We start from the raw sequence: 121896 nt of genomic DNA on the forward strand, positions 1-121896 counted from the left end.
TTAGAAACATGTATTGAAGAACATGAATACAGTGTTATTGATTCTCAAGCAAGATAGTAGCATTTTGTATCTTTTCTGAACAAAAGTTTACCAAGAAAGTTTGCGCGTGGAAAATTTTCAATCTTAAATTGTTTGAAGATTACTTAAATTACCGTCATCAGGGGTGACATTGGGTCTGGGGGTGAGATTGGGTCATATAATAATGCTGAAGGCGTACTTCAATGGTTAAGCAGAGCCAGACAACACCCAGGGACCTGAGAATTTGGCCGCCAGGCTCTCTGCCATTCTGAAATGAGTCATTGAAAGCTATATCTGTGCTTAATATCCAAGTCTGATATACATTATAACAAAAATCTAGTGTAAACGGAAAAACAGAATCGACCCCGGGGATTCGAACCGTCGACCTCTGGATTGTGGGTCCAATTGATCCACAAGACACAGACAGATTTCAAATGTTAAAACTGTGCTAGAATTTGTCTTTAATTGTTAAATTTACTATTACAGTCAAATCTCTGGTTGCATAGGCTTAGTGATTTTTCACTCTAAAAAAATGCAATTTTCTCGGGGATAAACACAAAATTTCGCGGAAACTTCACGGATCGTGTAAAATGCTGTAATAACCTATAAAGTCTTATGTTAAACAACCGGAAAGATTTTTGTACACTAAATTATATATTTATCAAATAAGCCAATTGATTTTTCAAGCTGAAAATTTGCAGTTTCACGAGACCATCAAATCATCAAATTTCGTGGAAATTTTACGGGTTTAAGAAAAAACTTCAATGTTTCTGAAAACTATAGTCTTTATTAAAGATTAAAAGAATTATATAAAGCCCAAATAATTTAATCTTGAAAAAATCGAGTTCAAACGGCGAAAGATCTTTTTGTTGAACTATACATGGAATTTTTACTGATATTCAAAAAAATTTTGAACGAGTGAAATCGTGGTAAAAGTGATGATAATTGCGTCTAAACGATATTTTTTTCGATTGCATGTATATTTAGTTCTACAAAACATACTTAAAACTAAATTCCAGGATTTACTTAATTGAATTTATTTTAATTCCCGAGCAGACGGAAATAACTTGGAAATAACATTTTTTGATATTTGAAAATACCAGACCAATAACATTTTATGTTATTTATAACAAGATTTGTTATTCGCCGTTATGATTTTTTTGTTATTGGATTGTTATTGTTATAACAGACTAATAACATTTTTAGTTATTCTTCGAACAAATCTTTGTTATTATTTTTTGTTATTTTAACAACTAATCCGATCATCCCAATAACAGTTGGAGTTTTTCTTCCATAACAAAAAATGTTATCCCCAAGTTGTTCTGGCTTTCAATCAATATCAAACCGATAACAAATTTTGTTATGATAACATAAACTGTTATTGAATATTCCAATTACACTTTCTGTTATTTTAACAGTACTTGTTATTGAAATAGCATGAATTTAGTTATTACCGTCTGTTCGGGTTGGAGCTGACATTTTACTTCTCAAGTAACGTACTAAACTGAAAAATACAAAATAACAATGAAGTCTTCTAAAAAAACCTAACTGGATGTAAATCTAATCTGTCGTCCTAAAGCTCAAAATTTGGAAAATACTTAAAAATTCCAAATTTTATTTAAGTTGCTAAAATAATCGAAATAAAATACCATTCAGTAAAAATATATGATTTAAGCTAACATATTTTTTTCAAATTTTCATTCAAAACCTTTTAGGGATAACATATTTGTTTATTTTTATTTTTAGTAATGATTTCAGAAAATCCTAGAATTTCACGGGATTTCGCGGAAACTGTGGAATTGTGGAGAGAATTTCACGCTGTCCGCAAAATCGTGAAAATTCACTCACCCTACATATCATCTTGATCTTAAAAAATGCTCCAGCATCGTGAGAAAGGGCGGATAAACATTCTGACAGTTTGAACTATTTTACAAATTTTCAAGCTAACTTTAACTGATTCACAAAACTTGACACTGCGGGCCTGATGTCTCGGAATTAACAAAATAGTTCCAGCTGTCAAAACGCTCATGCGCGCCTTTCAAATGTTACTCCAGACATTCCTTTGTGAAACATAGCTTTGAAGGGTGTTTAACATTTGTTGGTTTTTGTTTAGTAGACCTTTCCACAGTTCTCTCCCATAGCTGGGTGTCAGAATTATTTTCAATTTATTCATCATTGTGCTTGTCATCGTCCCTTGGCTATTGCCAACAAGAGAGTCAACTATATATGAAAGATTATTTCATATTTTAAAGCACATTTAAAAGTAAAAAAAAAAAATAAAAAAATAATCCAAGCTCAGATTTGTAAAAATTCTAAGGCCTTCGAACTAATATACACGAAAAAAAAATCACAAAATGTGATTTTGGGACTAAATGGAGAAAAAGTAATTTTTTTCAGTTTCTCTTTAAAAGGTTCTTATTTATATAAAAAATCATGCATTATCTCTTCGTTTGCACCAAAAATTGTGCACTTTTCAAAAATATTGTTATTGTGGTAAATTTGTTATTTTTGGATTCACATAATTTCGCTAAGCATAATTTTATTAGACATAAAGGATGTCTAGATTAAGTAACTAATAACCTTTCCGAATAGCTCTAATATTTGAAAATATGACAGCCCTAGATAAAGGTTTGAGTAATGAATAAAACTATGTGGTTAATATGCTAATTAGGTACTATACACACATTTAAGTATGGGTTTTGAATGCCTTAATTTTATGCATGCTTCTCAAAATATAGATAAAACTTAGAGTTGAATATTATTAGAGAAAATATTAAGAAATAATATAATAATAATCAAATTCATATTTTTAGTTGAAATTTTATTACAAGTTGAAATCCTCCCATCATGAGTAATCGTAAAGCTCTTCACACAATCACTACATTTAGGTACAAACACAAACTAGTATTAGGTATTATTCAACTAATCGATGATGAATTTTGTTATTTTAAGTGTTGTAGTAACTTTATTATGATCCATTTATTAGACAATCAAAATTATGAAGAACCAAACTTTTATAAAGAGGATTCGAATGCCCCATCACCTAATGTGCTGATTTGGGCACTTCAGTAAATAGTTAAAAGCTTTTTTATTATTGGTTTCATAAACATTTCATAGTACCTACAATGTACCAACCAATAAACACTTTTTCCGATATCACAATTACACGTTTTCGGTGACACAAAAATACACTTCTTTCCGTGCACTGTACGTAAATGATACGGAGAGAGGGGTGGGATGTGGAACATAATGTTTTCATCATCGTTCCCGAAGATATGCCCGATGCCACTGCGGCTGCTGCTGGTCTGAATTCTTCGCGAACCATTTCGCCGTGGCCTTTACATCACTCTTGGTCCCAAAGATTCACCCAGTCAGTGTCTTCACCGATTGCTTCATTCCACCAGCATCATCGTGATCATCAGCCTGCTCTGGCGATGGACCCCCTGATTATAACGGTTTGTTTTGGTTCGATTTCACTTGGTCACTTGGCTGATGTGTGGCCACACTGGGGCAACCTGGCGACAATTGCGCGCTCGAAACAGTCCAGCAAGTCGTGCTACGACAAAGTGACACAGATCTTCACAGAGGTTTCGCGGAACTTACCTTAAAAATAGTAAAAACACGGTTTCTGGAACGTAGAATAACCTTCCTTCGGGGCTTCTTCCCTCCTCACAAAAACAATCACACTAGTGGGGTATCAAATCACACACGCGCACTGCTGATGTTCTTCTTCTTGTTTTTTTTTATTTGTTTAAACAGTAACACTACAGCAGAGAGGTCCGCACAGGTCTCTGGGGAGGATTCCGCGTGTGCAACACACGATCAGTTCACTTCGGCAGTTGGGGATATGACTGAGTGGAAAAACGTTCTGGTATCGGTTTATAGCTGGCCTAAATGTGGCCAACGACGACGACGACGACGACGACGACGGAGACTGCTGCTGAACTCGACGCTCAATTGAGGGACCCCCTTTGGATACGACGGCGACAGTCAACGGGCGCGCGCGCGAAACAATGACCGACGATCGCGACGAAAAGTGAGCAGAGCATGCGCGCGAGCTGGTTTAGACCTCTAGCGTAGAGAGAAGCTATGAGGAGCTGAGAGCGGGAGAGTTGGCAAAACTTGATCAGCGGCGGCTACGATGAGAGAGGATTTTCCACGAGAGTGGGTTAAAAGAGCTTTCGCAAAGGCGAACAGTGATGGTTGAAAGAGTTGGAAATTATAGAATCTAATTGATGGCTTGGGTTTTTTCAAGCTTTTAAATTCTTGGGTGTTTTCGAATATCCCTGACTCAAAGTAGAAAATTGTTTTGTTGGACCTTTAAAAAAACTATAGACTAGATGTTAATCGAAATATAAAACCTAAACACTTCTAAAGAACAATAAATATTATTCATTGAAGATTTTGAGTTTAAATTTTTTATGGCAATAAAATCACACAGTCTTTTACTCAAGCAATCATAAACCCAATCTTTTTTTTTTTTGGTAATTTATTGGTTCAGGGAAAATATCAGTTCTCGAAATCGTTCATGAATGTTAGAACCAGAGCTGAATATGTCAGGGGTCCTGACGTGAAAATCGGCGACGCATTCACGTTTTTTTCAGATCCATTCACTGAACCGCAAAACCGTGACATAAACAAACCCGACTCAGTCGTGAGTGCCCTAGCTCACTGAGCAGCTGCAATGCGAGGCAGTAGTCGACCAACGCTCATTCGACGTTGCACGCACACATATAAAGAAACAAGTTTTTACACAAAAAGTTGGTATTTATGCGTGGAAATGTAATTTTGAATATAAGTTATGGTTGTTTTAAGTGTTTTGCACAGTCTAGAACCATTCAATTGTTTAAAAGAAGTCAAAATAGTGTTTAGAGAGGATTTTACGAGTCAGTCATACGACACGAATTGAGTGAGTGTAGCTCATTTTTTCACGTCTCTCATTCTCCAGCAGCCGACCGGCACGAGTCAGGCGGCAGTGGTTGAAAGGACACAGTAGGCTTACAGTCAGATGCTAGCAGTGAACTGACATTTTGGTTTGCTTCATGTGTACGCTGGGTTGGAAACATTTTGCAGGCCTGGTTAGAACCACGAAGGAATATATTAACGTTTATAGTGCGAAACTTAAAACGTTAAGAATGCTTGAACATTCAGTTAACTATTCAGAAACAAAAAAGTACACCGCAATAAATCTCGATTTTTTTATTTGACAATTTATTTTGAAGTCTCTAAGCACATATTTTGAAATCATTGTTTTTTGTCATGTTTGAGGGGACTCAAAATGGCATCTTTTTTACGACGTTTTAGGACGGTACAAAATCTGGTACCATAAATATGAATTGTTGAAAAAAATTGCGATTCTTGGGAAATTGCTGCCAAACAAAATTTAAATAATCAATTATTGATGCTTAGTTAAATTTTTACCAAAAATGACTTTTTTTTATTAAATGCGCCTTTTTCAAGTGATAGGCATGTTTTGGTAGAAATTTCAATTATAATTTTTATTTTCAGATTTTGTTGATTGGGCTGTAAATGTCACTTAATTAGCCCTCAATTTTCATCTCTGGATATCTCGGAAAATAACAGATAGAGATAAAATAAAATAAATAAAAATTTTGTTAAATTCTCTGCTCACCAAATTAATTTCAAAACTGTTTAAAAGTTAGTAAATTTTTCCTGTTCCTGAGGGGAACACCCGTGGGGCCTTCATTTACAAAGTGGATTCAGTGACAGTTTATTAATCAACTTAATGCTAACATGTTATCGTTAATGTAAACATTCCATAGGCTGTCTTCTTAAGGTGTCTTGATAAGGTCCAGTTTGTGACGATACACTCCCTTCCCTTTACTAAGCAATCGAATCCAGAAGGGAAAAGATCACCATTTGTGTTGGCCCGAGCCGGGATTTGAACCCCGATCTACCGCTTACGAGGCGGAAGCGTTACCACTGGGCTACGTGACTCGGTCAAAATTGTTTGCATTTTATAAAAATAGTGTATACTCATTTTGGATTGCGAATTCAATAAAAAGGATTTTCATTTTATTTTAAAAATAAGAATTTGTTCAGAAAACTATTCCTCCAGGTCCAGATTTTGCACAATCCTAAACTCTTACGTACAAGAGGCCTATTTCAGTCCCCTCAAACATATCAAAATATTTCGAGAATTGAAAAATATAGAATTTGGAAACTAATCTTAATTGGAAATTAATCTTTTAAAAAAAGCCGAACAAAAAATTCATGAAATTTGGTTTCCATGTGCCTATTTTTTAAAGTTGTAGAATTTTGTCGAAGAACTTCGAATATTCACCTGCTTATTTAATATGACTAGCCAGACCGTAATGAAAAAAAAACTAATGAGGCAAAATGGCTTCTTTTGAAATAGGGAATTCATGGACAAAGTTTCATTAAAATACAAAAACAAATGCAAAGGAAAGTCGATTTTTGAAATCGTAGAGAATAGCTCATTAAAATTTATTCTCTACCAACTCACACAAAATCGGAAAAAATAGCCTTGACACCTCTCCAATATGTGTGATACTATGTTTTGAGGGATAACTTTGGTCCTTGATTCTGAATCCAAGGTCTATTTGTCGATATCTCATGATGGAGAGGCGGTACGACCTCTTTCCTATTTAATCATTCGAAAAAAGAAATGATTTTCATTAATTTACAGCCTGAAATAGTGATGATTTGGAATTTTGGTATAAATGAGACATTTATGTAAAATTGAACACCCGGTTTGATTACATACTTAAAAATCCGAAAAACGTATTTCTTATCGAAAAAAGTACAAAAATGTTTTTTGAACATTTGCCATTTTTGCAACTGCTCTATAAGAAAGGTAAATTTGAGGTACTTCTAAAATCTGCATTGACACAGAAGGATTTTTTTTCAATTATTAAAAAAAATATAAACTTATTTTCAAAAAGCTACTGAATGCTACTGAGCTGATATTTGACAAATGAAAATAACTTCAATTATTTGAAATTTCAGATAAATAAAATAAATCATTTTTAAGCATAAGCATAAGCATAGGTGCCCACCCGCAGTTGCTACTCCGTTATTGACCAGGACCTCCAGAAGTTACATCCACGAGCCGTGGAAGATAAGTGGGTGCTATCTTTCCTCGCTTCGCAACTTCTCAAAGGCCCCTATCATGCTGATCAATACCGGCGCCGGCCACGACCAGTGGTAGGGTCACGGGGAAGTGGATGGGAATGTTAGTCCGATACTTGAGTGATAGAGACCGCCCAATCGACTGCTTCTCCGACAAAGTATCACATGAGTTTTGAGGGGGTTAGTAGATGGGTATGAGGTCAGGATTCACGAGTGGCAGTGATGTGACCATGAGCATTTTGTTTATCGGTTGAAATTTTAAATCTTAGGCAGCCGGCTGCGGAAAGATAAATAATTGATTATTTGAAAAGTTTGTTTTAATCGAACGCGTGCCAACCGAGCGGTAGTGCTATGGGCTGGACTTATCAGTATATTTTTACTGTTGGTACCATTAAGATAACGCGAGCAAATGTCAAAAATAGTAGATGAGTTAATACTAAAGCTGCCAGTTGGAATAAATTATTACGATCAACGAATATAATCGAAAAGAAAACAGGACACCACGTAACCGATTGTAATGAAATTAAAACAATAACTTAAACGAACTTAACCAACGGCGTGCCTTCCTATCAACAATGATAAAAGAAGGACTTATAAATTTAAAATATAAAAAGACTCCAAAAAATACGTTGCATAGTAACCGCGAAGTCCCGCTACTCACAATCGAATCCGAAAGATAGCTATCTAGAATTTTAAATATAGTATTAATTCGACCGCGATCCTCCAGAAATTCTTCGTCGGCGTGCCTTCCGATCAACGGTGATGTAAGAAGGGCTTTATTCATTAAAATGATTTTATATCATAAGCCTTAAAACATATTCGTCGGCGTGCCTTCCGATCATCGATGATATAGAAAGGACTTAATCCAGCAATACGACTTGCTTGTCTCGAAAAAAAGAATTCGGATCGTTTCTATCGAAAACTATGTAAAGAGAACAAAAATAAACTCATTGGCCAACGAACGCGCGAACTAAAAATAAAGAAAAAAGAAGAAGAAGAAGAAGAAGAAGACCAATCACCCCATGCACACAAACAACGACACAAAAGAGATGAAAACAACACGAATCAGAAGAAATCCAATCACCCCATGTACACAAATAGCGACACAAAAGAGATGGAAAATAACACGAAAAAAACAGGACTGCGCGTCCACACAGGCACCGCACTACTCGCACTCGAACAGCGACACAAAAGAGACGGAAAATAACACGAAAAAACAGGACTGAGCGTCCACACAGGCACCGCACTACTGATGCCATTATTTAATTATAATGACCAATCACCCCATGCACTCGAACAGCGACATAAAAGAGACGGAAAATAACACGAAAAAACAGGACTGAGCGTCCACACAGGCACCGCACTACTGATGCCATTATTTAATTATAATGACCAATCACCCCATGCACTCGAACAGCGACATAAAAGAGACGGAAAATAACACGAAAAAACAGGACTGAGCGTCCACACAGGCACCGCACTTCTGATGCCATTATTTAATTATAATGACCAATCACCCCATGCACTCGAACAGCGACATAAAAGAGACGGAAAATAACACGAAAAAAACAGGACTGAGCGTCCACACAGGCACCGCACTACTGATGCCATTATTTAATTATAATGACCAATCACCCCATGCACTCGAACAGCGACACAAAAGAGACGGAAAATAACACGAAAAAACAGGACTGAGCGTCCACACAGGCACCGCACTTCTGATGCCATTATTTAATTATAATGACCAATCACCCCATGCACTCGAACAGCGACATAAAAGAGACGGAAAATAACACGAAAAAAACAGGACTGAGCGTCCACACAGGCACCGCACTACTGATGCCATTATTTAATTATAATGACCAATCACCCCATGCACTCGAACAGCGACACAAAAGAGACGGAAAATAACACGAAAAAACAGGACTGAGCGTCCACACAGGCACCGCACTACTCAGATAAATAAAATAAATCATTTTTTCCGAAAATTTAAAAAAAATAAAAATTAAATTAAGCTTCAAAAAGTATTTAAGTATAAGTTTTACCTTGAAAGTGACTTGTAAACATTGCTGGTGTTTTTGCACAAATATCTGCCTGAATAAAGTGTCATAGTGTTAAAGGATTGACAAAACCACTTTAAAACCCAAAATTGGAGATATTATTCTTCCACGTGGAGACTTGACAAATGCTTCATGAGACAACTGCTAAACTTACTCAACGATTAGGATTAATAAAACGAAACTGTGAATTTATCATACTAAATCAAGATGTAATATTTTATAAGACTGCGTCTTACATAACATGAATAAACAATAATAATAATATTCGAATCGACTGAATAATTTCCGTATTGTAACTCAATCTCATTTTCCTTCCAAAAATTAAAAAAATACATTGTATAAAAAATGCCTGAAAGAGTTAAAACAAATAAATGAACCAAAAAAATAAACAAAGAAGGTAAAGTTTATAAGTATTTTTTTTAAGAATGTTTTTTGCCTTCCTCACCTTACTGAGGAAAGGCTATAAAATCACTCGAAAAATGAACTTTTTAATTTGACCTCGTAGACCCATTTGACCGTATTAGTCTCATTCGATCCGTCTTGGGGTCCCATAGGTCTCTATTTAAAATCAGCAAGTTTAGTTAAGCACTTCAAAAGTTATGCTAAAAAACGATTTTGACGTATGTCCGGAAGATTGTAAAAAGGGTGGTTTTTGCAAGAAAACCTATCATGTTATACATTTTCAGAAAGGTATTAAATGAGCCCAAAACATCGTGGATCTGACAACCCTATCAAAAGTTATTAGCACTTAAGTGTTATTTATACACTTTTTGGAGGCCGGATCTCAGATATTTCACTGAAGATTGTGTCCGGGTCCATCACGCGACTTGTCGTTTGTTAGATCACTACTCGACAAAACAAAACTTGTGTCAAGGGATTCACGATATCTCATCGGTTCCTCAGAGAAAAGGCATCCCCGAATCCGATGCAATCGACAGAATTTGATTTTATGTCCACGCGGACTGATGCGAATGTGGTAAATTTTTTAACATAAAAAAATCGAACAATTTAAAAAAAACCATGCGTCTCCTCCCAACTATATGAGCTATCTACAAAAATATGGAAGCGCCTGGTGCATAGCCATTTCCTTTAAGCACAACGGAAACAACCAATACAAATGTATAAAAAAAGTTGTCAAGTTCGGGGGGTCCACAGCTAGCATTTTTTGTATGATTATAAAAATAAATATTAAAAGTTTAAAATTAAAATATTTGAAAAACATTTTTTTTTAAATTTATTTGTTTACTAAAATTTTATGTTTCTCAAAGGTCTATGGGTACTTCGGGATGTCCATGGTCATCCAAGGACTCCCTGGAGTTAAGATCTACGAGTCTACCGCCGTAAAAAGCAAGAGGTCGTCGGATTTTGACCCCGGATCATTTGCGTATAGCATCAGTGGATATGGTAGACTACTATATGAATGTAATGGGATGTCCATGGTCATCCAAGGACTCCCTGGAGTTAAGATCTATGAGTCTACCGCCGTAACAAGCAAGAGGTCGTCGGATTTTGACCCCGGATCATTTGCATATAGCATCAGTGGATATGGTAGACTACTATATGAATGTAATGGGATGTCCATGGTCATCCAAGGGCTCCCTGGAGTTAAGATCTACGAGTCTACCGCCGTAACAAGCAAGAGGTCGTCGGATTTTGACCCCGGATCATTTGCGTATAGCATCAGTGGATATGGTAGATTACTATATGAATGTATCGGGATGTCCATGGTCATCCAAGGACTCCCTGAAGTTAAGATCTACGAGTCTACCGCCGTAACAAGCAAGAGGTCGTCGGATTTTGACCCCGGATCATGTGCGTATAGGATCAGTGGATATGGTAGACTACTATATGAATGTAATGGGATGTCCATGGTCATCCAAGGACTCCCTAGAGTTAAGATCTATGAGTCTACCGCCGTAACAAGCAAGAGGTCGTCGGATTTTGACCCTGGATCATGTGCGTATAGTATCAGTGGATATGGTAGACTACTATATGAATGTAATGGGATGTCCATGGTCATCCAAGGACTCCCTGGAGTTAAGATCTACGAGTCTACCGCCGTAATAAACAAGAGGTCGTCGGATTTAGACCCCGGATCATGTGCGTATAGCATCAGTGGATATGGTAGACTACTATATGAATGTAATGGGATGTCCATGGTCATCCAAGGACTCCCTGGAGTTAAGATCTACGAGTCTACCGCCGTAACAAGCAAGAGGTCGTCGGATTTTGACCCCGGATCATTTGCGTATAGCATCAGTGGATATGGTAGACTACTATATGAATGTATTGGGATGTCCATGGTCATCTAAGGACTCCCTGAAATTAAGATCTACGAGTCTACCGCCGTAACAAGCAAGAGGTCGTCGGATTTTGACCCCGGATCATGTGCGTATAGGATCAGTGGATATGGTAGACTACTATATGAATGTAATGGGATGTCCATGGTCATCCCAGGACTCCCTAGAGTTAAGATCTATGAGTCTACCGCCGTAACAAGCAAGAGGTCGTCGGATTTTGACCCCGGATCATTTGCATATAGCATCAGTGGATATGGTAGACTACTATATGAATGTAATGGGATGTCCATGGTCATCCAAGGGCTCCCTGGAGTTAAGATCTACGAGTCTACCGCCGTAACAAGCAAGAGGTCGTCGGATTTTGACCCCGATCATTTGCGTATAGCATCAGTGGATATGGTAGATTACTATATGAATGTATCGGGATGTCCATGGTCATCCAAGGACTCCCTGAAGTTAAGATCTACGAGTCTACCGCCGTAACAAGCAAGAGGTCGTCGGATTTTGACCCCGGATCATGTGCGTATAGGATCAGTGGATATGGTAGACTACTATATGAATGTAATGGGATGTCCATGGTCATCCCAGGACTCCCTAGAGTTAAGATCTATGAGTCTACCGCCGTAACAAGCAAGAGGTCGTCGGATTTTGACCCTGGATCATGTGCGTATAGTATCAGTGGATATGGTAGACTACTATATGAATGTAATGGGATGTCCATGGTCATCCAAGGACTCCCTGGAGTTAAGATCTACGAGTCTACCGCCGTAACAAGCAAGAGGTCGTCGGATTTTGACCCCGGATCATGTGCGTATAGCATCAGTGCATATGGTAGACTACTATATGACTGTAATGGGATGTTCATGGTCATCCACAGACTCCCTGGAGTTAAGATCTACAATCGATGTAAAGTTATCAAAATATTTAAGATTGAACGATGAACAAAATTCTTTGCTTACCACTTAAGCCAAACGACGACCTCTTGCTTGTTACGGCGGTAGACTCGTAGATCTTAACTCCAGGGAGTCCTGGGATGACCATGGACATCCCATTACATTCATATAGTAGTCTACCATATCCACTGATCCTATACGCACATGATCCGGGGTCAAAATCCGACGACCTCTTGCTTGTTACGGCGGTAGACTCGTAGATCTTAACTTCAGGGAGTCCTTGGATGACCATGGACATCCCAATACATTCATATAGTAGTCTACCATATCCACTGATACTATACGCACATGATCCGGGGTCAAAATCCGACGACCTCTTGTTTATTACGGCGGTAGACTCGTAGATCTTAACTCCAGAGAGTCCTTGGATAACCATGGACATCCCATTACATTTATATAGTAGTCTACCATATCCACTGATACTATACGCACATGATCCGGGGTCGAAATCCGACGACCTCTTGCTTGTTACGGCGGTAGACTCATAGATTTTAACTCTAGGGAGTCCTGGGATGACCATGGACATCCCATTACATTCATATAGTAGTCTACCATATCCACTGATACTATACGCACATGATCCGGGGTCAAAATCCGACGACCTCTTGCTTGTTACGGCGGTAGACTCGTAGATCTTAACTCCAGGGAGTCCTTGGATGACCATGGACATCCCATTACATTCATATAGTAGTCTACCATATCCACTGATGCTATACGCAAATGATCCGGGGTCAAAATCCGACGACCTCTTGCTTGTTACGGCGGTAGACTCGTAGATCTTAACTCCAGGGAGTCCTTGGATGACCATGGACATCCCATTACATTCATATAGTAGTCTACCATATCCACCGATGCTATACGCACATGATCCGGGGTCAAAATCCGACGACCTCTTGTTTATTACGGCGGTAGACTTGTAGATCTTAACTCCAGGGAGTCCTTGGATGACCATGGACATCCCATTACATTCATATAGTAGTCTACCATATCCACTGATACTATACGCACATGATCCGGGGTCAAAATCCGACGACCTCTTGCTTGTTACGGCGGTAGACTCGTAGATCTTAACTCCAGGGAGTCCTTGGATGACCATGGACATCCCATTACATTCATATAGTAGTCTACCATATCCTCTGATGCTATACGCACATGATCCGGGGTCAAAATCCGACGACCTCTTGCTTGTTACGGCGGTAGACTCGTAGATCTTAACTCCAGGGAGTCCTTGGATGACCATGGACATCCCGAAGTACCCATAGACCTTTGAGAAACATAAAATTTTAGTAAACAAATAAATTTAAAAAAAAATGTTTTTCAAATATTTTAATTTTAAACTTTTAATATTTATTTTTATAATCATACAAAAAACTAACTTAATCCACCTATGTGGTTGGAGCCTTCCTCACTTTTTACCAACAATGGGTAATATGAGTGGTTTGTACACATACTTCAGCTATTTTTTTAGATCCAGAAAATAAGTACACAGATATAATTTAAGTGGTCATAACTCGAGACAGGGTTGCCAGATCTTCAATGTTGAGGACTCGTTAGAAAGGTCTTTCAATTACCTAACCAACGATTGGTCAGATGATGGATCAGAACATCGTTTACATACATTTAAGTGAGATCCGGCATCAAATAAGTACAAATATATCACTTAAGTGGTCATAACTCGAGACAGGGTTGCCAGATCTTCAATGTTGTGGACTCGTTAGAAAGGTCTTTCAATTACCTAACCAACGATTGGTCAGATGATGGATCCGGACATCGTTTACATCCATTTAAGTGAGATCCGGCATCGAAAAAGTACAAATATATCACTTAAGTGGTCATAACTCGAGACAGGATTGCCAGATCTTCAATGTTGTGGACTCGTTGGAAAGGTCTTTCAATTACCTAACCAACGATAGGTCGGATGATGGATCCGGACATCGTTTACATACATTTAAGTGAGATCCGGCATCCAAAAAGTACAAATATATCACTTAAGTGGTCATAACTCGAGCCAGGGTTGCCAGATCTTCAATGTAGCGGACTCGTTAGAAAGGTCTTTCAATAACCTAACCAACGATTGGTCAGATGATGGATCCGGACATCGTTTACATCCATTTAAGTGAGATCCGACATCAAAAAAGTACAAATATATCACTTAAGTGGTCATAACTCGAGACAGGGTTGCCAGATCTTCAATGTTGTGGACTCATTGGAAAGGTCTTTCAATTACCTAACCAACGATAGGTCGGATGATGGATCCGGACATCGTTTACATACATTTAAGTGAGATCCGGCATCCAAAAAGTACAAATATATAACTTAAGTGGTCATAACTCGAGCCAGGGTTGCCAGATCTTCAATGTAGTGGAGTCGTTAGAAAGGTCTTTCAATAACTTAACCAACGATTGGTCAGATGATGGATCCGGACATCGTTTACATCCATTTAAGTGAGATCCGGCATCGAAAAAGTACATAAATATCACTTAAGTGGTCATAACTCGAGACAGGGTTGCCAGATCTTCAATGTTGTGGACTCGTTAGAAAGGTCTTTCAATTACCTAACCAACGATATGTCGGATGATGGATCCGGACATTATTTACATACATTTAAGTGAGATCCGGCATCGAAAAAGTACAAATATATCACTTAAGTGGTCATAACTCGAGACAGGGTTGCCAGATCTTCAACGTTGTGGACTCTTTGGAAAGGTCTTTCAATTACCTAACCAACGATAGGTCGGATGATGGATCCGGACATCGTTTACATACATTAAAGTGAGATCCGACATCAAAAAAGTACAAATATATCACTTAAGTGGTCATAACTCGAGACAGGGTTGCCAGATCTTCAATGTTGTGGACTCATTGGAAAGGTCTTTCAATTACCTAACCAACGATAGGTCGGATGATGGATCCGGACATCGTTTACATACATTTAAGTGAGATCCGGCATCCAAAAAGTACAAATATATCACTTAAGTGGTCATAACTCGAGCCAGGGTTGCCAGATCTTCAATGTAGTGGACTCGTTAGAAAGGTCTTTCAATAACCTAACCAACGATTGGTCAGATGATGGATCCGGACATCGTTTACATACATTTAAGTGAGATCCGGCATCCAAAAAGTACAAATATATAACTTAAGTGGTCATAACTCGAGCCAGGGTTGCCAGATCTTCAATGTAGTGGACTCGTTAGAAAGGTCTTTCAATAACCTAACCAACGATTGGTCAGATGATGGATCCGGACATCGTTTACATACATTTAAGTGAGATCCGGCATCGAAAAAGTACATAAATATCACTTAAGTGGTCATAACTCGAGACAGGGTTGCCAGATCTTCAATGTTGTGGACTCGTTAGAAAGGTCTTTCAATTACCTAACCAACGATATGTCGGATGATGGATCCGGACATTATTTACATACAATTAAGTGAGATCCGGCATCGAAAAAGTACAAATATATCACTTAAGTGGTCATAACTCGAGACAGGGTTGCCAGATCTTCAATGTTGTGGACTCATTGGAAAGGTCTTTCAATTACCTAACCAACGATATGTCGGATGATGGATCCGGACATCGTTTACATACATTTAAGTGAGATCCGGATATATGTGAAAACACATTTTTATACATAACTTTTGAACTAGTTATCGAAACTTCAAACAATTCAATAGCGATGTATGGGACCCTAAACCAAGTCGAATGCAACTGGTTTGGTCAAAATCGGTTCAGCCAGTTCTGAGAAAACTCAGTGAGAATTTTGGTCACATACATACATACACACACACATACACACACACATACACACACACATACACACACACATACACACACACAGACATTTGTTCAGTTTTCGATTCTGAGTCGATATGTATACATGATGGTGGGTCTTTGAGCTTTTAATAAAAAGTTCATTTTTAGAGCAGGATTATAGCCTTACCTCAGTGAGGAAGGCAAAATGCTAGCTGTGGACCCCCCGAACTTGACAACTTTTTTGCCTTCCTCACTGAGGTAAGGCTATAATCCTGCTCTGAAAATGAACTTTTTATTAAAAGCTCCTAGACCCACCTTCATGTATACATATCGACTCAGAATCGAAAACTGAACAAATGTCTGTGTGTGTGTGTGTGTGTGTGTGTGTGTGTGTTTTTTTTTTTTTTTTTTTTTTTTTTTTACAAGGTCGGAATCTGCTACCAGACACCTGAGAATTCATTCCTCAGGTAGTGTGGGGTTGGGAAAACAAAAAAAGAGTTTTCCCGACCCACTAAACCAGTCCTTGAACGCCGTGCCCTTGTCCCCCCGGGACCACCTTTCGGTATAACTTCGGGGGGAGGCGTTGCATTTTCTGCACTAGTCTACTTACAGGATCCATGCCGGGTGCTAGAACCATTTCCTGTCCTACATACATATGAGTCCATGCGAGGGTTTAACCGCGCCCAAGAATCGCGTTGCTTTTGATCGGCTAGTCATATGCAGCCCTCTCCTTGGACCATCGAGACGTGTACCGATTTGGTAGAGCCAACCGTCATAACGTGCTCTCCTTCACAGCCACACTCGTGGGTTCTCGACTCCTGTGACCATCGAGACGTGTACCGATTTGGTAGAGCCGACCATCATAACGTGCTCTCCTTCACAGCCACACTCGTGGGTTTTCGACTAGGCTCCTAGTCGTTCCTCCTCTGATCGTCTCTCCATTTCCGCTGGAGAGCCGAAGTGATCTGCGTCACCGCTCCGACGACCGCATTCCACTTGGCGATGTCGCTGCACATTCTTCGCACCACATTATCCGGGCTGGTGTCCGCTCCGATAATGGCCAGCATTTCGCTTCGCGCTGCCTCGAAGCGAGGGCAGGCGAACACCACGTGCTCCGGTGTTTCCTCGCAATCGACGCAGTCCGGACAGAGAGGAGACTCTGCATGTCCAAACCTGTGCAGGTACTTCCTGAAGCAGCCATGGCCCGACAGGAACTGTGTGAGGTGGAAGGTGACCTCTCCATGCCTTCTGCTCACCCACGTGGATACGGACGGGATAAGCCGATGCGTCCATCTGCCTTTCTCCGTGGTGTCCCACTCACGTTGCCACCTTGCCAGCGATTCGGCTCTCGCAGCTTCCCGGATACCTCTCGTGCCTCTCCGGGTGTAGCGCACGGTGTCCTCCTCCAGTGTGATGCCGATGGGGATCATTCCGGCTATGACGCCAACTGCTTCCGACGAAATGGTCCTGTACGCGCTTGCAACCCGCATGGCCATCAGTCTCTGCGTTCTGTCGAGCAGCGCTCGATTTCGCTTCGTCCCCAGCGCCGTCCACCATACCGGTCCGCCGTGTGTATGTGTGTGTGTATGTGTGTATGTATGTATGTATGTGACCAAAATTCTCACTGAGTTTTCTCAGCACTGGCTGAACCGATTTTGATCGAACCAGCTGCATTCGACTTGGTTTAAGGTCCCATACATCGCTATTGAATTGTTTGAAGTTTCGATAAGTAGTTCAAAAGTTATGTATAAAAACGTGTTTTCGCAAATATCCGGATCTCAATTATATGCACGTAAACGATGTCCGGATCCATCATCCGACCCATCGTTGGTTAGGTAATTGAAAGGCCTTTCCAATGAGTCCAAAACATTGAAGATCTATCAACCCTGTCTCGAGTTATGACCACTTAAGTGATATTTATGTACCTTTTTAAAGCCGGATCTCACCTAAATGTATGTAAACTATGTCCGGATCCATCATCCGACCCATCGTTGGTTAGGCAATTGAAAGGCCGTTCCAAAGAGTCCAAAACATTGAAGATCTGGCAACCCTGTCTCGAGTTATGATCACTTAAGTGATATTTATGTACTTTTTTGAAGCCGGATCTCACAGAAATGTATGTAAACTATGTCCGGATCCATCATCCGACCCATCGTTGGTTAGTCAATTGAAAGGCCTTTCCTATGAGTCCACAACATTGAAGATCTGGCAACCCTGTCTCGAGATATGACCACTTAAGTGATATTTATGTACTTTTTAAAGCCGGATCTCACCTAAATGTATGTAAACTATGTCCGGATCCATCATCCGACCCATCGTTGGTTAGGTAATTGAAAGGCCTTTCCAATGAGTCAAAATTATTGAAGATCTGGCAAGCCTGCCTCGAGTTATGACCACTTAAGTGATATTTATGTACTTTTTTGAAGCCGGATCTCACAGAAATGTATGTAAACTATGTCCGGATCCATCATCCGACCCATCGTTGGTTTGGTAATTAAAAGGCCTTTTCAATGAGTCCAAAACATAGAAGATCTGGCCACCCTATCTCGAGTTATGACCACTTAAGTGATATTCATGTACTTTTTTGAAGCCGGATCTCACCTAAATGTACGTTAACTATGTCCGGAACCATCATATGACCCATCGTGGTTAGGTAATTGAAAGGCCTTTCCAATGAGTCCAAAACATTGAAGATCTGGCAACCCTGTCTCGAGTTATGACCACTTAAGTGATATTTATGTACTTTTTTGAAGCCGGATCTCACAGAAATGTATGTAAACTATGTCCGGATCCATCATCCGACCCATCGTGATTTAGGTAATTTAAAGGCCTTTCCAATGAGTCCAAAAAGTGAAGACCTGGCAACCTGTCTCGAGTTATTACCACATAAGTTATATCTGTGTTTTTTTCTGGAACTAAAAAAAAGCTGAAATGTGTGTCCAAACCTCTCATATTACCCATTTTTGGTAAAAAGTGAGGAAGGCATCAACCACATAGGTGGATTAGGTTAGTTTTTATACATTTGTATTGGTTGTTTCCGTTGTGCTTAAAGGAAATGGCTATGCACCAGGCGCTTCCATATTTTTGTAGATAGCTCATATAGTTGGGAGGAGACGCATGGTTTTTTTTAAATTGTTCGATTTTTTTATGTTAAAAAATTTACCACATTCGCATCAGTCCGCGTGGACATAAAATCAAATTCTGTCGATTGCATCGGATTCGGGGATGCCTTTTCTCTGAGGAACCGATGAGATATCGTGAATCCCTTGACACAAGTTTTGTTTTGTCGAGTAGTGTAATCAAACGACCTTTCAAATGAGCCTAGAACATCAATGATCTGACCACCCTATCAAAATCCTTTCTCAATAATAATTTCATAACAACCCTTCATATTTGGATGAACTTTATGTAGAGATGATGCAATTTGAATACATTATCACCGACATAAAAATGCAGTGATTTACATTTTAATCCTTAAATATATGATTGAGAAAAATTTAAAAAAAAATCAGATGTGAGAATTATTGTAGTCAAAGCTTTCGCTCTTCGGCAACCCAAGCTCTTTTTTTCTCTTCAACACCACATTTTCAACCCCCTCCCACGAGAGAGCGAGAGCACGCAAAGCCCACACGCGAGCTGGCACATATCGGAACCCCTTGCAGTTTGTTCGAACAACCAAAAAGCTTCAACATCGTCTGAAACAACAGAAAAAAAAACATTTTTGTTTTGATTTTCCTCTCCCACCGCCACCCTGCCACCAGGAAAAAAAAACATCGATAAAATATGCAGTGTTATGTTTTGTCGGCAGTCGACTTCCGAGGCTATGCCCTTCTGCGGTGTTAATTTGTTTTTCGGATTAATCAAACATCAATTAATTAAACGCTTTTATGAGGAAGACACTCACGAGAGGGCGATAAAAAACGGATTTACGTCAGCTGGAACTAGTCTGGTAACATTGCAAAAGAATTTGGTTAAAATGCAATCGTTTAGTTTGGTAAAAACATCAGCAAGATTAATAGTCGATTGATTTGTATAGTGTAGGAAATAATTGCATTGTAAAATGGTTGATGTTGATGATAACATATCATGGAAAAATATCCACGGTTACCATTTAAAACAGTAGTTATTTTCATTTTAAAACAAATTAAAATGGATCAAGCTAACCAAATCTAAGATGTTCAATTTAATAACTCATCTCATCGTTTAGTTGGTTGAATTTTGCACAATTACATAATAAACAATTGAAAAATTACAGTAATTCCAAAGAGCGTTAATCGCGAGTCGTTCACCGTAATTGCAGCACAATTTTCAGCCCGACACCAACTAAACACCACAATAATTCACCCATTGTAACCGATTCGATAATAATCGAGGCATTAATTCATTAGCCAAATAATGACTTAAACTCGTGGCAAAAACAACAATGGCCGAGATGGTGAGACTTTGCGGGGAAGCTGCAAAAGCCCAACCACCAAAGAGGCTATTTTTAAAAACCAAGTCGCCACCTACACCACTGATACATCACCCCTCCAGTCAGTCAGTCTGTCGGCATAATTATGCCATGTTTTGTTTTTTCTCGAAGTTTTCCTCAAAACCGTGTACCATGAGCGAATAAATTGAAAACCCAATTTGCAAAACGACCGTACAAGTGAGAAGGGAGGGAGGGGCGGGTCTCCTCGCTGAAATGTAGTGTATAATAGCTCAAGTTAAGTCTCTCACTTCTTGGCTGATGACGATGCGGTGACGACGAAGACGACAAAAGCTTCTACTGTGGCCAACAATGGGTAATAAGCTTCTGAGTTAAGATCATTGATGTAACAGTTTTCACTTTCTTGGGTCGTGCGCGTTAATAAGGCCACAGCATACGGTGCTTAAAAGTACTACTCAGCAGTAGCATATAGAAGTGTCGGCAAGTGGATGATGATTGCGATGTTGGGTTGGAGTTGTTGATGATGATGGTGCCACTTTTTGGGGGCAGACAAAGTGGCACGGTTGTAACGTTACAGCTTGGGGTTAATTGAGTTTGCAATTTGGGGTGAGGAATGTTCTTGAAGATCTGGCCTTATAAGCAAATTTTGGAGAATATTATATATATCTACTTGGGCTATACTACCCAGGTTCACATAAATCTCCCATATGCATTTTCAGCAAATTGAGAAAACGAGTTTGGAAGTTTGAAAAAATATAAATTCAATAGAGATCACAAGCTTTCGATAAGTTTTTCTTGATTTATTGCTTCCAATTTGAAAAAGTAAAGCCGAGACCCGTGGTGTAAGGGTAAGCGTGGCTTTCTCTTACCCAGTCGGCCTGGCTTCGATCCCAGAGGGTCCCGGTGGCATTATTAGAGGCGAGATTTGTCTGACCACGCCTTCTATCGGACGGGGAAGTAAATGTTGGCCCCGGTCTAACCTATAGGGTTAGGTCGTTAGCTCAGTCCAGGTGGTAGGAGTCGTCTCTCTGGGTCCTGCCTCGGTGGAGTCGCTGGTAGGCAGTTGGACCCACAATCCAAAGGTCGTCAGTTCGAATCCCGGGGTGGATGGAAGCTGAGGTGTAAAAAGAGGTTTGCAATTGCCTCAGCTTACGGACACCTAGTTTCGAGAAGGAATCTCGCAATCGAGAACGCTAAGGCAATGCTGTAGAGCAGGGGTGACCAAAGTATGGCCCGTGGGCCAAACATGGCCCGCTAAGTGATTTTTTATGGCCCGCGGACCCGATTTGAATAAAAATGAAAATTGGCCCTTTGACGCATCTTGTTAGTGGTTTTATAATTCCTAAAAATTAAATTCATGCTTTTTATTTATGAACCTGTTAAGTTTTTGTTTGTATAGAACTAATGATTTTCCCATACTTTGATCCCGATTATATGAAACAAATATTGTGTTGAAAAATCTATCTTATTGAAATACTGTAGGTAAGACTAATGTGATTGGAAAGAGTAATTTTTGTCAAAATGTTCATCAATTATTTTTGGAAATGAGTTAAGCAGATAGCAGAAAACTGTTAATGTAGTTAAAATATAGGTATATAATAAATCAAAAATCATTGCGTACGTTTTTTTTATATCTGAACCTCAAAATGAATTTGCACTTTTTTCACAAAATTGTTTTATTAGGTCCTTTTCGGTACTGGGACCTGGTTAGGACCGAGTCAGCCACTTAAAACTTCCACCTTGTGATTTAAACTCAAAATGTTTCGGTTACGATTAAGAATACCTAATAGTTGATTAAGGCAAAACAAAATTTATAGAAAATTGGAGGATTATTTTGTAGAGCAACAATTTATCATTAAAAATGCACATTAGTTTAAAATAAATTTTCGTACTTTCACAATGTTTGTGAAATCCATTCTGAAATAAATTTAAAAATGAATAAAAAAATATAAAAAAAACAATTAAAATACAGGTAAATTCAACTAAATAAAAACCTCTCAATTTTTGTTAATTTGTGAGATCACGGTTGAATTCAGTCAAAAATATTGTATAGATTTCAATGAGGCACGAAAGTTGCAATGAAAAGCAGATGAATATTATTTGTGTTGCTATTATTTTGATTTTCTGATTTTAATAAAATTGAAACAATCGGTTGAGAGCGTTTTTGAACAAAAATATTTTAAATTGTGACGAAAATGTTCTAAAAATACCTGAAATTTAAAATGAATTTCGACCGACAGATTATTTTTCAGATTTATAGATTGGTTTTTTTTTCTTATTGGGCTTGCAAGCTAATGTGTTTTTTTTTTGTTTTTAAGATTGATTTTTTTTTCTTATTTGGCCCGCAAACTCATTTGAGCTTCAAATTTGGCTCGCCATTCAAAAACTTTGAGCATCCCTGCTGTAGAGCGAATAATTTGATTTTGATAATATAATCAATAATATTTTGGTTATACTGTATGGGCAAATATTGACCAATTTAGACAAGGTCATTAAATTTTCGCAAAAAATGGTGTCTCAAAGCGAATGCTTTCATTGAAAGCTGAACATTTCAACCTTGATTTCTAATATTATTGATATACCCCCTAAGGAAATTACTTAAAATCAAGGAAAGTTATCGACATCAGGATACACCATTTTGATATTATTTAAGAATATTATCAAATTCTTCAGAAACTTTGGACAAATTTTAATCAACTTGATATGGTCGTTAATTTTGCGCTGAAATTACTTGAAAATCAAAAATTTTAAAGTTGATTTTTCAAATTATTGATATTCCATTGAGCAAATTTGTAAAATAGGTAAAACTTCTCTAAATTGGAATAACCAAAAACTTTGATTAATTTGGAAATATACCAGGTAAACAGCAGCTGCCAAAATTGTATGAAAACTTGTATAGAAAAAATACACTTAAAGTATCAAAAAAAAAAATGTTTTTAATAAATTTCCTTTCTATTAGAAGAATTGTTGCGCTAAAGTTTGGGGTCCGTCCGAACTTTTAAGCTCTCAATGAGTGTTATGTTGACATTTTTGCAATTCCGTCGTGAAACTACTTACTTTTCCTGTCATTCTTGAACGACGAAATAGCCTACTTTTCTGTACCAAAAATAAAAGAACCAAATAGCAACACATTTCAAAATAAATGCTGAAAAGTTCAACTTTGCAGCACTAAAATGGCTGCTGAAAAGTTGAACTTTTCAGAACTTGTTTCGAAAAGTAACACTTTTCAACATTTTTTGATTTATACAATTTATTGACAAAATACATGAACAATACATAATACATAATTTTAGTTAAAGGGTGTTTTTCGGAATTAAAAAAAAGTTGTATGAAACTCGTTGCAAACTTGATTTTTTCAGCATTCGTCGTATTTATCCAACTCGGTGGACCTCGTTAGACAAATGTACGACTCGTGCTGAAAAAATCCTCTTTCTGCAACTTGTTGCATAAACTACTATTTAATCACAGTAATTTTTGGTGACGAAAAGTACTGCCGCTCGAAGCTAGTCCGTCCCATATGTAATTTCGTCAATTTTGAGTTAATGATGCAGCTCGGTTCAAAATCGTGTAGGGGGAAGTGGGGCAGGTGTAACAAGCTAAGGAAATGCTCGTTAAAACCCATCAAAAACTTTAAAAATCTGTCGAATTCTTTAATAATCATCTTATTCCAGGTCCTGACTAAGACTTTGATAGAATGAATTTTTAAAAAATCCTGTTTTTTCATGTAAAAAATTGATTTTAAAAATTTTGATTTTCCGTAAGTTCTACTCAACTAGTGGGGCAAGATGAACAACCCGTTGGGGTAAGAGGAACAATGCATGAAACAACATGTTAATTTGCTAACAATTGAACTGTTATCACTTGGATACATCAGATTAGAATGTATTTGAAACGTTTCTTTCATTTTTAGATCAAATAATAATATTTTGCTTAAAATTAGATCATTTTCACGAAAAAAAAAATTGCTTTGATGAAAAAAAGGAAATTTTCATAATATCACTGTATTTTGAATGGACAATTTTTTTACAATTGTTTATCAGTTTTTAAATACTGTTATGTATTTATTTCTCGATAAAATTTCGTATTTTTTCCATACTAAAAATCCATATGGTACACTTGCCCCACCTAAACAAGATTTTTTAAAAGCTCTCAACAAAAATAACCAAAAGTTAAATCATACTTTAAAATAGGTGGAAATCATTAGTAGGGACACTGCTGATCTAGGAAAAATAGCAGTTTGATAAAATGAGCCTTAAAACGAACCCTAAGCCTTATTTTGTACTTTCCAAATATTATAAGAAAACAAAGGTTTTGAAAAAACTTCATTAAATTTTATGTCCCGTGGCGTTTACGTCGGTTTGGTAGTTATGTGTTAGTAGAATCAGTTGATTGCAATGCTAGCAACAATTCCTCATACTGGAAATAATCAATATTGTAAAAATTACGGCCGTACGAGCGATTGTTCCTCTTGCCCCATATGGTCGTCTTGCCCCACCTTCCCCTAAACTATCAGAAAACCAAAAAAAAATAATGCTTTAATACTAATAATACTACCATATAACCGCCAAAACGACGTAAACGCCAATGGGCATATGATTGAATGAATTTTTTTCAAAACCTTTGTTTTCTTATAATATTTGGAAAGTACAAAATAAGGCTAAGGGTTCGTTTTAAGGCTCATTTTATCAAAATGCTATTATTCCTAGATCAGTAGTGTCCCTACAAATGACTTGCACCTATTATAAAGTATGATTTAACTTTTGGTAATTTTTGTTGAGAGCTTTTAAAAATTCATGAAATTCTGCAACAACATATTTTATTGTGAAATAAATACATAAAAGTACTTAAAAAATTATAAACAATTGTTAAAAAAAATTGTCCATACAAAATATAGTGATATCATGCAAATTTTCTATTTATCATCTAAGTAATAATAATAACGATCAAACTTTTAGTAAAGATTATTTTTTAATCTAAAACTGAAAGAAACGATTCAAATACATTCTAATTTGATGTATCTAAGTGATAACAGTTCGATTGTTAGCAAATTAACATGTTTTTTCATCCATTGTTCCTCTTGGGACAAATTTGAAATGCGTTTTTCTCGGCTTGCTCTTTTTACATATGGGACGGACTCGATTAGAGCGGCAGAGTAGGTCATGATAGAATTATAGTTAAAGTAAATATTTAAAACTAAATTGCAAAAACTATTATTTCGGTACTTTACATGAAAACTATTATTTCGGTACTTTTCATGAAAATTCCTCCAACATTCAAAATATTAAAAAAAAATTATGTGTCACCTGATATTTCAAGCCAATTTTGAGGGGGAGGGGGTGTACATTAATTTACAAAGTATAATTGAATCTACCGTAATAGAAATATTATGACAGCTGACAGGATCCTCCAAAACTCCAAAGTTTGACCAAATATTAGAGAACTGTGTTTTGACGTCATCGTTTAAAATGGCTTTAAATCTATTGAATCGTCATTTCGGCAAACATATGGAATCAAAGCTGCAAGCGTATGTAAATAACAGTAATTGCCCAGTTTCTGCATAGCTTGGTTCGCCAAGTTACGTCTATGGCCGAGTAATTACGCTTGTCCACTTGTCAAAACGGTGGCCATTTAACGATGGGGACGGCCAGATACAACCTCCCATCATCAAACGACAACAATCTCACCCCTTACAACTCGACGACTTTGGTCCGGGCGGTCAAACACAATTGCATAAAACCGTCAAATTGATTTTTGATGCTCTACTGATGGCTGTCCAATGCACATCGTTTTGCCCGGTGCATGATCCAATCACGGCTTTGACGGCGTTCCCATCGAATTGTTTCTCCTCTTTTTTTTTCTCGTCAAGTACTTGAAGTGATCATTTTTTTTTTCGAGTACCCACGGTACACGTGATCATTGCAACATGATGCCGATCGATCGACCGATCGACCTGATGCATCATCCTACAATTCAACACAATAACTGCAAACAAACGGTTCATCATCGAACTCATTTGGCGATTTGCAGATTGTGGAGCCGCGGGACGGACATAATGGTTTTATAGATGCGCTTGTTAGCTGAGACGAATGAATGCGGAGTTTTTTTTCGGATTCCTGCAAAATGCGGAAATGTTAAAGTTACTATAAATCTATTTTAACTGATGAAGATTTTTTCTCACAATTAATGTTGGTTACACTTATTCACGGACACAAGAATAAGCTTTTTATGAGGTTAAGTCTGAAGATAAATAAGAATTGAAAATGAGTGTCCTTAACTGAGACTAGTGTTATGTTCAGATCTGGAAAATATTTGGCGATTGTCATTCCATTTTATTGAAAACGTTTATAATTTGAATGGATTAAATTCAATCCGATTGCTGCAAACAAATTAAATCACCCTGAACTGCCAATTTATGGTTTACAATATCAAATGATTCGTTGCAATTAAATTTATTCAACATCGAAAAAAGTGTTCTAGATGAAAAGTCATAAAAATAGACGTATACCATTTCAATACCATACAATTACTCAAATTTGTATGAAAAAACATTTAAAAAGCAAAAAAAAATAATTTGGCCGCCTGTTTGTATGGTAACGATTGCTGAATCATCAGCAAATGATTTGTCAAACTGACTTGAATCACTGAATTTTCAGCAAAATAATTTGATGTTTCTATTGCTGAAATTTCAGTTGTTCTGAAAACCATTGTACTGAAATTTTTGTAAACTATCTGTCAAAGTGACAAATGTCAATTAACTGAGAGTTTAGTAAAATCTAAATTACTGAATCATTTACTGAAATTTCAGTTGAAACAAACAAACTCCAAAAAAATAAATAAAACATGCAGAAACAATGTTTTACGTGACACATTACTTTTCTAAAACAAATCTTACTGGATTCAGCCCTTGAACAAAATGGCTTTTTAGTTTTCCTTAAAATCTTCCTCCTCGTGTTTGTTTTACTTCAAACAACTCAATGTTTTCAAAGTTTATAGTTCAAAAAAATATTTTTTGTTTTTTTAGGCACCTCTCAAACAGCACAAAGTTATTTTTCAATGATTTGTTTATGTTTTTTAATGTAACATGATTTTCAGGTTTATAATTGACTTCGGTTGAAACTTTTCTTCAGCACATAAACATGATTTGAATTCTACGATAAATTAACAACATTTTTCAATCAGTCTTATGTATTTTTTTCAAATTTAACCCTCTTACACCCATTTTTGCACCAATGCTCCATAATTCGTTCATTTCAAATGGTAATTTCTTTAAAACTAGGTATTAAACGAATTAAAGTAATTCTTCATGCACAAACCTATTTGAAATATTTAACGATACCTATTCGATTTCATATCATTTGATCGTGGTAAACAACAACGAAAAAAAATCTCAATTTAACTTTGGCGGTATGGATTAATATACTTTTTAATTAAATAACACCAATAATTCTTCAAAAAGCTTACCAAAATCGAATAGTTCATTTCTATTCGGCAAGATTTATTTCCAGTTGCTTCAGATATAAATCGAGATATCAACATTTCTGATCATCTGGTTAAATCTATATGGACTAAGCATTAAATTTATTTGAACATGCATTTTCAAAAGATGGTTCCAAAAGGGGAAATATTTTTTTTCGGGAATTCCCGGGATTTTTTCCCGGGACGGGAAATTGGACGCTCTACCCCCACTTCAATGTGGGTAAGGCACTGAGGTAAGGCTATAATCCTGCTCTAAAAATGAACTTCGTATAAAAACGTCGTAGACCCACCTTCATGTATACATATCGACTCAGAATCGAAAACTGAACAGATGTCTGTGTGTATGTGTGTGTGTACGTGTGTGTGTATGTGTGTGTATGTGTGTGTGTATGTGTGTGTGTATGTATGTATGTGACCAACAAACTAGCTCATGTTTCTCGGCACTGGCTGAACCGATTTGACCCGAACCTGTTGCATTCGACTTGGTTTAGGGTCCCATAGATCGAGTTTTATACAGATTGAAGTTTTGATAAGTAGTTCAAAAGTTATGTATAAAAATGTGTTTTCACATATATTTGGTTCTCACTTAACTGTATGTAAACTATGTCCGGGTCCATCATCCGACCCATCGTTGGTTAGGTTATCAAAAGACCTTTCCAACGAGTCCAAAACATTGAAGATCTGGCAGCCCTGTCTCGAGATATGGCCTCTTAAGTGATATTGATGTACTTTTTTGAAGCCGGATCTCACTTAAATGTATGTAAACTATGTCCGGATCCACCATCCGACCCATTGTTGGTTAGGTTATCAAAAGACCTTTCCAACGAGTCTAAAACATTGGAGATCTGGCAACCCTGTCTCGAGATATGGCCTCTTAAGTGATATTGATGTACTTTTTTTAAAGCCGGATCTCACTTAAATGTATGTAAACTATGTCCGGATCCACTATCCGACCTATTGTTGGTTAGATTATCAAAAGACCTTTCCAACGAGTGCAAAACATTGAAGATCTAGCTACCCTGTCTCGAGATATGGCCCCTTAAGTGATATTGATGTACTTTTTTGAAGCCGGATCTCACTTAAATGTATGTAAACTATGTACGAATCCACTATCTGACCCATTGTTGGTTAGGTTATCAAAAGACCTTTCCAACGAGTCCAAAACATTGAAGATCTGGCAACCCTGTCTCGAGATATGGCCCCTTAAGTGATATTGATGTACTTTTTTGAAGCCGGATGTCACTTAAATGTATGTAAACTATGTCCGGGTCCATCATCCGACCCATCGTTGGTTAGGTTATCAAAAGACCTTTCCAACGAGTCCAAAACATTGAAGATCTGGCAACCCTGTCTCGAGATATGGCCACTTAAGTGATATTGATGTACTTTTTTGAAGCCGGATCTCACTTAAATGTATGTAAACTATGTCCGGGTCCATCATCCAACCCATCGTTGGACAGATTATCAAAAGACCTTTCCAACGAGTCTAAAACATTGAAGATCTGGCAACCCTGTCTCGAGATATGGCCTCTTAAGTGATATTGATGTACTTTTTTGAAGCCGGATCTCACTTAAATGTATGTAAACTATGTCCGGGTCCATCATCCGACCCATCGTTGGATAGATTATCAAAAGACCTTTCCAACGAGTCTAAAACATTGAAGATCTGGCAACCCTGTTTCGAGATATGGCCTCTTAAGTGATAGTGATGTACTTTTTTGAAGCCGGATCTCACTTAAATGTATGTAAACTATGTCCGGATCCACCATTCGACCCATTGTTGGTTAGGTTATCAAAAGACCTTTCCAACGAGTCTAAAACATTGAAGATCTGGCAACCCTGTCTCGAGACATGGCCACTTAAGTGATATCGATGTACTTTTTGGAAGCCGGATATAAAAAATAGATGAAACTTGTGTACAGCCATTGTTGTGAGGAAGGCTCCAACCACATAGGTGGATTAAGTTAGTTTTTAATTAAATAACACAAATAATTCTTCAAAAAGCTTACCAAAATCGAATAGTTCATTTCTATTCGGCAAGATTTATTTCCAGTTGCTTCAGATATAAATCGAGATATCAACATTTCTGATCATCTGGTTAAATCTATATGGACTAAGCATTAAATTTATTTGAACAAGCATTTTCAAAAAATGGTTCCAAAAGGGGAAATATTTTTTTTCGGGAATTTCCCGGGACGGGAAATTGGACGCTCTACCCCCACTTCAATGCCGAAAATCAGGGGGCAAAAAAAATGTTTCATAAAACTTCAAAGTTTCAAATAGAAATTTGAGTGCAATCAGCTGAAATCAATTTAAAATGCATTCTCCTGCGTTTAGAATCATTTTTACCATGTTTTGGTTGTTTTTAATTTTTTTTAATTTTTTGATGTTTACAATCGCAAAAAGTTTTTTTTTTCGCTAAAATTTTTGTTTTCGACAAATCTTATTTTTTTTGAAAACGAATGATTGCAAAACGGCTGAACTAGTATAAAATACATTTCAAAACACGTTTTCCATGCAAATGTTGAAACTATGGCTTGTTATTTCAATATTTTATTTTTAAGCAAATTACAAAAAAACAAAGCCGTCTTTGAATTAGTTTTATGAAATTTAAAAATGAAAAAAAAAAACTTTTGAGATTAAAAAAAACACCTGAGGGTTAAACAGCTGTCCATCTAAATTTGGCAACCCACCAAGTTTGTGTACACGATGTGCACTCCACCGTGAATGCAATAATTCGGTATAATCCGTCGTCATCTTATTCTTCCCCAGGTCAGTTGGAAGTCAAGACCTCGTTAAGGTCAGCACGAGAACGGCTAGGGAATGCTGCTTAGTATACCTGCCGGCAGCACCACCACATCTTCGGAGCATCCAACCGCTGGTGGCAATAGGGTCATAAAAGTTATTAGCTGAACGACCGAGCGCACGACGAGAGGGGGTCGAACAACATTCTCTCTCTCCATATACGATGCGATGACGGCCTATGAAACAAGATCCAAATGTCCGGTTGAGTAGAACGAGGCATCTTCTGCAAAAATGTGCACTTCTGGTTCTTGCTGAGGTGGTGAGGTAGGGTGGTTCATGGAATCTATAAATTTTCAAAATTATTCAATATTCGAGAACTAATGAGAACTTTGAATGATTCGTTTTAGTGAAATTGAAAAAAAGTTTGATTGTTCACCCTATTGACCCCATATCTTCAGCTGTGCGAATCTTTGTGCATCTTTCGCGAACGGTAGTCAATGTTGGAGCTTGATGAAACTTAAAACAAAAAATCTTAAGGTTAATCGAGTCAAGGGAGCGCACAAGTAAAGTCACGCGTAGTTATTGGAAATAATTATATTTCAATGATTTAGTCGCTCATAAATAGCGTCAGGATGCGCTGTTGCTAAGTGTGTTGCAATGTCGAGTGACTAGAATTGTAATTATGCTGGGGCAAACGACTTGAGTTGCATTTTGTGTACACAGTCAAAAAATTACACAACGTAAACTGAATTAATGTTTTAACAATAGCTTTCCAATTTTTTCAAAATTAATTTTACTATAGAGTTTTATAACAATTAATCGATTTTAAATATTGTACAGATGTTCAGTAAAAGATGCGGATCTTCCCCGGAACAGATGTTCAGCAGTGTAGTACAAATTAATTGCATCTAGCGCTGCATTGCGGCATCACACACAGCGATATGACTCGAATGTGTCAGGAGGATTCATCATTCATCTTCTGTTCGTTAAGTGGAGTCATGATCTCAAAACAACTTTCCATTTTATCCCCCATGTCGTGCTTAGAAGGTACACACATGATTTCAAATCCTGGTGCACGCACATGCAAAGTTAGTTCTGCAACCTTCCATTTCTTGTGATAAAAATTTAAATAATACTAATAAGACTTTAGTTCCGGATAGGGTAACCAACATTATTTGGTCAGGACTTCTATCCACTTGGAACTCACCTGAGTCATTAAAACAGCAAAGAGCACTCCAGACGGCATCAACCGGTACCGATTAAATCACCTGCCAACAATTCCCCTATCCCCCACAACCCCCTCCAACCCATTTCAGCCAGAAGAAAGATCGAGAAGCATCGTCTTCTGCCGGCGCGGATGAACTTGAACTTTGCGGCGCACGTGACTGAGGGCAAACCGTTTGAAAGGTGGCCAAATACCGCAGCTGATCCCCGGCAGAGGTCAACAATTTGGACCAGACTGTCGTCTTCAACGGACTCACAAAAAAAGAACAGCAGACGATTTGTCAAAACTTCCAGACGAATAATTCGCCGAAGCCCCCCCTGCCGTAAGTGTGTACTCAGGGTCGCGGTCACTAAAATGAGCCATCACTAAAGTTCCATTTATCTTGATAAATCCTCCGACCGTTCCAGGGCCAGGATGTAGCCGCTGGCGGCTGAGTGAGCTGCGTGGTGGTGAAGGAAGCACAATCGTTTGCTGTTTGATGTGTACTGCTAACTGGAACGGGCAAGTTCCGGATAGCTAGTACTGTTTGGTAACTTCTCGAATTGGCTCAGATTTTACTGTAAAGAGCAATTACGTGACCACTTATTCAGCATTATTGGGCATGTTTACTGAACGATAAAGCTAGTCAAAAAAAAAAAAAGACAAGAGATTGATTTTTGTGTCTAAAGAGTCTAATCTGATTTGAAATAATTCAATTTTTAATTTCAGCACTTGCAGCTGAGCAGTTCTCTACGAAATCGATCTTTTTTTGAACTTTAATTTTTGTATTTTTTAATCCGACTGAAACTTTTTTGGTGCCTTCAGTATGCCCAAAGAAGCCATTTTGCATCATTAGTTTGTCCATATAATTTTCCATACAAATTTGGCAGCTGACCATACCAAAATGATGTATGAAAATTCAAAAATCTGTATCCTTTGAAGGAATTTTTTGATCGATTTGGTGTCTTCGGCAAAGTTGTAGGTATGGATAAGGACTACACTGAAAAAAAATGATACACGGTTAAAAAAAATTTGGTGATTTTTAATTTAACTTTTTGTCACTAAAACTTTATTTACAAAAAACACTATTTTGATTTTTTTTTTATTTTTTGATATGTTTTAGGGGACATAAAATGCCAACTTTTCAGAAATTTCCAGGTTGTGCAAAAAATTTGACCGAGTTGTGAATTTTCGCATCAACACTATTTTTTTCAAAAAATTGAAATATTGGTCGCAAAAAAATTTCAACTTAATTTTTCGACGTAAAATCAAATTTGCAATCAAAAATTACCCTAGTGAAATTTTCATAAAGTGCACCGTTTTCAAGTTAAAGTCATTTTCAGGTAACTTTTTTTGAAAATAGTCGCAGTTTTCCAATTTTTTTAATTAGTGCACATGTTTACCCACATTTGAAAAAAATATTTTTGAAAAGCTGAGAAAATTCTCTATATTTTGCTTATTTGAACTTTGTTGATACGACCCTTAGTTGCTGAGATATTGCCATGCAAGTGTTTAAAAACAAGAAAATTGATGTTTTCTAAGTCCCACCCAAACAACACATCATTTTCTAATGTCAGTATCTCAGCAACTATTGGTCCGATTTTCAATGTTAAAAAATGAAACATTCGTAAAATTTTCCGATCTTTTCGAAAAAAATATTTTCAATTTTTTTAAACCAAAACTAACATTTCAAAAGGGCCAAACATACAATATTACGCCTTAGCTTTTCAAAAACATTTTTTTCAAAAGTGGGCAAACATGTGCACGAATTTTAAAAAATGGAAAACTGCGACTATTTTCAAAAAGTTACCTAAAAATGGCTATAACTTGAAAACGGTGCACTTTATGAAAATTTCACTGGGGTACTTTTTGATTTCAAATTTGATTTTGCATCGAAAAATGAAGTTGAAAAATTTTTGCGACCAATATTTCGATTTTTTGAAAAAAAATAGTGTTGATTCGAAAATTCATAACTCGGTCAAAGATTTTTTGCACAACCTGGAAATTTCTGACAATTAGCATTTTATGCCCCACAAAAATTTGTTTTTACCGTGTATAATTTTTTTTCAGTGAAGTCCATATCCATACCTACAACTTTGCCGAAGACATTAAATCGATCAAAAAATTCCTTCAAAAGATACAGATTTTTGAATATTCATACATCTTTTTGGTATGGCCAGCTGCCAAATTTGTATGGAAAATTATATGGACAAACTATAATGCAAAATGGCTTCTTTGGGCATACCGAAGGCACCAAAAAAGTTTCAGTCGGATTAAAAAATACAAAAAAAATCGAATGACCGAAATCTGAGAGAACTGCTCTAGAGCATTTTAAACAAACATTCAAACTGATCATGGAAACGAGGTTCAAATTTTTGAAATACATGTATTTGTTGAATCAACCAACCAGCGACCATAATTAATATTGGGAAAGAAGTTTTACAAAAAATCGAAGACAATGTTTAAATTATAACCTCAAAACCAAGAAAGTAGTTCTTTGAAAAACTCGCTCTTAAAAGATTTTAACTTATTTTAAAACTCTGTTTACTCAACCTTGAATTAATCAGCAGTTGAAAAGTAGTCCATCTCACAGCTTTCGAGAAACTTTACTCAAACTTAAACAACGAAATAAAGGAAATTAATATTAAATGAAAAAGATTTTATATCTCACATAAATAAAGTATTGTAAACCTGAAATGTGACGAAGATTCCGAATAGCAATATACTGTGGCCAGATAGAATGTAATGTGAGATGTATATTTTGATCTTTTTAGGGTGAATCGATTACTTAAAAAAACAACAACAACACTACAATTCAATGAACAATATTTACATCCCAAAATGAAGACGTCAACACAACACTGATTAACATCCGCTGAGGTAACACTTCCTCGACTCACAACTCGTGAACCTGGGCAGTGACTTTCAGCCTCAATCAACGGCCACTGCCTATTAGCGCCCATTTTCGGGGCATGCAACGGCCGGCACAGATGACACCAATTTTGGGGGCGCAAATTTGTTATGCTAATAATTCAGGTTTGCATTTGCATCTTTGGACCGTTTTTGGCGCGAAATTATGCAACTGGCCTGAGACTACTGGTGCGGTTGCGTTCCACATCCCGGCTAACCTATAAAACCGGGTGTAAAAAAGAGGCATCGCGATACTGTTGGCTCTAGTAATAGCGGAAGATTTATGAAGACGCTTCGGCTGAACCTTAGATATCAGAGAGAAATGGCAAAGTGGGCACATTAACTAAGGGGGAGAGAGGTTATGTTGGACAAATTTTAAATGCCATGCATCCTGGAACCTAACCTCGGCCGGCCTATTGCGAGGGAGTGTGGCAAAAAGTGAGAGTTTATGGGGTCTCTATGATCTTCCCACAGATCGTGAACCGCGGATGGCTATAGGGAATACCTTAGGCAGCACAACGCTAACCGGAATCATTTCTTCACGACCGGAATGACCTTTCTCTGATCTGCGCGAAATGTGGCTGATGATGGGTTTCTCGGGAATTTTCTTTGCATAAACTAATGTTATGTAAGAATTTGAAAGAGCTTGCCAAATCTGACACAGCTGGAAGCAATTTTGCACTTGATCATTACACGGCTACTGGCCACTTGTTGACCCCGCAGTTCAAAAAAGCCCCAATTTGCCCTCACCACCACCTATTGTTCTGGTGTCTTACGAAAAAAAAATATCATCGCAATCGACACCGCGCATACATTTCAACATAAATCGACTCTTTCCCACCTCGAGAGAGCATAGGATTTTTACGTAAACGCGAATGCCCTACGTGAACCCAAAAAAAGAAATACGTGTGGGTCAGTGGGAAGTCTTATTAACCTACTAAAATAAGCATTCCCCGGCCTCCACAACCAAGCCCAAGGTAACCTTGCACCTGCCGTCCGTTGGAAGGTGCTTTTATCCATGGAGAAGCTGAGGGACAACGGCAAAAAATACCTTCTTTTCTTTTCAAAGAGTGCCACATCGATGATGGCCCACGATTGAAAACGAAAGCTCATTACATAATGGCGTGGCATAGAGAGCGACGACCGTGTAGATATGTGACCCCGATCGTTTGGCACGTCCCGACCTCGCGGAAAGGTGACTTATGACGGTAACGTCATGGTTTGAAGGGGCCTTCGTGTAAAGATTGGAGTTTGGTGTTTGTTTTTAGACTGACAATATTCTTGGACTTGTTGAAACTCTCTGGATTTAGAATCCTTTTTTTAGAACCTCGATCATATTTAATGAACCATCCAGTGGGGTGAATTGGAACACATGGGGCAAATCGGGACATTAGTTTTATTCATGTAGGAGCACAATATCGGTTAGAACAAATTAAGACCTACAAAATGTGTACATCCATTTCAAAATTTAAAACCATTAAGGGGTTTCATACATGTAAATCAGCAAAAAGGTCAGAGGTTGGTATGAGCACATACTTAAACTTTTTTTAATCTGTTTTCAGATTATTAAAGTATACATTTTCAACTATTAACAACACAAATTTGAAGACATTGTATCGTTGCAGATATAAAGCTATTTAAAGTTAACAGTTTCAAAAAACGGGTCCACGATATCTCAACACAGCTTTGGCCAAATCGGCTCAAAATTTTGGTGAAAACTCGTTTAACCGGTCCCGTGTGCATGACGAAGGCCGATTTTCAAAAAATTTATTTTAAAAAGAGATAAAAATATTTTTTATGTTTTCATGTACAGATAGTTTTTTTATTATTTTTCTATCTATTGCTAAATTCTTATTTAAAAGCAATTAGAATTTCCAAATGAACTATGAAATAATTCACAGCTGTAAGGAACCCCAAAACTCTGTTATGTATTTAAATGAACTAATTTTATTATGATTATTCACTAATAAAACCTGAATTGAATTGAATTTATGTTTTCATATAAAAACCGCCCGTTTTTGATGTTTGCATTTTTTTAATGTGACACACGGGATATGTCTTGCGAGTTTTCCCTCAAAATTTCAGCCAATTTGGTCTACCCGAGCAGACGGAAATAACTTGGGAATAACATTTTTTAATATTTGAAAATACTAGGCCAATAACATTTCATGTTATTTATAACAAAATTTGTTATTCGTCGTTATTATTTTGCCTTCCTCACTGAGGTAAGGCTATAATCCTGCTCGAAAAATGAACTTTTGAAATACAGCTCGTAGACCTATATTCATGTATACCTATCGACTCAGAATCGAAAACTGAACAAATGTCTGTGTGTGTGTATGTGTGTGTGTGTGTGTATGTATGTATGTGTTCAAAATTCTTGCCAAGTTTTCTCAGCATTGGCTGGACCGATTTTGATCAAACCGGTTGCATTCAACTTGGTTTAGGGTCCCATACATCGCTATTGAATTGTTTGAAGTTTCGATAAGTAGTTCAAAAGTTATATATAAAAATGTGTTTTCACATTTATCCGGATCTCACTTATATGCATGAAAACTATGTCCGGATCCATCATCTAACCCATCGTTGGTTACGTAATCAAAAGACCTTTCCAACGAGTCCAAAACATTGAAGATCTGGCAACCCTGTCTCGAGTTACGACCACTTAAGTGATATTTATGTACTTTTTTGAAGCTGAATCTCACTTAAATGTATGTAAACGAAGTCCGGATCCATCATCCGACCCATCGTTGGTTAGGTAATCGAGAGACCTTTCCAACGAATCCAAAACATTGAAGATCTGGCAACCCTGTCTCGAAATATGTCCTCTGAAGTGGTATTGATGCACTTTTTTGAAGCCGGATCTCACTTAAATGTATGTAAACTATGTCCGGATCCACCACCCGACCCATCGTTGGTTAGGTAATCGAAAAACCTTTCCAACGAATCCAAAACACCGAAGATCTGGCAACCCTGTCTCGAGATATGGCCACTTAAGTGATATTGATGCTCTTTTTCGAAGCCGGATCTCACTTAAATGTATGTAAACTATGTCCGGATCCACCATCCGACCCATCGTTGGTTAGGTAATCGAAAAACCTTTCCAACGAGTCCAAAACATTGAAGATCTGGCAACCATGTCTCGAGATATGTCCACGTAAGTGATATTGATGTACTTTTTCGAAGCCGGATCTCACTTAAATGTATGTAAACTATGTCCGGATCCACCATCCGACCCATCGTTGGTTAGGTAATCGAAAAACCTTTCCAACGAGTCCAAAACATTGAAGATCTGGCAACCTTGTCTCGAGTTATGATTACTTAAGTTATATGTGTGTACGTTTTTTTTCTGGATTCAAAAAAATAGCTGAAATATGTGTCCAAACCACTCATATTACCCATTGTTGGTAAAAAAGAGGAAGGCATCAACCACATAGGTGGATTAAGTTAGTTTTTTTGTTATTGGATTGTTATTGTAATAACAGACCAATAATTTTTTTAGTTATTCTTCGAACAAATCTTTGGTATTATTTTTTGTTATTTTAACAACTAATTATAATCCGATCATCCCAATAACAGTTGGAGGTATTCTTCCATAACAAAAAATGTTATTCAAAAGTTTTTTTGGCTTTCAACCAATATCAGACCAATAACAAATTTTGTTATGATAACATAAACTGTTATTATATCCATATGCAAAAAAGTATTTTTTAAGAAGATTCCATAACATTTTCTGTTATTTTAACAGTATTTGTTATTGAAGTGGCATGAATTTTGTTATTACCGTCTGCCCGGGTATCCCATCTCGAGATATCGTGGCACCCCTAAATCAACTCTGTGTGCAGAAAAAAAACTCTCACAAAGTTTGACAGTTCGCATTGCGTTTGGCAATATTTTGAGCTTAAATCGTCTCTTATTCAGTGTAATCATGAAATATCTTCATGAAACTTTCAGAAGTGATGGAAGATCGTCTTTTAAGTGGATTTAATAAATTTTTGTAATATGAAATTTTGTGAATTTCTACATGTATGTAACCCCTTAAATGCTCTAAACACTACTGTCCCTATTCAGACTGTAGTCGCCCCCAGATGACTGTAGGGTAGAGTAATCATCAGTGGTTTCGCACTTTCAATAGTTTTTGTTATTTTTCATCAGCATTTTATAGTGAACTTTTCGATGCATTTGCTCCTTTACATTCAACGTTATTCAACTGTCTCATTGTAGACGCACTTGGCAGGAACAAAGAGACAGACGGGTAACAATGAGACACTCAAAATCAAATCAAAAACATCCGTTTTCTTCATTATTTTTCTATTATTCGCTGTATTTCAGTAATCAGAGGTCCAATCTTTAATAAAGCTTAGGCAATTTTATTTAAAAAAATTCTCAACTTTCGAAAAAAGTACTTTCAGGAATCGACAATCATGAACACTATTTAAAATAAAACTTAAAGTGGCTTTATAAAAAAACTAAAAATCTGTCTAAGGTACTCTTCAGTTTAAAATTTGATTTAACATTTGAAACTGAAGTCATAAAATTTCTATTTTTCAACAATAAACACATTTATTCTATGGCTCACATGTTGCGATTTTTTGTCCCAAACATTTCAAAATTTGTAAAAAAAGCAATTCGGGAAATAAAATTTTTGTAAAAAAAAAGATAATTAAAAATTTTTTTGTTTACCATTTTTGCCGAAAACACTAAATCGATCAGAAAATTCCTTCAAAAAATGACCGATTTTCGAATATTTACGTTCCATTTCGGTATGAACAGCTGTCAAAATTGTATGGAGACTTGTATGGATGAACAAATGACACAAAATGGCTTCTCTGGCCCCTTAAAAAGTTTGAGCCAATTAAAAAAATGAGCATGAGCAGAGCATGAGCATGTTAAAGTTTGAGCCAATTGAACAAACATGAATAAATTCCATTTGCGATTTTGGTAGAGAATTGCTCATTTGCTAAAAATTACCCGCTAAAAACGCAAAAAATAAATAATATTTTGTCACTCGGTGTTGCAAATATTTTTTGAAGTTTATGTCAATAGACTTTGACCAAAATCGAGAAGTTCATGGTTTTATTTTTGAAAGTGTTATAAAATGCATTGTGGGTAATTCTCTACCAACTCACACGAAATCGGGAAAAGTTGCCCCGACCCCTCTTCGATTTGCGCGAAACTTTGTCCTAAGGGGTAACTTTTGTCCCTGATCACGAATCCGAGGTCCGTTTTTTGATATCTCGTGACGGAGGGGCGGTACGACCCCTTCCATTTTTGAACATGCAAAAAAAGAGGGGTTTTTCAATAATTTGCAGCCTGAAACGGTGATGGGATAGAAATTTGGTGTCAAACGGACTTTTATGTAAAATCAGACGCCCAATTTGATGGCGTACTCAGAATTCCAAAAAAACGTATTTTTCATCGAAAAAAAAAAACACTAAAAAAGTTTTAAAAATTGTCCCATTTTCCGTTACTCGACTGTACAAAATTTTGGAACATGTCATTTTATGGGAAATTTAATGTACTTTTCGAATCTACATTGACCCAGAAGGGTCATTTTTTCATTTAGAACAAAATTTTTCATTTTAAAATTTCGTGTTTTTTCTAACTTTGCAGGGTTATTTTTTAGAGTGTAACAATGTTCTACAAAGTTGTAGAGCAGTTGTAGTACAAAAATTTTGATACATAGACATAAGGGGTTTGCTTATAAACATCACGAGTTATCGCGATTTTACGAAAAAAAAGTTTTGAAAAAGTTACTTTTTGCGTTTCTCTTTGTTTCGTCGTCAGTGTCTGTCGCGAGTGTCCATGAACGGCCATGATCGATGACGACCAACTTTTTCAAAACTTTTTTTCGTAAAATCGCGATAACTCGTAATGTTTATAAGCAAACCCCTTATGTCTATATATCAAAATTTTTGTAATTGTCTGCTCTACAACTTTGTAGAACATTGTTGCTATTTTTTGAACGGGATACTAAAAATATCATCCCCTTCAAAAGCAGTTCGAACAATCTGGGGGCAGACAAATACTTTTTCAAAAAACCACAAAATTTCAAAATAATGGAGGTCCTATCAACCTCCATTATTTTGAAATTTTGTGGTTTTTTGAAAAAGTATTTTTCTGCCCCCAGATTGTTCGAACTGCTTTTGAAGGGGATGATATTTTTAGTATCCCGTTCAAAAAATAGCATTTTGAAGCCTGCATAAAAGTTTTTTGGTTTCAGAGAAATTCAGAGAAAAATATAAGTAAAGCCATAAACTTCCCAATTTATATTTATATCCATTTTTTGACAATGGAAAATTTTTAATATTCAGGACCAAAAATTTGACATGTTGACATAAAATATTACTCGTAAAGTATGCTTTTCATGAGTAATATTTTATGAGTTATGATATTTTAAGGGTTTTGTCCGAAAAAATACATTAAAGGACTCGTTCATCAAACAAAACTATCGGCCCACAAAAAAAAATGTTTGCAAGACATTCATTCTTTTCTAAGTTTTTTTTTTCAATTGATGTTTCATTAATTACAAAATAAACAACTTCATAATAATGAAACATTGAAACGGCACCTGAAAAACATTTTAAATTTTGTTCCTTAGAATTTCAGTAGTGTAAAACAACCAAGAAACGCTGCCATAGATTCGGTTTTTCCCCAATGTTTTCACGATTATTCCAAGTTATGATGTAACAACGCGGATATCTTCCAAAATCATCCGGCATATGACAGTCGTTAAAAGCTGTGATACTGTTGATTGTTTGTGGGGTCACATTAAGGGCCCTCATAGTCGATGATGGGACGTGTCAAGACTAGGAAAATAGTAATCCTCACCGCAGACTCAACATATAGAGGTTACGCTAAGCTTTTAACTTTACAATGTGTAATGTCGATGCATACTTCAAACTATGGTTACTTGCTGAGAATCTTGGTGAACTATTGAAACATTTTTATTTTTCAAATTGTTAATAAAATTGTTTTTGAAATGTAATTTATTCAAAATCTAACCGACATTCTTCTCACTTACACTTTCATCCCACAGAAAAAATGCTTTCGCACCCAATCCGGTTACAGCATCTGCATGCGGCCGGCTAGATAATCGTTTTGCCCTAAAGGCCCGTATTTCTTCTGTGAAGTGGCCCAGGCTCCGATGATGGCCTGTGGCCTCTTGAGTTCCCGGGAAAAGGGGGGGGGGAGGGACGCGTTATGACACCCTCTTCCCGCAAGAAATTCGCACTCACTAGCCGGGCCCGGTTACAAAATGTGGCTCATTGTATGCCACGGGTCTGGCCGATTGTGGCAATTGCGTTGACCACTCCACTATGCTTAGTGACGCTCGCTGGGATTTAAACAGACTTTGGGCATTTGGACATGGAGCTCTGCTGCTGCGTATAGTTGCGAGATGTGACAAAAAGAGTGAAATTTCTCACTTAATTGTTTCGCACCTTCGCGGCAGACATTCAGACTAGTGTTTATTGCGGCACTGATATGAACTGCTGATTCACTGAAAAATGAATGTGACGAATTGCTTCAACGATTGTCAAAATTGTAACTAGCGAACTTTTTCGAAAGGTTTTGTCTGCACCAAGGTCTGAACAGGAAATCTTGAACACATAAGTAGTAATGAAAAACAAAATAAGATATGATTTTTTTTAGGATGAGTTATACTAATTGCAAAAAAAAATGTGTTGTATTTCAAGCAACAACTTTGCTGAAGACTGTGAAGGACTGAAGGGGTTCGAAATCGTCCCTGAATTAATCCCCTAAAATTTTAATACACACAGATTTGATTATGAACCAAAGTATGATGGCAATGACCGTTGCATAACTGCGGAAGTAAACTAAGCAAGGTATGGTGTGTCATTTAACGTCCATTCAATGTGCATCCATGACCCTCGAACAAACCGTCACTTACTGAAGAAAATTGGCAATGCACCCTAAGCTTGCCTCGCAAGCCTTCAACGAACCTCCAAGCTCATGGCATATTATTTACCCTCACAAAGCCATTAAAAAATAGTACCACACTCACTTATGAATATATTTTCAAAAACCGAATACGAGGCTTGTCACCTTCGCAAACAAAATACCCTGCCAGAGGGGGAGTTGGACGCCAAAGGCCTATCGATACGGCAAATGACCATCCTCATTGGGGAACACTTACGACACAACTCCTAACGCTAATGCTGCGTAATTAGTGAAAGTTTCGATGACATTTTTTGCTCTTCTCGTCTATGGTCGTCGATATGATGAGGTGGTGGCCCCATGCCAGCCACAGGTGACGCACAAATATTTTTTTGAAGAGATTCAAATTAGTAATTGTTTGCTGAGACCATCGAGTGCAATAAAAAGAGAGGCTAATTACCAATAGAAGAGGCTCACGTAACCGACAGTGGGTCGATCGTCGATACTTGTGCAATAAGTGTGTAATCGAACATAATATGTCCATATGATTATTAATTCAAATTCGATCCATCTTCAAATCATGAAATCGCAAAAAAACAAAAACAAAAACAAAAACAAAAACAAAAACAAAAACAAAAACAAAAACAAAAACAAAAACAAAAACAAAAACAAAAACAAAAACAAAAACAAAAACAAAAACAAAAACAAAAACAAAAACAAAAACAAAAACAAAAACAAAACAAAAACAAAAACAAAAACAAAAACAAAAACAAAAACAAAAACAAAAACAAAAACAAAAACAAAAACAAAAACAAAAACAAAAACAAAAACAAAAACAAAAACAAAAACAAAAACAAAAACAAAAACAAAAACAAAAACAAAAACAAAAACAAAAACAAAAACAAAAACAAAAACAAAAACAAAAACAAAACAAAAACAAAAACAAAAACAAAAACAAACAAAAACAAAAACAAAAACAAAACAAAAACAAAAACAAAAACAAAAACAAAAACAAAAACAAAAACAAAAACAAAAACAAAAACAAAAACAAAAACAAAAACAAAAACAAAAACAAAAACAAAAACAAAAACAAAAACAAAAACAAAAACAAAAACAAAAACAAAAACAAAAACAAAAACAAAAACAAAAACAAAAACAAAAACAAAAACAAAAACAAAAACAAAAACAAAAACAAAAACAAAAACAAAAACAAAACAAAAACAAAAACAAAAACAAAACAAAAACAAAAACAAAAACAAAAACAAAAACAAAAACAAAAACAAAAACAAAAACAAAAACAAAAACAAAAACAAAAACAAAAACAAAAACAAAAACAAAACAAAAACAAAAACAAAAACAAAAACAAAAACAAAACAAAAACAAAAACAAACAAACAAAAACAAAAACAAAAACAAAAACAAAAACAAAAACAAAAACAAAAACAAAAACAAAAACAAAAACAAAAACAAAAACAAAAACAAAAACAAAAACAAAAACAAAAACAAAAACAAAAACAAAAACAAAAACAAAAACAAAAACAAAAACAAAAACAAAAACAAAAACAAAAACAAAAACAAAAACAAAAACAAAAACAAAACAAAAACAAAAACAAAAACAAAAACAAAAACAAAAACAAAAACAAAAACAAAAACAAAAACAAAAACAAAAACAAAACAAAAACAAAAACAAAACAAAAACAAAAACAAAAACAAAAACAAAAACAAAAACAAAAACAAAACAAAAACAAAAACAAAAACAAAAACAAAAACAAAAACAAAAACAAAAACAAAAACAAAAACAAAAACAAAAACAAAAACAAAAACAAAAACAAAACAAAAACAAAAACAAAAACAAAAACAAAAACAAAAACAAAAACAAAAACAAACAAAAACAAAAACAAAAACAAAAACAAAAACAAAAACAAAAACAAAAACAAAAACAAAAACAAAAACAAAACAAAAACAAAAACAAAAACAAAAACAAAAACAAAAACAAAAACAAAAACAAAAACAAAACAAAAACAAAAACAAAAACAAAAACAAAAACAAAAACAAAAACAAAAACAAAAACAAAAACAAAAACAAAAACAAAAACAAAAACAAAAACAAAAACAAAAACAAAACAAAAACAAAAACAAAAACAAAAACAAAACAAAAACAAAAACAAAAACAAAAACAAAAACAAAAACAAAAACAAAAACAAAAACAAAAACAAAAACAAAACAAAAACAAAAACAAAAACAAAAACAAAAACAAAAACAAAAACAAAAACAAAAACAAAAACAAAAACAAAAACAAAAACAAAAACAAAAACAAAAACAAAAACAAAAACAAAAACAAAAACAAAAACAAAAACAAAAACAAAAACAAAAACAAAAACAAAAACAAAAACAAAAACAAAAACAAAAACAAAAACAATTACCAATTACCAATTACCAATTACCAATTACCAATTACCAATTACCAATTACCAATTACCAATTACCAATTACCAATTACCAATTACCAATTACCAATTACCAATTACCAATTACCAATTACCAATTACCAATTACCAATTACCAATTACCAATTACCAATTACCAATTACCAATTACCAATTACCAATTACCAATTACCAATTACCAATTACCAATTACCAATTACCAATTACCAATTACCAATTACCAATTACCAATTACCAATTACCAATTACCAATTACCAATTACCAATTACCAATTACCAATTACCAATTACCAATTACCAATTACCAATTACCAATTACCAATTACCAATTACCAATTACCAATTACCAATTACCAATTACCAATTACCAATTACCAATTACCAATTACCAATTACCAATTACCAATTACCAATTACCAATTACCAATTACCAATTACCAATTACCAATTACCAATTACCAATTACCAATTACCAATTACCAATTACCAATTACCAATTACCAATTACCAATTACCAATTACCAATTACCAATTACCAATTACCAATTACCAATTACCAATTACCAATTACCAATTACCAATTACCAATTACCAATTACCAATTACCAATTACCAATTACCAATTACCAATTACCAATTACCAATTACCAATTACCTATTACCAATTACCAATTTTGCTACAACGGCTGGTAGGGAGGTTAAAAATATATTTTTTGATGCGTGTTACTTAATAAAAGATTACATTCTTATGTATTTAGCATTTAAAAAAAATATTTCCAAAATGCATTCTAATCAGTCGAGTGCATTGGGCCACGCCCATTTTCATATGTTCAGCTTAGTGGTTTTTTTTTCTTCCCGCGCTCTTTTGGGTCTGCTTAGTGCTGCCAAAATTGATGAAATTTTAAGCGAACACTCACGAAAAGAAGCATTTATAGAGAAAATTTCCTGGCATCACTGGCTCACTCCAACAGGCGCTGCACCAGCATGTTGGTGGTGTTGGTGGCAACCCTTTGTTCTTTAATTGCCTTCGCTTCTCGCTCGGTTTTCTTCAGCCTTCGATTGGAATGGGTAGTCAAAATTGAAACGTCAAAAGACTAACTGAGTGACTAACTAAAGGGCAAAAGAACATGTTACCGGTAGTTGGAAGCAATGTTATATCTTAAGCGCTTTTAAATCGTTGGCGCAAGTGAAAAGATATTGATGGCGACTTTCGTTAAGCAGTTAAGCTCTCATCTTGCGTGATGAGAAATTGTCTCGCGAAATAGAAATTATGATCAAAAGTGCATTAAATTTGATCTTTTTGGCCAGTAAATGGCATAAATTTGCGTGCATACTTGAGGCGGTGCTGTTCCTGGTAAGTGTGTAGCCTAAATAGTATTTTTGGAGCTTTAATCGAGCATCAAACTCTTCATATTACGAAGATAGGTGTTTGATTAGAAAGGGTATAATTCCACTATTTTGAAACCAGTCCGCAGTAACCAGTTAGGGGGGTCGAAAGCCGTGTAATATAAGACGCTCCCTAAAGGGCAGAAGCTGTTTCTTGACCCCTTTTCTTTTGAAGAGCATACTGGCCTATAACATACAATTTTGCCGAAGATATCAAATCGATCAGAAAATCCCTTCTCAAGATACGGATTTACGAACGATCTCTCAAGTTTTTATGCAGAAACCAATAATGCAAAACGGCTTATTAGCACATAAAGAATCAAAAAAATCAAAAAATAGCTAATTAAACAATCACGAAAAAAGTGAGAATTGGACTCATATTTTATTTCACATTCGTTTCTAGAATCTTTTTTTAGAAATTATGGGTACATCCTATATAGTTTAATGCTCATTGAACCTTCAATTCATGCCATTTTGAATTGAACATTTAACAAAAGCTGGGATCGACAAGTTTGAAATCAAGATCTGAGAAGGCTTGGTCCACAATGAATATACCACCAAAGGCTATCATTAATCACAAAAATGAGCTAAAATAAAGCAGCGAGCTGACCCTCTTCAACTATGAACCGCCAATGGACGGCATGCCGCCACACAGCTTCCTGGTGACGGCGGCGCTTCGGTGCATCACGTGCGTCAACTCTATTAATCCGTCCGTCTACCAGACCACCGTCGAATCCATTCAAACCGCGCCACGTCGTGCGTCGCTAGTGGCGGCACCCCCCGAAAAAAAAACCAACGTCAGCATTTAACGCAACTCACTAATGGTTCGCAATTATTCAATTGAACTGAACTGAACAGCGTGTAATTAGAAACCATTTGATTAGTTCAAGGCTCGTGACAAAAGTAAATCGGTTCTAGGTCATCGCCGCGCGGAGATTCATCCAGCGGAGAACGGATCTGGCAAACGATTCGTTTTGAGTCGGTTCGCCGGCCCGAGTCTCCTTAATATACTCATCATGATGATGCATCACGACCACACGGCTCAGACGGAATTCACACACCAGCAAATACACGACCCTACCACAGTTTAAAACAAATAAATAAAAATTCAAATTATCCTAACCATCTTCTAGTAGACAACGACTTCGTCGTAGCCAAGGCACCTCCAGATTTGAGCAGCATCGTCACGGTGATTGTGAACGACGACGGCGATGATCGTGGATGATGATCGCGAACGATGATGGTTCTGGTGAGAGGAATCTCGGTCTGGAAACTTCCTTCCGCAGCCAATGCCATCTTCAATTTAAACAACAACAAAAAAAACGTTCGAACAAATTGGCACCGCAGGGTTGCCAGACTCGTAAATTTGTGCAGACTGAGCAATTTGTGAGACTTTGAGCGTAAATCATGGTTGATGGCCCGCAAGTAGGTAGTTCTTGAAGGTTAATTGAAATGTCTTCTGTTGACGTTTACGACACCTGTCTGGAAGAGCAAACAAGTAATTGGGATCATAAAAAAGGTCATATAAGTTGTGACACCTTTTATTGTATAATTTAGAACAATTTGCTTCGTTTTTGTTTTTGTTAAATTTGTATCTAGTCTGTTCAAGTTTTTCAAAACAACTCCCAACCTACCATAAAATGAAAGAAAATCTGGTATTTTTTATTCCTTAAATAAAATCTAGAATGTCAACAAAGTTGACTTTGTTTACTTTACAAAAAAAAACATTATAGGACAACTCGCGACAATATTTTGAGGCTAGAAATTTTGACAGATTATAAATTTGAGAACCACGAAAAAACTTATTTATGAATATGGTGCATTTGCACTTTGAACGAGAATATATTCTCGGCGCTGGTTCTCAAATTCATGAACACCATTAAGGTCGTAGATGGTGTCATTCACTTTTGGAGCAATGACTGTCAGTGATGGTTCTGAATTCAGGGTTCAGAAATAGTAAATTGAGATGAAAAATCAATCACGATATGTAGAATGCTTCTACAAATAACATAAGGAAAACATTTTTTGCTTGATGCATTCTGAATGATGATTTTTATGTTTTTCTAAAACAAATATGGCCAGTGGCCATCTAATACCTTTCAGAACCGATTTCGAGTTTTTTTTCGTAATGCAGAGCACTTCTCGAAAATTTTGGCCATCTTTATATTTTTATCGTTATTTACCTTTAACATTGTATTCCCTATGACCAAAGAAGTCATTTTGCGTTTTGTTACAAAATTTGACAGCGCTCTATACGAAAATTGTATCTTAATATCCTAGAACCTGCGTCTTGAGAACGGGATTCCTGATGAATTTGTGTCTTCGTCGAAGTTTCGTGATGGTGAAACAAGGGCGTCTGTGTGATGTGTCCCTGTCCCTGAACATAAGATGACGAACTGTTTCATCAAGCGAACATCTGCATACTGGACTAAGCTGCCGGCGAGTATGGATATTATTTTTATCAATCATTATTTTAATTTGTGTCTTTGGCAAAGTTGTAGATATAGATAAGGACAATTTAGAAAAAAAAGGCGCGCTCTAAAAATGGATTTGCGCAAACAAAATATTTTTGAAAATGTTAAGCCATGACCTAGCACGGGAAAAAAATTAGCATTGCTGCCATTTTTTTAAACGTAGCTTTTGGAAAGTGCAAAATTTGATTTGAAGTCTGGCAATTTTTTTGATAAAGTTTTCGAGAAAAAACACTCAAAGTTTAATAATGTTTTCGCAAATTTATTTTTCTCAAGAAGTTCAGAAAAATTCCTATAAATTTGTCCAAGAAACTTTGCAGGCGATAGTCTCAGCAACTATTGATCCGATTTTCACTGTCAAAAATAAAACAAATGTTAAATTTTAAGATTATTCCGATTGAAATATTTTCAAAAAAATATAATTCAGAACTATCATTTGAAAATGCTAAGGATTTAAAATTAGGCCGTTTTTAAGTAAAAGCCTAATGTTTGTAATTTGGATAATGGGTCATTTTCCGCCAACTCACACGGAATCAAAAAGTTTCCTCAGACCCTCTCCTATTTCCGTCAAACTTTGCTATAAGGGGCCATTTTGATGTTCGTGGTCCAGTATTCGATATCACGTGACGGTGGAGCGGTATAACCCCTTTAATTTTGTTGGATTTTTAAATAGAATATTATCGAACTAAATAAAATTGAGTAGAATTGAATAGAATTGAATAGAGTTGAATAGAATTGAATAGAATTGAATAGAATTGAATAGAATTGAATAGAATCGAATAGAATTGAATAGAATTGAATAGAATTGAATAGAAATGAATAGAATTGAATAGAATTGAATAGAATTCAATAGAATTGAATAGAATTGAATAGAATTGAATAGAATTGAATATAATTGAATAGAATTGAATAGAATTGAATAGAATTGAATAGAATTGAATAGAATTGAATAGAATTGAATAGAATTGAATAGAATTGAATGGAATTGAATAGAATAGAATTGAATAGAATTGAATAGAATTGAATAGAATTGAATAGAATTGAATAGAATTGAATAGAATTAAATAGAATTCAATAGAATTCAATAGAATATAATAGAATTGAATAGAATTGAATAGAATTGAATAGAAGTTAATAGAATTGAATAGAATTGAATAGAATTGAATAGAATTGAATAGAATTGAATAGAATTGAATAGAATTGAATAGAATTGAATAGAATTGAATAGAATTGAATAGAATTGAATAGAATTGAATAGAATTGAATAGAATTGAATAGAATTGAATAGAATTGAATAGAATTGAATAGAATTGGATAGAATTGAATAGAATTGAATAGAATTCAATAGAATTGAATAGAATTGAATAGAATTGAATAGAATTGAATAGAATTCAAAAGAATTGAATAGAATTAAATAGAATTAAATAGAATTAAATATAATTGAATAGAATTGAATAGAATTGAAAAAAAATTAAAAGAATTAAATAGAATTGAATAGAATTGAATAGAATTGAATAGAATTGAATAGAATTGAATAGAATTGAATATAATTGAATAGAATTGAATAGAATTGAATAGAATTGAATAGAATTGAATAGAATTGAATAGAATTGAATAGAATTGAATAGAATTGAATAGAATTGAATAGAATTGAATAGAATTGAATAGAATTGAATAGAATTGAATAGAATTCAAAAGAATTGAATAAAATTAAATAGAATTAAATAGAATTAAATAGAATTAAATAGAATTAAATAGAATTAAATAGAATTAAATAGAATTGAATAGAATTGAATAGAATTGAAAAAAATTAAAAGAATTAAATAGAATTGAATAAAATTGAATAGAATTGAATAGAATTGAATAGAATTGAATAGAATTGAATAGAATTGAATAGAATTGAATAGAATTGAATAGAATTGAATAGAATTGAATAGAATTGAATAGATTTGAATAGAATTGAATAGAATTGAATAGAATTTAATAGAATTGAATAGAATTGAATAGAATTGAATATAATTGAATAGAATTTAATAGGATTGAATAGAATAGAACAGATTTGAATAGAATTGAATAGAATTGAAAAGTATTCTTAAACTTATTTAAATATGATTTAAAAAAATCCTTAAGTATTGTGTTTTCCGTAATTCTGGGCAAATACAAAAAAGCAGAATTTATAATATAATATTAAATATATTTTATACTGTTGAAGCGAATGGCGTTTTAAAAGTGGGTAGAAGTTTTTTTTATAAAACATCTGATTTGACTTAAATTAACTTAAAATACATAAACAAATTAAGAGAGTGACGCCAACACAATCAACTTAAATACAAACATGTGCGCATTAAGTTCAAAAATATTTGCTACCCAACCACTTTCAATAGTAGCGTAACCTGTAAACAACATATGGGTAAATATTTGATGACCATGATATCTATCGTTGCTCAAAATATTTGACAATCATTCACTTCTGATGTACAGCGGCACGATTAGAAAACACTGTACTACCCATGGTTTATTGTCTAGCGAAATGCTTTAGGCAAATTTGACCATCTATACTCCAGCAGTGTCGTAACATCCACGTGAAACTTTGACAGTCACCGATTGACTAGCGTGGCGGATTTGCATTCCGGCAAGTTGCCGCGAGGCTCTTTAAAAGCCACGGTGTGCCAATTACGACCACGTGTAATCCATAACCCCGCACGAGAGTGGTGTTCCGCGTGTGAACTCAACACCCAGCTGGCCAACAGTTTCGCGCGGCATCCATCAATCGTCTCCGCCAAGAATGTATCATCATCCTCATCGTTCGATCCGTGATCTGGTCCAGCACTTTCGGTTAGTCTAATAATTGGTGAGGCCTCTACTCGGGCTGGTCAACTTGCGGATCTGGCTTGGTGTTATTCAACGCCATCAGAGCCAGTCTCGGATGCTTCTTTAATTAGTCGATTGAGAGTGATTCCCGCTATAGCGAAAAAAAGGCGTCACGCTTTTAAGCTATATTTGTGTTCTGAGCTGAGGATGATCTATGGGATCTATGATGTATAACATTGAAATACAATGTTGTACAGGCGCAAGGGCTTATCCAGGAGATCCGGGAAGATTTTCACGTTTGCAAGTTGTAATCTTGGGACGATTCTGAGAAGAATAAAGGATTGTCCTCGGGCAAGGTTCACTTTTCTACAGCTTTAGTACAGGTTAAGCTTTTCAATATTTTTCTTTTTTAAATGCAAAAAAATAAACATTCACCACCAACATTTTCACACCCACGACCACGTGGCGTCAGTTCACACCCGTGCATAGTAGCGTGACTTGGCGATACTTGTCATGAGACCTCCCCCAATCACAATAAAATCACCCAACTACTTACCCGCTGGCTGGCTGGCTGGCTGGCTGGTCTTAGAGGTCAAAAAAGCAAACGAATCGCGTGCCCGGCTGAGGTGCATGTGTTGATTATGTTTTACTTTTGGCGGGAACCAATCCGTTGGTGGGAAGGAACAGCGAAAAAAAGCCCTCCATCAATTAATGTTATTTTACATAATTCCGGACACACACTCGTGGCACGCACGCACGCACGATCGGAACTCATTAGGGCTGGCGGCACGATCGATGGGGCGAACAGAAATTTGTATGTTATAATGTGTAAACTTGCGTGAAATGCGTTGCCAAGTGTGTGGAATGCATAAGTTATGTCCATTTTCTTGACACCACACCCTGAGACACCCCTAAGGTGAGAAGTTATTTAACATTTGATATCATGATTCAGTTCGAAGATCTGACTACCCTGCCTCAAGCTATGAACACTTAAGTTAAACTCAAGCAAAACAATGTAAATAGGCCAAAGCCGAAGTGTAAACAAAGAGTCTGTCCTGCTCGTTCCTAACGTAAACATCCACTGACGTAAGCAGGACAGACAGTTTGTTTACACTTCGGCTCTGGCCCATTTACATTGTTTTGCTTGAACTGATGTATGTAAATTTAGTGAAAGAATTATTAATTTAGATGAATATTATTTCCGCCTCTTTTTTCTTGACCTATTTTTGTAAAGAAGTGAGGAAGGAATCAACCACATAGGAAGATAAAATTATTGTTTGTTTTCCCTGTGTTCATTGACAGAAGTCATAGGAATCTTCTTGATCTACTCAATGTCTTGGAATCCCAGACATCAATCAGTGTTTCAATGTAGTGAATTGAGACGTTCATGCCCAAGTCTTTTTCGTCGAATTTTTTTATTATTTTTGCCGTATTCAAGGGTCCATTTTTAGCAACCTTTGAGCTACGAAAAACTATACTTCTCTTGTGCTATGATTTATGATTTTCTTCATTCCTTTTTAGTATTTTACAGTCATGCCTCGGTTTAGCACCGCATATGGAAGATGCATAACCGAAACGAGACTGAAACACAGAGGGATTTTTGCTAAATGGGAGGCATTGTGGTAGTGAGGGAGCGGCCGTGGCTGACTGGTTACGGTGTTCGCTTTGTAAGCGAATGGTCCTGGGTTCGATTCCCATCTGCTCCCAACGAGAAAGTATAGGAAATATAAATCTTGAAACTCTGAACATGTACACCCAAAATTCAGAATCGAGATAATCGTTCTCTCAAAATTTATTGAGGGCTCAGTGCCAAAATCGATAGAATAATGGTACCAACTCACACCATCATAACAAATGAGTTCATTCGTTAGTTGAATCAATAAATCTCCAACAAGTGTCATACATCGACTTCTGACTTCTCCATGGTCACCAAGCTGTGGTGGACGAGGCAGCTAAGTCATTGGATTGGTTTGTCAAAGGTCTCTGGTTCGATTCCCGTTGTCGATACTTTTGGTTTTTTGTTTGACGGATGAACTTTTTTTGCAAATGAACCTCGAGAGAATAGTTCTATCGCCCATCTCGAGCTGTGTTCTCTGCGTCCGTGAATGGTACCACTATTCTCTCGACTCGAGACCATCATTCTCTCGGATTAGCGCTGCCAGTTTTGGGTGTACGAAAAATCAGAGTCGCTCGAGTCGGGGTTCGATCCCCCGTCCTTTGGATTGGTAAGTAAAAATGCTAACCACTAGGCCATCGCGACTTGGTGAGCTATGACTGGAATTAGGAATACTGTTACCACCATCAACTATATACGCGCTGGGTCCTTGTCCATTTGACAAGGGTTCGGAAGTTCTAAATAACGTCACCGAAGCTCGGCAGAGCTAACACCTTCCAAATGCCTATGCGAGTTATTTGCATGTATAGAATGAGAGCTAAAAATACATGGAAACAACTCAATTTGTAAGAAGCGACCGCGTGGTCCCGTTTGGTTGGTTGCACACACACACACACATGGGAGGGATTGTGGTAGTGATTTGGAATCGGGATGATGGCAGCTATCCATTGTAGTTTTTTTTTATGTTGGGTTTAGAACCACTGCGACCATAGGGTTGATCTATTGCGGTATACCCATTTTATTATCGCATATTTCAGGATGACACGTTACCATTGTAGTTATAGTTACATGAAAATTTTCACAAAAATACGTATTTTCCTGTATACAGAGATTCCCCAAGAAAACAGCATGATTCGAAAAAAAAGTTCTCCGATCGGGCTCAATTTTTTTTCTGGGGTGCCGTGGCGAAAACCCCAGTTTTTATTTTCAAAAAATCGCATCTCAGAGTATTGAAAACATAACTTCACCATTTTTTGATATGTCATGTAAAACTTTCCGAGAAATCTGATAAAAATATTTATAGACATAGGCTCTTTGGTTCGGGACCTACAAAACAGCATTATAAGTTTTCATACGACCTTTTCAAATGTTAAGCTAGATTATTGAAACTTTTTAATATTTTTCACAAATAGCCAAACTAATCACCTTTCTTTTGCGCCTAAGACAGCTAAAATCGGATGAAATGTCGCGAAGTTATGATTCTTTGAAAAAGTGGTTTTTGCGAAAATCGACGAAAATTGTCATTTTTCGGACCACCCTAACACGGCGTAGGTCGCCCTAAAGGCCAAACAAAAAAATACAGCTCTAATTATTTCGACCAAGGAACCCCTAGCAAAAAATTTTGAGCTCGATCGGAGAGCTTTTTTCGAATCATGCTGTTTTCGTGGGGAGTTGCTGTTTATTGAAAATGCAATTTTAATCTCTAAAAAATCTTGAGTATTTTCGAAAAAATACTCAATAATTCAGTTTTTTTGCAATATTGGTATCAACTGATTGAGATTTTTTCATGCATTTCGAATGTAATACCAATTTTTTTTTTAAATACTCAACATTTTCATAAAACTACGTTTTTACGAATAATTTTTTTTTTTTTTTTTGTTGCCCAATGGGCATTGGGTTAAGTTCACTGCGACCACCTGAGAAGGCTATCTTTTGTGATGTACCCTGGTTACTGTCCATACTACAAATTACTCGTATCCATTGGATCGGAAGACGAGGGGTTATTTTGCAGACATGGTTTATCCCAATTCGGCGCAATACAGTCGATGAACTGTATGACCTTCTTGGGATGGGTGTGGTGCCATACATTGTACGGCGTAAGAAGTTGCGATCCAAGGAACCGCAGCCTTCGAGACACAAGTGCTCCGCAGAAGCAGAGTAAATGTGCCGAGCTTTCCAGCTCAGTTAAACAAAAACGACAGAGGTTGTTAGGCCACCTGCCGATTTTGTGCAGGTGATATCTGGCAGGACAATGTCCTGTTAGAAGCCCTGCGAGTATTCGTAGTTCCCTACGGTTTAAGCCAAGAAGTTTCCTGGCAATTGAAGGACTTGGAGTGATAAAAGTTTTAGCTTGTCTCAATCCTCGCATCTCGCCCCAGATTGAAGCGATTTGCGATTGTCCCCAATTAGTTATTTCTTGCTTCACGGCACTTTTGAGATTCCAAGGAACGGCTCGGGACCCACGAAGATGTTTGATGAGCCTTGTCTGGCAAGTTCATCAGCCATTTCGTTGCCTTCAATGCCGCAGTGCCCTGGGACCCAAAACAGCATCACTCTGTTATGCCGAGAAGCAAGTTCCCTTAGGGAAGCGACGCACTCCCAAACAAGTTTAGATTCGCATTTAGAGGATTTTAATGCCAATAGTGCAGCTTGGCTATCCGAGAAAATACCGATTTTTGCGTGTCTATAATTTCTCATAATACACGTCCTCGCACAGATGTGTATGGCATACACTTCTGCTTGAAAAACGGTAGGCCACTTTCCCATAGATATGGTTTCCCTGGTTCGAGGACCGAAGACTCCAGCTCCAGTAGAAGTGCCCATTTTTGAACCATCCGTAAAGAAACGAATAGTTCCTTCTGGAAGTGTAGGTCCTCCATTACTCCACATTTGGCGATTTGTTTCAATCACCTCATATGGAATGTCCATGTTGGGCCTCGCCTCCATGCAGTCCGAGACTGAAGTTGCAAGGGGGGAAATGTCACAAGCCTTCACGATCCGCGAGTGACCCGTTCCATCTCCTTCCACCCAGTTGTTACACCGTTGTAGTCGTAGAGCGCCAAGCGCTGCCTCCTGCTTCACATGTAAATGTAAAGGCAGAATGCATAGCATGGCTTCCATGGCCGCGGTGGGGGTTGTTTTCATTGCACTCGTTACAGAGAGACATGCCAGTCGTTGGAGCTTGGTCAGCTTCGACTGACATGTCTTCTGTTCAGTCTTCGGCCACCAAACGGTCGACGCATAGGTTACCCTAGGTCGAGCGATGGTGGTGTAAGACCAGAATGCAAGTTTTGGTTTAAGGCCCCAGGTTTTGCCGAGCATTTTGTTGCACGCCCAGATAGCAGTAGTTGCCTTCTTTACCGCATAGTCCAGATGTGCATTCCAGTTCAGCTTTTTGTCAAGGATTACTCCTAGATATTTGACCTCGGAACTGAAGGTCAGTTGGGTTCCTTTCAAGGTAGGCGGCCTAAGGTCGTGTTTCCTCCTGTTAGTAAACGGGATTATCACGGTTTTGTTGGGGTTTATCGTCAGCCCTTCCTGCTCACACCACGACATGGTGCAGTTTAGAGCTGACTGTAGACGGTCCGATAACGTTCCGTCGTACTTCCCCCGGATGATTAAAACTACGTCGTCAGCATATCCAATGACTTCGTAGCCAAGTAGTGTGAGTTTTCTTAGAAGGCTATCTACCACCAGCAGCCAAAGCAAAGGAGATAGTACTCCCCCTTGCGGACAGCCTTTGGCTGCTGTTATTGTGATAGATGTGTCTCCTAGCGATGCTGAAATCTCTCTGCTCGTAAGCATAGCATGAATCCAGCTCGCAGTTGTTCCATCGACGTTCCTCGACCGGAACGCTTCATTGATGGCTGTGTACGAAGTGTTATCGAAAGCGCCCTGAATATCAAGAAAAGCACAAAGTGCAGATTCTTTATATTTCAGTGCGTTCTCGATACGTGACACTAACGTGTGTAGGGCAGTTTCGGTCGATTTGCCCGCTTGGTATGCATATTGGTGTTTATGCAAAGGGAAGTCCTTCAAGAACTTCGCCCGGATGTGGTTGTCCGTAATTTTCTCCATAAGCTTGTTGCCTTGTTGCGTTGCTGTCAGGCTTATGGGTCTGAAGGCTTTTGGCGTCGTGGGATCACTTCTGCCGGCCTTAGGTATGAAGATCACCTTGACTTTGCGCCAGCTTCGAGGGATGTAGCCCAGGGTGAAGCTGGCTCGAAGTAGGTTGATCAGCTCAGCCATTATGGTGTCGGCTGCTTTTTGAGAAAGATTGGAAGGATGCCATCGGGTCCCACAGCCTTCAGTGGTTCAAACGTGCCGAGGGCCCATTTGATTGAAGACTGATTGAACATTCGACGGGCTAGTTGGACTGACTCTCTTGATGGTCGACACCATGCGCCATCTGCAGTCCGGATACTAGCAGCATCCTCCTCTCTTTCAGTTGATTCTGGAAAGTGCATACTCATGAGTACTTGCAGTGTTTCCTTGTTTGTGACAGTGAGAGTGCCTTGTTCGTCTCTCACCTGTCCTAGACCGTTAGAATGGTCTTTCGACAACGCCTTTTGGAGTCGGGTTGCTTCAGACATCGAGCTTATGTCCTCGTAGAAATTGGCCAGGCTAGTTTTTTTGGCCCTCCTCAGCTCCGCGTTGTACTTCGTTAGGGCTGCTTTGTAGGCATCCCATTCAGAAGTGAGTTTTGCTCGGTTGAAAAGCCTTCGTGCCTCCTTACGGAGGTTGCTCAGGCTTTCGCTCCACCACGGTACGTCCCGACAGATTTCCCTCACCTTTTTTGGGCAGCTTGCCTGATAGGCAGCCGTGACTCTGTGTTGGAGAATATCCGCTGCATTGTCCAATTCTTCGGGTGTTCGTATCCGTGGAGGGGCATGTGGTTTGGACCGGGAAAGGTGACCTCGGAAGGCATTCCAGTCCGTGTCGGATGGGTCACGAAACGTTTCCCTTTTCAGTTGACTGGCTTCTATGTCGAAGACAATCTGTCTGTGATCAGATAGACTAGCTTCTTCAGAGACATGCCAGTTTTTTATTTTGTCTGCGAAAGCAGCACTACACAGAGTGAGGTCCAAAACCTCCTGTCTTGCGACAGTAACAAAAGTAGGTTCCCTTAGGTAGGTTGCCCTTATTGCATACATTGACATCATGCGACGACAGGTATTCAAGAAGGTACTCACCTCTTTCGTTGACGTCTGTGCTTCCCCATATGGTGTGGTGGGCGTTCGCGTCGCAACCGATGAGGAACGGTTTGTTGACAGCCCTGCAGTAACGCACAAGTGCGTCCACCTCAGGTGGTGGTATTACGTCCTGGTCGCCCGGGAAGTAAGCGGATGCAACAACCACCTCCTGCTTTCCTTTGGTCGTTGGAACCGTTAGCGTTACAGCTACGATGTCACGCTGGGTAAATTCTGTAATGAGAGAATACTTGATATCTCTGCGTAGCAGAATTGCAGATCTTGGGGATGTCTGCGAGTTGCAGTAAATTAACTTACTGTCTGGACTAGTAAGTCCGCGTATTTTTTTGTGGTTTACCCACGGTTCCTGGATGAGAGCAACTCCCAGTTGCTCTTTTGTGAACCTACTGCTAAGCACACTTGATGCGCCCTTAGCGTGATGAAGGTTCACTTGGATGCAGCGGATGCTGCTCATTGTCCAGGGGGTGTGCCGCCTTCTGCCCGTTGTCCATTGGACTCGAGCGTCGGTTGACGGATTCCGACGGCTGTGTCGCCGATGTATGAGGACCCAGGATCCTCGTGTAAGCTCCCCAAGGCTTGCAAGCTTGGGGTTACGGGTTTGCTTCCTTTGCCCTTGAGGGGTTTCTGAGCGTTGCTGGTTACAGGCGGTTGGGGCTTTGAACCGCGAGCGGTTTTTGGCTCCGTACCCGTTGCAGCATCGGTGCTAGAGGCGATTGGTTTTTGCTTTTGGGCGTGGGGGTTGGGCTTAACCGCGTTTGCTTTCGCAGATGGTCGTTGCTTGCCCCCCTTGTTGCCTTTTTGCTGTACCGTTCCACCTTTCGCGGGATTGCTCGTTTGAGCAACAGAATTTCCTCTTTTGGCGGTGGATGCGCCCCGGTCACCTTGCGCAAGCGAACCTTGCTGAACTTGAAGTTCAGGTGGGAGTTGTTGGCAGCGATGGTCTCTGCTGACTTCTCATCTACCTCCAGCAGCAGTTCCACCGTCTTGGCAATCACTTTCTTTTGATTACCCGCCAGGATTTGGTGCTGAGACCGATATTTTGATTCTCCATAAGCTGGAGAATGCGTAGAGTGGAGTCGTTGCAGCTGTCGAAGACGTACGCCGTAAAGGAATGCAGCTTCGGCAGATCTGTGACCTCGATGGCTTTTAGAGAAGCACCTTCCCACGGGATGAGTGAGGTGATAGTCTCTTTCAGCCAGGACGCAGTGCAAGCGTCTCCGCACGCAAGTATCAGGTACCCCTGTTTGAACTCGCAGCTGCGGAAGTTAGGCCTGACCACCGGATTGACGAGATTGCCTATCATTGTAATCAGCGCCTCCTTGACCACTACGAGTTGCTCCATAGAGAGCCGTGTTTCGGGATAACCCACGGTGGTGATGGCAATTGGAACAGCGTCCGCCAGCTCCTTGAAGGTGATCCCTGGTCCTGGATTGTGGTTGTCCTTGGACCTTTTGTTTTGTGGACCGGACTGTCCACCGGTATTTGGAGACGGTTGTTCCTCAGAACGTTGCCATTTCTGCGAAACCACCGAGAAGCGACACAACTCCCGAGCTGCGGCTAGAGAATGGCCTTGGCCAAGGAGCCAGTTGAAGTGCTTGAGCTCAGCATCGCTCATGCGCAAACCTCTGCTCTTTTCCACGGTTTCTCTGTTTCGCCTCGGGTCGTCATCGCCATGCTCTTGACCTGCCTGTACGGATGACCGATTCGGCGTGTCCAGGATTGACGACGAGACCGAGGCGATCGTCCCCAGCGACATGGAGTCTAGTTGCTCCTCCATCTTCTCATCCAGCGATCCGATGCTGTCGAGCTCCACATCGTCCGTCCCCTTGGACGATCCCACCTCTTCATCTTCCTTCTTCTCCACTACTTCCTCTCCACTATCTCCCTTCTCCTTCTCCTTCGTGTCCATTGTTTTGTTTAAAGTATCCATGATTACCGAATGTCTACTGCAAGGAAAAAAACACACTTCAACTGAGACTAGAGCCTGCATAGAGTCAGAGGAGGCTTGGTTACTGCGTGGGGCGCCTTGGTACCACACAGGCTCCGCTAAGACCTGAAAGATATTTTAGACCCTCCAAACATTCATCCCTCGGCACGGGTCGCATGACACCTTAGATTGGGGTCCATGTAGGAGTGCGTGAAAGCCTCGTTTGCACTAGGACGGCAGACTAGTTTTGTGAACCATCCGTATAGCACTCCGTTTGGTTCTCCGTGGATTTTTGATTTTACGATATGGAAGCAGAGAACAGCCTCCATATCAACGTTCCTCCTTTACCCGGGCTTACGACCGGCAGTTCAGGTTCTCAATGGTTTCTCTTCCCTTTGGTTACAACCACTTATGGTTGTAGCTGAAGTTCAGTTTGTCATCAAGATCCATCATTACAGGCGGAGTTAATACTCAAAATTTCAGTTTGGCTAAACATAAAAATACAGGTCTAATTATTTCGGCCAAGGAACCCCCAGAAAAATTTTGAGCCCGATCGGAGAGCTATTTTTCGAATCATGCTGTTTTCGTGGGGAATTGCTGTATATTGAAAATGCAATTTTAATCTCTGAAAAATCTTGAGTATTTTCGAAAAAATACTCAAAATTTCAGTTTTTTGCAATATTGGTATCAAATGATTGAGATTTTTTCATGTATTTCGAATGTAATCACAACATTTTTTTGAAAATACTAAAAATTTCACAAAACTACGTACTTTCGAAAAAAAAAAGTCAAAATTTCAGTTGGGTAACAAATGATCGAATATTCAAACATTTCAAATGTAATAAATTTTGAAACATTGAAATTTTGAGTATTTTTAATGAAAATACGTAGTTTTGTGAACATTTCAAGTATTTTCAAAAAATATTATAGCTTTAGAAATTTATAAAAATATCTTGATCATTTGATACACATATTGTGAAAAACTATTTTATTTTTTTTTTTGATTTTTTTCGAAAATACGTAGTTTTGTGAAAAAAAAATAGAGTTTCAAGAAAAATGTGTTACAATTTTCGAAATGTATTAAAAAAATTCCTATCGAAATTAAAAGTACTGAAATTTTGAGTGTTTTTTTTTTTTTTGAAAATAGGAGTCCCTCTTGAGCCTTGAAGTTTGCATCAGAATTTTTGGAAAAAAATATGGCGAAAAGCGATAATTTTTTTTCCTGGAAGGTGGTGTTAAATGTGTCGAAATATCATCAAATTTAAGATTTTAATGAGAAATTTAGCGTTTTGCCATTTTGACGAAGAGCACAAAGCGATCTGAGTTGATCATGAAAATTTATTTGCGATCGACAGCGATCCTTAAACCTTTACCGATTTTGCTCAAAATTTGGCAAAAAACGCAATCCATTTCTACGACTTCCCCTTCCGATAGAAGGCCAGGAGGATAAGGTGGGAATCGAACCCGTGCCTCATGGCATCTTAGGAATCGGCAGCCGAAGCCGCTAACCACCGCGCCACGGGGCCATTTACCAAAGAATTTGAACCACATTTTTTGTGTTGTCATCCTACTGTGCAATAATTTTTGACAATTTTTATAGCTCAATGTTATTTCTCATAGTTGGCACATGAAATTTATCAGAACAAAAATCTAAAAATATTTTTTTTTTTATGTAGAGCAAACATTTTTTTTACAATCATAATTATTCATTCATGATTTTGATGGGCAAGTGCAGCACGCTCTACAAGAACTTCATGTCATTCAGTGCACTCATGATACTAGCAATCAACTGTATTGCAATTTAAAATTCCAAACAAACATGCCACCAACCCTGTCATGTAATATTCTCCAATTACCACCCACTGCACAGTACACACCTGGCTCAACATTACAGTTATTACTTATACACACCACACAAGGATCCATGCTCATCTCCACTTTTTACCGTGGCGTCAATTCGCCTTTGATTATACCGTTTACACAATTACTCCTTCAGTTATACTCTGTTGCCACTCTGCCCAAGTTCAAGCCGATTTCCGCGCGCTAACCCTCGACGAGCTACGAACACTACGTTGAACTCTTTGATCGGTATCAACCGTTTTCGCTGGAATTCACTTTACAAAGTGTTGACGTAGAAGCTCCTTTTTACTACCTTACCACTAAACGACACCCGAGAGCTCATTTGTTACGCAAACAAGGCTCCCTTTTGATGGGACGATGCCTTATCGGGTTCTAACCCGTCAACAAGGGCTGGCGGCGTTCGCTCGGGCGCGTATGAATGGAACGATTTAATCCTGTGGCGTGGCAAATGGCACCGATACCTATCACCAGTACGCGAGTGCCATTAAAAATACATAAGGACGAGAAAGTGTGACGAGCGAGGATAATAAACTTAACGGCAAGCCTGCCGGGACTAGTTCCTGTCGAGCCGTTGAGCAGTCAAGTTCAATCATGGGGTTCAAGTGGCTTCGCAAATTGCTAAATCCGACCAACTTCTACGCGGCCCAGCGGCCTGTTCTGCGGACCACGTTCATCACTGGGATGACTCCGTTTACGGTGTTTACGAACGGGACGGACTCGGTGTTGAAGTGCACGACCTTTGGTTATCTCAACTCGTGTCTGCACAGTATTCTGTTCTGTACGTGCTACGTAATTGCACTGCTCAAGCAGGAAAGTGTCACAGGATACTTCTTCAACACGGAAATCAGCTCTCTTGGAGACATTCTGCAAATCTGGATCGGCATAGTGGCGCTGGTGATGACCTTCGCGTACAGCATTTTCCAACGTGATAAACTGATTGACGCATTTCACTCGCTGGCTAAAACTGATCAACATTTCAAGGAAATTGGCGTTGAGACAAACTACCAGAGCACCCTGTACTACAACTATCTACTAATAGTGATGTCAATTCTAATTCAAATCTCGTACTGCACCGTGTGCGTCCTAGTCCTAGCCAGTTCAAACGTCTACCCCTGTATCACGGCTTGGATGTCCTTCTTCCTACCGTTCCTAATGATGTCGATGGTCATCGTCCTGTTTGTCTGTCTGGTCAATCAAACCCGCCACCGGTTCCACCTGCTGAACAAGGTCCTCAAATCCCTTCGTGACATTAGCAACGACAAGCAACTGGCCGCGTACAACGAGAAGCAAGAATCGGTCAAAGTAGTGCGAATCCGTCAACCCCTCGGAATTTCGTCCGTATTTTCCAACACCAATCGGTACATGCCCGACGTAATAAACCGGGTGGCCAACATTCAGGACGAGCTGTGCGATGCCTGTAACTGCGTGGAGGAATATTTTAAAGTGCAAATGTTGGCCATTGTAACGATCTCCTTTTTGATCGCTGTCTTTGATTCGTACTACATCCTGGAGACCATCTTTACCGACGGGCACAACAATACGCCGTTTAGCAAGCTGCAATTTGTGATGTTTTTCCTGTACCAGGGAGCGGTGCACATGATTGGGGTTGTGAAGATCGTGTTTGTCAGCAACAAGGCGGTTAAAGAGGTAATATTATCATCGGATTTGAAATTAACACTGAATTGACAAAACTTGATGAAATTTTAATAGCTGACAGATTACATTTTACATGAAGCAGTGAAGGTTGGATTATTTTGAAAAATTGCCTTATCGACGAGATACTTAATTTTGCTCTTGAGTAACCTTGGGTGTGAGAAGGTTAATTGAAATCGCGTTTTTGAGTTGGTGCACCATTTATTTATTTTTTGATTAATTCAACTGTAAAGTTTGTGTTAGCTTATTAGGAAAAGGATCCTGGTACAGTGCATTGAACTGAATTTCCATGAAGCTTACAAAAGCAACAAAAACTATTTAGACTCGATTATCATAAGACTCGTTTATTTGATGTTTCGATTATCCAAAATTTGATTATCCGAAACTTCAGATGATCGAAATACAAAAAAAAAAGTTCTGTTTTTTACATCAGAGTCCGATTTGTGGTTGTTCCATTAACAAATAAATATGGGTCATTCCATCAGCAGATGCAGCGAATGAAACTGATGTAGGTAATCTCAAATACTTAAAACATTAAAATTCGATATCTCTGGAACGAAACATATTCATTTCTGCCGATAAGTGATTCTTATGTAAATTTTGATCACGGAAATGGATTCTACATCCAATTTCCTTCAAAATTGAGCTTAAGACCTTCTAAGATTTGTGGTTCCTGAGCTATCACCGCTTAAAAATCGTCAAAAAGTCTAACTATTATTAAAAATAATTTTGAGAACAATTGTGTGATTTGAAACAGTTTGATGGAATAATCAAACTGTCTATTAGGGAAATTAATGGAATAGCCAAAATTAGTTAAAACGGGTTTACAAAACCAATCTGATCATAAATAAAACATTAACAAATAAAAAGAACTGTTTTTTAATACATCCTAAAATACATCATCGCTTGTGTGCTATCTTGTGACAAGTCCTATCTTTTTACAGCAGACGTGTTACAAGATATCTTACAAGCGACGAAATGATAATTGTTATCATGATAAACTGTTTGAAACTTTGTTATTATTTTTTCTGTTAAAAAATAGGTTTTTTTGATATAATTCTAGCTTATCAAATTTTTATTTTAGTTTGAAAATGTACGACTATTGTCTTTTGCAAGCAGAATATAACCAAACTTTTTGGCACACTCAGCAAACGTCATATCAATACAAATTGCTGCCGGCACTTTCCTGACAGCAATTTTGTATGGTTAGACATTTGCAGAGGGTACCAAAAAGGTAAACATTTCACTTCGTGCATCAGCCAATAATTAAGGCCATAAGGCTTTCTAGTCAAAAATTTACCAACACATTAAAGGTATGTTTGCATCAGACCGAGCCACGTAGCCCAGTGGTAACGCTTCCGCCTCTTAAGCGGTAGATCGGGGTTCAAATCCCGGCTCGGACGAACACAACTGGTGATCTTTTCTCTTCTGGAATCGATTGCTTAGTAAAGTGAAGGTATTGTATCGTCACAAACTGGACCTTATCACAACACCTTAGGGAGGCGACCTATGGAATGTTAACTTTAACCTTAACATGTTAACATTAAGTTCGCCGGTAACATTTCAAAAGGCATCATGTACATTTTGATACTTTCTGGGTTATTGCATATTCTAAAAGTACTCCTAATAAGCTACCTCTCCACCAAAAATGAGCAAAAGTTACTTCAGTAAAGTCTGTTTAATCATGAGTTTAAATAAAGTAACATAAACAAAATCTCTGCCATCAGCAGTCCCTGTTTATATAGCCCTGTCAACCTGTCAAACAAAAGGCTACATAAACCTCGTGACGAAAAAAAAGCAACATGAAAAAAGCGCCATGTACATTCGGCGAAGAAAAACGAATCATAACAAAGCGCCCCCCCTCAGTGACAGCAGGGTGATATCGACGTTGGTGATTTCAAAAGAAGTTATGTTTGTTTTTCTCAAATAAAATTACGGAAATAATGTTTTATTGAATATGGATGATCAAGTATCAACAAAAGCAACGTTTTTCATCGTTTGTTATCATTAAAACATCTAATTTTGCTTTTATATAAAAATGGTAATTGATAATGGATGCTCAACATTCAAATGCGTTTTTCTCAAAACACAAGGTTTGTACATGATGCTTTTTGAAATGTTGGCATCGAGTTGAGAATGAAACTGCCACTGAATCCGCTTAGTAAATGCCGGCCCCGATACTCTTCAAGGGTGTTCCCCTCAGGAACTGGGAAAGATTTACTTACTTGCATCAGATTTCCTTCCTCTTTCTAGCAAAAGTTTTTTTGATAGGCGACTAGGTGGTTGTATCAATAAATAATGATTGCCGAACATTAAACTTTTCATTGCAATTTCTTGTACAATTGATTTCAAACGATTGAAAATACATTGTATAACGTTGGCACTTTCAAACTTTTTGCAAATTTTGAATTTGTTTTTTTTTTTAAATTAATTGATCTTTGCCCATTTTCGATAGAAGCTGGGCCTCAAATTTTAAATTTATTCAATTTTTTGGTCATAAGGTCTGAAATGCAAAAAAGAAAACCTTGAGACTACATTTGATTTAGTATTTTATTTAATCTAACGATTTATTTTCCTATATCACAAAAAAAAATCTTATTTTTTTAACTGCAAGTGCGAGCAAAAACGTTTTCTAGCTTCTTTAATGAACAAAAAAAAAATATTTCCAGAACGAGAAAATAGCCGTTAACGTGCACAAACTTATGAATGTTAACAAGTACGACGAGGACCTAACAAGGCAGGTAGTTAATTACCCTACATCTGCCTAGAATTATCAGTAATTAATCAACTTCTATTCCTAGCTCGCCCAGCTTTCGCTGCAGCTAACCCACCGAAAAGTGTCATTTACTGCTCATGGATTTTTCAAGCTCGATTTTACGTTGCTGTTTACGGTATATTTGGGGAAAATTTATTTGAATTATTTCATTGAAAACTTTTACTTTTCAGCTTGTTGGTGCAGCTACTACATATCTCGTCATCTTAGTTCAGTTCACGTTGAATCAGAATGAAATGTGCACACAAATGGTTCCAAACTCCACCGTGAGATCAATGCTGAACAATAGCACAAATAATGCTTAATTCTCTGTAGAAATTACAGTTAGTTTCATTACTTTTAATTATTGTCAGTGTTATTTTCAAACTCTGCTTATTATTGTTAAAAATGTTTCATTACGTGAAGTACACCTCTCATGTTCCATTTAAAATTTGACTTAAATTTTTTTCAAACAACGAAAATCGTGTGTAAAAACTGAAGTTTTACAGATGTATGTACCTAGGTATTTCTTTTGTTTGTAAATTGAATAATAAATAAAAACCTTTCAAGTTCAATAAAGTCACATTTTTCATATTCTTCAACTGCTCCTGTTGAAATTTCAATAACTACCCACTTTTGATGACATTCCAAGACTACTCAATTCAAAGTGATACATCGCACGACGCAACGAATGTTGCATCGCATTAATTATGTCACGTCACTTTGAATCCACCTCCGTTGAAGTGTTGAACGTCAACTTTGTTTATGTTTTCAGTCATGTTGACATCGTGAACATCAGCTGCCGGGTTTTCAACTAAAATTTGGCTTGTTTTTGCGATATTTTTGATCGATTTTCGTGAATTACACCAGGAACTAGTGTTACAAATGACAGAAAAGAGTGTTAAAATGAGGTAAAAATAATAGCGAGTTAGTGAAGAGCACGTTCTGAGATGGGAAAGGGTGTTTCATCTTCTGGCGTTTCATTTCGCTTCGTGAAACTTTGTACTGCTACCTTGTATAGAGCCCAAAGATGAAGTTCTTCGTCAGATTAGTGAGTTTAGAGATTATGGGTTGCAAAATTGAATATGTAATAAATTATTAAATGAGTATTTATTATAAGATTGATATAATATAATTAGGGCGTGAGCCACGTAGCCTTGTAGTAACGCGTAGATCGGGGTTCAAATCCCGGCTCTAACCAACACAACTGGTGATCTTTTCCCTTCTGGATTCGATTGCTTAATAAAGGGAAGGTAGTGTATCATTACAAGCTTGGACCTTACCACGTAACCTTAGGGATGACGACCTAAGGTTAGTTAACGTTAAGTTAAGAGATAGCCATTGGATCCGCTTTGTAAATGCGGCCCCGATACTCTTCATGGGCCATGGCAAAAATTACTCAACTAGTTTGAAGTCTCTTAGGATGAGCTTAATGTTTACATATGGACGTTTTTTTATATAAATATTTCTTGTTCAAAACTTCCCAACCCAAGCCGCAAGGACTGGCGCAAGTTGTTCAAGAAAAACCGCCGAAAGCGACACCGTCAGAAGGTGGCTCAGGAGCGTGACCGTTTGGCGCAACACGCCGGGCAGGCCAAGCTGGCCAATCCCAACTACGTTGCGTACCTTCGGGAGAAGGACCAACTGGAACGGGAGGCGGCCACGCGGGAGGAGGAACGCAGCCGGTACGAGCACGCCCTCTGGCTGGACCGGGAGCGAGAAGCTCGGGTTGCGTTTGAGAAGTTGAGGAAGAAGCGCGAGGAGGAGCAGCGGAAGCAAGATGAGGAACGAGAGCGGATACGGAAGGAGTTTGAGGAGCTGGAGCGGAAGGCGAGGGAGGCCAAAGAGGAGAAGCAGCGGCTGCTGGAGGAACTTCGACGCAGGCAGCTGGAACGGGAACGGTTGTTGGCGGAATACTTGGCCGGGATCGATGACCACTTGGAGGGTCTTTGCCAGATGGTGGACACGAGGACCGGAGCGAATGTTTGCGGATTCTTTGGGAAGATTGGAGTTTGTAGGTACGGGATAAGATGCAGCTCGAATCATCCGACACCGGGATTGAGTCAGGTGTGTAGCTTAATAATCGTAAATTTTGGTCAGACTGGCAAGTAATTAACTTTTTTTCTAGCTTCTGCTGATTCCCAACTTCTTTGCCCACCCTGCGCTGGACGACCGAAATAATCCGGAGTATGGCACCGATTCGGGCATAGAATTCGACGAGGATGAGCTTTACCGATGTTACAACGAGTTCTTCCACGACATCATCGCGGAATTCGAGTCGTTCGGACTGATTCGGTACATTTTCGTGTGTCGGAATCATGCCGTCCACCTGCGCGGGAACGTATTCATCCAGTACGATAGCGTGAGGTGAATTTTGATGATTACCCAAAAATTTTGCGTTGCTCACTTAGGTTTTGATTCTAGAAGTGCCGCCAAAGCTCAGCAAAGGATGAACGGTCGCTTTTACGCGTCCCGACAGCTTCACGTTGAGTTCCGGTCGCCAATCTCGTGGCCTGCAGCCGTCTGTGGTAAATCTTCTCAAAAGTATCCTTTTGAAAAAACTTTAAAATTGAGTGCCCACAGCTTTTATTTTGATTACTAGCCCATCTTGTTTGTTGAATTTGCCTTAACCCATGACTAATTTGTTCGCTTATTGTTACCAGAGTATGGATAAACAGCAAATCGCCCCAAATAATACCGCAAAACGTTTGCAATTTATCTAGGTCTGTTTGAGCAGTCACGCTGCCAGAAGGGCAAAAACTGTAACTATCTGCACTTGATGAGGAACCCGGTCAGCAAGTATCGGTACTGTCACTCCAAAGAACTTCACTCCGTGCGGGAATCGCAGAGGATGTCGCAGCGATCGCAACCTCAGGAAAGGTAGTGTTACCATCTTCAACTCAACCTTAAATTATAACTCCGAAAATTTCTTCGCAGAAGCTGGGACGACATCGAAATACCTGCCAAGCAACGCACCAACTGGCGCTGGTCGGAGACCCCCGAAGTGGAAGCGCCGAGCCGCAACGGTCGTGATCAGTCCCGGTTGTCCAAGGAACGTAGCGATTCTAGTCGAAGCTGCCGATCCGGACGAAGTCACAGTAGGTCCAAAGAGCGATCGCGCAAAGATGGTGATGATAGGAGGAGCCGCCGTGAATCACGTTCGGGAAGTGATCGAAGCAGCAGGAGACACCGGGAGGATCGCTCGAGTGAGCATAAGAAGAAAACGAAGAAGAGAAGTCGCTCGAAAAGCAAAGAACGAAGCTCTCAGCGAAGACACAAAGAGTCCCGCAGCGAGTCGGAGCGAAGGAAGCGTTGAGCTGAAACTAAAAAAAAATGTTTGCCAAAGTTTTTAGGATATTTAATTAAAGAACAAATAACAGAAATGTTGGATTTTTATTTTTCTTCATTTAACGAGATTATCTATTAAAAATTAAATTAATGAAAAAAATAACTTGAGCAATCGATATTCTTCTAAAATATCCAAGGTGATTTTTAAACAAACTAGCAAACTTATGAGTGCCATTCTGAAATAGTTAATAGAAAGCAGCGCTTGGGCAAAACCCTAGTCCGATACAAACTATACTTTCCCATCATTTCGCTGCCGGCCAGCAGTCACCTAAGTGGAGAGTAGAAAGACGATCCCTTTTTTTGTATCGCACATAGCTCTCTCAAATTGTCACAAAATTATGAATTTTTTACATGAGTTGAAAGCTTTAACAATCAAATCTGTGATAAGGGTAGTATATCAGCCAAACATAGTTGATCACATGAATTCTTTGAATGAAGCCAAGCGTTTAAAAATATATATTTTGAACCGGAATTTTCAAAATATAAGGGGTAATCCCCTTCAACATTTTGGAAAAATCTGAAACATGTTTCTTATTCATTCAAACTAATGATTTTTTGTAAGTTACAGCAATTTTACATAAAACCGGTACATTTGTGTTCTAAAAACTTGTTAAGTATTAAAAAAATATTTTGAAATTATGAATATTTTTATTTGGAAAAACAATGAACATGAACGAATGAATCTACCTTTTAATTTGCTTTTTGAAACGACTGTTAGAATTCAAAATAAGAAACCTCGGAATTCGATGAACAAAGGGGTTGAAATGTAAACATTAGTTTGACTACTCAGTTTTTAGCGGACATTCAAAGTGAAATTCGATCCAACGAATCCGCTCTGTATTTACTATTTCTCACCTTTTACGATTTTTTTTGTGCACATCAGGAGATTTTGACATATCGTCGCTGTCGTGCTAACTTGTCGTACGTCGAATTTGGGCCAAATCATCTTTTGACCTTCACAAATCCCCAAAATTAGATTTCAATCCAGAGATATTCAATAAAAACCGAGAAAAATTTTTTTTTTTGCTTTTTGCTTGTTTTTGTGTACTTTTGACTCAAGGCCAAAAAGAAAAAAAATAATTTTTATATTGGACCTTTTTTTTTAAAAAAAAAAACCCTCCATAAGTCTCCCAAATAATGTAAAAAATATCCAGATGTCGATATTTTAGCAGCTAAGGGTCCAATTTTGTTGTCAAAATTAAAAATAGATATTTAAAATTTTAACTTAAACCTTACTTTAAAAAAGTCGAAAATATTTGCATTAGGAGTTTTTTAAAAAAGGGCCGGTATGCTCTTCGAAAGAAAGAGGGTAAAGAAACAGCTTAACGAACGCCAGGACTAAAGAGAGGGAACGTTTTCTTGGGGCTTCTTCACCCTCACTGGCTTGCTTTCGCTAGGGACCATCCATAAACCACGTGGACACTTTTTTGAGAATCTGTTACCCCCCCCCCCCTTCGTGGGAAATTGTCCACACAAAAAAAATCTTTTTTGTATGGATCGTGGACAATCGCCATAGACCCCCCCCCCCCCCTAAAGTGTCCACGTGGTTTATGGATGGTCCCCTACCGCTGCTGCCCATTTGAAATTTTTCTTGACCGGTTTCTTCCGAAGTCTGCAAAATAGATTTACAGTCCAGATTCGGATATCTGATACCATGATTATCCGAAGCTTTCGTAGGAACTTTGGGTAATCGAATCATGAACCAAATTTGTTTTTTCGTTTTTTTCTCTCGCTTTTTGAATCAAATTCAAGTTCTACAACCCCATTTTAGTCGACTCTTTACATTTAAAAATGCATGTACACAATATTTTAATACCGCCTTGAACCATCTTGAATTTAAAATTTACAAATCACTTCAAATATGTTTTTTGTCATTGTTGAGCTCAACGATGTTATAATATTTTGTAAAAAAGTGTATTTTTTGACACCATCTTCGATTGCATAACCAATGTGATCAATCGACATTTTTTTGTGACAGTTGACTGAACTTCATTCTTGCTACGTCCTCCTTGATACCCTGCTCGCGCTCACACTCAAAGTTACTTGAACAGTCTTTTGACTCTCACCACCTCTCATTCACGCATTTGGGATTACATTCGTTTGAAGTCTCCCGAAATTCTGATTACCTCCCTCATGACTGCTGTCACCACACATACCCGGACAAGCAAGAAAGAGATAGAAAAAGAGAGCAAGAGAAAGCGCATGTGTCGTCGTGTCACACGGCTGTTTAGGTGTAGAGCTTTGCGTTCTTTCGTGTCAACTTTGTGTGTTTCAACTGACGGTCGCATCCGGATGACGATCATCAATCGATCGATTTGCGTATGCGGATTGTTTGCTATTTAGCCTGTCATCACATTGTTCGTAATCAAAACCCAAACCAATTACTATACTGTAACAATTTCGCGCGTTGCACATATTTTTTATTATTTTAGTTTTTGCATTTGAATTCCACGATTTCGCATTTTCCAGCATTTAAAAAGTCTTATGAAAAGTTACAGGAGCAATATTTAAAAAAAATCTATTTATAAAATAAATATACATTTAGATAACATTTCGCAGCATTTGTTGTTGTTGTTGTTGTTATTTGCGTTGTCGTTAAAAGGTGTTGTTGGCGTCGACATCTGGCTGGTTGAACAGGTTGAACTCTAACGCTTCAAATGTATTGTATCTCTTTGAGAAGATCCTAACTCGGCGAGTGGTGAGTAAAAAGTTTGTGTTGGTGTCTTTTTTGCTTTGTGTGGGGGAAAGGCGGCTTTTGTTATCTCGAGGAGAGGCTTAAGTTTAGAACTCTCGAAAAAGAAGGAGGGAGAGTTTGAGAGGGGGTGGTTTGGGTAGGGTGGGGGAGAAGGGGGAATTACAGACGAATTCCGGGGTTCGTGGCGGCCACGTAGTTCAGCAGCTCCTCGGAGTCCTCGCAGACGACGGGCTTCTCGTGGTAGCAGGCAACGTCGTGCCAGCCGATGCCGTCGTTGTACACGTTGTTCAGCACGGATAGACAGGACTCGGTCGTCTGGTTGATGTCGAACTCGGCGTTGTCCGGCTGCGGGATCTTCTTGTGTCCGGACTTGCTCCACGGGTTGTAGCCCCAGCCGTTCGGGATCTTGTTGGTGGGTTGGATCTTCTCGCGGTTGTTGGACCAGAACCATCCGTAGACGTTCTTGGGCTCCAGGTCGGGTCGGTTCTCGCAGCCCTTGAAGTCGCACAGTCGGCCGGCCGTCCAGATGTACGGCACGTCGTTCTGCTGGATCAGACGGAAGATCAGGTTGTTCTCCTCCTGGGTTTCTAGCGACACCAGGTCCATGCAGTACTCGCGGCAGATGTTACGACCATCTAGCCAGTCGACGCGCTTGTCGGCCAGGGCGGGAACGTGACCGCTGTAGAAGTAGTTGTGGCCACGGTAGTTGAACTCCTTCGGACCTGCGGGAGGGGAGAAAGGGAAAATCCAATGAGTACTTCTTGCTGATCGTTACACTCAGTTGCAAAAAAAGTAGAATTTATAACAAAACCATGAGAGTTTGACACACCAGACGGAGTAAAGTACTCTCAAGTTTCCCTCTGTAACATTTCAAAACCAATTTGAGAGCATTTTCCTCTCGGTTGAGCTCTGCGCACTTCAAACAAGTCAATCAGCACTCGTTTCGGTCTGTATTGTTCGGAAAACAATCACAATTTTCCCACAGGTCAAAGTCCGTCAGTCCAGCGTCCGGAACGGTTTCCAATGTTCAGGCCCAACCGCGGTGGGCAATTGCCCATTAATAACGTGGGATTTGTTTGCGACATAGTCCAACGGAGACGGCCTACGGGCCCGGGCAATTTTCATGAATGGACGCGACCGCGTAGAAAGAGATTGGAACGAAACCAAATCACGGCAAAAAGCGTCGCTCGTGGGCTTTCTTGAGTATTTTGCGCAAAATACAACAAAAAACGTAGATAAATCTGAGCCGATGGGAAAAAAAGGTTTAAGACCGTAGACTCTTAACTTTTTATAGGAAACGGGTTGAAGAAAAAAGAACGTTAATGGAGTGTCTTTCAGCTGGACGGACGGCTGGCGGTGGTTGCCCCCGAATGGGATTAAAGTCATAACTTCTCTTCTGAAAGATACAACTCCGGCTAAGTAGAAGTGTTCAGGGGTTTAGAATGATTAGGAAGGCAGTGATTAATGTAGAAGCATGGTTAAGCACCGTCGGTTGCAAACGATTTCAGAAGGAGACTATTCAAATTGATTGCTGGCATAAATTAATTTCGAAATTTGGTGCAAAATATCGCAATGAAGTAGAGTAACTAGGCTATTCTGGCGTTTGATTGAATCGCAATTTCCCAAGTACTAAAATTACTTTTTTTAAGAGTTTCTTGTACTGCAATCGAATAAGGCTTTCTAGGCCCAGTAAAAAAATATAATTTTACCCAAAAATAACGAAATTCTCGTCACAGTGTCCTGATGCAAACAATAATCGAGCTCGAGCTGTCACAGCCCTGCGAAGTATGTTGGCTGACATATCGGGCGGTCAGTCAAAAAAACCATCTTGAAGTCGCCTGACAAAAAACTTTTGCTAGAACGAGATAGAAAACCTGATGCAAACAAACCTCCAGCTGTAATGTAAAAATACTTTCAATGTGTTAGTAAATTTCTGACAAAAGTTTTTGTCAAGCGACTTCTAGTTGTTTTTTTTTACAGACCGCTCGATACGTCAGTCAACATATTTCGCAGGGCTGTGACAGCTCGAGCTCGATCATTGTTTGCATCAGGACACTGTGACGAGAAGTTCGTAATTTTTGGGTTAAATTATTTTTTTTATTTTCACTGGGCCTAGAAACCCTTATTAGCAAATCCAATCACGCTAATTGAAACGACTGACAGCTGTCAAAAGCGCGAAACCACGTGCTCTGCAATCGTCTTAAAAAAGGATTGAAATGTTTCACTAACGCAGTGAATGTGAACGTATCACATTTCACAAAAACAACAGGGTGGGAAGGATGCGTGGACATACCGCACCAAACGCTCAAGAACGTGGATTTGCTGAGTATTACAAAGCAATAAATTAAAATTGTATTGGTAAATCAGAACTCTTGTCTCAACTTGCGTGAACAAGTACCTCACGAAGATGCATCTTTTTAAACCCCTTGAGCTTTCAGTCCTCTGACCGATGCAAACGATGGGTTTAAAGCCACGTTTGGGGTCAGTCAAAAGTCCACGACCACTTTTTTTCGCATTTGTACGCAGCATTCGCATTAACCACGAGGCAGATGAAAAGTTCAAGTGCTTCATTAATTATTTATGAGTAAAGTCACGTCCAACCCGAGACGGGGGCCCGGTTTGGGGACGACACCCCCCTCCGCCCCTCTTGCTGACTTGGACGAGGTCTTTTTCTCGATTTATGAAGCTTTTATTTATCGACCTGCCCAACCTGCTGTACCTCTAAGAAAACAAACAAACAAAAGATTTGTATATATATATGGCTATATTTTAAAATAAAACATCACACACTATTCATTCAGTCACGCGCGTTAAAACTGCCAAGTGACGTAACGACTTTGGTTTCGAGGCCCCGCGGTCCAACAGGTATTCCCACAACAGGTCGTCACCCATCTAGAGGTTGTGTTCGATACAAGTGGCGGTGGATTTTGTAGGACATTGCCCCGGAGTGGGCCACTTTTTGGAGGGGGCCCTCCGGGCCAACGGTTTTTCGATTTTGAAGGTTTACGAGAGTTTAAGGCGATGGGTTTTTTGGGGGGGGAAGGGGGACCTAATTAACCGATGATGAACGATGAGTTGGGAGGGAGAGGGTTCGGGGGACTACAAAAATGCGAAGCTGAAGGTCGTCGAGGTGCCATAAAGAGTTGCGTTTTATGCAAATATTGCGGCAACCCTTTTCACCGATTGAACCTTTCGTTGGGCTATTAACCGCTGGTGACCTGCTTCCATTTAGTGAAGAAATTATAACAGTAATGTGTCCTGTTGTGCCAACACAGTTTTGATCGTCGCTGATTAGTTTTTAATATCCAAAACTGACGTTCCACTCAAACACTGCAAAAACATCAGCGAAAAGGTTAAATTGTGCATATTTTCATTCCAGTGATGTTGCGGACTTTGTTGGGCCGTCAACGACCTTTCCACGGGGCTTTCTTGAAGGGGTTTGCTTAGTGATGACAGGGTACATTTTTATGTAATGTATGTTTTGCATATCACGACTTTAGTGTGGCGTTGAGAGGTTGTCATATCGAAGTGGAAAGCTCGATCGAATTATTTTGTGTATGGTTGAGTTAAGTATCAGCTTATCACAAGGTTGAATTTGTTTTTAGATAACTTTTAACTCAAATTTCCCAGATTTATGAACAATTTAATTATGTGTCGAAATAATGGTGTACAGTCCAAGAAAGCACCTAATAAAAGTCAGTTACAAAACGAAGCTTAATTTTTTTTTACCCTTCTTCATATCCTTGATCATGACCAGTAGCGTGGTTCACGTTTCTATGAAAAAGACAAAAGTTGTTATTTTGTCTTGCATCAACCGGAATTTCATTCTTTTATGTCCTCAGAAGCACTCCTGAAAATTTGAGCCCATTTGGTAAGGCCTAGGAGCTCCAGTTTTAATTTGAAATTTATATGGGATTTTGATTTATTTTCCATGGGAAACTATCTTTTTTTACATTCTATTAGGATTTTTTTTTATAAATCGATGAAATGACTTGATTCTTATAGTAGGAGATAGGTTTTGAACTGGGGAACAACTTTGTAGAACATACCAACAGGCTAGGAAGTGACCCTTTAAAGATACAGATACTTTTAGATGGTGGCTTTTGAAGGGGCTTTACTGTGTGGTGTGAAAACAGGTAAACAGGTATCGGTTCTGATGAATAATGCATTTTTAAACTTTTTTTTATCGATATGTAGAAACCATGGCATGCAATTTCAACCCTTCCATTTTTTTGTTTTTGCCAGAGTCATAGGACATAAGTTATTAAACATATTTACATCGGCCTTATTGATTAATGCAAAACATTAAAAAAAACCGAAATTATTAAATTAAATTAATTCATTTTAATTATTGTTTTACAAGAAATTAACAGTTGTGCCCAGGATGTTTTTTTTTTTTGCAAATCAGATATTTGAGGAACCTTTCATCTGAGATTGATTCATAAACATTTACCAAGGGGTGGTGCATATTTTTAATTCATAAACAGCTATGTTTAAAAGGTAAAATATAAATTGAATCTAAATTTAATCAAAATTCAGTTTTACACTGAATAAAAGATCATTCAGGGAACATTTTTTTATCCGGCTGAAAATTTTTTGGTGCTTTTGGTATGCTCAAGCCATTTGGCATCATTAGTTTGTCTATTTAATTTTTGCGACGTAATATTGAATGTTTGGCACTTTTGAAATGTTAGTCTTGATTTAAAAACTTAGATAATATTGTTTTCGAAAAAATCGGAAAATTTCACAAATGTTTAATATTTTAACATTGTAAATTGGACCATTAGTTGCTGAGATATCGACGTTAGAAAATGGTGGGTTGTTTGGATGAGACTTAGACAACATCAATTTTCCTATTTTTAATCCTTTGCATGGCAATATCTCAGCAACAAAGGGTCGTATCGACAAAATTCAAAAAGCAAAATATACAGAATATTCTCAGCTTTTCAAATATTTTTTTCAAACGACGCACTAATTAAAAAAATAAAAAACTGCAACTGATTAAAATAAAGTTACCTAAAAATGACTTTAAGTTGAAAACGATGCACTTTATCAAAATTTCACTAGAGTACTTTTTGGTTGCCAATTGGATTTTACATTGAAAAATAAAGTTGAAAATGTTTTGCGACTAATATTTCGATTTTTAAAAAATCAGTATTGATTCAAAAATTCATAATATTTATAGTCAAAGATTTTTTGCGCAGCCTGGAAATTTCTGAAAAGTTGGCATTTGATGTCCCCTAAAACATATCAAAAACTAAAAAATATTAAAAAAATATTTTAGTGCCAAATAGTTGAATTAAAAATTTACCTATTTTTTACTGTGTATAATTTTTTTTAAGTGAAGACCTTATCCATACCTACAACTTTGCCGAAGATACCAAATCAATCAAAAAATTCCTTCAAAAGATACAGGACAGCTGCCAAATTTGTATGGAAAATTATATGGACAAACTAATGATGCAAAATGGCTACTTTGGGCATACCGAAGGCACCAAAAAAGTTTTTTTTAGGTATGCCCTTAGCCACAACTTTTTATATGAATATTTCTGTGCCTTCCAAATACATAGAGTTTATCAGCAAAAGAATAACAAAAACTGATTTCTTGAATTCTCAACTCCTAAAAAAGTTTGAACATTCCAAATTCAATCAGTAAACAAATCACACAAGAATTTAAAAACAGTTCCCACACACCGTTTATGACTGTCCACGCTGTGTCTTCCTTTGTCCGGTTTATAGTGCAGTTTCAATTTCAGCTCCGAACAATTAAGCATACCTAATTAACATTGTGTGTAAAAATGCTAAACATTTTTACACGCTGCCGCCTGGCACGACTTGTACTGTGTGTAAACATTGCCCACAGATCTCGCCGTCTCGATAGTCTCAGAAACAATAACAAAACCCTTGGAGAGGAGCGAGGGGTGGGGGGGGGGGGATACGTATTTCTGACCTTGGTAGTAAAACTACACTAGCGTCAAGTCGAGATCACGATTTTTATTCTAATTTGCCGCCACTAACGCCGATGATTGAGGGGACGCTCAAATAATACCCTCTTCTCAAGTCCCAAGTGGACCAAGGTCTTGGCCCTTTGGGCATAAGAGGGTTTCATTCAAATCTCACCCTTAATTGCCCTACTTGACAATCCCAGACCAGACCTTATGTACTGCAAGAATCGTCGCGTTCGATCAGCTGCTCCCCTCGTAGTTCTACATTTCTGCCCGATCACTGATCTCACGACCCTCTCCGCGTTGAAGAGTGAACCGTAACGAAAGCAAATGTTATTGCAAATGTTGAGATTGCAGCGCCGGCCGAACGCCTGGCCTGGCCTGGGTTCGATAGTTAAGTAATGCTAGTAGCTCTAGAGTAACCAGCCCCTCAGCATCTCGAATACCGGTTTGTTTCTTCTTTCGAAATCGTAGCGCACTCTACCGAACCTCGGACGATCGATGGGCTGGCAACATTGGTCCCAACAACAACAGCACCAACTTGTATGATGATGATCAACAGGCTAGCCCGACGACATCGTCCTTTCACCCTTGGCACCCCCAGAGTGTAACCTGTTGTTGTGGTGGTGGCCGAAATAAATCGTCCGACACAGCGAACCAGTTTGGCGCGGTCCCATCTGGGTCAGATCAATTATGGGGGTGCCTGCTATATCAGATTGGTTGGCGAATTTGACCCAAAGTTCAACACGAAAATATCGTAATTTGAGCCAATCTGGAATAGGAGATCTAACGCTCCACCCGTATACAGAATCGATTCTAGCGATCGTCAAAAGCACCGCGTCATCCACGTGTTTAGCGGACGCGTGTATCCGGGTTCATTCGCTCGCGGATGCCGTAATCGATCTATCCCTTGCGCGGAATCTCCCGGTAAAGAGTGCTAACGAGCAAAGGCGGGAGCTCCCAAAAGGTCGTTCTTGCCCACTCATCATCCGCTTCACCAATAGAGGCAGCCTCAGACGTGCTATCCTGGTCGTATACAACCTTGGTACAAAAGTTACGTCATGGTGCGAGATGAAAACAGGTGACCTGTAGCGTGAAGCACACGCGTTTTTAGCAGGGTTCTGCTGGATTAAAGGATGCTAGAAGCTATAAAAACCTCAGTTGCAGTCTGTCCAATTTGCAATTACTTTGGAATCAGCGATAAAAGAAAATCTATCAAAACAGTTCATTAAGTAAAGAAGTTCTCACTCGATAAATTTTAAAAGATAATCAAATAAAACACGATGATTTCATGCAACTCTATTTGATTTGACTATTCTAGATTAAATTTTCAAAACAACCTATCCCTCATGGGTTTCCTATGCAATAGGACCTTTTGAAAATTTAATCAAATTTTGATCACACTAAAATCTTTGAAGAGTTCATTTGATGAGCTGGCGGTTTTTTGATAAACCGGGATATTGTTAGAAATAATCAGACTTTTTCAAATTTCAATTCATTATGGTATATCAGTCAACCATCAGCTCAGTAAATAAACAATTCTAGAGCTTTTTTGAATAGGTCCTATAAACATATGGAAGACAATAGTTTATAAGACCTTTTCAAAAAAAAAAACTATAGAGTTCCACGATTGTTTTTTCTTTCCAAAGTTAGGGTGTGAGATATTGGGAATGAAAATTCAATAAAAATGCTTCTTATCTTCTTATGGTAGATATAAGTACATTACATACATACATACATACATACAATCAGAAAATCGAAATATCAAATGAATCTATTTGTTTTGATTTGAGAACGAGGTAGATGTTTCTCTTTTCGTGAAATTAGCCCCAGGTTTAAATTTTTTCAAGTGGTGCGAAATTCAACTGATTGGTTTGACATGGAAACCGTGGAAATGAAAAAAATGCAACTTTGTTTCGATTTACACTCCTCAGAAAGCATATAATATTTTCAGAATTCAGGGATTTATCTCAGCAACCACTGCAACCAGCATTCCGATCGACAAAGTCTAAAATGAAAAATGGTCGCAAATTTTCTAAGCTTTTCATAAATATTGTCTGCAAAGTTGCTTTTTCCTGAAGAAATATTTTTTAAATGAAAAAATTGAAACATTTTTCAACAATTGTAATATTAGAGAGCTCATAAAATTAAAACGGTATACTTAACAGAAAAAAATATGAACTAATTTTCAATTGCAATGATTTCGCATATTTTTTTAAATCAAAAATTTCGCGGCATGCCAATTACAAACATTGAAATTTCACGGCAATTTCACGGTTCTCGAAAATCTGGTAGAAATAGATTCTAAAATGTGTTATTTTAGTATTATTGTGTAGAGAAAAGATACTTTGAGAATGTGTAGAGAAAAGATACTTTGAGAATCAAAAAATCTAAATGGGTAATCCTCCGCCAACTCACAAAGCAGTTGCCCCGACCCCTCTTCGATTTGCGTGAAACTTTGTCCTAAGGGGTAACTTTTGTCCCTGATCACGAATCCGAGGTCAGTTTTTGATATCTCGTGACGGAGGGGCGGTACGACCCCTTTCATTTTTGAACATGCGAAAAAGAGGTGTTTTTCAATAATTTGCAGCCTGAAACGGTGATGAGATAGAAATTTTGTGTCAAAGGGACTTTTATGTAAAATTAGACGCCCGATTTGATGGCGTACTCAGAATTCAGAAAAAAAGTCATTTTTTCATTTAGAACAAAATTTTTCATTTTAAAATTTCGTGTTTTTTTCTAACTTTGCAGGGTTATTTTTTAGAGTGTAACAATATTCTACAAAAGTGTAGAGCAGACAATTACAAAAATTTAGATATATAGACATAAGGGGTTTGCTTATAAACATCACAAGTCATCGCGATTTTACGAAAAAAAGTTTTGAAAAAGTTGGTCGTCATCGATCATGGCCGTTCATGGTCACCCGCGACAGACACGGACGACCAAACAAAGAGAAACGCAAAAAGGAACTTTTTCAAAACGTTTTTTTTTTCGTAAAATCGCGATAACTCGTGATGCTTATAAGCAAACCACTTATGTCTGTAAATCAAAATTTTTGTAATTGTCTGCTCTACAACTTTGTAGAACATTATTACACTCTAAAAAAAACCCTGCAAAGTTAGAAAAAACACGAAATTTTAAAATGAAAATTTTTGTTCTAAATGAAAAAATGACCCTTCTGGGTCTATGTAGATTCGAAAAGTACATTAAATTTCCCATAAAATGACATATTCCAAAATTTTTTACAGTCGAGTAACGGAAAATGGGAGAATTTTATGATCAATATCTTCAAAAAAAGAGACCTAAATTATTCGTGCAATATTTTTTTCATTTATTTTAACAACTGCTTCCAAAATGCTCTACTTGTGATTTGTTTCGATTTAAAAATAAATTTTTTTAACACTGAGCAATTTTTCAACAGATTTTTTCTAATTTCGTGGCATTTCACGGTGTTGATCAGATTCCACGGCCAAGGGCAAATTTCACGGATTACGCGGCTTCCATGAAATCGCGAAAAAATACTAGCCCTATAAATTACCATAAACTTAGATTTTTTTACCGAATTCGGTAAATTTTACCGAATTTTCAACCCCTGAACAGTTTGGTTAACTGGAATTTTAAGAGATCGAAAAAAAAACTTACCGAAATTCGGTAATGAAGTTTATTATTGTTCATCGTTTAACCGGTTAATTTTAGTAAAGATCAAAATTTTACCGATTTTTCAACTACCAAATTTGTTAAAAACAAATCTTAGTGTGTATGTTTAATATATTCGGAAATCATCATTTGTTCAAAAATCTATTACTTCGGTATAAGATTTGGCACCAACTCCAGTTAAAAAAAAATAAATTCTAATATCGAAAAAATAGAAGTCTTTTGAGTAGTTAAACTTTCTGTGATAAAAGGAAAGAAATGTTTTTTTTCAAGTACATATTTTTGCCAAGTTAGGGTGGTCCGAAAAATTACGTTCTAGGAAAATTTAAGCATAAGCATAGGTGCCCACCCGCAGTTGCTACTCCGTTATTGACCAGGACCAGCAGAAGTTACATCCACGAGCCGTGGAAAATAAGTGGGAGCTATCTTTCCTCGCTTCGCAACTTCTCAAAGGCCCCTATCATGCTGATCAATACCGGCGCCAGCCACGATCAGTGGTAGGGTCACGGAAAAGTGGATGGGAATGTTAGTCCGATACTTGAGTGATAGAGACCGCCCAATCGACTGCATCTCCGACAAAGTATCACATGAGTTTTGAGGGGGTTAGTAGATGGGTATGAGGTCAGGATTCACAAGTGGCAGTGATGTGACCATGAGCATTTTGTTTATCGGTTGAAAATTTTAAATCTTAGGCAGCCGGCTGCGGAAAGATAGATAATTGATTATTTAGAAAGTTTTTTTTATCGAACGCTTGCCAGCCGAGCAGTAGTGCTATGGGCTGGACTTATTAGTATATTTTTACTGTTTTTACAATTTAGATAACTTGAGCAAATTTGAAAAATAGTAAATAAATGATGCTTTACTCTTCATAAAATCGATAGTTTGATGAGTTAATACTAAAACTGCCAGTTGGATCATTTACGACGAAAATTATCGCGAAAAAACAGGACTGCGCGTCCCCAGAAGCACTGCACTTATCAAATTACGTTCTAGGAAAATTTGAGCAAAAACCACATTTTTCAAAAAAAAAAATCATAACCCCGCACCGTTTCAACCGATTTTAGTTCTCTAGGACGGTAAAAAGTTAAGCTTACAAATAATTTGGAGATTGAAAAATTTAGATGTGCTCTTAAAATAGAATGAATATTTAAAATTACATTTTGACGGACACCTCTTGTCTGAAAGTATTTTTAATCGAGTTTCTCGGGAAATAAACAGAGATTTTATTTTCAAAAAACCATCATAAAAGTCGACAGAATCCAAAAATTATATTTTCAGACATGGGCTCTTTGGTCCAGACACCGTCAAAACGGCACCTTAAGTTTTCATTCAAATTTTAAAAATGTTAGGCTAGATTTTTGAAACATCAAATTTTTTTTTGAAAGCCTATCAACAAAGGTGCGTCCAAGAAAAAATCAATAAGTTAAAACGACGTGGAATTATGTTTTATTTGAGAATTGTGCTTTTGCAAAAAATGTCAAAAACCTAAATTATTGTACCACCCTTCCCCGGCGTAAGTCACCATCAGGGATGCCACATAGTCTGTTAAAAATGTTAAAAAAGTTTAAAAAATTGGCTAATTTTTGGAAAATAACTCATGGTTAATTCTCTACCAACTCGCACGAAATCGGGACAAGTTGCCCCGACCCCGCTTCGATTTCGCTTCGTTCTAAGGGGTAACTTTTGTCCCTGATCACGAATCCGAGGTCCGTTTTTTGATATCTCGTGACGGAGGGGCGGTACGGCCCCTTCCATTTTTGAACATGCGAAAAAAGAGGTGTTTTTCAATAATTTGCAGCCTGCAACGGTGATGAGATAGAAATTTGGTGTCAAAGAGACTTTTATGTATAGTTAGACGCCCGATTTGATGGCGTACTCAGAATTCCGAAAAAAACGTATTTTTCACCGAAAAAGACACTAAAAAAGTTTTAAAAACTCTGCCATTTTCCATTACTCGACTGTACAAAATTTAGGAACTTGTCATTTTAAGGGAAATTTAAATTTTAAAATTTCGTGTTTTTTCTAAATTTGCAGGGTTTTTTTTAGAGTGTAACAGTGTTATACAAAGTTGTAGGCTGCAAATTATTGAAAAACACCTCTTTTTTCGCATGTTCAAAAATGGAAGGGGCCGTACCGCCCCTCCATCACGAGATATCATCAAACGGACCTCAGATTCGTGATTAGGGACAAAAGTTCCCCCTTAGGACAAAGTTTCACGCAAATCGAGGAGGGGTCGGGGCAACTGCTGTGTGAGTTGGCGGAGAATTACCTTCATGTGTTACTTCAAATTGTATGCCACAAAAATTAAATAGTACGAAATAAGATATTTTGTTTTAGAATTTTGAAACGAGTTACTGAATTCAGTATTTTGACTCTGTAATTTGCAAAAAAATAACTAATATGCAGATGCGAAAACTATACGTTTATGAGCAGTCTAATCCATAACCGATTTTACACATATTTGGCACAGATCCTTCATTTTGACTTAGAATAGAATTGTAACTGTTATTGTTTTCCAAATTTTAATTGTTTGTCAACATGGTATTGTTTGTTTTTTTTTTTGTTTCATTGTGGTTTGTGGGGCTAATTTTGTAATTAAATTATGTTTGAGAGGCTGACAATTTACGGCATTAATTATCAAAAACCAAAATAGATTTTGTAGAAAATTTTCTCAAACTTTCAAACATATTGAAAAACATGTTTTTTGATAATCTAAGAAATGTGGTCTTTAACACACGGAACCGTACAACATTACAGAAAAGGTGAAAAAATGCTCACAGAATTAAGGCATATGGCAACATTTAAAGCATATTATGAAAAAAATATCAAACGGAGTTTCTGACCACTTGGAATAAAAATTTGGTCACGGGAAAATTGCTTGGAAAATTATTCTTAGATTTGTGATCAAAAATCAGGAACCTTTGCTCAATTTATTTAATAGTTAAAAATTTACAGATGGTCTGAGGAGTCTCGCAACTTATTGAAATAGAAGGACATTTAAAAAAAATATCTCTGAATTCAATTTGAAAAGAACAGAAGCTAGAACAGAATAAGCTCGTCAAATATCCCCAGGGTTCAAACTATCCACCCATAGCTGTAGTCCCACCGTAAACTTCGCCCATAAACGCTCCGCTACATGAACTTGTGTAGCCAGACGGTGTCGCGGGGGGAGCTGCGTCGTCCACAACCAGCAGCTGCTTGGGGAGGCAACGGGGCTGAAAACCTGCCCGGCCGGGTACGTCTTCGCGCTGAATTAAAATTCAAGGTCCTCCCCCGGTTCACAGCAGTAGTAGTAGCAGTGGGTAATTTACACATCGCAGCATCATCAGTGGAAAGATTTATTTTTGTAGACATCTTCGCGGAGTTGCCTTGCCACGTTGTCGTGCGCTGAAACACGCCCCTAAATGAGGGTTGCTGATGATGACCCTTGGAGGATGCCTGAAATGACCTCCCCGGAGTCAAAAGATCGCAACTTTAAAAACAAATATATGCGCAATATCCGTTCGCGATCTCGCAATCCGTCCACGTCTCTTGCGTCCTTTTGGATTGGCGTGATTGGCCACGCGCAGAATTTCGAAATTGGCCCAAGATACCGGTCTTGAGCTTGGCTTGGGTGAGTGGGGTGTGTCGATAATCGATATCTTGTTTTGATATAAAGTCGTTTGACATAATGACTGTAAGTATTCTTAAGAAATTTAAATGTTAAAAAATACATAGTCAAAGTTATTCTTAAATCAAATGACGTTATGTCAAACTGCATTATGTCAAACGACATACCACGCTGCTCAGCACGTTATGAAGGTATAAGAAGGTTGCTACAGAAATCGAGGTTGAGGTTCGTCGGGTGGATTTAGGGTGGTGGGGCAACAAACTTACGTGACGCGCATTTCTCCGGCACCGGCAGTGATAGGAATCGGCCCGGCTTCTGCTGGGGCTGGTTCGATTTGACTTCGTTGATGGCAGGCTTTGGTTCGGCTAGGCAGACGGCGATCAGTGACGCCAGCACTAGTAGGAATAACTTCATCTGTAGGATGGAGTGGAAGGGAAAGAGGTGATTAGAATGATTCTTTAATTTATTATTATGCAGTTGAGCAGTTCTCTACGGAATCGGTCTTTTTTCTTTAATTTTAATTTTTGTATTTTTTAATCCAGCTGAAACTTTTTTGGTGCCTTCGGTATGCCCAAAGAAGCCATTTTGCATCATTAGTTTGTCCATATAATTTTCCATACAAATTTGGCAGCTGTCCATACAAAAATGATATGTGAAAATTCAAAAATCTGTATCTTTTAAAGGAATTTTTTGATCGATTTGGTGTCTTTGGCAAAGTTGTAGGTATGGATATGGACTACACTGAAAAAAAATGATACACGGTAAAAAAAAATTGGTGATTTTTAATCTAACTTTTTTTTCACTTAAACTTGATTTGGAAAAAACACTATTTTTATTTTTTTTTATTTTTTGATATGTTTTAGAGGACATCAAATGCCAACTTTTCAGAAATTTCCAGAGTGGGCAAAAAATCTTTGACCGAGTTATGATTTTTTGAATCAATACAGATTTTTTCAAAAAATCGAAATATTGGTCGCAACAATTTTTCAACTTCATTTTTCGATGTAAATTTGCAATCAAAAACTACTTTAGTAATTTTTTGATAAAGAGCACTGATTTCAAGTAATAACCATTTTTAGGTAACTTTTTTGAAAATAGTCGCAGTTTTTCATTTTTTCAAAATAGTGCCCATGTTTGCCACCATTGAAAAAAATATTTTTGAAAAGCTGAGAAAATTCTCTATATTTTGCTTTTTCGGACTTTGTTGATACGACCCTTAGTTGCTGAGATATTGCCATGCAAAGGTTAAAAAACAGGAAAATTGATGTTTTCTAAGTCTCACCCAAACAGCCCACCATTTTTCAATGTCGATATCTCAGCAACTAACGGTCCGATTTTCAATGTTAAAATATGAAACATTTGTGAAATTTTCCGATCTTTTCGAAAAAAATATTTTCAAAAAATTTAAATCAAGATTAACATTTCAAATGGGCATAATATTCAATGTTTGGCCCGATTGAAATGTAAGTCTTGATTTGAAAATTTTGAAAATAATTTTTTCGAAAAGATCGGAAAATTTTACGAATGTTTTATGTTTTAACATTGTAAATCGGACCTATAGTTGCTGAGATATCGACATTAGAAAATGGTGGGTTGTTTGGGTGAGACTGAGAAAACATCAATTTTCCTGTTTTTTAACCTTTGCATGGCAATATCTCAGCAACTAAGGGTCGTATCAACAAAGTCCGAAAAAGCAATATCTAGAATTTTTAATAATTTTTTTTTTCGAGAATTTTCTCAGTTTTTCAAAAATATTTTTTTCAATACTGGGCAAACATGGGCACTATTTTTAAAAAATGAAAAACTGCGACTATTTTCAAAAAAGTAACCTAAAAATGGTTATAACTTGGAAACGGTGCACTTTATCAAAATTTTACTAAAGTACTTTTTGATTGCAAATTCGATTTTACATCGAAAAATGCAGTTGAAAAATTTTTGCGACCAACATTTCGATTTTTTCAAAAAAAATGTATTGATTCAAAAAGTCATAACTCAGTCAACGATTTTTTGCACATTCTGGAAATTTCTGAAAAGTTGGCATTTTATGTCCTCTAAAACACATCAAAAAATAAAAAAATAGTGTTTTTTTGCAAATCAAGCTTTAGTGACAAAAAGTTAAATTAAAAATCACCAAATTTTTTTTACCGTGTATCATTTTTTTCCAGTGTAGTCTATATCCATAACTACAACTTTGCCGAAGACACCAAATCGATCAAAAAATTCCTTCATAAGATACAGATTTTTGAATTTTCACATATTATTTTTGTATGGACAGCTGCCAAATATGTATAGAAAATTATATGGACAAACTAATGATGCAAAATGGCTTCTTTTGGCATACCGAAGGCACCAAAAAAGTTTCAGCCGGATTAAAAAATACAAAAAAAAAATCGAATGACCGAAATCTCAGAGAATTGCTCAGTTGTCAAGATTTGTGCGATAGTGACTTGAAAATAGTAATCTACAATCAAACCCTCCTATTGTGAAAGTTAAAATTCAATTCTATTGATTAAAGCGTGTTCAGGGAGCTCAAATTTATCATACCTTGACGAAACTGAAGCGTCTAGTGGCATCAACTTCAAGATGTAACCCACTTTTGAATTGAATCACTAGAAGGGGTCGAAAAGTTAAGCGAATTATTTAAAAGCTCATTTGCAGATAGAGAACCGTTGCTCAAGTTTTCCGTTGATTAGAAACCGTAAGCCATTTCAAAATATCCAGTTTCCACTCTCCACCACAGCAGTAGTAAAGGTAGTAACTATCTTAGTTCAGAAAAATATGAAAGGCTGCTCCATTTTCCAGCATCCAGTCACCAGTAGCGATGCAATTTTTACACCACACTTTTGTGCAATGAAAATAATCGTCAAACCTCGTCGGATTTACACGTTCATCTCACGGTGAGCACTATAGAGTTTCCCGTCTTCAAAACCGTTTATCGCGCGGTTTTGACGAAACAACAATCACTTTCGGTTTTTCCTTCTTATATTCATTACGCGCGCGACTTTCGAGCACCTAAAGTTGCTCTAAACCAGTGCAAGGCATTATGCCAACCCCAAGTGGGGACTTTGAGAAGATCCGCTGGGACGCCGTCGCCGTTGCGTGATTTTCTACTTAGAGTGACTCTTGAACGGCGCGAGGTGAGACACTCTTTTTTTTTTGCTCAAGTGGGAGATTGTGTTGTGTTGGAGAAGGGACACTGAACATCACCGGTACCGTTCAACCTTTACGAATTTGGTCAATGGCTCGGCAAGAACTTGGTACACTACACAGCTGTGTGGCCTAACCAGCCTCATACCACCTATAGGCAAAGGTTATTGATTAGAATGACTGCCTCTGTGGAGGAGAGCCCAACCGACTCATCATTAATCATACGGGTTTTATAGATCCGCATTTTGATTTACGGCCTGGCGAAGACCCTGGTGATCAGCGCACAGCCGCCACTCAACGGGTTGACGGTTTTTAACTGTACGACCGGCTGCCAGTAACGGCTTGTAGTTTGTCGTGGTCATACTAGTGTGCCGGTTTGGCCTTTTAGACTTTTTCAGCTGGACGACACTTCACATAGACGCCCTTGTTTACTATCACCAAGCGTTAGTCTTCCATTTAAAAAAAACGCCTTAGTTCATTGACCACTAAACGAGTCATTTATTGTGTACAATTCCATATGCGACAACCCACCACTACGTCAACCAACTGACATTGGCTAGCTCGACTCGCGGTATCACCTGGGGGTTAACTTTTTTCCTCTTGCTATCTGTGAAACCCCCCTCCGAACACTTGGTGATAAAGATGCCACCGGCCAGATTGGCCGTCGATGACGACTTTAACGCATCGGCAAGGGATATCGGCGAGTCCTTGAAATTCCGCGCCCCAGGCAGGGGCAGAAGGCAGCAACGGATGCATGGTGATGGGTAAGGCCGGTGGCTATTCTACCTCTCTGATTGGGGGAGATGGCATTGGAGGCATCCCAAAACAGATGAGCAGATGTTGTGAAATTGCCACCACTATTTGTTCATGCTGGGCACGGCAGCATCACCAGCGTCACTCAAATATTGGTGGCCGGGTTGGTCATTAGCATGTTTTATTTAGGGGTTTTGTTTGTGCGAGCGTATAAATTATACATTTGTGATCAGCAATCTTGAAAAACTGAGGAATGTTGCTCTGAAGGCTGGTTTAAAACATTCTTCTATATTATTTTGAGTCTGTGAAATGTTTTATTTTTGTAAGAATGTTGTTTCGATTGATTATGGCTAATCCGACAATCAATTGATTCGTGTTTTACATGACTTATTGTTTTGATGAATCAGTTCGAAGAGATGCTAATTCAACATAAATATTGATAAAACCTGCTAGAATAGTAGCCAACATTTGTACAACTTTCACTACTTCATCAAGATTGCAAGTCTTAGATAAACAACTGAAACCATTAAATAACATAATCTAGAGTCCACCTGAGCCAGATGCGTTCTACATTCCATACACATAATCGTTTAACTCACCATTTGAGAGTCATTTCCTCACGATTGAGTGCTGCAACTGCGACAATTGTTCAAAGGGAATTTGTGACGGATGCAGTTTGACACTCTGGAATGCACGTCTATTGTTTACACTTTTTATTAAAACTCGGGACTTCGTAATTTTTAACATTGCGTTACATAATATTTATATATTTTGAAGCATCAAAAAGTGACACACGACAAAATAGCACAATCAAGACGAAGTGTCTCTCACCATCTCGACGCTGACGCACTTGGCTTTTTGGCATTCCGAGAGAATACGTTTTAATGTTTGGCCTTGAATAAACAAAAAATAGAGCACTCAATGTAAGCAATAACAAACACAATTTGTTTGACTGACCAATCTGTGCATTGTCTCGAAGTTTGGTTGAATTTGGTTGCCATAGTCCCGACACGGCGTGTTTTCTAGAACAAACTTTTCAGGAAAAAATAGTCATCTTTACTTTTAAATGCGTCTTAAGGAAATTTTCTCAGCTTTCCAGTGCTTTTCAGAGCGAAATGATTAATCGAGAAATTTCTGAGATATCTCTTTTTAAAGTTTTTTGTTCTTAATTCCTTTACTATTTTTCGGAAACTTTTAAATAACAGCTCTGGAAACTTGTCAAATTATGTATCTATGTGTCATTTATTCATCAAAATGTGCAAAATATGACAAGAAACAACTTTGTAGAAGGTTGCAAATCTCTTAACATTTTGAAAATAATGTTTTAGCTAAGCTGTTTTTTTTAAATATGTGTAAATTATTCAGAAACTAATCACAAAAAAACCAAAATAAAATATGTTTTCAACATGAATTAAAATATAATTACATAATTGTTGTGTACAAGTATATCGAGTCTGCTCTGATTTAGCTGATACAACCGACATTTTTGCAGATTTCAGATTGTTAAGGTTATTATTGGTTTTTTAATGGATAAATATGATATTTCCTTAATCAAGTATGAACCAGGGAAATGGATACAAAACATGATTAATAATCGAAAATTTACTAAAAATGACCGTTGCAAGATCCAAACGTCATAATGTCATAAGTATAAAATAAAGAAAAACATGATAAAATGTATTCCTGTTGAAAATGCATTTAAAAGTAGGAGTAAAAGTTGTGTGTTTTAACTCTGAATGCTGAAAACACCGTCACAAACTTTTTTCTTAGTTTGAACAAAAATTAAATAGTATTTAATAAAAAAAATCAAACAGAAACTGCCATTCGAGTAGTGCGGTGCCTGTGTGGACGCTCAGTCCTATTTTTTCGTGTTATTTTCCGTCTCTTTTATGTCGCTGTTCGAGTGCATGGGGTGATTGGTCATTATAATTATATAATGGCATCAGTAGTGCGGTGCCTGTGTGGACGCTCAGTCCTGTTTTTTCGTGTTATTTTTCGTCTCTTTTGTGTCGCTGTTCGAGTGCGAGTAGTGCGGTACCTGTGTGGACGCGCAGTCCTGTTTTTTTTTTTTCGGGTTATTTTCCGTCTCTTTTGTGTCGCTGTTCGAGTGCATGGGGTGATTGGTCATTATAATTAAATAATGGCATCAGTAGTGCGGTGCATGTGTGGACGCTCAGTCCTGTTTTTTCGTGTTATTTTCCGTCTCTTTTATGTCGGATTAGTGCGCTGACCACGGGGACGCGCTGTCTTGTTTTCGCATGCTTATTTTCATTTCTTTTGTGTCGATGTTTGTGTGCTTGGGTGAGTAGTTATTATAATTAAATAATGGCATCATTAGTGCGCTGACCACGGGGACGCGCTGTCTTGTTTTTGCATGTTCATTTTCATTTCTTTTGTGTCGCTGTTTGTGTGCTTGGGTACGTGGTTATTATATATAGGTGAAGGGATTTTATTAAATGATCATTATATTGCATTATTATAATTATTTGATTATATAAGCACACTATACTTTACACTTAACACATTTTACAAAACACATATGAAACTGTAAACAGGAGCGTTTGGTACGGTATGTCCACGCATCCTTCCTCCCCTGTAGATTCTGTGAAATGTGATCCGTTCTCAGAATCCTCTCTGCGGTAAACACAACGTAGTAGGGCTGGCCGCTTTAATTTTTGCAATACATTTTCGGGTGTTCTCGGATGTACTGTAATTATTAATAATGACAAGAAAAGTGCTTGGGGCGTAATCTAATCACAAGACTTTCCAGCATGCTTTCATCGGACTGGCTGCGTTTGTGTTAGATTAGATTAGATTAGATTAGAAAAAAATCAAACAGAAACTGCCATTCCCAACTAATTTGACAAAAGTCAAAGTATTTGTAAATTCTTTTAAAAAGATAAGATTTATAAGACTTCTATAATATTGTTGTTTCCATGATTATATATGAGCAGTTCTCTAGGATTTCGGTCATTCGATTTTTTTTGTATTTTTTAATCCGACTGAAACTTTTTTGGTGCCTTCGGTATGCCCAAAGAAGCCATTTTGCATCATTAGTTTGTCCATATAATTTTCCATACAAATTCGGCAGCTGTCCATACAAAAATGATGTATGAAAATTCAAAAATCTGTATCTTTTGAAGGAATTTTTTGATCGATTTGGTGTCTTCGGCAAAGTTGTAGGTATGGATACGGACTACGCTGGAAAAAAATAATACACGGTAAAAAAATTTTGGTGATTTTTTTATTTAACTTTTTATCACTAAAACTTGATTTACAAAAAACACTATTTTTATTTTTTTATTTTTGATATGTTTCAGAAGGCATAAAATGCCAACTTTTCAGAAATTTCAGGTTGTGCAAAAACTGACCGAGTTATGAATTTTTAATCAATACTGATTTTTCAAAAATCGAAATTTTGGTCGTAAAATTTTTCAACTTCATTTTTCGATGTAAAATCAAATTTGCAATCAAAAAGTACTTTACTGAAATTTTGATAAAGTGCACCGTTTTCAAGTTATAGCCATATTTAAGTGACTTTTTTGAAAATAGTCGCAGTTTTTCATTTTTTTTAATTAGTGCACATGTTTGCCCAGTTTTGAAAAAAATATTTTTGAAAAGCTGAGAAAATTCTCTATATTTTGCTTATTTGGACTTTGTTGATACGACCTTTAGTTGCTGAGATACTGCAATGCAAAGGTTTAAAAACAGGAAAATTGATGTTTTCTAAGTTTCACCCAAACAACCCACCATTTTCTATCGTCAATATCTCAGCAACTAATGGTCCGATTTTCAATGTTAATATATGAAACATTTGTGAAATTTTCCGATCTCTTCGAAAAAAATATTTTTGGAATTTTCAAATCAAGAATAACATTTCACAAAGGCCAAACATTCAATATTACGCCCTTTTAAAATGTTTGTCTTGATTTGAAAATTCCAAACATATTTTTTTCGAAAAGATCGGAAAATTTCACAATTGTTTCATATATTAACATTGAAAATCGGACCATTAGTTGCTGAGATATTGACGATAGAAAATGGTGGGTTGTTTGGGTGAAACTTAGAAAACATCAATTTTCCTGTTTTTAAACCTTTGCATTGCAATATCTCAGCAACTAAAGGTCGTATCAACATAGTCCGAATAAGCAAAATATAGAGAATTTTCTCAGCTTTTCAAAAATATTTTTTTCAAAACTGGGCAAACATGTGCACTAATTTAAAAATGAAAAACTGCGACTATTTTCAAAAAGTCACTTAAATATGGCTATAACTTGAAAACGGTGCACTTTATCAAAATTTTAGTAAAGTACTTTTGATTGCAAATTTGATTTTACATCGAAAATGAAGTTGAAAAATTTTACGACCAAAATTTCGATTTTTGAAAAATCAGTATTGATTAAAAATTCATAACTCGGTCAGTGATTTTTGCACAACCTGGAAATTTCTGAAAAGTTGGCATTTTATGTCTTCTAAAACATATCAAAAATAAAAAAATTAAAAATAGTGTTTTTTGTAAATCAAGTTTTAGTGATAAAGTTAAATAAAAAATCACCAATTTTTTTACCGTGTATTATTTTTTCCAGTGTAGTCCGTATCCATACCTACAACTTTGCCGAAGACACCAAATCGATCAAAAATTCCTTCAAAAGATACAGATTTTTGAATTTTCATACATCATTTTTGTATGGACAGCTGCCGAATTTGTATGGAAAATTATATGGACAAACTAATGATGCAAAATGGCTTCTTTGGGCATACCGAAGGCACCAAAAAAGTTTCAGCCGGATTAAAAAATACAAAAATTAAAATTGAAGAAAAAAGACCGATTTCGTAGAGAATTGCTCATATACAAGAAAACAAAAAAAAACAATTCATACTCATGAAAAGTATTTCTCCTAAAGCTTGCAACAGTAAATTGTTATTCAATTTTGAGTATAAACATGTTTTGTATCCATGCAACTGGTAAATATTTGGTTAAGGAAATATGATATTTTTTCATAAAAAAATCTAATACCCTTATCAATTTCAAACTTGCAAAAAAAAAATCTGACTAATCAGCTGGATTCAAATTAAATCTTAGCAGACGAGTGATATTTGTACACAAAAATCATGTTATTATTTATTAATTCTATTAATAATAGATTTCAATACGGTTTTATGATTTTCATTTCTGAATAAAACTCACATACTCAAAAACTCGGCTAAACAAAATTTTAAAAATGTTTGGCGTTTTGCCACCTTCTACAAAGTTGTTTTATGTCTTATGAGTAATAAAACGCAAACTGTTCTTAAAAAGTTTTCAATAAATAATAAAGGAATTTAGAACAAAAATCTTAAAATATAGATATCTCAGAAATTTTTCGATGAATCATTTCGCTCTTAGAAGCGAAAAAAAGCCTATTTTTTCTCCTTAAGGTTGCTCAGAAAACACACCGTGCCGAGTTATAGATACAAATGTTTACGGTAGTCTGGCATGCACGTGTGTCAAACGCGTTCTGACCTGGAATCCCTTTGGCCAGTTTTTGCACTTACATAAATTTTCAGGGTGTTTCAAGATAGCACGACAAAATTGAAACTTCTTTCATATGAAGAGTGACAACAATACACGAAGTTTTTTTTCGGTTTTTATTGAATATCTCAGGATAGAAATCGAATTTTGGGGATCTGTGAAGGCCAAAAGATGAGGTAATGTAAGCTGCACAAAATTGCGTTCTTAATTCAATTTGGCCCAAAATGCAAGATAGCACTACAGCGACGATCTGTTTTGCACAAGTTTCAGAACATAGACATCAATCGGCTAGTTGAATTCAAAAGATCTGCTAAAACAAAGATCTTCAATCTAAGCCATTTAATCCAAACCGATTCGAGATTTTCCAATCAGACAGATTGATGCGATTGAGCCGTCTGACAGAACCAGCCTATTACAACCGCCAATCAACATAATTTTTCAATTACGGCAACGCTTCCAGCTCTGCTACCATCATCATCATGTCGATCGTTTCTTGCCATTGTTGTACCAACTCTAAACGGATCCACCAAACCTCGTCGCGAGACGTCTCGCCGCAGATCTCGCGTGAAGATGCCCGCCACAGAACTTCGTTTATTGAACGTCAAACTACACCAGTCAATTGTCTTAACTAAGGCTCTTCGAGCCTCACCTCGTTGATCTTCACCCCGCGCGCTCCAAGATCATGTCAGAGATCGTGTACGGGTTTTTTTTTTCATGTGGGTGTCTATCTCGAATAGAACTGCATTTAAGTGTACCTTTTGCAAAGCCACAACCGAGCTATTATAAAACACCGATGGCGATGAGTAATTGCTTCAGAGAACACATCGGCATCGCTCATCTGCTCATTGTTTTACCATCACTGCAGCCGGCGGACAGACTAATGATCATTGCTTTTTCATTATCATCACCCTCACCGCCGGTGAGGTTAGGTCCGCTGCAACTGTCACCGCCAAGATGTGACAATTAAGGTGACTTTTATCGTCGATCGCTGATTGGGTCGCGATTATCTGCGATTACATCTGCGCGAAGGTCTCGAAGCGATCGTCGCGCGCTGAACTTTGCCGGACCTCGTTTCAAACCGTCCCGAGACTAAGAACTTGCGCAAGAAGCTCTCAAAATCGGTGCGAAGGTGGCCTACGTGAGTCTGCACAGCATTAGCATTCAACCTGCACAGAACCTGTTTCGCCAGTCAGCGCGAACGAGATTCCGAACCGAGGGGAATTAAAAATGTCAAAAGATGAGCCTGTCCGGCGCGCGCTAGAACAGGATTTGGCGGTGCCACGGTGGCGACGACGTTGGTGACTATTCTAAATTTTGCGCGAAGTTGGTTCTTTTTTTTATTGGCCCAAAGGTTGCCAACTCATCGCGAACTGCTTTTTTTTAAAGAAGGCAATTTTATGGCAATTTAGAACCGCAAATGGATCGTTCGAAAAGGGGGCTTTTGAGACGAAGCTTCGTTTGGTAATTTTTGTTCGTGTTACGTAACGTTATTCTAATTAAATATATTATCTTACTGATACAAGAATTTTTAACTGAATTTAAAAATTGCCCTAAATTGCAATATGAAATACATCAATTAAAAAAAATATTTCGAACATTTTTTTTTCAGAACTGAAATTAAAACGTTAGTTCAGGAGAACTAATACAACATAAAAAAACCCAAGAAATGAATGAACATATAACATTTTATGAACAAGAACACATTTACATGGATAATATCCATTGGACATCGTCAAATGGGGCAAATTGGAATACATGGGGTGAAATGGGACAGCTGTTTCAGCCTTGTTGTACAATATTTGGATTTGGGTATCAAATAGAATAGATAGAGAACAACAAAATAGTGGTTTCCAAATTTCAAATTTAAAAGTGCTTAAAAAATTGCTCTACCTATTAAGACTGTAGTCCCAATTCACCCCAGTTCACGGTACTATACTGCCCATGTTCGCATAAATGTCCCATATGCAAAAACAGCAGGCAGGCTACGTGTTAAATTTTCGCGAAAAAAACTGGATTTCCTCCTGATTTCTAGAACAAAGTACTGGATGTCATAGGCTCTTTCGAAAGAGCACACAATTTTGAACCAAACTGCATCAATAACTCGAAATTGATGAAAATGCATATGGGACATTTATGCGATCAGGGGCAGTATAGATATCAATGTCTTGTATCCGAAGTCTTTAAGCAACTAACAATTCTTTTAAAAAAGGCAAGATAGCTCTAAATTATCGAAATAATGTTGATATTTTAGATTTTTCCAGATATTTCATATTTTCTTCATATAAAAAATTAAATTTTGAGGATAAATTTAAACCAGCATAAAGTTTTAAAATAATGGGTATTTTACATTTAATAATGCAATAAAAAATATTTCGAAATAAATTTGTTAAAACTATTAAACAACCAACAATTTTCAAGTTTATAAATTCTTAGTAAACGTCAGTTTTCCCCAGTTTGTAATTTTTATTTCATTGAATAACTTTTCCATTTGTTTTGTGAGTAATTCTCTACGTTTTCGCTAATCGATTTTTCATTGTATTTTTTTTATTTCAATGACACTTTGTCAATGCACCTCTTCGAAAAAACGTACATTTTTTTACAATTTAAAAATATTTCATAAATAAAAAACACAAAAAAAACGAAAAACTGAGGAAATTTCTGACAATTTTCTTTTTAAGTTTTTAACTGACTGTCTGACTGCTGGTTGCTTAGATACTGCCTCATCAGTTTTAATTTCGTAAACATAATTTTGTTAATGTCCTCAATACTCCAAATGCGATTTCTCGGAAATAATTGGAAACAGGATAATTTGTGGAATTTTTGGCGTAAATTTATTTATTATGTCCCATAATTGACAATGTCCAAAGAAAAAATGCTGAAAAAAATGAAATATTTTTTTAAAGATCAAAAAGATCAGTAGGTTTTACAAGAGTTCAATTTTTAAGTTTTTTTTATTGGTTCGATTGTCAATGTTAAAAAAAATGGAACTTTTGTGAAATTTTCTGATCTTTTCGCTGAACAAATATTTTTATTTGAAACGAAAACAATTTCCAGAACGAAAACAATTTTATTTGAAACGAAAACAATTTGAAACGAAAACAATTTCCGAAAAACTGGATTTCCTCCTGATTTCTAGAACAAAGTACTGGATGTTATAGGCTTTTCTAAAAGATCTTGCGATTCTGAACAAAACTGCATCAATAACTCAAAAACGATGAAAATGCATATGGGACATTTATGCGATTAGGGGCAGTATAGCAATTTCTAAAATGTAAAACTGTAGGGAATTTGTTTCAGCCTCCCCATTTTCTAAATCCTTAATTTTTTTTCCAGCTAAATTTGCATTTGCATGCTTATTACTTGAAAAAGATGCATTTAATAAAAAATGTGAAAAGTTATTTCCAATTTAAAATTTTATTTTGGATCTAAAAATGATTTTTGAAACACTAGCGCAAAATTCCTTTTTTAGTTACTCATATGCTTCAACAAATTCGAAAATTTAAAATACGTATTTTGGCAGTTCGGTTGTAGTAAAAAAAGCTAATACAAAATCGTTTTTTGTTCGTGAACTTTTTTTCAGAAAAGTCCAAACTTTGTCGAAGAAATCAAATCGATCAGAAAGTCCCTTCTTGAGATACAGATTCTTTAAATATTTTGTATGATGGACTTGAAAAAAAGGAAACAAATGGAAAATCCATTTTGAGCAGTGATTGTGTGTGATTGGAAATTGTCATTGGTTAATATTGAATTGGTTTAAAAAAAACAGCTTGAAATTTAAATAAATGCAGTCTCTAGACTACTAGACTAAAAAATCTCAAGCCTCCATAATACGAAGTTTGGATTATCCAAAGCTCGATTATAGTCTTCAAAAAACATTGGGTTGTCGAATCTTGAAAAAAAATGCGAGAAATTCGGTTAGAATTTATATAAATCCAAGCTAAAGCATATTTTAAAATTACTTTTTAGTCATAAACCATTAACTCTGCACTGACTATAGATTAGCACAAATAACTAATTCCCAACCGATGTGTCAAAACGTGCTAAGATATTCCATTAGCGTACGCATCATCACGCCGCAACGTCCTTGATGCACATTTATCACATATGCATCATTGCATCAATAAGTGCCACAACCGCAGCCAAAGCTATAGAGCCGCTGACTATAAGTTGTTGCAAAACCTGAACAATTTACGTCAACAGAACTACTAAGCTCATCGTGTTGTACCCACTCATTAGCACATTCTCACTAAACAGCTCATTTTCGCAGAATTTGTGATGATGATTACTTTTCCTTTTTAAAATTGGTTAAAAATGTCACTTTTAAGACGAATGTTTCACACAAATCAGCTCCTTTTTGAGGTCACACAGAATGTGTGCTCGACTTTCGCTGCCATTTTAATAAATTTTAAAATCCCGTTTCTCGCGTTCGGCGTGCTCCTTTCGCCAAATTGCATGTGGATCGATTGGATAATCCGTGACTGGGCCGGGTTGTTCGGGGTTGCATAACAATTGTCGCTCGCCCTCTCCAGGTGGGGGGTTCCAATTTGAACACACATTTATTTAGTTGGTCACCATGAGTTTTGTTTTCACGCATGTTTTGCCATTTTGAGCAGATGTTAATTTTAACCCTTTATTTGCACATTTCGTTTAAATTTAAATCACTTTTCAAGTCCTTTCTTGCCTCCAACAGTCCATTTGCTTCACTCAACCCACCACTTGTCCACCAGAATCGCACAAATCTTCACCGGACACGTGGATCGTCCCAGATCCTCCTGGCGAGAGGAGTCCTTACCTTGCTTCACTTGTGTTCACACTTCTTTTGGCAGCACTGGCTAAGCCACAAAAATGCAACGGAAAAAACACCTTCAGATCCAGCAGAGCACAGAGTTCTGCGGCGCTCGTTTTTCCTTATCTAGATAGGCGGACACTCGAATGAAAACAAAAGTGAACCGAACGCGGTGTTGGGATTTTATAGCAAAGTGGCCAAGCTCGGCCGACCGACGCACACACGCGCACGCCAAAGTCGTGCCTTGGTTGGTACGTCTGTGTGAGTGTGCGAGGTAGAGCTTAAACTTGTAAGCTCGCTCGGTCACAAACTACACTACCAATATCAACATAAAACGGAGAGCTTTTGCGATAGTGTTTAGGCTGTAGTCGGTGTGGTTTACTGTGTACAACTGCGGCGAGAGTTAGTCGTTGGCATTAGCGGGGAACCCGGCACTATCACACGGACGGGCACAGATGGACAGTTCTAAGCGAGGGATGTGCAAATGATTATTGCAAATTTTCTGATTAAAACTATTAGTTTTTTGCAAGTTTGTTTTTAGAAAATATCTACTTTTTCGGTCATTCTATTGCGAAAAAATGGCCTTTTTATAAGCACCAAAATAACAGTGTTGGAATGAATGCTGATAAGAACAACTTTTCAGCATTTGTATGGTTGGTGTGGTGTGGTTATTAGCTTTAGGTTGGTCCTATCCGAAATAGGGTGGTAAAAACATTGCACTTCCCGAGCAGACGGAAATAACTTGGAAATAACATTTTTTGATATTTGAAAATACAAGGCCAATAACATTTTATGTTATTTATAACAAGATTTGTTATTCGTCGTTATGATTTTTTTGTTATTGGACTTTTATTTAAATAACAGACTAATAACACTTTCAATTATTCTTCGAACAAATCTTTGTTATTATTTTTTGTTATTTTAACAACTAATCCGATCATCCCAATAACAGTTGGAAGTATTCTTCAATAACAAAAAATGTTAATTCAAAGTGGTTTTGGCTTTCAACCAATATCAGGCCAATAACAAATTTTAGTATGATAACATAAACTGTTATTAAACCCTTATGCAAAAATGGATTTTTCAAGAAGATTCCATAACATTTTCTGTTATTTTAACAGTATTTGTTATTGAAATGACATGAATTTTGTTATTACCGTCTGCCCGGGTTTATAATCAATTACACAAAAATCACATTTTTCAAAAAAAAAACATATCTGCATAACGACTGAAACAATGTTTGCTCGCCACGTTTAAAAATAAGGATTTTGGCTGGGGTTTTATGAAAAATACTAAAACATTCTAAAAACACAGCTGGGTACTCTTACAGGTCAAATAAAAACGCAATTTCCAAGATGTATTACGTAACATATCAAAAAAAAAAAAGATGATAATGTCCAACAGCGTTGCCACATGTACAGATTTGTCTGCAATGGTACAAATTTTCAGCAAAGATCTGGGTCCCACATAGAAAAATGGGCGGAAAACGGCCAGAAAGCGGGGACGTTTTGCCTGGAAGCGGGCCCGATTTTCAGCACGCTTTTTCCCCTCGTTGTGGCCCATTGCGTGCCAGAATGCAACATTTAGGCGGGCGTTACGAATTTTGGCCGCTGTGTTACGCCCGTCTCTGGCACGCTTTTGGGCCCGTTTTGACCACGATAACGGGCCTATAAACGGGGGACCGACGTGCCGGAAACCGGGGGGTTTCTCCTTCCTGTTTACTTCGGATTTCATCTTAGGGCGATTAAATAAAATAGGGTGACAAAAAAACACGACAGATTTTTTTTATTTAAAGAAATATTGAATTAACAACAAAACATTAACTAATTACCTAACTAGCTACAAAAAATATGAGTTGGGTTAGTATGTTAACAGGACTTTATTGATTTTATTGATGATTTGTTCAAATTTAGTTCATTTTAGTTAGATTTAGTTGAATTTAGATGAATTTAGTAAAAAATAGTTGAATTCAGTTATCTTTAGTTAAAATTAGATAAATTTAGTTAAAATTAGTTAAATTCATTTAAATTGGTTATCTTTAGTTAAATATAGTCAAATTAAGTAAAATTTTGTTAAATTTAGTTAAATTTATTCAAATTTTATTAAATTTAATTATATTTAGTTAAATTAAGTTAAATTGAGTTAGATTTAATAAAATTAAATTAAGTTTCGTAAAATGTCGCTTCATTTATTTTAATTTAGTTAACTTTGGCTAAATTAAGTTATTTCAAGTTAAAATTAGTTAAATTAAGTTAAATTGATTTAAATTGGGTTATATATAGTAAAATTTAGTTATATTTAGTTGAACTTAGTTAAATTTAGTTAAATTTAGTTGAATTCAGCTAGATTTAATTAAATTTAGTTGGATTTAGTAAAATTTCGCATAAATAATTTCATTTTAGTTAACTTTAGCTAAATTAAGTCATATTTAGTTAAAATTAGTTAAATTGAGTAAAACTGACTTAAATTGAGTAATATTTAGTTAAATTAAACTTATTCAAATTTAGTTAAATTTAGTAAGATTTAATTAATATTAGTTACATTTCGTCTTAATAAGTCAAATTTAGTTAAATTAAGTTGAATTTAATTAAGTTTCATAAAATTTCGCTTCATTTATTTCAATTTAGTTAACCTTAATAAAATTTAGTTAGATTTAGTCAAATTTAGTTAAATTTAGGTTGATTTGATTAAATTTAGTTGAATTAAGTTACATTTAGTCAAAATAAGTAAAAATTAGATAAATTAAGTAAAATTTGGTTTATTTTCGTGAAAAATCGCTTAATTTATTTTAAGTTAGTTAACTTTGGTTAAATCAAGTTATATTTAGTTAAAATTAGTTAAATTAAGTTAAATTGACCTAAATTGAGTTACATTTATGAAAATTTAGTTAGAAAAAGTTAAATTGACTTAAATTTAGTTAGATTGAATTAAATTTAGATGAATTTAGTTACATTTAGTCAAAATAAGTAAAATTTAGTTAGATTAAGTAAAATTTAATTAAATTTCGTTAAAATTCGCTTAACTTATTTCAATTTACTTAAATTTAGTTATATTTAGTTAAATTTAGGTAAATTGAGTTAAGTTCAATTGTATTTAGTAAGATTTAATTAAATATACTCGAATTAAGTTAAATTTAGTTAAAATAAGTAAAATTTAGTTAGATTGAGTAAAATTTAATTAAGTTTCGTAAAACTTCCCATAAATTATTTCAATTTAACTAACTTTGGCTAAATAAAGTCATATTAAGTTAAAATTAGTTAAATTAAGTTATATTAAGAAACATTTAGTTAAATTTACTTATATTTAGTTTAACTAAGTTAAATTTTGTTAAATATATTTTAATTCAGTGAAATTTTATTAATATAGTTAAATTAAGTAAAATTTATTTACATTTAGTTAAATTTAGTAGAATGTCATAAAATTTAGTAAACAAAATTAAGTTGAATTTAGTTAAATTGATCAACATTAATTTTTATTTAGTTATTTTTGAATTTTTTGAATTAAGTTCAATTAAGTTGAATTAAGTTCTATTTAGATAAATTTAGGTAAACTTCAATAAAATTGAATTTCGATAAATTTAGACGAATTATGTTCAATTTAAATAAATTCAAGTAAATTTTATTAAATTAAGTAAATTAAGTTGAAATTAGTTGAATTTTGTTTAGTTTATTAAAACTAAGCTCAATTTAGTTAATTTAGATAAATTTAGTTAAATTATCTAAATTCAGTTAAATTATGTAAATTTATTTAATTTATGTAGATTTAATTATATTTAGTTAAATTAAGCTAAATTAAGTAAAAATCATTCAAATTTAGTAAAATTCAGTCAAATTTTGCTGAGTTAAGTTCAATTTTGTTGTATTAAGTTAAATTTAGATGAATTTTGTAAATATTTGTAATTAAAGTTAAGTTAATTTAGTTAATGTTAGTTCAATTCAGTTCAATTCAGTTGAATTTTGTTGAATTAAGTTCAAATTAGATGAAATTAGTTATATTAAGTTAAATTTGGTTACATTTTGTTAAATGTTTTTTTAATTTAGTAACATTCACTTGAATTTAAATAATTAATTAAGTTAGATGAATTAAGTCCTATTGAAAAGTAAGTTAAATTTAGCTCAATTTGATTAAATTTAGCTGAATTTATTTAAATTAAGTTCAATGTAGTTAACTGAATTTAGTTAAATCTAGGTAATTAAGTTAAATTGATTTTAATTTAGTGAAAATAAATAAATATAGTTAAATTAAGTTAAATTTATTTTAATTTAGTTAAATTTAGTTACATTTAGTCGAATGTAATTAAATATAGTTAACAAAATTATTTTGAATTTGATCAAATTTTTCATTAATTTAGTTATTTTTTATGAACTGAGTCAAATTAAGTTTAATTATGTTAAAGTAAGCTGAATTAAGTTAATTAAGTTAAATTATCTAAATTTAGTTAAATTATGTAAATTTAATAAAATTTAGTTAAATTTAGTTAAATTTTGTCGAATTAAGTTCTGTTTAGATAAATTTAGTAAAAATTCCTTTAATTTGGCTGAATTAAGTTCAATAAAGTTAAATTTAGATAGGTTTAGACAAATTAAGTTCAATATCAATATATTTAAAAAATATTTTTAAATAAAGTAAATTAAGTTAAAATTAGTTGAATTGTGTTAAGTTTATTTCGTTTTTATTTAAATAAAGTAAAATTTAGTTAAATTGTGCAGATTCAGTTGAATTTTGTTGAATTCAGTTAAATTATGTAAATTTAATTGAATTTACTTAAATTATATGAATTAAATTTAATTTAGTTTAATTAAGCTAAATTAAGTAAAATTCATTAAAATTTTGTAAAATTCAGTTAAATTTTGGCGAGTTAAGTTCAATTTTGTTGTACAAGTAAAATTTAGTCGAATTAAGTTCAATTTCGATAAATTTAGTAAATTGATGTAATTTAGTTGCGTTAATTTAAATTAAGTTCAATTTAGTTTAATTCAGTTGATTTTGTTGAATTAAGTACAAATGGGATAAATTTAGTTATATTTGGGTAAATTTAGTTAAATTAAGTTTAATAAAAAATTGTAAAAGTTTGTTGAATTTAGTTAAATAAAGTTGAATTTAGTTAAATTTAGATTAATTAAGTTCAATTTAGATAAATTTAGTTAAATAAAGTTAAATAAAAAAAACAGTTGAATTTTGTTGAATTAAGTTCAATTAAGTTAAATTAAGGAAAAATTTAAATTGAATTAAGTTACATTTTGTTACATTTAGCTAAATTTAGTAAAATTCAGTTAAATTCAGTTGAATTAAGTTCAATTTAGTGCAGTTTAGTTAAATTTATTGAAATTAGGTAAATTTCGTTAAATTATATAAATTTAGTTCAATCAAGTTGAATTAAATTAAATTCAGTTGAATTTTGTTGAATTAAGTCAAATAAAGTTAAATTTAGTCGAATTAAAATGAATGAAATTCATTAGATATATTAAAAAAAAAGTTGAATTAAGTTCAATTTAGTTAAATTAAGTAAAATTCAGATAAATTTTGTTGAATTAAGTTTAATTTTGCTAAACTCAGTTATTTTTTTTTTAATTCAGTGAAATTTAGTTGAATAATGTTGAATAAAGTTTAATTTAGTCAAATATAAATGGATTAAGTTCAATTTAGATAAATTTAGCTAAATTAAAAAAAAATCAGTATAATTTTGTTGACTTAAGTTCAATTTAGTTAAATTAGTTGAATTAAGCTAAATTTAGAAAAAAATCGTGAAATTAAGTTAAATTTCATAATTCAAATTCAATTTAATTAAACTCAGTTAAATTAGGTAAATTATGGAAAATTTAGTATGTATTCGTGTATTTTCGTTTTTTTTTGTATTTTTTTAGTTTTTAATTCTCTTTTTTTTGTATTCTAAATTTTTGTATTTTTGTTTGTTAGTATTTTGTGTTTTCGTATTCGTATTCGTTTTGGTTTTATTTTATGTTTTCTTTGCGTTTTTTTTTTCAATTTTATGTGTTTTGTATTGTAGTTGTGTATTTTTATCTCTTCTTTTGTGGTTTTAGATTTTATGTATTTTTAGTTTTTGGTTCATCTTTGTACTTTTGTGTTTTTATTATTTGTTTTTTTTTCGTAATTGTGTATTTTTGCGCTATTTTTGTATTCATAAATTTGTGTCTTTCCTTTTTTTTTGTGTTTATGTATTTATAAATTTATGTTTTTTTTACTTTCATATTTTGCAGCTGTGTATTTTTGTTTTTTTTTTTTTGTTTCACTTGACTGTTGATGACCGGATTTGGGTTGTTCGAGATCTCAGTTAGGGGGGAACGGGAACCACACACTGAACCCCGCTGTGCAGAATCTCTGGAACAACTGGTGCTGATGGAAGATGTTGCTAGGAATTCGGCACCGCATTATCGTTCTGGCCAAACTCTCGTAGAGGAGATTCACTTTGTTGGGCTGGACTTGTGGTAGCGGACGCGGTATTAAAGGCGAAATGATGAGGGGTTTCACGTTTACGGGTTTCTCGGTGCGGTCATTGTCGTCGGTAAACGGGTGACAGCGGGTTGCGGTTGACGTTTTGCTGAAATAAGTGAAAAGTCAGTAATCTAGGGTTTATCTTATGTAAATCTGTAACTCACCATCGCCTCAGCTGCTGCTTCTCCGGTCCTCCCCCATATCTTCTGCACCCCAATCCGGTTCATACTGGTGCCGAAAATGGCAAATGTCTGCGACGTCTTCTTCACCGGCGTAACACGCTTCCCGCGGGACGGAATTGAACTCCCCAGCCGTGGCTTTTTCTTAATTGATTTTCTTGCCGGCCTGCCCCCCCTTCAGTGTCCGATTCCTGCTCCATTCCGACAACACGGGCAACGAGTACTGCTGCAGCTTGTCCGCGTCCAGTTGTATGAGGTGGGCGAGACGGTTCCCTGGCGGACGTTCTTGGAAATCAGGTCGAAGTCGTTGCTGGGGGAGAGACGCGGGGAAAGTGAGGTTAGGTGGTGGTTAATTTGTGATTTTGTGGGGATCTTACCGTTCAAGAAATGTGATCACGTCATCTACGATGGTTCCGGGCACGGGATTCCCGGAAAACCAAACTGGTTGACTGGTTGCTTCTTCGCGGCGGTAGCCGCTGGAAGTTCGATCGGATCACTGGGGGTCTTCGGCGCCGGACTTGTAACAAACCGCACGGGCGCGGGTTCTTTTATCGTTGAGTGGACGACTTCTGGTTCGGGAAAGCCGGGAAAACGCGGCTGGGGAAACCGGGGAAACCGGGAAAACGCGGCCGGGGGAACTTCGGAACGCGTCCCGGAACGTTCGCGAGCTTTCGTTGTTGAAGCTGGTGATGAATGACTCAACACGTGTAAATGCAAATTTTTGACAGTTGCTGGTCGCGTTACGAAAGGGGATTGTGTGCGTGAGAGCGGCAAAAAGCAAATATGTTGGTGTGTGTGTGGAAAACAACTATACAGTTTTTTAAGGATTGTGTCCAGACTTAGCGTCTTAACTGGCCCTGGCGATGCCCGATAATCGCCCGCAGCCCCCCTAAAGTTAGAGTGGGGTACAGAATCTGTATGTACAGATGACAGAAATTTGGATGACCGATTTATACAGATTTTCAGAAAAAAAGTTACTTTGTTTGTTTGTTTGTTTATTTATTAAATACAGCAGCGTAAGGCTTACACCTTTTTAAATTGCTACCTCCGGTGTCATTACGTTTAAAATACAATTAAAAAGAAAACTACACTAAATTTACGGGTTCTCCACAGGATGATGTCGTCTTTCTCGTTGTCGACTCGCCTTTTCTCGTCTCAGCGTTGATATTCCAGCGTAGTCCAGGGTTAGTCCGAGGGGATGGGGGTTTGCCCCTTATGCGACCTCATCCAGGGGGCTCAAATGCCCGGGGGGTTGTCCCTATTCCACTCTTCATGTAACTTGTGGTTAGGGGGCCCCGGGTCACTTGAGCACCTCCGTGGATTTTTCAGCTGGCGTGTCGTGTCTACCAGGCACCCCGGAGGAGCCGGAGGGTTGTCCCTATGCCACTCTTCCTATAGCTTGTGGTTAGGGGGGCCCCGGGACATCCGGGCGCGACAGTGGTTACACACGGTTACTACGGCTGCGGTCGGTTCCAGAAAGCCAAGCAGCCGCTCTTAAAAGTTGCTTCCGAAGTCGTTCGCTTCAGTTCAGCAGGCAGCATGTTCCAGTATACCGCACCCCTGACGAACAGCGAACTCGCGTAGGCCAACGTGTTGTTTCGAGGAAGGATCAGGTTTTGCTGGCGACGGCCTCGGAAGGGTACTAGTTTCTGGTACAGTAGTGGTGGGGAGCGCGTTGTGAACAGTTTCCGTTTTATCCACCTTTAGGTGGTTGGTGCCTTCCTCGCAATCATAAAGTGAACACACTACACAGCCTCAAAAAAGTGTATAAATAACACTTATTTTTATCAAAATACCTGAGATCCGGCCTCAATTTTTTTAATTAAAACACTAAAACAATTATAACTTTTGATAAGATTGTCAGATCTTCAATCTTTTGGGCTCGTTGGAAAGATCTTTTGAAAACCTATCCAACGATGAGTCGCATGATAGATCCGGACAACCTTTTCATCAAAATATTTGAGATCCGGCCTAAAAAAAGTGTATAAAAAACACTTAAGTGCTCATAACTTTTGATGGGATTATCAGATCTTCAATCTTTTGAACGCGTTGAAAAGGTCTTTCAAATACCTTTCTAACATTATGTAGCATTACGGGTTTTCTTACAAAAACCACCCTTTTTACAATTTTCTGAAGTTTAGCTAAAATCGGTTTTTCGGCATAACTTTTAAAGTACTTTTCTAAACTTCAAAATGTTAACTAGGGTCTTGTGGGACCCCAAGACGGATCGAATGAGACCAAAACGGTCCAAATCGGTTCAGCCAGTCCGGAGATAATTATGTGCATATTTTTCTGTGCACGGATTCACATCCAGACACACGCACAGACATTTGTTCAGAATTTGATTCTGAGTCGATAGGTATACGTGAAGGTGGGTCTACGAGGTCGAACTAAGAAGTTTATTTTTCGAGTGATTTTATAGCCTTTCCTCATTGAGGTGAGGAAGGCAAAAAACGGATTTCTACTCGAAATGATATTATTTAATCCTTAAGTTATTGCAGTTATAACTAAACATTTAAAAAAAATGTTCATCAATTTAATCTAGTTTAACGTTTAAAATCATTTTGAAACGGATCATGCTTATACTTTTAAGGATCTTTGATCCAGTTGTACTAGAATATTGTGAACCATCAATCCCTCCCCCTATTAACCCCGAGTCAGCCACGAAAATGGGCTCCACTCCCACTAAAATTTACACACAATAACTTAATAATAACGTAATAACTCTTAGTTTTAAGAAAACTGTAAACACATAAGTAAACTTGGTGCTAACCAGGTCCCACTACGGAAATAGACCTAATAAAAATAATTTTGTGAAAAAAAAATTGTGATCCATCCGACTAGATTTCAAGCCTGATAGCAATTGGAACAGAAATTTTTTATGACACTTCATAGCATAGCATTTCATTTATAACTTGTAATGCCCCACTCATGCTCCTTATTGCTTTTTTATAAATCATGATTAGGGTTAGTGAAATTTCACGACAGCGTGAATTCCGTGAAATCTAACTTTTTCCGCGAAATCCCGTGAAATTTTAAGTTTGTGTGAAACTGTAACGATTTTTCTCAAAATAATTTATTAAACTCAAATAGGAATAAAAATAAAATAATAAACTACTGTAGAAATAAGCGAGTGAATACCCATATTTAATTATCAATACAGGGTTAGTGATTTTTTACGATTTCGTGGCACGCCGTCCATTCGTGAAATTTATTGATTTTCTCTAATATTTTTTTTTTTAAATAACAGCTTAGTAAATATTTCATCTATAAAAACTATTTAAATATTTTTTTTTTGTTTTCAATGTCAAAGAATTGTTCAGGTTTTCAGTTTCTTCAAGAAACTAAGTAAGGCTAGTAATATTTTCATTCGCTGTCATAAAAAAAATACGGATATTTTATTCGAATGGTTAAGTTTCAAAAGAAATTAAAAGAAACTAGCTTTGTTTTTTCTTTAAATAACATGAAGAGTATTTTTTTTCTTGAAACATTTCAGATTTTTTCCGAGTCCTGTTTGATATTAACGATATTTGATTATTTGGAATGATGATTCCTTTAAAAGTTATAAAAAATCTTAAGTTTCGATTTTGTTACAAATTATACTATTTTTGCCCATGTGCTTTAAAATTTAAATTTTGAAAAAGGAGATGAAAACCTTTTAAAAAAAAAAATCTATAGCACATTTGGCACAAAATTCGCAGAACATTCAAATTATTTTACTCATTATTCGGCCGGACAAGATTGTTAAATCTTGCTTTGATATGAAATTAATTAAAAATGTAAAATAATAAAAAACTAAATCAGCGAAAACTTTTAAGCTTTATTAGATGGATATTAAAAAAAACAGTTCCATAAATGGGAATACACATGCCCTGCATTTTGTTTCAAAATATAAATAGAGCCCATCCATAAACCAGGTGGAAACTTTTTCGAAAATTAGGAGAAATTTTTCCGTGTCACTTTCAAATTCAGTAATGATTTTTTTAGTTTATTGAAGAATAATAAATAATGAAGTATAAAAAGTAGTTTCTGTGATTTAAACATAAGATTTTCACTAAAAATGTTATTTTCACATTTTTCACATTCCGCGAAATTTGCGTGAAATTTGGGGTTCTAAAACTGAGGTCCCCGTGAAATTTGTAATTTTCGAGCGTGAAAAATCACTAAGCCTAGTCATGATATAATATTCATAAAAATGATTTAAAAATCAATGAGAAAACAGATAAAAAATAAAATACTTAAAAAATTTAATGAATGATGAAAATAATGATTCATTATTCTTAATGTTTTTTTTTTTATTACTACATATGAATATATTTTGAACATATTTTAAATCTGTGATCTTGCTTTTAACGTTATTTCAGCAAAAACATAATAAAATAATTTTTTTTTTTTAATAAGGCTGGTACAAATATTTTTAAAAGTTTTTGTCACCCCCTTCAAAATTGGCCCGAAAAATCAGGGGCAAAAATATTTTTACAATAAACTTCAAAATTTCAATGAAAATTCAAGTGCAACCAGCTGAAATCAAATTAAAATACATTCTCCTGCGTTTAAAATCATTTTTAGCATGTTTGGGTTTATTAAAAAATTTTAAGGTTTTTTGAAAATTTTCGATGCAAAATCTTTTTTTTCGATACAATTTTTGATTTTGTCAGATCTTAGATTTTTTGAAAACTAATGATTGCAAAACAACTGATCTAGTGTAAAATGCATTTTAAAACACTTTTTTCATTTAAATGTGATGACTATGGCTTGTTATTTAATTTTTTTTTCCCCCCCCCCCCCCTTGACCTCGGCCAGGGTCGAGGGACAAAAACTTTTTTAAATATTTGCATCGGCCTAAATATAATAATAAATATATAATCTATTCAACATTCCATATGTCCACCATGACATCAACCAAAATCAAAACGCACTGAATTTGAAAAATATTTAGTGGCGCGTGGGGAGACTTCATAACTTTTTTTTGTATTGAACATTACTCTGTCAATTTCTCACAAAACTATGAATTATTTGCATGATTTGAAAGCTTAAACATTCAATTATGTTTGACTGATAAGGGTATTTCATCAGATGAACTCATCGAATCATGCCAAGCGTTAAAAAAAATTAAACTGACATTTTCAAAATGTTAGGGGTAACTTGATCCCCTTTCAACAAGTTGAAGAAATCATAAGTAAAATGTTTCTTATTCATCCAAAGTTTTAAATTTTTATAAGTTACAGCAATTTTACATAAAACCTGTTCGTTTGTGTTCAAAATATAACAAGTTTAGTATGTAAAATATTTAAAAACTTGAAATATTCTTCTTTAGACAAAAATTGAGCATGTTTACAAGAGCTGGTAATTTTTGGTTACAAAACATTTAAAAAATGGTTCAAACTACAGTAAGTTATATTTGAACACCCAGTCCATTTAATTAAGCTTGAGGCTGATTCCAGTGACTGTAAAAATGCAGGGATCAAGCCTCCCTAAACGCACTTTTTTAAGCAATTGATAGTAAGAATAGTATGACTATAAATTTAACGTCAAATGCGTATGGATTTTGGAGTTGATAAGTTTATCAAACAATTTGCACATAAAAAAAATTAAATAAATTTGGAGTGTTTTCTATACATATCAAAACAAAGAAAAAAGAGCAGCACCTTTTAGAAAAATGTGTTTAACCCAATCTAAACATTTTTAATTTTTTTTCTTTGTTTTCTACAATAAGTTTAGGTCAATTTCGCACAACTTTCTAGAACAAATCTATTTTTTTAACCCACAAGCTGACTTAGAATCAAGTGTCCCCACTCTCCCCTTTATTTATCTGTTAAAATTATTGGGCTCTGTTATTCTAAAAACTATCCGACCATATCAATAACAAAATTTTGTATTTATTATGTTGTATTTTATTATTTTGTATGTAATCTCTAAAAAACTGTTTTCTTTCTTCATCTGAACGACAGCAAAAGAAGTCGAAATGGATAACCACAGCCGTTATTTTTTTCAAAAGTAATGTACACCAAGTTTGTCCGCTGCAAATATTTTTCAAAGCTTATGTCGCCATTTTAAACAAAATGAACATTCCTAACACTGAATAGCATTTCAATATGTTTGCCAGCCACCACCTAGTGGTATTTGTCTTGTTTCTACGATTGAACAGTAAATAGAGAAAAAGCGTTAGCTCCACTGCCAGTAGTATTGGAGCTCGGTTCTAGGAATCACTTTACTGCAAACTTTAACTTCTCCTATTGAATCATCCTTAGATAAATTAAGAAATTAGCACTTTGTGATTTTGTTTTCCTGACATTTAATTATTAAATTGGTGTCCATGTTTTGGCAAAACATTTCCATTATAGCCTTAACAAACCTTTGAAAAAGTGCACACTACTGCTCCCTCCCCCCAAACTTATTCCACTAGCAGTAGCGAGTGAGACAACTTTGCAACGTTTAGGGGCTTCTACTTAGCGCTCACAATGTTTTTTTTTTTGCGAGTGCTTACCCTTCGTTAACCGGTGCGCGATGGCTTCTGAACTTTATTAGCAAAATCGTTCATCCGTCATTACGGCGCGGTGTTCGAAAAATTTGAGAGCTTCCCACCACCAAACGAGAGAGCCACAGTTAATTTGCTGGCCCGCAAGTTGATGTTTTGTTCTTAATAGCTATGACTAGGCGCGCAAGGCCCGCAATTCACCGCACATAACCGGGTCAAGGATCACGGTGAGGGATCCTGTGGTTGAACTTTTCGAAGATCTTGGGGGGGGGGAGTCCTCATCAGTTGGTGGCGTGTCAAATTTACGACTCAAAATTTGTGTGAACGCGGAGCGAACGTTCTAAAATTCCGCAATCAACGCGGGCGCGATTTCACGCGGAATTAAATCATGCAGATTTCGCAGATTATCACGGTCGGATCTTAATGGGGCGAACCTTCGCCAAAGTGTCATGGATGCAATTTGCGACGACGACGACGAGTCTATTTTGTGTCCCCGGGCGCGGGTTCGTCGCTTGTGGCGCAAAGCTCACCGCCAAGTCTTTCCCCTCTGTCTTTTTACACGTAGCCAAAACACGTAGCGTACATAATTTTCCATCAAGTCTGTGTTGCTTGCTTGCTCGGCATCTTCACATGTATGAATGATGCACATCAGTCAACGGCACTGGAGTTGTGATTGATGCATTCGGTTTTGTGTCCTATAACACAATCAATGTCAATCGTCTCATCACTATTCCCATCACCTTTGGCAGTGGGTGCACGTGTAGGCAGTAGACACAGGGATGGTCAGATTTTAGTGCTTTTTATTAACGTCTTTTTTTGTTAATAAAATTTGGTAAGGTATGCCCCCGAATCCTCCCTACCCTTTATGATCTGTGAAATGTGTTCCGTTGGCATAACATTTCCAATAAGAATCGTATTTTAGGGAATATTTAGGTTGAAGAAGTGCAATCGAATCAGACCTCGATCTAAAAATAATTGCCAGAAGTCCATTTTTAAACCATTTTCAAATCTTTGAATGCAGTTGAATAAGAACTCATCAACTTGTAAAAAAATATGGGTTTGGTCATTTTGCTCATTTCGTGTAACTTTATCATTTTTTTTTGTAAAAAAATGGGTCTAATTTAAAGTTCTAGGGACCAACGAGCTCACAGCTAAAAACGTTTTACCAGCATGTTTTAACGTAACATATCCAATCCAATCCAATCCAATCCAATCCAATCCAATCCAATCCAATCCAATCCAATCCAATCCAATCCAATCCAATCCAATCCAATCCAATCCAATCCAATCCAATCTAATCTAATCCAATCCAATCCAATCCAATCCAATCCAATCCAATCCAATCCAATCCAATCCAATCCAATCCAATCCAATCCAATCCAATCCAATCCAATCCAATCCAATCCAATCCAATCCAATCCAATCCAATCCAATCCAATCCAATCCAATCCAATCCAATCCAATCCAATCCAATCCAATCCAATCCAATCCAATCCAATCCAATCCAATCCAATCCAATCCAATCCAATCCAATCCAATCCAATCCAATCCAATCCAATCCAATCCAATCCAATCCAATCCAATCCAATCCAATCCAATCCAATCCAATCCAATCCAATCCAATCCAATCCAATCCAATCCAATCCAATCCAATCCAATCCAATCCAATCCAATCCAATCCAATCCAATCCAATCCAATCCAATCCAATCCAATCCAATCCAATCCAATCCAATCCAATCCAATCCAATCCAATCCAATCCAATCCAATCCAATCCAATCCAATCCAATCCAATCCAATCCAATCCAATCCAATCCAATCCAATCCAATCCAATCCAATCCAATCCAATCCAATCCAATCCAATCCAATCCAATCCAATCCAATCCAATCCAATCCAATCCAATCCAATCCAATCCAATCCAATCCAATCCAATCCAATCCAATCCAATCCAATCCAATCCAATCCAATCCAATCCAATCCAATCCAATCCAATCCAATCCAATCCAATCCAATCCAATCCAATCCAATCCAATCCAATCCAATCCAATCCAATCCAATCCAATCCAATCCAATCTAATCTAATCTAATCTAATCTAATCTAATCTAATCTAATCTAATCTAATCTAATCTAATCTAATCTAATCTAATCTAATCTAATCTAATCTAATCTAATCTAATCTAATCTAATCTAATCTAACCTAACCTAATCTAATATAATCTAATCTAATCTAATCTAATCTAATCTAACCTAATCTAATCTAATCTAATCTAATCTAATCTAATCTAATCTAATCTAATCTAATCTAATCTAATCTAATCTAATCTAATCTAACCTAATCTAATCTAATCTAATCTAATCTAATCTAATCTAATCTAATCTAACCTAATCTAATCTAATCTAATCTAACCTAATCTAATCTAATCTAATCTAATCTAATCTAATCTAATCTAATCTAATCTAATCTAATCTAATCTAATCTAATCTAATCTAATCTAATCTAATCTAATCTAATCTAATCTAATCTAATCTAATCTAATCTAATCTAATCTAATCTAATCTAATCTAATCTAATCTAATCTAATCTAATCTAATCTAATCTAATCTAATCTAATCTAATCTAATCTAATCTAATCTAATCTAATCTAATCTAATCTAATCTAATCTAATCTAATCTAATCTAATCTAATCTAATCTAATCTAATCTAATCTAATCTAATCTAATCTAATCTAATCTAATCTAATCTAATCTAATCTAATCTAATCTAATCTAATCTAATCTAATCTAATCTAATCTAATCTAATCTAATCTAATCTAATCTAATCTAATCTAATCTAATCTAATCTAATCTAATCTAATCTAATCTAATCTAATCTAATCTAATCTAATCTAATCTAATCTAATCTGATCTAATCTAATCTAATCTAATCTAATCTAATCTAATCTAATCTAATCTAATCTAATCTAATCTAATCTAATCTAATCTAATCTAATCTAATGATGTTTCATTCATATTCATCATTTCATATTCCTATGTTCTTAACTTTCTCGTTTAGAGCAGGTGGGATTCCAACCCAGAACCATTCGCTTATTAAGCCAACTTGAAGCCAACACCGTAACCAGTCATCCACGGCTGCTCTCTTTTAGTAAAATATGCGAGAAATCACAAAAAAAACAACAAAAATGCATATGGGAAATTCCCCGCCAAGCTGGCGAAATCGAGAAAAGTTGCCCAAACTCCTCTTCGATTTGTGAGAAACTTTGTCCTTAGGGGTAATTTTTGTTCCTGATCACAAATCCAAGCTCCATTTTTCGATTTGTCTTGGCGGAAGGACGGTACAACCCCTTCCATTTTTGAACATGCATAAAAAGACATGTTTTGCCTTCCTCACTGAGGTAAGGCTATAATCCTGCTCTGAAAATGAACTTTTTATTAAAAGCACCTAGACCCACCTTCATGTATACATATCGACTCAGAATCGAAAACTGAACAAATGTCTGTGTGTGTGTATGTGTGTGTGTATGTGTGTGTATGTATGTATGTGACCAAAATTCTCACTGAGTTTTCTCAGCACTGGCTGAACCGATTTTGATCGAACCAGTTGCATTCGACTTGGTTTAGGGTCCCATACATCGCTATTGAATTGTTTGAAGTTTCGATAAGTAGTTCAAAAGTTATATATAAAAATGTGTTTTCACAAATATCCGGATCTCAATTATATGCATGTAAACGATGTCCGGATCCATCATTCGACCCATCATTGGTTAGGTAATTGAAAGGCCTTTCCAATGAGTACAAAACATTGAAGATCTGGCAACCCTGTCTCGAGTTATGGCCACTTAAGTGATATTTATGTACTTTTTTGAAGCCGGATCTCACTTAAATGTATGTAAACTATGTCCGGATCCACAATCCGACCCATCGTTGGTTAGATAATTAAAAAGCCTTTCCAATGAGTACAAAACATTGAAGATCTGGCAACCCTGTCTCGAGTTATGACCACTTAAGTGATATTTATGTACTTTTTTGAAGCCGGATCTCACTTAAATGTATGTAAACTATGTTCGGATCCATCATCCGACCAATCGTTGGTTAGATAATTGAAAAGCCTTTCCAATGAGTAGAAAACATTGAAGATCTGGCAACCCTGTCTCGAGTTATGACCACTTAAGTGATATTTATGTACTTTTTTGAAGCCGGATCTCACCTAAATGTATGTAAACTATGTCCGGATCCATCATCCGACCCATCGCTGGGTAGGCAATTAAAAGGCCTTTTCAACGAGTCCAAAACATTGCAGATCTGGCCACCCTGTCTCGAGTTATGACCACTTAAGTGATATTGATGTACTTTTTTGAAGCCGGATCTCACTTAAATGTATGTAAACTATGTTCGGATCCATCATCCGACCAATCATTGGTTAGGTAATTAAAAAGCCTTTCCAATGAGTACAAAACATTGAAGATGTGGCAACCCTGTCTCGAGTTATGACCACTTAAGTGATATTTATGTACTTTTTTGAAGCCGGATCTCACTTAAATTTATGTAAACTATGTCCGGATCCATCATCCGACCCATCGGCAATTGAAAGGCCTTTCCAAAGAGTCCAAAACATTGAAGATCTAGCAACCCTTTCTAGAGTTATTACCACTTAAGTTATATCTGTGTTTTTTTCTGGATCTAAAAAAAGCTGAAATGTGTGTCCAAACCACTCATATTACCCATTTTATGGTAAAAAGTGAGGAAGGCATCAACCACATAGGTGGATTAGGTTAGTTTTTCAATAATTTGCAGTCTGAAATGGTGCTGAGATGGAAATATGGTGTCAAAGGGACTTTTTATGTAAAATTGGACTCAATTTTACATAAAAGTCCCTTTGGAAAACGCCAAAAAGTTTTAAAAACTCTGTACTTTTCCGTTATTCAGATGTGAATTTTTTGGTACATGTCAGCAGACAATTACAAAAATGTTGATACATAAACATAAGGGGTTTGATTGCAATCGTTACGAGTTATCGCGATTTTACGAGAAAAAAAGTTTGAATAAGTCGTTGTCGTTAATCATGGCCGTTCGCAGTAGTGTCAACCATCGCGACGCTCATTTTTGGTTCGCGGCACATTTTTCGTTTGTAGTGCTTTTCAGTTACGGAATTCGACAAAATGGTGTTCGAAGCACTTGTAGAACTCACCAACAGCAACATTTCTTCAGAACATTGTATAGCTGTAAAATTCATACGAAAAAAGTTACAAGAAGATTCCAGACCTCAGGACCAATGGTTCGCGATGCTTTCGTTTGCCTAACGCATTTTTGGTTGTAACTTTTTTTGTATTCATCAAAAATCAATACTATGTTCAGTAAAGTTGTACGATTTGGTGTGTTCTACAAGTCCTTCACACACAACTTTGTCAAATTCCGTAACTGAAAAGCACTAACTACAAACAAAAAATGTGCCGCGAACCAAAAATGAGCGTCGCGATGGTTGACATCACTGGCCGTTCGTGGTCACCCGCGAACGACGAAACAAAGAGAATTTTGCGTTTCTCTTTGTTTCGTCGTTCGCGGGTGACTATGAGCGGCCACGATTAACGTCAACCAACTTATTCAAACTTTTTTTTTCTTAAGATTGCAATAACTCGTGATGAGTACAAGCAAACTCCTTATGTTTATATATTAATTTTTCTTTAATTGTCTGTTCTACAACTTTGTAGAAAATTACTACACTCTAAAAAAAATATTGCAGTGAGAAAAAAAAGAAATTTTGAAATGAAAAATTTTTGTTCTAAATGAAAAGAATGACATTTCTTGTTTATTGTAGATCCGAAAATTAGAAAATTACATTTAATTTTCTCGTGAATGACATGTGCTATTTTTTTTAACAATTAAGGGACGGAAAATGGCAGAGTTTTTAAAAGCATTCAGTGTTTTTTTTTTTTTTTTTGATGAGTTGATGAGTTGAGTTAAATTTTGTAAATTTGTTAGATTTTTTTTGGGTTTTTAAGGTAGGTATTAGGATGTAACAAAAATGACTTTTTGGCGGGCATTCAAGGGTTTGTTCCGGTGGGCATACTAAGCCTAAATCCAAAATATGAGCTTGATTGGACGTAACAGGAGCTGGCGCTCCGCCCTTCAATTTTAAATGGGATTTAACCCGTAAAAAAAGATTTTTTCAAAAATGTCACTTTTTGAGGCATTTTGGCCACTGAAGCGTTTATTTTCAACATCATTGGCGTGTAGGCCAGATCCTTGCGCATCTTTTGGTATATATAAAATTTAAATTTGGAGCACCCTGGAGCTCAGTACAGGCCTTCAAAGTTTGGCATTTTTTTCGAAAAATCGGCCCCGGCAAAATCAAATGGCGTCTAGGGCGTCGCGAGGCGCGACGCATATCTTTTTTGCCGGGACCGATTTTTCGAAAAAAATGCCAAACTTTGAAGGCCTGTACTGAGCTCCAGGGTGCTCCAAATTTAAATGTTATATATACCAAAAGATGCGCAAGGATCTGGCCTACACGTCAATGATGTTGAAAATAAACGCTCCAGTGGCCAAAATGCCTCAAAAAGTGACATTTTTGAAAAAATCTTTTTTTACGGGTTAAATCCCATTTAAAATTGAAGAGCGGAGCGCCAGCTCCTGTTACGTCCAATCAAGCTCATATTTTGGATTAAGGCTTAGTATGCCCACCGGAACAAACCCTTGAATGCCCGCCAAAAAGTCATTTTTGTTACACTCTAGTAGGTATGCTTTGATGATCAACTCAAAGAAAACATCGTTTCCTTTATATTTTACGAAAACCCCAGTTATGAAGGAAAACGCTAATTAAATGCGATAAGATAATTCGAATCATCGATATCTATAAAATCATAACATACAAGGGTTTATTGAAAATTGAAGCACCGACAACCAAGCAACAGATTCTATTCCAAACTGAACAGTGCGACTCTCTAACCCAGTCTCCAAATGAGTTCGCATCGGCACCTAATGTTTGTAATGCAAATAAGTCGGCAAAACTAATGGTGCCTCATATCGATAAAATCGAGACCAGCGCAAAATTGATGCTACGCACATTAGATATCACCGAGTCAAAAGTTGGTCACCACGTCACCATCATAAATGGCACCACAGATCGAGTCCAGGGGACCAGCTCTAATCCTAACCGGTAATACGGGGGAACGGATGATCTTGAAAGTTAATAAAGAAAAAAAAAATCTAAAATCCCTTAAATGATGAGCTGAACATTGACATTCACCGCCTTTGGAGCAAACATCGCTGGTTGGTCCACATACGTGATGCTGCGGCTGCGGCTGAGAGGAGGTGGCATCTCCGGCCTGGGGGTGTTCAATGCAAACGCCGAGATTGCGCGTACCTTTCGAGCAGCCGTAAGTGCTAGACGTGATACCAAAATCCTTGATTTTGTTTGTTGGCTTAGACGAAAGTAAACGTCAACGGTTGAACTCGTTTAGGTAAATTATCGATAGGGTGCGAAAGCTAGTGTGTCTGTTGTCCGTCCCTGGACTGTGTCTTCAGCGTCATCTGCCAAGGTGGCTCTTTCCAATGTTTGACCAATTGGTTGGGAAACTTTGCGAAATTTGTTAGCGATGACTACTAAAGTTTTGGTTTGTACTGTGTGATGTCCAGGATTTTAGCTGTCAAGGTCAAGTCCAGATTTTAGCTGTCAAGGTCAAGTGACTTTCAGATAGTCTATAAAATAAGGTTGGAACTACGTAGTATTTAACGAGAGCTTGATCGTTAAATCCTAAATCAAATCCTAAATCAAGTGAATTAAGTAAAGAAGAGGAGTCATTTAGCACTCTTCCGCAAACTCAACTCTCCGAATTGCAGCCCCATCAATGACGGTCGGGTGCCATCCGGAACTCGATTTACCTATGCAAATTGTCACTCCTGCGTGACATTGAAATCGTGCAACTCGAATCGATCGACCTCACTCCACGTTGTTGTACTCTATTTCACATTCCTAGTTCAAACAGCTTGAATGATTCGACTGGATTGGCGGCGGTGCTAATTATCGATCGTAAATGATTTTGAAAGAGGTGCAAAACTGCGTGCACGCCCAAGAAAGGTGACAAATCGCGCCCAAGAGGACCACTAACTCGACATGACATCAACTCGGCAGAGTCCGGCACGTGACAACCCGTTAAATATGGTCCACGGACGGACCTACAAAATTCGCACCACGGACTCAGAAGGTTCAAGCCGTAAATCATTCCGCCCCGTCCGGTGGCAATTTTAGACCTGCACAGTTTCTTTTTAATGGCTCGCCTCTGTCTAAACGCCAAACTTTCATAAATCGCGTTAAAACATAAAAAGGTGTTTTGTGGAAGCAGCAGAC

The 121896-nt window shown here is 36.7% G+C and overlaps 4 protein-coding genes across 4 annotated transcripts in view; 2 read left to right on the forward strand and 2 right to left on the reverse strand.

Moving 5' to 3' along the window:
* The window catches only part of LOC6037381, a 47721-nt gene extending 43715 nt beyond the window's left edge, over nucleotides 1-4006 (reverse strand). Inside the window, exon 1 of the mRNA XM_038256187.1 lies at nucleotides 3622-4006. The gene's annotated coding sequence lies outside the window, so the exon portion shown is untranslated. The remainder of the gene's footprint in view (nucleotides 1-3621) is intronic.
* A 59152-nt stretch (nucleotides 4007-63158) lies between these two features.
* LOC6037379 (putative gustatory receptor 28b) lies at nucleotides 63159-67456 on the forward strand. Its single transcript, XM_038256572.1, has 4 exons — nucleotides 63159-64230; nucleotides 66906-66977; nucleotides 67038-67127; nucleotides 67183-67456. Exons 1-4 carry the CDS (start codon nucleotides 63175-63177, stop codon nucleotides 67312-67314), a joined length of 1350 nt encoding a protein of 449 aa, XP_038112500.1. The 5' UTR covers nucleotides 63159-63174; the 3' UTR covers nucleotides 67315-67456.
* A 305-nt stretch (nucleotides 67457-67761) lies between these two features.
* Nucleotides 67762-70375, forward strand: LOC6037378 (U2 small nuclear ribonucleoprotein auxiliary factor 35 kDa subunit-related protein 1). Its single transcript, XM_038256571.1, has 6 exons — nucleotides 67762-67899; nucleotides 68482-69055; nucleotides 69117-69355; nucleotides 69413-69516; nucleotides 69712-69868; nucleotides 69926-70375. The coding sequence occupies exons 1-6, from the start codon at nucleotides 67874-67876 to the stop codon at nucleotides 70302-70304; spliced, it is 1479 nt and encodes a 492-aa protein (XP_038112499.1). The 5' UTR covers nucleotides 67762-67873; the 3' UTR covers nucleotides 70305-70375.
* Nucleotides 70376-72717: 2342 nt separating this feature from the next.
* LOC6037377 lies at nucleotides 72718-100601 on the reverse strand. The gene is made up of 3 exons (XM_001847245.2): nucleotides 100445-100601; nucleotides 86507-86654; nucleotides 72718-73753 (listed from the first exon to the last, which is right to left on the reverse strand). Exons 2-3 carry the CDS (start codon nucleotides 86652-86654, stop codon nucleotides 73191-73193), a joined length of 711 nt encoding a protein of 236 aa, XP_001847297.1. The 5' UTR covers nucleotides 100445-100601; the 3' UTR covers nucleotides 72718-73190.
* Between the last annotated feature and the right edge of the window lie 21295 nt (nucleotides 100602-121896).

This window comes from Culex quinquefasciatus, chromosome 2, assembly GCF_015732765.1.
Source record: "Culex quinquefasciatus strain JHB chromosome 2, VPISU_Cqui_1.0_pri_paternal, whole genome shotgun sequence".
NCBI classification, from domain to species: Eukaryota; Metazoa; Arthropoda; class Insecta; order Diptera; family Culicidae; genus Culex; species Culex quinquefasciatus.

What these genes read in the sequence shown, in the direction of transcription:
- LOC6037379 (XM_038256572.1), top strand. Translation starts at nt 63,175, where the DNA reads ATGGGGTTCAAGTGGCTTCGCAAATTGCTAAATCCGACCAACTTCTAC. An exon ending in GCAACAAGGCGGTTAAAGAG is followed by an intron (nt 64,231 to 66,905) that starts GTAATATTATCA and finishes AAATATTTCCAG; the next exon opens with AACGAGAAAATAGCCGTTAA. An exon ending in ATTTTACGTTGCTGTTTACG is followed by an intron (nt 67,128 to 67,182) that starts GTATATTTGGGG and finishes TTTACTTTTCAG; the next exon opens with CTTGTTGGTGCAGCTACTAC.
- LOC6037378 (XM_038256571.1), top strand. Translation starts at nt 67,874, where the DNA reads ATGACAGAAAAGAGTGTTAAAATGAG. An exon ending in ATCCAGTACGATAGCGTGAG is followed by an intron (nt 69,356 to 69,412) that starts GTGAATTTTGAT and finishes TTTTGATTCTAG; the next exon opens with AAGTGCCGCCAAAGCTCAGC. An exon ending in GTGGCCTGCAGCCGTCTGTG is followed by an intron (nt 69,517 to 69,711) that starts GTAAATCTTCTC and finishes CAATTTATCTAG; the next exon opens with GTCTGTTTGAGCAGTCACGC.
- LOC6037377 (XM_001847245.2), bottom strand. Translation starts at nt 86,654, where the DNA reads ATGAAGTTATTCCTACTAGTGCTGGCGTCACTGATCGCCGTCTGCCTA. An exon ending in GCCGGAGAAATGCGCGTCAC is followed by an intron (nt 73,754 to 86,506) that starts GTAAGTTTGTTG and finishes CCCCTCCCGCAG; the next exon opens with GTCCGAAGGAGTTCAACTAC.